Source organism: Larimichthys crocea, chromosome VIII (assembly GCF_000972845.2).
Source record: "Larimichthys crocea isolate SSNF chromosome VIII, L_crocea_2.0, whole genome shotgun sequence".
Classification (NCBI taxonomy): domain Eukaryota; kingdom Metazoa; phylum Chordata; class Actinopteri; family Sciaenidae; genus Larimichthys; species Larimichthys crocea.
Genome location: NC_040018.1, coordinates 21,963,703 through 22,107,881, shown reverse-complemented (window position 1 = coordinate 22,107,881; position 144,179 = coordinate 21,963,703). Strand labels below are relative to the sequence as shown.

General features: G+C 42.4%; 1 protein-coding gene across 4 annotated transcripts; it reads left to right on the top strand.

The window, feature by feature from the left end:
• The first annotated feature begins 27,381 nt into the window (after positions 1-27,381).
• Positions 27,382-142,061, top strand: fto (FTO alpha-ketoglutarate dependent dioxygenase). 4 transcript variants are annotated; one of them, XM_027281324.1, is made up of 10 exons: positions 27,382-27,499; positions 47,208-47,285; positions 47,474-48,509; positions 50,934-51,059; positions 54,916-54,995; positions 55,548-55,691; positions 61,629-61,748; positions 79,300-79,424; positions 139,679-139,819; positions 140,452-142,061. In XM_027281324.1, exons 1-10 carry the CDS (start codon positions 27,458-27,460, stop codon positions 140,456-140,458), a joined length of 1,899 nt encoding a protein of 632 aa, XP_027137125.1. In that variant the 5' UTR covers positions 27,382-27,457; the 3' UTR covers positions 140,459-142,061. The 4 variants fall into 4 exon arrangements, with proteins under 4 accessions (XP_027137125.1, XP_027137124.1, XP_027137126.1 ...); XM_027281323.1 differs by having other exon boundaries at positions 139,679-139,906; XM_027281325.1 differs by lacking the exon at positions 140,452-142,061 and adding an exon at positions 136,418-136,498 and having other exon boundaries at positions 139,679-139,786.
• Positions 142,062-144,179: the final 2,118 nt, after the last annotated feature.

Genomic DNA, 144,179 nt, shown 5'->3' with positions numbered 1-144,179 from the left:
GAGAGTAAAATACAATCATAAAGTTGTCACAGTTCACAAACTGTGCAGAGCTGCTTTATGAGATGACGCCACAAATACCAAATCTGTCTGTTATTGCAAGTGACATTGTCATTATGCACTGACACAGCATCCCTGCTCTAGTGGGGCATAAAAATGTCCTACTAAACCGGCAACATAAACACGCTGATAAATTACATTTATATGCCATCAAGCTGCGACATTTGCTGACACCAAAAATGTTTCTCCAGATCTGCCGAGGCGATGGTTCTCATTATCCAGCTGAGGAGTGAGCGGCGCTGGGTTGTTAATGAAAAATACACAGACAGTGACCTTTGTAAAGTCTCCCTGCAAATGACAGAGTTAACAAACTCCAGTCAGAGTGCAGTGAAGCTGGAAACAGAGAGAGAAGGCCTTGTTGCTCAAGATCCATTGAAAGGACTCAACGTTTTATCTGTCTGAATCCTCAGGTTGTCTTGTCGGATGGACGCTGACGGGGTCAGAAAGATCACGGTGGTCGCTAACTCCTGTCTCTCCTCCAGAAATCACAGCTGCAGAGGGAGAAAACCTCAGACCTGAGCTCTGCCCAGGCAGCGGGGGAGTTGGAACAAGTCGAAAGACTACGGTTTAACTTCACAAAGAGTGTGGAGGAATTTCTATAATGGCTAATGTCTTAATTAGCCCATAAGAAATAATAGAGCCCAGGACTGAAACACAGCCCGCCAAATCATGACAAAATGGCAGTAACGGTTCACTTGGATTCCTAAAAAACATGCAACTCATTAAGCATCGGGGTAACTGGCTAATTTCCTATTTTGCAGACAAGGTTTATAGGGCAAAATCAAATGCAACGTTTTATTAAACATAGGTGTGCCCAGCAGACAGCACATAAAAATTATATTTTGTTTCCTTTTATGTATCCAGATATGCAAGCTAGTATTCTTGTGGTATTATTGTACAACTGTAAAGGCGCATTGAGAAACAATTACAGGATTTACTGCCAAGTATCAAATTAAACCGCCTGTGACCTCTGGGTTCACTCAATCATTTTCATAAATCCTTGCTTGGACTGATTTATTGAAAGACCTTAAGACGGGTTACCAGACGAACTGTGAATTTGCTGAGTTGATGATGGCACCATGTTTTTTATACCACAGCCTATTTGGCTCCTTTGGAGCTTAGCTGATCACTGCTGATGAAAGGGTCAACACAATGACAGTTGCTATATGAGATGCAATCATCCCTGGGACCATTAATGCTGGGGTAATCATCCTTTATAATGGTACCCGGTTTATAAAAGATGTACACAGCAATACTAGCAGACTGTGCAAAAGGATTATTGTGAATGCAATCAACTTAGACAAGCCATGGGTGGAGCTCACCGCATCAGAATCGTTTAGATAGTGTCACATGTGTCATCAAGTCTATGCAGTATAGTAAATTTCCTTTCTTTGTTCTGTCTGCTTTTATCAATCCTAGTTTGAAAGTTTCAAACAAACTCAAGAAATAATTCTCTGATCCTAGCTGACCAGGTCTGTGAACTAATACTGCCTCAGAAGTTTTTGGGAAATGTTTCAGCACTTTGTTGAGTTGTTCTTCTTGCTCCTTGGCAGGTGCCCTTTCTCACGCTCTCACTGAGACCATATGGGCCCGTCCAGCCTCAGCCTCAGCCTGCACCAGGCTCACTGTCTGCCAAAACCCTGTCACACCTGAGTACAGAAGATCAAAGAGCCCTGCAGTGCCTACAACCACACAGCTGCTGCACGTGCCAAACTTCCTTCTCTGCTCCACTTCCTTTGCTTTCAGCACATGTGTTTCCAAGGTTGACCACTAATCCTCCATTTATGTGCATTATCGGGTCTCTAGAACTCACTGGAGTGACAGCTCTGTAAACTCTCAGCCGTGTCGTTGTGTCTTTTGTGTTGTTATCCCCTCTGGTTTGCTCAACTTTTGGTCTCTTTCTCTGTTTGTTTGTATCGCCTTAACTGTGAAAAGCCACATTCGGAGCACGAGGAGAAGGCTTCTACGATCTCGCTCGGCCAAAACCGTAACCAGTAAGGCATAATTGTCATTGGGGTTTCCACTTGTAAAACAATGGCTTTGGCCAGCTATAGAGGCAGCTTTTCATACCAGCCAGCTGAGGAGAATAATGTTTTCTGTTCAGTGCTGAATTAAAGCTCCAAATTGGGACTGTCATTAGAGAATTCCACAGGGACTGCTAACGATGCAAAACGCTGACTCAAACCAAAGCAAGAGAAACCTCTGGGGCAAATAAATATTCTAGATACAGCCATGTATCTGAGCAACAAACAAACAAACAAATTAAAAATAGCACCGTCTGATTAAATAGGAGAGAGAAAGCTATTGATTATCACTTGGCTTGCAGAGTTTTTTAAATTGTGTCTACCACTTAACGGAACAGACATTGGCGGGAGGAGGGACAACTTGAGATTAAGTTCATGTCTTCTGCAGCTCAGTCCTCATCTAGCAAGCTGTGTTTAAGTGATCTTATTGACTTCCGCAGATGCACTCAATCTAAGTTAACTTTTTTGTAGCCAGGATTGATTTGGAAAAAATCACCAGAGGTTCTGTTAATGCTCTAAGCAACATTAATTTCCACTGGGAAATCCATCTTTGTCCATTCACATCAAGTAAAAAGGAGATTTCATTGTACTTTGCTATATCCCCTTAATGAAACTAACCCCAAAGAATATTGTCAAGTGTGCTACTTCTTTCCTGTTGCAGCAGCCCCTTCATGTCAAGAACTGGTCAAATGTACAATATGTAGTATTCTCAATTTATATTTAAAGCAATTCCAAAAATGGGTACTCAAGCAAGTTAGTACTATACAATCGAAGCAGACAAGACCATTATATCCTGACCTTTAGTTCCTGGTATGGGTCAATCTCTACAAACACAGGATCAAACATTTTCCATAATGCAAAATGATAGCATCTTTCTTTGCCTCACCCACTACAGTTTTGTACAGTTTTGTACAGTTTTGTACAGTTTTGTAAAGCAGGTATTCTGTTGTGTTTGCTCTATCACCAGGGTTATTTTCTCAAGTGTCAGAAAGCTCAGAGGACATTATAGAACGATTTTACAGGATTAAAAGTACTCTATGATGAGTAAACTGGAGGTGAGAGGTGAACATATATGAGGTGGTGTATGAAACATGCAACTTTAAAATCTACCCCAAATGCAAATTTGAAGAATTGTATTCACAATCCATGCACTGACTAAGGACAGATGCTGATCTGCTTTATGATCAACAACAACTTTTGTTTTGTAGGAAGAAATGTTGCCCAGATGTTTGGAAGAAATGAAGTATATCATAAAATCCAAACATATTAATTGCTATTATAGACAATGGCAGCAGTGTTTATGGAACTGCGTAACAGAGAAATACTGTAATTATGCTGATAATTTACTAATCATCCCATGTAAAATGTGGAAACCATGACAGAGCTCACTCAGTCTGTGCCCAATATTTTGTATCAGATGCAGCTGTATGCTTTGAATAAACTATAATTTGGTGAAAAAAATCGCTTGCTCGCATAGCTGATATTCACTGTACCATTACCGAGACGCAAGCAAGGCCACGCTTTTATTTTATGATGCAGATGTTTATCAGAAATGAGTCACCGCTCCTTGGCACTAAAAAGCAGCACTGTGATGTACCGGCATTACTGTCTGACTGCCAGATGCAGCGGTCTCAATTTAATGTTTTCATGACAACTGTTAAATCTCCGCAAAGCCACAGCGTTAGCATATCCCCAAGGTCAGATATGGACCACCGCTCCGGAGTTTTCCGTAAAAGAGTTGCATTCAAGATGTCGCAGTTTCATCCTGAAATAAGATATCTAGTATTTGCATGCAATTAACCCTAACTTTGATCTTCTTGCCTGCGCCTACAATGTATTATCTATCTTAAGATATCTTAAGAAATGACTGATTAAAAGCAGGTAACATTATTTGGATTAAAGATAACACCAAGTTATGGATTATAACACTGTTTTCTTCAAGATATGGCATCGTACAGTGACATTGTGTGAAATAAGGTTCATACTTGTGTTGAGTAAAAAAACATTATTCCCTTTTTATGACCTTGCCTTTAAAAGTAATAGATCCCAGGTATATTTCTGACCGATTTACAACTTATCACTTTTTGGTTTCAAAGGGTATTTCTTCAACAATTTTGAAAAATAACTGAAAAGCAGCATGATCACTTCTTCAAGCCATTATTGGCAAACTACTGTATACCAGCCTCACTGATTCAAATGATGTACTATAAATCTGCTGGGTGAAGAAATTCAAATACCACAAACCTGGCGTACAGAAAAGATTTATAAAAGTTTTAGGGAGATGTTTTGATGGATGAATTTCAAAATCGACATGGGCCATGTTTATGTAGTCTCTTCATTAAACATCCTTGAAGAAAAGTACCAAAGATGATTAAATGCTCTCTTTCAGTAAATTTAAATTCACACTATCCAATATTTTTGTGTAGTTTTAATGCTATAAAATGGAAAGGAACTACAAGCAGGAATATTTGGAGCTGGCTTTTATGAGGGATTATTATATTTTATATAAACAATGTTCACTTGCATTGCAAAATTCAAACCGCTAACAACCGTTTTTGGAAGGACTAGATGCATGTTGGAAATTGGTTTCCAACAACACTTATGTAAATGTCAAGAGAGAACACTGAGTTTTGCAAGTTAAGAAAAATTGCAAAACAATAACCAAAGGTTGTGCTGCTAGGAATATTAATACATAGGAATTTTATCTGCTTTGACAAAAATCTGTTTCTTGTGTTTCTAGAAATATGCGGCTTGTCAGCTAAGCTGTGATGGGGGTGGAATGTGATGTACCAATAGGAACAAGAGGGTTTAGGGGTCATTTGGGGAGTAGTGACAACATGCCACTCACAAAATCATCTCTAGTCTCTCTAATGTAAAAATTAACCATCCCCTTTATGCCGACCACAGCGGATTTGAGAGTGGCTGGGCTACACGGTTGTGCAATGCTTCCTTCATAATTCAATAAGGATCAGTTTCACTACAGAGAGCGCTGGAGTCAGGCAAGGGAAATCTTTAGAGCAACACATGAAGTGCAAATGCTGAAGCACGGCGAAAGGTTTCGATTTTGGTTGTCATGCACTCCGTGTTAGACTGGGGTTGAGAGCATTTGGTCCATCGCCTAATGTTTTCGCGTTGGCACTCGTCTTCTCACCCGAATGGGTGCCAGATGTCTTCTTTTTTTTTCTGAGCTGAGGACCTGAAGCACGGTGACTCGGAGGGCCCTCGTGCTGCTCCAAAAACCACCAGCAATGTACACGCAAACTGGCACCATTTAATGAGTCACACAATTGCTTCAAAGTGAAATTACATCCATTTAAACCTGTCTTACACATCACCCAAAGAGACGCAGAAAAAAGTGTCTACCTTCAATTTATAGCCGAATGAAAACCGCAAAGACAAAAGTGGGACATGTGCAAGTTATTATGGATACACTCCATTCTCAGTGATGAGAGCAACATGTATAAGATGGGGAAGGAGAGGGAGGGGTGGCATAATCTCTGCCCGGCATATTTGTATGATACCAGACTTTGAAATGGAAAAATCAAAGGAAAGCTTTTTAGAACAAAATGTGAACTTTCTTGCCGTCTCTTCAGGACCAGGCATGGTATATAATCATCATTTCAGCTGTTGTTTCAGGCCATCAAAGGCTCTGTGCTCGATTACTATATCATAGGTGATCACAGGAAAGTCAGGAGACATGCTCGGTGAATAAAACCAGCCTAGGAAAAGTAAAGTCTGAGCTGCTGACAGAGTACAAAGAGGGCAGATTGTTTTGGCATGTAAAGCCTGTGCTCACATATATGTGAATATGGGGCTATAAAGCCTTAATACAACACTTGGGAGTTATGGAAAAAGTTGGTGCATGGCTTATAGTTAGAGGCAGAGGGCCACAATGTCCTAACAGCTGTTCACAGCTGTGTGGGTGGTAGAAAGAACACATTGGCGACAGCACCCACACTGATATTGGATTTATCCTACGTGCTTGTGGGAGCCAACACACAGAAATATACAACTATGGTACGTTCAATAGCCAACTTGCTTGGGTGTGTGTGTGCAGTGGCGGGCCTTGTAACCAGTGTCAAAGACATATACACATGCCTGAAGGCAGTCAACACGTTATGTGAATTTCTATTTTTACCAACAATAGAACTAACGTGAGAAGGCCAGCTGCTGCAAGGGACCCAATAAAATGATTAATTAAAGACTAAAATGTACCAAAAATAAAACAACCAAAAGGTGGCACAATTGACAGAGTGCCAGCTTTAGCCATGATATAATTTTGTTGTCCTCGCTGACCAAATACAGTAACCTTATGCTTCTGACGAGGATATTACGGTGAAAACTGACCATGTGGCTCCGTTTTGACAAAAGAAATACATTAATAGACGTGCTGCAAGGTTTTTGATATGACTTCTGACTTCCTGATTTAATTGCCACACTCTCGTGTCAAGCAGCTGGGCAAATAAGTTGACTTTAAGGCTGTAGTTGGCCCTTAATTCCTTCCATCCCAGCGGCCAGTTGTGCAGCCTCATCGTCCTGAGAAGAGAAAGCGCTACAGGAAGTAACACCTGGTTCCCCTGAGCCCCTTTGAGGCCCCTGGATAGGGATAGCACATGTAGTGCCACTCTGAGTGGCCCGGAGCGGTGCTCAGCTGCTTCATGAAAGATGCTGAAGTATGTTACCAGAACAACCAGCTGAGCAGATGATCTGAGGCAAGAGGCACTTAGCAATGACATTTAAACATCTAGGTGAGAGGTGGAGCAACATAGTGAAGTGTGTTTGAGTCTGTGTGTGTGTGAGTAAGTGAAAGAATGTGTTTTAATTGTGTGTCAGGACTAGCAGGGTGAAATCAGGTAACCTGTCACTAATAAATCTTTGTGTCCCTAGCCATATGTTTTACAGACAGCCCATCTTTCTCTGGCTTTTGCTGTAACACTATCAGCCACAAGAATAAAAGTCCAGCCAACACGTTCTCTGAAACACACACATGACATGCAAGTTGAAATATTAACGGTGGTACCGTCACACACCCACACATATACACACACACACACACACACACACACATGTGAGCACACGCTGGACTTGGCGCATCAACTTCACAGGCCGTGTTCCTCTCCCACTGCGTTTAAAGTGGAACCACACAGGGTTGCGGCCCCCGTCTGCACATCTGGAGGCGCTGCTGCAGAAGGCCACAGTCCCCTCCTCCTGCACAGTCCTCATCATCCTCAGCCCCATTATAAATCCCATCACACTGTGTCCGTAATTATTCCACACATGCTTATGCAACAAAGCAGTAGCCAAGCCAAATGACAAACAGACCAGAGCTATAAATTAAGACTTATTCCTTACTTTAATGGCTTGCACTCTCATAATGTTTGCCACTAATTCTGTGCTGCAAAAAGTGGCAACAGTGCACTTTTCTTAACTGTGCATCACTCTTATTAACACTGCGTATCTAAGCAACAAAAGCAAATATGGCGTGTGTTGAGATTGCAGAAAAACATTAGCTTCCCCTTTGTTAATCGGTTTTTTTGCACAAGGATTAAATGATCCAGAGGCTTTAAAGACACAGTTACCCAATATTGTTATGATTAGTGTCGTGAGTCTTCATACACAAGTAACCAAAATCCGTCATCTCGCTTGAGACTAGCATTAAGAAAGCCAGCCAACAGAAAAAAAAACATTTCTTTGGGTAAGTGGTAATATAAATCCATATCAAGTGTCAAGCACTTTCCCAATTACGTTCAATTACAGAGAGCCACATAAATCCTCCAAATCTCTCTATTATACCAGTTCTGTTCACATCATGACGTATGCACACTGCTGGAAAAGAGAATTTCCCTTGTCAAGCAAGCCTTTTCTGACCTCCGTAGCCTCTCCTCTCAAGAAAAAAAATCAGACCACTTGACAATCTGCACCAGTTTACCTCTTTATTATAAGGACCTGACATCTGAGAGAGCAGAGTGAATGGGACACGGAGAGCCAAGACGAGGAGAGAAGAGAAGAGGAAAGCAGTTCTTCCTCAGCCCGAGGCATGTCACTCAGCCGTACCCAGCACTCACTTAATCAAGCAGGCATGTGGCATGGTGTGGCAACTGCCTGGGTGAATAAGTACATGTCTTGTGGTTTACGCTGGTTTAAGACAGGACGGATGTGGCACTAGTGGCAGCCTGTCTCAACTTGTTCCTGGTATGTTTGTTTTGACAGTCAGCTAAGACCCCATGGCCAGGCCCTCCTCGCCAAGGCTGATCTAAAAACATAATACATTTGGTTTTTAGAGACAGAAATAGAAGCCACATTATCCTTTAAATATGGAAAGCTGTTGCCCAGAGAAACGTATAAAAAAGTCATTTAATTTGTTTTTTGTTTTTTTTTTATATCCCCCTGCCTTGTGGCTTTTTTTTAAACTCGAGTGGATATACTCACACACAGGCAATTCAGCCTAGCACACCATATGTATGAGCATTAATCAAATGTTCCTGGGCCTTGCCTTTAGTACTTAATTCATAATATAACAAATGTTCCTCCAAGCAACACATCTGTAGAGGATGTCAAAAAAGGACTTTGAAATGTACACCAACGCCAACACTCTGTAGACAAGAAAAGGGGGCTTTGAAACAGCTCCCATTGGAGGTGCTCGCTGAAAGGAAGACCAGTGGGGTATTGAAAAGATGTCCGTTTCCCCAACTTTTTCTATATGTAAATCCAAGTTCCCTACGGGTTCTATTTCTCAGCGAGGTATCTATATAAGGAGCCACTTTATTACGGACAAATCCTCTTTAATGTTCTTGTCGGCGGAAGAACAGCTGGAGCGGAGATAAAAATGAGGAAGCAATCTGCACCAGCTGTTGAAGTATTAATACAAAAATTAACTACTGTGTGTTGGTTAATTGCTTTCTGCTTAATGTGCTTTCAAAAGCCTTGATTCCTCTTTTCTGTTACACAATCGCAACTGCGGCGGGATATCAAGAGGCCTGTGAAATTAAAGATTCCATTTAAAGGAGCAGCCCTCCTTCCCCCCCATTCTTCTCACGGCTCAGCGGTCATAATGGACTCATGTGTTGAATAACCAAAATGGTCACATTAGACACCTGCTACTGTGGTCTTGGTAGACACAGATAGGGACCTCTTTTAGACTGCAGCACAACACAAGTGCCGCTCATCCGTCAAGAGCCCATGCAAACATTTCCATAAGTGAGACTGTAAGTTTATCACACTCCGCTCTGTCCCATTCCAGCAATCACACGCCTACACAACCGGCTGAGTGACGACGAGCAATTTCAAACAGCACAGCTGGTATATGCGCTTTAACTGCCATGCGTTTTATTTGCGTTATTATCTGTTGCCACCTCACTCCTCAGATCCACACTGACTGAGGCCACATGGAAGCAGTTAAGAACGACGTGTCCCTTTACAGAAAACAAAGAGATTTTTTTTTTTTCCTCTTAAGAAGTCACAGCTCTCCTCCTCTGGGGCCCATACATGCACGGGTCGTGTCTCCAGCACATTTAATTCCACGCTGTAAAAACATTAATCAGAGCCAGATGAAGTGGGAAGAATTCTAAGACATTATGTTTTTATGGATAATTTGAGGTTATTTATGCAGGATAAATAAGAAAATAACGAGCCCCAGACAGCAGTACAGAGGACACTGGTTGCTGTTTGGACATTTATTCGCTGCAATTACTCCACTCCAAAGCACTAATCTTTATAAACCCTATAAACCCTATAAACCCTAGATAGATAGATAGATAGATAGATAGATAGATAGATAGATAGATAGATAGAAGCAAAATTGTTTCCATTGTTGTCCATTAGATGGCTTACTTGTACTATAAACTCGCAGCATACTGGTGAAGTTAGGGGGCTCATAGTTCATGATCAGGCCACGGTCGACGTCTTCCAGGAAAACAATGCTGGATAAGAGCGCTGTGTGACATATGAGAGGTCAGAGAGAGGGCTGCCACCGCAGAGCGAGAGCCAAAAGACAAGGAAGGGGGCAAGCCAATTTGACACACATTATTGCTCTCTCTCTCACACATAGACACATACATACACACACACATTCTAACACTCATATTGTTCAGCACTGTACAGCGTGTACACCCGAGCACTACAGTAATTAAATACTATTGATGAACTGCCGTGATGTCTATCTATCACGGCTGGTTAAGTACTGCAATAAACAAAGAAAAAGATTCTGTATTTTATTTTTATTTGCCAAAAGATCTATTTGTGGGCAGGACAACTAGAGGAAGAGCAAGGCTTGGCTTGGGTAAGGTGGAAAATATTTTTAAAAAATCAAATTTTTTTAATGCTTATCCTAAAATGGAATTTAAAAAAAAGGATAAGATAGAAAGGAATCATAACCTTATCATACCTCACAAGTTTTATATGGAAAACTCCCTTCCTCCCCTCTGCTTTGATATTGCATGTGTTGTGAACATGGAGTCTGTATCTCTGTTCCAGCGGCAGCACCTCAAACTGTCATTAAAGCGCATGTCCTCAGGTGGAAAATGACTTCTGTGGGGGAGCTTCTCCAATGATAACATGGATTTGCTCTAAAATACGTTGCTTTTCTCAGAGCATCATGAATAAGTAAACGTTGATGAAAACCCTTTGCATTTTCACTATCGTTCCTAATGCTTTTGCTTTTAAGATGCATATTGAGGCATGCATAAAACATCGGTCTTTCCCCTGTCAGTGCAGCTGCAATGAATGATGGAGGAAACTCGTGCACAAAACCCTCTTCACGGCAAAAAGTAAAACAGATGAACAAACAAAACAAGTAAGTCTAAATGTGTCCTAGGCGCAACGCCGAGGCCTAAAATTACATGTCTCCCTTTCCATTTAGCCGAGTGTTTCTGTATGAATTGCACTGGCGTCACTAGAGTTTACTTTGCTTGAATGAACTTCATGTGATCTTTTAATTCATCCAATTGTCGCTGTTGCCCTGGAAAACAGGGCTGTAATTTTGGCTGCAGCATTGATAAGTTTTTCACTTAGCATTGAGAGGATTAAATCAATTATGTTGATTCTGTATTTACTGCTTGCATGCCCACAGTCGTTTGTAATTAGCTTATTGCTTTTGATCTGATGTAATGTGATGAAATAGTTGGAAGCAGCTCTGGGAGCCTGCTTGGCTGGAACAACTGGGGTGGGCGCCACTTCCAGGCCCCCACTGAAGCCCATCCGATTGTCCAAGCATGGGTAGAGGAGGGGACTTGGGGGAGGTGGGGGTGCGGGGTGGGTGGACCGGGGCGACTCGCGTGACCAGCCGTAGACAGAGAGGCAGGGAGATCGGTGTCACAGTGGAGGGAGGGACCACCCGCTGAGATGGCAGCATCCTCCAAACCTCATTACCCTCAGAGGCCCTTCACATGCATGTGTAATTACACCCCACCATGCCCCACCCCACCACCCCCAACGAAAGCTCCCACAACACCTGATACCTGCAGGTAGAGCGCCACAGGGGGGCCTTTGCAATGATAGGGCTCCAAGGCCCAAGGGCCCGCTTAGAGTAACTAGCATTCAACTCTGGCCACCCACATCAATCAAAGACCCCATAACACAGAGACTGATCATCTGTTTTGGAGAGAAAGAGCTGTTTATTCATGGAAAGCTAATTGTTCTACCAAGCCACTGTTCTGCATCCAAGGCTGTACTACAAAGCACAAAGGATGCAGGATTGGATTTGGATTTGTCCAATATATTTGGACTTGCCTGAAGGATTGGATGTTGCCTGACAGTTTAAGAACAGGGAATCCTTCTCAAGTTAGATTCTGTCAACCTTCTGGTAAACAGACGAATGAAGTTTTTGGCATAACTAATATGAGCTGGGCCTAGGTTAAAAGCAGAGTTTCAAGTGTTGACCATCTTTCCTCAAAGGGGAACGCTCCAACGTGACTTCCATTCAAACTACCCATACAGAACCCCTCCCAAAGCACCCCTCTAACACCCCCTTCTCTTCCTCTCCCAAACTGGTGAAACAGACCCATGGTGCACTGCAGACTGTTCTGTTTATGAAAGAGGTCAGGGTGCCACATATGGCCAGCACGTTAAAATACACACGGCTCCTGCCGCGGCTGCTAAAAATGTATTGCGGCTGTCTGTACATGCAGGAATAAAATAAACTCTGAATGTTTCAGCAAGCAGTGCTGAGAATTTAATGATTGAGTATTTGAAACTATGGTCAGATTTGTACATGAAAAAGTAGAAAAAAAAGCACACATCTTTAAAAGTCCAAAGATATTGGGTTAGACGTCAGCAATATACAGAGAGTTGTTTGACTTGGCAGGCGGGGACGCGCAGATTTGCCTGGGATAAGTGTGTGTCACACGCCATCTGAAAGGATAGCAGGGCCGCTGTAAGCCATAGGAAACTAGCGGTGAAACTAAACACATGCAATGACAGCCACAGGCAGTTGATGTGAGCCAAGGAGTCTTAGCTCCCAAAAGACTGGCCCGAGGGGAGAGAGAGCAGGGCTACTGATAAGTGGAATAAAGAGCAAAAAATATGAATACCTTCCCCTTCAAAGCAAACCATTATATGCCACTAAATTCTGATTATTTTCAGTGCGATTCTGGTGCTTATTTCTCTTGGCCGCATAGAGCTCCTCTCTGGCTCTGTAACAGATTTGTGGCTCTATGCTTCACCTCTCCAGCAAATAGACACTTTACTTAATAAGACATAGGCTGGAGATTACACTGTAGATTGTGCGGGCATTAAGAGCAGTGCCTCACATGTTTTCTTTTGATCATTACGCTGCCAATAAAGCCTCCTCAGAGACACCAAAGACAACATTTTTAACACGCTGCGCTTCTGCAGGCGCCAGTAAATGTGAAGAGAAGGTCAAGAAGGGATCATGGCGTGTCGCTGGGTGTTGTTTTTTGTTTTTATGACAATCACGCCTTGAGACTGGGCACAATGTTCTGACACTCTCCGGTTGCAAATTTGATTCCATCAACAGCCAATTCAGTAAACACCTACCTTGCTCCAGCTGGCTGCTGTTTTCAAGTAACTGTGGCGAAAACTGTGGCAAAATTCATATTCCTAATTGTGTTCCATGATTAAAGTGCTCTACATTTCATAGAAATATTAAATCAGTGAAACTCCCCAGACAGCAAAAAATAAATGGTCTGATAGTATACGAGGCGCCAGTAAGTGTGAATGCAAGTTCAAGAGGGCATCACTGGGTGCCGCGTTGGGTGTTGCTCTCCGACGCCCTGTCTTTACGAGATCAGGCCTGGTTCTGGGTAATCTGTTGTGACCTGTGGCAGGAAGACTGTGTCCACCTCTCAGCTCTGTGATCCTTTCTTACACCTAGCAGTTGTGGGTAATAACCAACCATAATTCCATCTCCTGCTGGGCAATGAAAAACCTCCCCCGTTGCTCTTTGGTTTTTTCCAGTTGCAGGGTCATGCACTAGCAAAGCATTGTGGGAAGAGACGGGTGACTGAGGTGGAGGAGGAGGGGGGAGGAAAAGTTTAGAGGTGTGGGTTGGGGAGTTGCTCAAAAAAAAAAGAAAGAAAGGGAAAAAAAAAAGAATAAAAACATGTGTAATGAGAAAACATGTGGTGTGTAACTATTGGAAGTCATCAACAACAGAAAATAATAATTAAAGTGCAGAAGAAAAAAAAAACTGAAGCTGTCTTTTCGTGGCTGGGAGACCACTGTCATCATGTCTCAGGAATTAGGCAAACATATGCTGGTCTGCTGCTGTTGAAACCGAGGCGCCTCGCTCAGGCTGCGGTTTGGGAACATGAAAGGCTTTGTGGGATGAGCAGGAGGACTGGCCCTAATTCAGGGCCTCATTGCCAGGGAAGCTGGCAGCAAACTCCGATTGTGGGACAGGGAAAGGAATTTGGTTACATATTCCAGAGAGGACCGCAGCTCCAAACAAACCGAAGCAACAGGCTGCTGAGCAAACCATTCTGTCCGCATTCAAACCCCCTCTATTGCTGCTGCTGTTGGGGTGAGGGACTCACTCCCACCTGACTGAACCCCAGAAGAGGGTGAACATTGGGAACAGGAATGTAGGAGGTCAGGCTCAAAGTTGAACTTGTAGCCCTGCTTCAAAGCTGAGATCCAGTCCCATGCAGGGCTCAGGATGCTGGCAGCAGACTCCCTTATTTGGATGGAGTGTTCGGAAAACAAAGCAGGCTTTGTGTTGTTTTATTGCAGCCAATTAAGCTCTTAAACTCAATATCTATCTTTGCGAGGATGCACAGAGGTCAACCTGAGATGTGCAAGGGAAACAGAGAAGGGGCAACAGTTAGCAGGTCTCAATAATCCCCAGGCTGCAGAGTTAAACACAGCGTGCCTTCACTGTAACCTGATCAACTTAGCAAATTGGATAAAACTCTTTTGCTTCTATCTTTTTGCAGCGTTGCAATGTATATCCACAGGGCAAGCCCATGTTGATTGCTTTCCAGAAGAGAGACATTTTCTGGCATTTTCAGACAAGCAAGGATTAGATTAATCATGTCTCTGTTCAGGGTACATATGATTATGGTTGACTGTTTACAAGTTTTCTCAGATGTGCTCTCCATGCCAGGACATGGTGGTAGAGCTCAGAGCCTGAAACTCATTCACGCATGTGGTGGTCTTGTTTTAAACCGAGCTGCAGTGAAAAATCATTCACTTTTTGACAGTGGAAAATACAGATGTGAGGCAACATTGGATTTGCACCTCCTTGTTAGCATTTATTTTAACTTCTTGATGTTCCAACTGGTTGAGACTCAGTATGTAAAGTATGTGAAAGTGATTTATTACAGTTCACTGACATCTGCAGTTTTGTTGATGCAGTTAACGCCATCCAGGTTAACACAAATGCAAAATAAATTGCTTGCATGCTTAAGTTTATTAGTCTCTCCAGAACGAGGATGTAGTTTGAGGAGACACCAAGTGTCACTGTCAGTATCATGCCCAACCAGTGGGAGGCAGCACAGACTGAAGGATAATAGGTTTGCACAGCACACACAAACACGCACACACTTGCATGCATGTATACACAAAGGGTGAGTCACTTAAATGGTTGAAGGTGACCATATCACACATCTGGGGTGCAGACCTAAATGGCCGGTGGCAGAAGAGAGGACCAGGATCAGTGGCCAGAGGAGCAGTGACATGTGGCACACAGAGGGGAGAGCAGACCGCATCCAGTTTCTGTCTGTAATCCTCCGCCTGAGAGAAATGTTTGGTTATGGTTAAAGGCACTGTTGTCCCACATTTTCATCCACTTCTAATTACAACATAGCTGAGGCTCAGTGGCAGCCAGCGTAACTGTTGTTGTTGTTGTTGTTGCTGTTTGTTGACATTACACAGTCCTCCCCCATAACACACTTGTCACACGCACACGTTCAGACGCGTACAATCAAGGCCAAGTCGTTCACACCCATATGTAACACCCCTGTATGTGCACAGACACAGGAGGACACACACACACACACACACACACACACACCATATTTAGGGACTTTCAAACAGACACATGCTACAGGCAGGTTTTACACGCACATATAAAGAAACACACATCCTTCCACAAAGTGATCAACATAGTTGAGTGGTAACCGTTGCAGAGCCCAATATAGAGACACAAATCTGTTTGGTGCCACTGGTAGATTAGTACAACCACAGTGAAAACCAAAAAACACTATGTAGACATTTTGGTGGAACGGATATCACAACTTGTACATAATGTGAAAGAAATTCAGTGTGGTGAAAGGACAAGTGAGTCAGTTAGTATGTGCCGCATGCTAACTGTACAATACAAATGAGTTACCACTAACTAATAGGTGCCAGATACAGAGTAACCTAAATGGTTTAGTGTGATCATTTAACATTATTACAGCTGCCAAAAGTAGAATAGGTTTTTATTATTCCTGAGAAAAAAACATTAAAAATAAAAATAGAATAAGTAACATGTAAAACACAGCAAAGCGCTCAGAAGTACACTGGATGCAACAAGCAAAAGAAAATACATATTATACACAGATAATGTACATTTTAATTTTAAGTACTGTGACATGTTTAAAAAAAAAAGAACATTTTAGAGTGCAAAGAAAATTGTAGGTTTGTTACAAAAAGCGGGTACGTCACATTTACCTGAATAACATATGTAAAAGACAAACCTATTAGCTGGAATAAAAACTGTTTCGTTTCTTGTAAATGGAACTGAAGATTGTCTTTGTTTACCCGTACGCATTTATATAACTCAAACCATGAACAACAAGTAGATGTCTTGATGACTCTGACACTTATCAGGACCAAAGCTACAGCTGCAAGTCTGTCTAAATACATACTGTACAGTACACGCCAGCTTCTCAGTCTGTAATTTAATGTTTGCAATTAAAAACTCCTGTGCTGCCTCTCAGAGTGCATAATTTACTGAATCAACGCCTTTAAATCAAGCATTTCCTTCTGTGACAGACTTGTGTCTCCCGGAGGAATTTGCCATTCCAAACCACAGTCTGCGATCCCCACGTTGTTTTCACTCCCAATCACACCCTTTATCTCCAATTGCTGACTAATTACCAAGAGCTAAGGGTTATGGGAAAGGCCCCAAAATGGCAGTCTGATGTTTTTGTGGTTCAGCATTTGGATTGTTGCTTTTCTTGTGCTTTTCTTTTAATTGTCTGTCAATTTATAGTGTGTGAAACTGAGGTCAGATGTGAGATAGGTCAAAATTGGGTCACTATTTTTTATTTATTTATTTTTTATCAAAGAGCACAGGCAATTTACATTTACAAAATGTACATGTACAAACATACATTAAAGATACATTCATGTGTGCTTATTTATAGCAGGCTACATTATATATAATAGGCTGTACCTGCGGTACCTTACAATTCATGCTACCACTGTGACATGGCGCTTGTTAGCGTAGCATAGCAGGCAGCCATATAATTAAATGTGTTACATAGATGAAATAATGACATGTTGACAAAAACTTAAAAATAAATTCACCACTAGTCTGAAACCATTTAGTTTGGGTGTGAATCTGGCAGGGTAGGAAATCTTTTTCATCACTGAAACAAAGAAAGGCTAAAACGCTCCATTGAAATCTTAAAAGTGAAATCTGTTGGAAGATCCTCAAGGCACAGTGTCCTCCCTTTTGTTTTGTGTTTTGTGGTGAGGGAAACTCCGTGATGAAGTGAGGCATCGTTGCTTGGAATTATCAATCATGGGTCTTTTTTTTTTCCATGTGATGTCAGATTGTGTGGATGAAGTAATCTGACGACATGCCATGCCTCTGTTGATGTGCGTGCGAAACACCTGAGGTGACTGACTCATATAGAGGCACTGTGCGGTGTGACATGTACGATTCTCCGGAGAGAAAAAAAGGGGGGCACTTAATGCCTCTGTTCATGATGAAGCAGCGAATTATGGAGACAGGGTGTGTCATCTCATTCTCTGCTCCTTTCATCATAATCTCCCCCACTACGTTCAGAGAAAAAACTCACTAGAGGCCATCAGCCCCCGAACCGCAGCCAAGAACATCACACAGAGATCTACCTATGGCCTATTTCAACATTTTGCTACACAGACAGCTTATGGATTAACAGCCACCATCTTAAAGTTGGAGGAGTGTAAAGGAAGTCTAATGTACAGTAGTAGAAGTGGCTGTGTGTACGTAAATGTAGTGCGTGTTTCTGAGTGTGTCACCTGCCGTGCAGCTGTTATTTTGTGCACCAAATGACGACTGACAGGTTGCATACAGGAACACACACACACTAAATTGCTCAAAACACATGCACAAATAGTTATTTGATAGTTTTAACTGGCATTTACTTACCAAATTGAACTGGTTAGAATGGTGGCTGCACTCAGAAAAGTACATCCTGGACCTGGAGATAAAAATAAAAATGGAAATATGAAATGAGATGTCTGAAATGAGACTTATTCAGGTGTATCTTTAAAGACATAAAAATAAGTTTGAAATCATAAGTAATAAGTTGTTTTAATGACCAGTTATAATAATATTATAATATTAATTCATACTAAGAAGTCACAAGACAGATTTCTTTTTCAGTTTCCTCAATTATTCAATTTCAGAATTTCATTTAAAAAAAAGTATCACTAACACAGTGTGGTAATACTCCCCAAGCACAGGGTCTGCATTCAAATTTTTACTTCGAATTGGGGTTCAGAGACCCCCAGGTGTTTATGGCATATATATATGTATATATATATATATATATATATATATATATATTTTTTTTTCCCCAGAGACTTCAAAGTAATTCTTTGTAATTTAAATAGTAAATAGATTATCTATTAATCTACCAAATCCATAACTTTTTGCACCAACCAGTCAAAAACGCATCATGGTATTCTGTGTTGAGTTAGTGGAAATATTTTTAATGCCTATCATTTTCTTACATTTCTCTTGTTTGTTCTTTCACATAACTAAAATTCTTAAAGTCATAAAAATGTCAAAGTATTTTAAAGGACATACAAGAGAGGGACCTCCGTATATTCTCTGTCTTAAAAGAGGTCCTTGGCTAAAAAGAAATTGAGAAACCATAAAGTATCAAAAGTAAAGTAGTCATTATGCAACAGAATTGCTGTCAGCATTGAATATTTGTGTGGATGTGTGAATAGTGTTGGGCAGTTAGTGGTAGTGTTGAAGCACTGAAACATATTTTATAATCTATGTGACAGATAAAAGTAGTGGATTAAAAAATGCAATAATTCCCACTGTAACATTATGGAATACAAGTATAAATGAGAATAGTGGAAATACTCAGATATTATACCAACAGCTCAGAAATGTACTGAAGTACAGTACTTGAATAAATGTACAACCATTTTGCATACAGTAAAAGGACTGTTGTCCCACTTTGTGTGTGTGTGTGGCAGTACCCTTATCAGCGAGTTCAGAATGAAACTTGGCCACCACCCATTACAACAAAATTGTTGCCTGCTTTTAACATAATTACATTTCAGCTGCTTTGATTCCAGTCCGAAGTAATAAAACACTTCTAACCCAAACCCCAAAATCTATCCACAACTACAATTAAAGTTAAAAGTGCAGTTGTTTTATGATAAGAGCTGCAGGGTCTGTAGCCACCAAGCCCTACCACCTGCTTCTGATTGGCTAGTGGCATGTTATTTTCCCCTCACACATACCCCAGCATGCACTGGGGTTTATTTATTAGGAATAAAAAAAAGGAGTCACTAATCTGTGTTCGGTTCAGACAGCGGGCTCCCCCTACACACTTGCATACACACACACACACACACACATACACACACACACATCTGCGTACCAGCTGAGCAGGGAGCTGTCCCACTGTTAGGCTTTCACATATCAAAGAGCCTGGGGTGCTTTGGCACTGCCGGGGTAGTTGTCCTTTTTTACAAAAGACAAACAAGCAAAGGGCTCGGGATGCGGTCCAGAGCCGCCTTTGACACAGTGTTGAAATGGGGACTTGGCTCTGTGACATATATGATCTACATGTGTAAAAAAGCTGTGGTGTTTTTTTTTTTTATTTTTTTTTTTAGACATTGTCAGTTGCTTGTCCTTAGCCTATAGCAAGATAGTCCACATTCTTTACTAATCTGCCTTAACCATATATCACAAACTACATCATTTGCAGAATTGTTCAATGGCCTCAAACTTTCGGCTCGAAGCTGCTTTTGTGTCAGAGGTGCATGGAAAGAATTACCGCTAGGTGTGTGGTACGTCTGTGATGTATGGTATACAGATTTCCAGAGGTCAGGATGTTAGTCTGACACTGTGACATCACCACAACATTAGTAGTTACACAGAGAGTTGTGAATCCATTGTAAAGAGACAATCAATTGACAGGCATTTTAAATTATCCTACAATCCTCAGAAACTCCCTGAGAGACCCAAAACAGCTTATCATTATTTATCATATTTCAACAGTGGAATCCGTTATTGACGATGGTAATAATGAGAACATAGAGATGGATGATGATGATGAAGGCAATCTTAAGAAGATCGTGCAAGACATCATATTTAACACGTAGAAACAAATCACAGAGGTCCAATTCATGTACCGCAGCACAAAAACAGAACACTATTTTCAGCAAATGGAAACAAGGCCCATTTGGGATCAAAGCATCTAATGGGTTCTGGATAACCAGAAGCTGCTGTCAGTTTCTGGCCAAGCCAAACAGACATGCAAACACATGTGGCACTGCGTCCAGAAGATTTTCAATACGGCTCAGAGAATTATAGCTACATTACGTCTAATCTGAGTCTTCCGCCATACAGAAACCTATAGCAAAGGGACATCTCGGTGTGGACAGTTGACTGAATGGAAAAATAGCTAACAAAAAGGCTTTTTTTTTAGGATATTCCTTTTGCACATGTGTCCTCCTCACTCTGTCTTGAAGTGTAGCTCCATCCCTTCGGGGAAGGGAAAAGAAAAGAAGAGGAACACTGAATGCAAATCTGAAACAAACCGAAAAAGACAGAATTTATGTTGCACACTTTCTACCAAATTCTCAATTTGACCTTTTGAGGGTGGGCTGAGGAGAGGAGTGTAATGTGCCTGTGTTCCACTGTAAACCAACCTGCCACTCAGTTAAACGTTCGGTAATTAGACGTGAAGGCGGCCTCCAAGAGAATGTAAGGAGCTCTGTATGTGGGAAGTTGGGTGTGATTTAAACTTTTCAGCCAGTGTTAAATGTACCTGTCACCATCAGCACGCTCCATAATGTCAACTAATTTGGAAATGCGGAGAAATGTGCATGGATAAATAAACACATTTCAGTGTTCATGTCAGTGGTCAGACTGGTGGGTTCGGGTACAGTTGGGGCTGTCAGATGAATTCTTGATTACTTGCCAAACTTGAATCAGTTTCACTTTCATCAGTGTGTACTTTTAACATTTATTAGTAACAAATGGGCAGATTAATTCAATAAATGTGTGTATGCACCAGTGAAAAGCACACAATAGAAAAGATCTTTATGAACCCAGGGGGGGGTTTGATTTGCACATCAAAAGACCCTTAACTGTTGTTTTTTAGTACTACTAATATATGTCTTGACTGTGTACTAAAAATCACTGTCATATGTGCACCGTATGTGTGTCTTCTACTGAATTCAGCGACTGGTCACACAACAAGACCTAAACCTGGTAACACTGACTCAAGGGGAAAACATGCACATTAAAGACCAGAAAAGCCCTAATAAAAAAGCCTCTAACGTAAAACAGTCCCCATCAAAGAGATCCCTCTCAATATTTGTTGAACTCTTACATATCATATTAATGCCATTTCAGCCATTGTTCACTCGGGCTGCGTTTGATCTGTGGGGCTGCTATAACTCTGGGGTAATAGGAGCGCTAATGAGAGGAGTTGGCACTTTATAAACACTGTCAAGAGCAGGTGGAGCGAAGGGTCACACTGGGCCATTGTGTCCACCTCAGCTGGTCCTATTCAGAAGGACTTATTTTCTTGTATTGTGGTGCATTTTGACAAATCAGCATATTTCAGGCAGACGTCTTTGTTAAAAGTTAAGTCTGGCCTTAGGTGATTGTATCATGCTGAACAAATGTGCGATTAATCTGCAGCGTGGTGCCTGAACGAAAGGGCACAGGCTTTTCTAGAAAACGGGTCATCTCTGCTTCTACAAAAGATATTCTCTCCTGATGGCGCGAGAGGCAAGGACACACACAGAGGATGTATGCTTCCGTATAGAGTTTTATAACGTCTTTCAGTCTGACATTGTGCGTGAGATTTAAAAAGGGCCTCTTTTGTATGTCAAAACCTCACTTTTAATAGGTTTCTTATAAAACTGCTCAGTGATCATGGTATTCAAATCACAGCAATAGCAAAGCGCTTCCTCATTTCGGTGTCTGGAAGTGATCCCAGGCAAGGAGGTGTACCACATCTTACACTAAGGCTGCACGCTCTTTCTGTTCACTAACCGAAGGGCTCTTTCCTGCGGTGCTATACAATCATTTATTGAGGCTTAATCAACATGTATTGAATGGTGCATGTGCTTTTTGAACCATTTTAAAGGGCTCTCTGTGCACTTTAAACCTCGGCCATTGGGTTGCAAGGTTTTTAACGATATTCCAGCTAAACGCTAGAGGCAACAAATAGCTTCCGTTCCTGCAGAGCTTTTGGTGTGGGTTTCAGAAAGAATCACTTCCAATGGGAATAATAGAAAGGTACTTACATTATCTAGACAGCGGGTACTTCTCAGGTCTGGCACTTCTGTCTCTGTAGGATTGCAGACTAAAGTTTGTGATAATTTACACTGATCCACTCTGGGCATCTCTCTGTTAATAATCCTGATAAATCAAAAGATAGTCAAAGGTTTGATACTGGGGATATGCAGAAGAAAGACAACCTGTTAAGCATTTGCATATTTACTACAACAACACTGACATCATCCTCACTGTATCATCATTCTGCATTGTTGTGGCAGAAAACACATTATTCAGTGACTGCGTGATATACCACACTTGTCCAAATATACCCAACACAAAAAAGATGTACTGTAATCCAGAAGACAATACACAGATTCAATCCAACATGGGACTTAGACATTAAACAGACTGTAAATAACACAAAAAAGTGTTAAGCACAAAACTAAAGTGTGAAACAAGAAAAAAAAAACTGCAATAGTTAAAATAAATTATTTCCAGAGCAATCCGAGCCACCCAGATCATGATAACAACAAAGATTACTGTACCTCTGCTACATAACAGATCTAAGTTGTGACACACAGATTTAACTATTGTAGATATTATTCATGATACAAATATAACTTCTTTTTTTTTTTACACCTGGTTTTGAAAACTGAGTTAAAAACAAAATATCACACGGCATACACACGGGAATGATTTAAATCCAAAAGAACCATATCTATTGACTGAATTTTAAACATGCCTATTGCTCAAACATCTGTAAGTTGTCTGGCCCTTTAGGAATTTATACACATGACTTGCTGCTAAATACTTAACCCTGTTAACAATCTTTAACTTTAAAACTAGAATTTTAATGATTCAAAAAGTCCTGTACTTAAATAGGCTCTTCATTGCAATCATAAATGTAACATATTTTCTTATTTTGTACAATCTGCAAGTGAGCCTGTTGTTAGTTAATGACCATGGTAATAGGAATTACATGTGGTCACAGTTAGATGAAAGATTGTTACTATAAAAAGATTCATAGAGGCAGCTCTCCTGTAACACTCAGAATACCTATTCTCAACTTTGCACCTTTTGTACATTTAGCACATATTATATGTACTAGGACTTTTAATGCATACATTATATGTGGCTCTAGTGAGAAATGAACAGCGACCTCTGACGATTTCCAAAATCTACCCACTTGGTAACACAGGACTTTTAATCTTCCACATCACCATTGTACTGCCCTTTTTTATGCCCTGTAACTAATAGGCCACCGGGTGTGAGCCACACAGGTACCCCAGTGCTACAAAGAGACTCTACAGGAGTGATGTGGGGGTGCTTCAAAGGGACAAATTGAAGGTGGTGGAGTATATAGAATGGAAAAAGTCAGCAAGAAAAGAAAACCCTCTTCTGAACGAGGACATAATCGTTTGGAGGACTCCAGCACATAACCTAAATAATACATTTCAGGTTTTGATATAACTATTACTGCCTGTGAAGAGCCCTTTGATGTTAATTGAAACCACTGGGCAGCAATCTGCTTTATAGCACTGACAAATAACAGTTTCCTAGGGCTAAGCATTGAAGGTTAGCAAGCAGAGAAGGCACATACTTGCCCCATATGCTCATTCGATATAAATAAAAATCAAAAAAGAGCTTGTCTTCACAGAGGCAGCACAATATGCTGAGGATAGTGCCTGGCCGAAGTTGTGGTGAGTGAAAAATGCTGTTTACAATTCTAACAGTACCTTCACCAGAGGTCCCGTGTGGTGCAGGACAAAGCTTGACTGTATTATTTCCAGTTTTCCCAGTAGTTTGCTTCCTCTCTTTCATACATAAAACCACAGCTTAACTTGATAACGTAATAATAAAATCTAGGTGGCCCAACAGAAACTCCTGCATCGGAAAGATATCACTATTCACAAAGAGGCCTGTCTCTTGTATTTCTGATTTTTCAGCCCATACAATAGTTTGAAGCATGAGGAAGAGATGATTGCAGGGCTGTGGGCTCTGGTTTTAATACAGACACAACACAATGGTCTCTGTCTTCCTTTACTGTGCTTTAGTGCATTCTGGCACTGTGCTCTTCTCATCTTTTCTTCTTCCCCAGCTTTTTTAGATGCTCATTATATCACAAAAAGGAGCCTTGTCAAAGGGTCATCCGGATCTGATGCAACGTACAATAACAGAAAACATACCACTGTCATGAGCGCAAACACATTGGCCAGACCAGTAGAGGGTTATATGATGATAGAAAAAGTTCAAAGTGATTTTTTCCCCCTCCATCCCATATGATACCACATCAGAGTGTGTACAGGGATGACCTTGCCTTATGTTGAACTCCACAGGTCGGACATGAGAGGAGAGGTGCCTGCTTTAGAGCCTGATTCACTGTCGGACAAATGACAGGCATTGTTGAAGAAGGTAATTGGCTTGTCTCCTTGTAAAAAGCCTGTACATTATGATTGTTCACAGAGCCTCAGATCTGACCATTGAGAAATTTAAGATCCAGAGAACTTTCTCCTCTTGGACATGTTCCCCATCACACTGATTGACAGTGAGAACATCTGAATGATAGTTTGACGGTTCCCTCCAGTAACATACTGTAATGATGGATTGGTTTTATGGTTTGAATAGAGTGGTGTTGATTTAAAAAAGATTTTGACATCTACAGAATTAAAAAAAAAAAAACATTTATAACTTACTATCTATATATTATCTATAAATTACGACAGTGATCTGAAAATAAGTCATGGCTTGACATTTTGAGAAATATGTCTTTTGTCTTCTTGCTGAGAGTTACAGTAGATGAGAACTGAGAAACGGATGCCAGTCGAATGCTAGTACAGTTCATATTATGAAAATACAGCCAGCAGCATGTTAGATTTGGGAAGCCCAGAGACTGGAAACAGGAGATTTTAACCAGCCTAAAATCTCAGCCGGTACTAAATTGTGCCTACTAGCACTTCTAAGATTAAAAAATGTATATGTTATCTTGTTTGTTAAAGTGTGAAAACAAATTGTGGTTTTATAGGCAGTTATGTGCTGGGTTTTTTTGTGGCCAGGAGCAGTGACTTCCCTGAGTCTTGTTGTCACCTTGAATAGTCCAGCACATAATCCTTTAAAACTGCAACTTCTTCTTGTTACACTTTCCCTTTTGTATACATACAGTATAACATGTTGGTTTGTGAGATTTCGAGGTGTTGGTAGATGCATTTTGCTACTTTGGAACAGTGCCATGTGACTTTTCCCCTGTTTCAAGTCTTTGTACTAAGCCAAACTAACTGGCCTTAACTGGACAAATATGAGAATGGTTTTTCATCTTCTCAATATTCCTTTAAAGTCATGAGATTTTCTCATGAATTGCATTAAACTATTAATAAGGTTAAGGAATGTATCTAATTATGATCAAAGCAATTTCCTCTTCCTTGGCTCTGAAATAATTCCACAAACCTCCATTACTGAGAACTAAACATGATCTGAATGGTTTATATACTTTGTGAATAATTTAACAGGACCCACTGCGCACATAAGATTCTTCTACCACTGGGGTTGTGAGGACGTTGACACTATTTCACCAATGGGCCAACAATGATGGAAGGGAAAACCAAGCTTCTGCAGGGATTGCTGGACAAGGTAAGTGGCCTGTCTGTCATTAAAAACCCTATACATTATGTTCACTCAAAGAACACCAGATCTGACAGACTCAGACAAGGGGGGAACCGTCTGTTCCTTGAAATGTTAACCATAAAGATGATCGACAGTGTGAATATGTGAATGATAGTTTGACGCATAAAAGGAACAAAGTGTAATGATGGATCGGTTTGATGGAGGTTGTATGAAGGCAGATTTTGACATTATAAGATTACAAAATTTTATATATTTACAACATCATAAGATTTTTCCACATCGCCTGACATATGTTAATGTGAAAAAAACTTATATATATATGCATGCACATGGATCTAGTTTTCACAAAATATTTCCAAGGATATTTTTCAAACATATTCTCCCGTTGGAAGACGAGGACAGAGGAGAGGATATGTTGGTTATAAATAGGAATCAAAAGAACCCCCTCCATTTATTAGTAAGGAATGCCAGAGACACCGGCATCTTTGAAAGCGGGAGAGCTTTTGAGAATTTTACAAGACAGGTGAAAGAAACATGTGTGTTAAATCACTGTACCCGGCTCACTTGGGTCAGCTCTACCATAAAAGAAAAGAGATTACAAAGGAAACTAATGAAGACACTGATCAAAGTCTGTAATGGTAATATGTAACAGGTGTTACAGACCCCTGCAATCCACCCTTGCACCACCCTCCCACCACCACCGCCTGCACCATCCGTGAAAAACTCTCTCATGTATTTCACATGTGCTTCGCTAGGAACAATGGCCAGAACACATTTCAGCACTATTCAAAACATGTTATGAGCAATCTGGATGAACTCTCGGAGAGTACTCCAACTGTGGGTGATGCATAAAGGCAGCCACATAGACGCTGAGCGTTTACGGTGCGCTTTCATGATCGGTGAGTTGAAAAAGGGCTGACGTGGTTGAAGCCCACACCGGCAGAAAAACACCTGGATTTGAGATGCACGCAAGAGTTGAAAGGAGGTTGGCGGAACATGAACTGGAGCATGTTCAAAGCATGATTGCTATTTTTACACATAGTCTAAGATGAAAGTGACACTGCTTTTGATTTAGAAATAGGGTGGAAGCATATGGAATAGCCATGCTGACATTTCGGAGAAAGTGTTTGGGGGGGAAAAAAACATGCATTCAAAACTACTACTACTACTACTTATAATAATAAAAATAATAATAATACTAATAATAATAATAATAAGTCGCCTTTTCTTTTTAATATCACAGCCATTTAACCGTAAACCACTGATTTAAAACCACGTGGACCGACCTATAAGCAATTTGTAGATCTGTACCTGCGCTGCAGCTGCGCAGTGCAACATCTCGAGCGTGCTGGAGCTACTTCCGCCGCCAGCGCCCGCTCAATGTGGGATTTGTAGTCCTTACCGCCGCGTCTTTAGCATCTCCTTAAAGAACCTCTCGACAAAAACACATTTTACACTGAAAATATTGACCACAGGGCTCCAGCTGTTACAACACGACAGGCTGCCCCCGTGTGTGCTCTTTCTCACACGGGAATAGATTACGGCACCGTGTGTCGGTGCACTACAATGACCAACGTCGCCCCTAATAAAAGCGAGGCAGTGTAAACACAACTCCAGGAACATGAAAAGATCGGGTGACAGTGAGGGGGAGAAGAGAAGAAAGGTATTGATAGCGTTTTTATCCGTTAGGTCTGGCATATTTCTAAGCCCTGTCGCTCGTTAAATATCTAATGCTCCTTATGTGATGCTGCTGGCTACATTTAAAAGGCTCAAAAGCCGCGAATGTCAGCGCATACCTCACCTTGCCTGTTTCCTTTATTGTGTTTTCCATTTTTTTTTCCCCCTCAGTCTACCACAATGAAGAATTACAGTTGCATTAAAACGGTGCTTCGTCACGTAAATACACTGCAGATAAGAAGCTGTAGCTTGCAGGATAAGGTCTTGGCAACATCCCATATCAAGTAGAAACACGATATGAATTAGCAGGATGTGTGTGTGTGTGTGAGGAAATGGTGAAATATCATAACTCTTCCATAGGTTGGACATTAATATTTTATAGGAAAACAAACAGGCAAACGTTGGAGATAAATTTTGGATGTCAGGCTGGTGTGAAGAGTGAAGAACAATGAGTCAGTCGTGAGTTATATACTCCTGTATCAGGAGCAGCTGAGTGCAACAGTAAAGATAAATGGTAAAGTTGGTGTGTGGTGCATCTCAGATTTGGCGAGGTGCCAGGCCAGCAGTCTACAGCTGATTCAGGCTTCACTATAGATGCACTGGATAATTACTGGAGCTCTCATGCACATGCACAATGCAGATAACTCATCGGCTAATGTTGTGATCACAGTTTTGAAGTGCTGTCATGTGTCAGCTGTAGGTATGATCAAATAATCCTGCACAGGGAGATTTCGTGCAGGATTGGATGCAACAGAGATGCATTTATAACCCCGTGTTGACTATGTGTGTGCTGGTGTTTCGTGTTGACGTGCGGTTAAACAGGCTAACTTTGGTGTTTGTCGAGATACTAAAGAAGAGGAAGGAAAGAGGTGTGCCGTGTGCCCAAGGCATCCTGAAGTTCTGTTGCGCCTATAGTAATAGTGTCTGTCTGTCTGTCTGCCTCTGTTTCTCTTCTTATCTCCTGACTTGGACGCGGTCTGCTGTGGCACATGTGTTTGGATCATGTTAGACAGCAGTGAAACTATGTAGGACGTGGTTCCTCCTGTTTATGAAAGCAGCCATGGCGGCCAGATGAGCGGCTCAGAGAGAGAACTCATTCCAGCTGGCCCTCAGGCAGTCAGGCAGCGCTGCACAGACCTAATGGCTTAGCTTCCTTTCTCTTTAGATAAATAAAAGAATGAGCAAGAGGAATTTAAAATTGCAAAATAACTATGTGACTGTCGTCGAGCAGCCAAGAGAGAAGCTGCATGTATTTTGGCCACGTTTTAAAAAATATATAATAACAGTGGTTGTATAATGATACAGTTATTATGATAACTAATAACTTGGATATGATGGTTGTCTTATCCAGTAAGCGAGTGTGTTTGCAGTGCTGCACAAAGTGAGAGATGCGCTGCGATGGGTCCACTGTCATTCCGAGTTAGGGAATGCAAGCACCAACATGATCGGTGCCAAATGAACCTTCCCACCACAGCAAGTCAGAATAACATACTGACAGGTGGGTTGTCATCGCCTGTATATTGTATATTTTTTCGAAGTGAAATGGAATAGGATATTAGTCTAACTGCACAGGGAGAATTAATCACTACCCCTCCATATTAATTCACATAAAATGTGAAATAATTATAAAAGAAGGATGTCTTCTTTGTGGTTTTTGCAATGCTTTAGGTTCTCCTGTAGCTTCCACTCCTGAGCAACATTAAACCCATCTTGCACTCTAATTAATTGAAACAAGTTCATTATGTTTTATCAGTATTGTCATCTCAAGATGAATTTCCACACATGCCTTGGCAAACGTGGAAACAGCACTGGCCCTGTCCCTTAACCCGATGTTCTAATGCTGTCTTCTGATGCAAGCTCGCCATTTGGACAGTGATGACAAGAATAAACTGCTGTGTTGAAACAGGAAGTGTGTGTGTATGTGTGAGCGGCAGGGTAAGTAATGATCACACAGGGTCACCAGATGTTGTGAGGTCCTGGGCTCAGCCCAGCCCAGCCCATTGCTTAGATCAGCCTCATTGGTTTGTTCTGGTCGTGGCACCTAGTGCAAGCTGTTTAGGGTATTTAATTTCTGAACACTCATTAAAATGGTTTGTGTTTCCCTTGGCAATTCTGTTAAATTAACAACTACCGAGGTAAAAGCTGATTATGTGGCCACACATCCAGACATGGTTAATCAATTCTCCCGCACAAAATGTTAGCTGGTGAATTAGTGTAAAGGAAACGATTTATGGCGACTAATGCCGACGTCCTGTCATGTCAGGCCTGGTGTTTTAGCAAGAGGGGGGTGTCAGATTCAGCACATTCAGCAGCTTTGCGCTCTGCCGGCCATCTTTTTCTCCCTTTTAACCCAAGCTACATGCTGCTTGCTCTATTAATGAGCCAATAATGGAGAAATAGTGTTGGGTGCTGACATAAAACATGGGTATGGATACCTAAGGCAGGGTGGCGCATAAGCTCCAACAGAGCTAGATTTACACCTAGGCTCTGTGTAGAATGGTAGAAAAGGGAACACTCGGCATGGGGGCTCTTACAGCTTCATCAGACCCCCGTCGGTCGAGCTGTGGAAAAACCAGGGCTCAGAAAAATACGGCTGTGGCAGATAATGATACCATTACACTAATGGAGCTGGCAAATGAAGGAGAACCCAGATGCCCTGCTTTATTACCGGAGGGGGTCATTTCCTCGCTGCATTCCTAATGGCCTGAGCACACAGTATTGATCAGGCTATCATGCTGCTAATCCTCTACAGAATTACTTATCGCTGGCTAGGTGTCGATCCACCGCATGCCCTGCTTTGGCCTTGCCGCTGGGCGGCCACTGTGTGTCCAGCAGGGACCCACCGGGCCGTTTATCCAGTCATGATTTAGGGCCATGCAGGGATGGTGTCTGGGAGGTCTTCAGCTGTGGGCTGGCCAGTTCAATGTGTAAAAAAACTGAGGCAAATGAACCTTACAGCTTTCATTTAATTAAGGAGTAGGCAATGATGTGGTTCCTCCCACTTTATGGCCCCATTGGCCGCTGTGGAGCAGGCGAAGCTGTGAGGTAGGGTGTTGTTCTCAGTAATTGTGTTGTGCTGTAAATAAGAACAGGCAGCTCTTGTGCCACCAGCAGCAGCAGGATGCAACGTTTTCACCATTGGTCTGATTACAAGGTGCTCTACACACGGAAATTTGTTTCTTCAGGCTTAATTGTAGTGGACCCTCCAATTCCAGGCCTGATTACTACAGTTAGAATAGCAGATTTATGTGCGGAAAAATGTTCTACATTATTCATGGTATGCATTATTTGAACATGACCGAAAATGGTGCAGCCTGGACCCATCATCATTACAAATGAATAGGAGGGTCAGGTAGCACAGAACACTTTGCCCAGGGCTTGTGACCTGTCATATCCTTGGCCCCTTTACTGGGCCCCTGTGTGCATTAGCATCCTCAGGCCACTGGAAGTGTGACATCCTAGTATCAGCAGACCCCTCTTGTCACCTCTGGCCTTGGCTAATCAAAGAGTTTACCTTAAGGGGGGCATTTAGCCCTGTTCGTTAGGGCTACTCCAGTGGCCATAAAGAAGTATTTATATATTTCCATCTGGAACAACCTGTCGTGGGTAGGGAAACTAGCTATTGATCCAGATATTTAGTCATTTCTTTCTGCGTGCGCCATCAATATTGTGCAAACATCTGTCCACGTGAGACTTGACCTCAGCCCCAGCCTCTATTTTTCCCTCCCATTGGAGTTCAGTGATATACTATTCTGAAAAGTAAAATCAATGAATGAATATGAAGTTTTGGTGCGTAATATAGTGCAGGCCCAAGGCCCCAGGTCTTTCATTGATCTGCTACGTGAGCATTGGAGGGGGCTGATTAGTCTGCTGCTGAGCTTTCCCTCTACATGTCTTTACCTTGTCTTGCCTATTTGATCTTTGGCTCATATATTTAGACTGAGTTGTTTACAGATCAGCTTGGTTTGTCAGGCGTCTGTAAAATAAAATAATTTAGCCAGCATACTGAAAGCGCATATGCAGTATGTTCGTGCTCAGTATGGGGTAAGAATGTCATAACTTGTATTAGAGTGAAATAAATTAGATATGAGATGTAATGCTGAGATATTTACAATATTGCCCTTACTTTTATTTTACAGTTTCTGAGGCATAGAAGTGTGTGTAAATTAATTTTAGTTGAACAGTGTAGGAGAATCTCTAATTTGACCTTAGGAGCATTGCAGATAATGTAATGCAGGATAGGTCTTAGTTCGGTGATGGAAGGATGGGATTGATTATTCTATGTTTTGTCCCACTTCATCTGTGATGTACAGTCATTAAATTTGACCATTATGCACTATGTCCTATAACTGGTGACATTTAAACGTATGGAAACTGTTTCCTTAAAATAAAACAATGCATCGAGTTGCTGTTTTTCGCCCATGAGATGCTGCTCTGTCGAAGGCATTCAGTTATCAGCCATATGATGTGAGAAATCCTGCACGTCGTTCCCTCACTTCCTACCACCTTTTTTTTTATATATATATATAGCAGCCTGTGTTGAATGTATGACATTTTCAAAGTACATGATGTCTACATTTGGTTTGCATCTGGAAGGATATCAACTTTTACGGCCACGCCTGCATTGTCTCAGGGTACATGGCTAAGATGGCTCGCCACTGATTCCCATATGTGCTCAGGAGGACCTGTGATCTTACTAAACATTTAAATGGAAAAACAGAGATAGCCTTATGCTAGGCATTACGGTTTGGTGTGGCTTTGGATTTGAACTACTTAGTGAGTAATAGTGTAACAGAAAGTAAAGTAGGTAAAAGTAAAAGGGTCATCTGCAGAGGTTTGCTCCATGTGCTACTCCCCTCTGATTGGTTGGCAACTCAATGGCACGAGAAAGAGTTCTGCCAAAGGCAAACTCAGACATATTTCCAAAGACTTTCCACAGATATAACACCACATAAATCACGTCTTAGACCTATGCAACCATGTTTAGCTTGATTTCCTATTACTAGCTGTTAGTCTTTGCAACATTCTTCCAAATAAAAAATATATTATTGAAGCTTGGTTGTTTAAAAACACTGAAAAATAGCCTGCACGTGACAGTAAGTGTTAGGTAATAGTACTACTATGTTCAGCATTATCGCCCGGATGGGTTTTCTCCAATGGATGCAGTCACTAAGATTGTCCAAACAGCCCTTGACAGCTTATATGTTTGACAGCCCCTACCGAGCACCTCATATTAGTGTTGAGGCATTAGCCACAGATGTCAACGTATTCACAAACAAGGGCGCGATGTGGATCATGCAAACTGGCCGACCAGATCAGCCGTCAGATTCAATGAGATTACATCGAATGTGACCTGCCCAAGTGGGGTTCATCTGTCATGCATGTGTCCTGTCACAAGAGAGACATAGAATAATCAGTTCAATCAATAGATGTTGGTGGCTCATTGGACTGGTGCTGAATAAACATGGGAATGACCCTCTCACCTCATACACAGAGGCTAGAGCCTCTAGGGGGTTCATTAGCCACTCGAGGCTATGATCCAGGCACGTCGTTATTTTCCTTTTCTGTTTGTTTGGCATTCTGGTGTGTGTGTGTGTGTGTGTGTGTGAGATATGTGTGTGCGTACGTGCACATCTATAATGTGTGTGTTGTGGCTGCTGGTGGTGTTAACGCTAAGAGAACATAGCATATAAGTGATAAAAACCTTTAGTAAACACTGTGGATATTGAAAAGATGAACAATTACAGATCCAATATTACATCAGACTGACTCAGTCTCTGAAGCCCTTGAAGCAAAAATGTCAGCCAACATTCGATTCTACCCAGAATAGGTCGTAGCCACCCTGTTGTTGTTGCTAATTTTAGGCAACTCCCAAAAAAAAATGATTTCACCGTGCACCTGCATAAGACAGAGCCGTCTTCATGCTGTTTATTTGTGAATTTATTTTCCTTTGTAATGACTCACCTTTCCAATAAAGTAAAAGTGCCTACTGCTACGGTGTTGCCCAACATCTGGTTTCAATGGAAAGTCTAAAACCCTTCATTCACAAAAGCTGCAGGAGACCAGGTTCACAAGGCGCTGTAAATAGTAACTGTTAATTTGTACATCATAAGTTCTTTTCCATAAACGTGAGCAATGAAAGTGTGTTAAAATACCTGCCGTTTAACGTATTGCTTTGTAGGGCCTGAATGTAGGAAGTGCCTGCTTTAGCCCGAGCCAGGTTTTTCAGCATCGCTGTAAAGTTAGCCAGCTGGAGGTACACTTGGCCTCCTCTGCTAACCACCATTAACAAAATACCACAGGTAGTTTGTACTTGTAAAAACAAACATAATGTTATTTTAATGTGTTACTGTGTTACTTTATTGGAAGGGTATGATGGCAGTGATGTCAGCTTAGGGTTAGATTTCTCATGGTTATCAATTAGCAAGGCAGAAAAAAAAAAGCATTCAAATAGCCGTTAATCTGTGTAATAGAACACAAAAATATTGATGTTAAATGACTTTTAGTCGTAAGCATCAGCTGCTTACATCTCTGTAGCTGCACCAACTTCCAGTCCGGATTAGGTTTCTCTGGTTAGCCCGGATTCGCTTTCATGGAGCTCTTTGTATTGCTCGTTCCAGCATTTACTCTGCATCAAGTCTTTGAGAAGTGTCTGCTCACTTCAGGTAGTCTGTTCATGTCTCAGTGATTCTTCCTCAGAGCCCCCCCTCCCCCATGTGTTTTTTTTCTTCATCAACCTAACTTTTCCTTGCATATGCGAAGGAGCCAACGACAGTTTGACTGGCATGCTGTCAGACAGGCGATGCCTTTCCAACGGTGGAGCATCAGCCCTTTCCTGAGAGCTTGTATATGTGTGTGTGTGTGTCTTTGCGTGTGTGTAGAAAAGTGGGGGTATTGTCAGGACGTGACCGGCACACTTTGCATGTTCTTCTTCGAGACAGGTGCTCCTGGGTGAGCACTGGTGCATGACAGTTGCCTTTCATCGCTGTCTTCTCTACACTTAACCCCTGACCAGCACCCCCTCCCGCACTCCTTCCTCTTCCTCCTCATCCTCTTCTCCTCCCACCCTCTTTCCTCCACGTCTGACCTCTTCTCACGGCACTTCCCTCGGCCGTCCTGAGTGATGGACTCCGAAGGCTGGTGGGCGGGTTGCGCTTAGTATGTGGTGGTGTGGTGCGGCAGGCTTGTCACAAGCCTAACGCTGTCAGGCCACGGAAACCCAGCTGTCCAGACTGAATCACACACACACACACACACACACACACACACACACTCACGCCCACATATACTTACACCCACACCGCAACTTTTTGTTCAGCAGTCCGTAATTCCATCCACTGGCGCTGTCAAGCACTTGATCAAACGTGCATAAAGAAAGGAGCCCCTTGGCTGAATCCCATCTTCTCTCTTCCTATCATAATGTAGGCAGATTTTCCCTCCTCTGCCTGTTTCCTCAACTCTGTTTATTCAGATGAGCCTGACTGGGGGGCAACAGGTCACATCCACTTGCCTGGCTAAAATGATCCTGAATTGAGGGTTGTCTCCAGTGAGATGGAGAGAGAAAAAACACAAGGAGGGGTTAGGAAGGGCTGCTGAGCGGTCATGTCAGGGCTGTTTTGGGGGCTGTCTGTCTGCGTGTGTGTGTGTGTGCATGTGCCATGGCAGGGGTAGGGGTTAGGGAGTTTGAAGGTTCAGTTGTCAACCCCTGTGTCATGCTTGCCCTGGCCCTGTTATGTAGAGGGCATCCACTGTCATTTGTCGAGGGGACTATTTGAAGTGAATGAGCCACAGAAACATAAAAAGCCAGCGTGAGCTCCCAGGTGCCGTCAAGTACCATTCGTTTAAAAGAATAAACTTGTACTCTGCAGGAACTAATCCCTTATTAATTTGACATCCCAAAAGTTTGCGTGTAGTTAGCTTTCTTTGTTTAAGAGTTGGCCTTTTAATCAAAATCATACCTGTGTTTATTCTCGATGGAGACTGATCCAGATGTTTTATGTGGGAAGTGCTTAGTTTTATGTTGTTTTCCCTTTTTATTTTTCAAGCTTCATCATGTTAAATGAAGTAGGTGGATTAAAGTCATGCTTGAAGCCAACTTTGGGGAAGACATGTATTAGGTTAGCTTGTAGTTTTCATCCAACAGTCGTTCTGTACCTCCAAGTTTTTTGAAGTTTATCCCTGTGTGTGTGTGTGTGTGTGTGTGTGTGTGTGTGTGTGTTTGTCAGTGTAGGTGTGTGTTTCATCTGACATGCATCTCCCACATTCTCTTCACTATAGAAAAACAGCAGTGGTTAAGACTCCTTAAACTTGTTGTCAGAGTGTCAGCGAAGACATGAGCACAGCGCACACTATGAGCTTAATCCAACAACAGCCCGTCTGCCGTACTGTACACCCCGCTATCTTCAAGCGAGTGGACCCCTTCCTCACAGCCATTGTCATATATATGGGGGGGGGCATTGTCACATATGAGATGGACTCATGTAAATGCGCTGACAGGCTACTGTCTCGGCTGACTGACAGCACAGAGGGATTGGGCTAATCTGAGTGACTGATTCGAGGCGCGCAGCGGTTCGGCTGTCCCCATAACTCCTGAGAAATAGACAGCTTCGGCGGAGTTATCTGTGTTTGTAAGTCCTTCTGCTGCGCTGGGATGACAATAGGGATTAGTGCCAAGGTTCTTTAAACTGTTTTTTTATTTTATTTTTGGGAGGGGGAAAGGGGGCCTCTTATCGGTGTCTCGGCAGGATGCTGCCGCAGCCAGTTTTCCTTGACTGTCAATTAAAGAGGGGATCATTAACTTCAAGGGTATAAATGTTCTAACACTGGTATTACGTTGGGAAGCTAAGTCGCTGACAGATGTTCCAACTTTAATTCTCCACTTGTTTTTTTGTCCTTTAATTAATTTATGTATCACCGTTCGGGTTTTAAATATTTTTTCCCCCTGTCTGCTCTTTGTTAGCCTGTAATCTCAGTTACCATGGTAGTCGCAAAGACGATTGGGCCTTGTCACTCGCCTGTGTTTCTTACGTGGTTCAATCGGCTAATGTATTCAATATCACCCAAACTGAAAGGTAAACAGTATCTAATGGCGCATGCACTGCCTCAATGCAGCCTGGGAGGTGCTGGGCGGGAGGAGAACGGCATGTCTGCCTCTAGCTCTACAGGCTTTTCAGGACGACCCAACTCTTTAGAACGGCGCCTGATGAAAAGAAAAAAGTGTGCAGCTTGTATCTCTGTACATGTGTTTTTTTTCTTTTTGGAGGTAAACAAAAGTAGTACTACTTTGGGGTTTTCTTTGGGAAGCTTCGTTGGCGGTTGCGAAGCACGAGCGTGACAGCTGTGGTTGAGATTTCCTCAGAGTGGAAGTACAGACGCAGAGTTGCGGCGGCATACAGTAAGGTGTATACTGTAGGTAGCCACATCGAGAAAAAGAAAGAAAACAAGAGGAGGAGAGACGTTAAGGGGAGTGGGAGAGAGATAGGTGACAGAGACTGCTAATGGGCAAACTCTCTTCATCCACCACAACTGCCATCACCACCACCACCACCCCGTTCTCTCGTGACAGCTCTTTTCCTTTGTTCTCCCCCTCGGCCCACTCTCTGCCCGGGATTCGTGACAAGTTTTCGCGGGCTGATCAAACGCTGCGGTGACACCTGATTAGGATATAGCGCGTGTTTACAGTCGTGCATGGCGAGGACCCCCCCCCTTTCTCAGACAACAAGGGAGACTTCACCTTGACTAATTAAATTTGCACCTGCAATGCCAGCTGTGACAGCCACTGGAGGGCTGCATTTATTTATGTCACTCCATACATACTTCCTGTGACGTTTATAGAGACTGAGTTTACAGTAGCTCCTCTGTTTACCCACAGTGTTTTTTTTTTTTAAATGGCTGTGTGTAATACCGTGGCTTTCAAAATTGCTTCTGACTGATACCAAAGAAAAATATATATTATTGTGTTTGCATATTTGCAGTGTAATTTGAACAAATATGATTTCTAATTACATTTCTGTCAATCTTTGCTTGAGCATCCCTTTCCTTTAAACTGGCAAAAGTTCAATGCAGAATTCACTTACAGTAGCTATGATAGCAGGTAGCACATATCGAATGAATTTGCATAATTAGGAAATTTAAATGGAATCATAAAAACTTTTACTTCAATTTTATGTTGTATTAGTGTTTAGTGGTCGTCGTTGGAATTTTTTCAGGGTCAGTTCTTCAAGCGAACTACAACATATTTAATTCCATATTGTCACTTGAGAGTTTGTGAGATCTGATGTTAAAAGGGTTGTGAACCCTTGTCTAAAATAATGTGATTTGTGACGTGTTCCTCGTCTAACGCTGTGTGTATTTAATCACGGGTTAATGTGCGTACACATGTGTGTGCTTGTATATGATCTGCCTTTCAGAGCGTGAATGTGTGTGTATCTATCTAAATCAGTGTTGAGAGTGTAAAAGGCCACAGCTGAAGTGAGCAGGACATCATTCACCCAGTAGCAGTAGACAGGGCCTAGTAATTTGTGGCTCAACCCCCTTCCTCACTTACTCTCTCTCTCTGTCTCTCCACAGCCCCCCTTACCCCACCATCCTGCCTCCCCAGCCTCAAATTGACCAGGCTCGACTGCTGGTCATGCTGTATTACATGGGTTAGATGAAGTAATTATTTCTAGGCCACTGACTACAAGCAAGATTAATAGTTTTTGAAACGGCCATAATGGAGGGCTGACCCGCCGTGACATAAGCATTATTTCAAGCTCACCTCCACTCTCATCCCTCTCACCTCTGGGCACTGGCAGAGTGTGATTTATACTTGGGTTAATGAGGGGAGGGGACCTAGGAGCCCAGGGCCACCAGCATACCAGTACAGTGTTACAAGCCTGCTCCCCAACTGAGCAGACAGTGTGGTCACTCGAGGAAGGAGTTTTTGCTTGATTGGGTTTTGGAGACGAGACATAAACCAATTAAAATCAGTTTTTAGTTTTATCGTTTTGCTGTATGTTGGAACTTAACGTGAAACTTAAAATGTTTGGCACTCACTGAGATGTCCTTGAAAGAACAGAACAATATGCCATTGATATTGATAAGCCCTGTATCCTGGGTCACTTTGTCTGTCCACTAACCCCCAACCATGATGCTCTGGAGCCTTAAGGACCGGAGAAGCTGGAAGGTTGTCACTAGGTGGCACTTGGACATCATGTTATCAAATGCTCTCTCCCCTCCACCCCACCCCACCATGCTCTTCCCCTCCCTGCCTGCCTCCCTCCCTTCCTTGCCTGCCTTAGTTCCTCCCTCCCCTCTGTGCTAAGTACACCTCAGATGTCAGGGTGTTTTATTTTTATTGGATGAGGGCAGTGTGTAATGCATTCACCTCCGTTCCTGCCAGCTGTTAAATGCCCCAGAACATGGTCTGGCCAGGCTCCGCCCCGTTAACCCCTCTGATTGGCTGTAATAATTAGCAGAAGTGAACAGTAACTATGGCGCCTAGCAAGGGTTTGGGACAGCTTGCAACTCCCTGATACGTACGTGACAGAATGGTCCATCCTGCCCAGGCTTAAGTGTCTTGGGTCTGGCCCAACCTGGCCATGTCCCTCTTTACTCGAGTGCATGTGTGTATTTTAAGCTTTAATATTAACCCTCAACTTAAACACATGCATGCAGTGTGGCACCAGCAATTACATTTTCAAATGGCTGGGTTTGTAAACCTCCAGGATGTTAATCTGTCACTATTCAAGCTACTGGGAAGAGTGAAAAGAGGATTAAGCTATTCAATTCCTGGTAGAATATTTTCCTTTGTTCAGAATGAGTGAAGGAAAAATAAATAAAGAAATGAGGTGGCTTCTCAAGCAAGACAAGTGCTAGACTTTAGGATTTGGCTAATGCCATTATAGCAAACTTATCTGCTTCGGGGTCTTCAAGGAAGACAGGCTGGCGGCCGTGTAAACAGCCACAAATAATATTGGTTCCTTAATTCAATATTAATCTCAGGTCACATCATAATGCCAGTTTATCTGGGTCAAACACCACATGAGATAGAATTAGACCTGTCCTAGATGTTCAGTCCACATCTGCTTTGCGCCATATGTTTTTCTAGTGGCTTAGGTGATTGTAAGCATTTCAATTTAGGCCACCGCTCTAGCTTATTAATAATAGCATAGTCCAAAATATGTTCCAACAAATAGATCTCGTAAAGCCAACCAAAGAAGCTGTCTGTGTAGTAGTGAAACTAAATATGATACAGTTGATTGCAGAACTGTAAAGTCCATTAACAAAGTACATGATGGATGGGACACTTAGGCCTGTGTTTGGAAAAATTGCAGCAGACAGCATCCTCTCTATTTTTCATATGTATATGATTTTTTTCCCCCCTTCCAAAGTGGCTCATTTTACGTGTTGTGTGTGAATGTGACATACAGCTGAGCTGAAGGTAAAATATCCTTGAAGTGTTTTGTCAAGCAACATACTGTATCAACTCTTATGTTTAGCATAAGTGTATAATATACCACATGATAATTGTCACAGCTGTCAGCCAAACCGGCACAGTACCCCCTATCTTAGCCCCTCATTTACCCTTGACTCCCAACCCCTCCGGTCGGATTGCACATCATCTTTATCCCAGATGAAGTACCAGACTCGGTAGTGTCAGAAGATGATCTAATATGGAGCGGGAAAGGACACAGAGCTGGGAAATCATAGTCATTTGGAGAGGTTGCTTGTCACATGATGGGTTTGATCAAACAGTGCTGCGGTACACAGAGCCGGGTCTTTGCACTGTCTAACAGTGGTACTGGATTAGAGACACAAGCCACTTCTACTGTGATCAGTCACTCACACATGGAGACACGCGGCAGGGCTGAAATCCTCCTTGCACACTTCATCCACATCATGTACACGCTTCTTTGTCAAGCCTACTGTATGCAAATGAGGGAACACTGCTGTTGACAATGATAGTGCTCCACATGCCGGTTGTTTCATTGTGTTCAGGCCCTTTTTTTTTTTTTGATGCTTTATTCTGTAATACAGGTGCCTTGGAGCGAGGTTACAGTACCGGCGAGTCTTGTTCTATAGCTGCCTGACCTGCCTGAGTGCCACTGATCTGTGACATGTTGAGACAATGGCAGCCTGTGTGAAGAGTCCGGCTCTACACCCCTCAGACTGTGTATGGCTAAGTGCTATTGAATTGTTTATTGTCACAAATCACAAACCTTTCAATGACTAGGTGCGACCACCGTACACCCACTCATCCATCCAGCTGCTCTGCCCTGAGTGATGTGTTGGTCTACTGGGCTCTGAGGAGCGTAACGTCAGCCTCCGGAGCTGGGGATTTTAAACGCTCCACCTGCTTATCGATCTCTTCTGCCCCGCTGAGCCAGCCAAGCTCAAGCAGCAGAGAGAGAAAGAGAGAAGGTGAGATGCAGAGGGGAAGGGCAATCTGGTGGCCTCAGTCCTTTGGTCCTGAGGTCTGTCCTTGACACTGCCTGTGGGACAGGCCTGGAGGACGCCTCTTGTCCTCCCTTTAAGCTCTGCATCAGGCCCCAACAGCTAGCCGGCCCTCCCCCTGGGCCAAGCTGCACTTTGCACAGCCCTATTGATTTTTTGGAGGGGCAGGAAAAGTGTGGCTGGATGGTGAGAGCGAATGAGGGAGGGAGGGAGGGAGGGGTAAATCGAGAGAGCTTTCTAAAGCACTGACTTCTCCTTGACTGCACCTCGAGACGCGACAACCCTGTTAGAACAACTCAGTGGCCCCGGTGCCCTCGCTGAAAACTGCTAATCACAGTCTTTCAATCAACGCTCCCCTTCCTCTCTTCTCTTTCCTCCCTCCATCCCTCTCCCGTCTTCATTTTCTCACTCTTTTTTTCCTGACTTTCCCCTCACTGAACTGAACCCCGCCTGAATACCAAGGGACTGCGTCTGCATTAAAACTGGCCATTCCACATGGAAAACAGCTGACCTCATGAAAGCATGTTGTAATTTGAAGGTGAAAACTAAAAAGCTTTTCTCGATCGACATAATCTTAATGGAAACATTATGGCCCAGCTGCAAACTAACAATTAAGGCAAAAGGGCAAATGGCCCTTGCATATTGGTGGCGGTAGCCAAGTTCCTACGGCTCTAGTGACGACAAAGGCTGCTAGTTCGAATCCTGCACTTGGTGTAATGCTCAATATGCCCTTGAACAAGTTGTTTAACCCCTAGTTCCTCCAGCAAGGAACTTTTACCGGCCTCCAGAAATCTGTACACATAGCTTCTGTGTGTGAAATTGTTTAAGTATGAGTGTGAAGCCGCTAGTATGTTTCTGATAAAGAGCATGCTCAGTCAATCTTTCCCAGATAAATAAAAAAAGGTTATGTGAGGCATACCTCGACAGATCTCTTAGGTAGCCCTCCTCTCTTTCTCTTCTTTCCTTGTCTTTTTCTCTCCAGATTTGACACTTGCTAAAGGTCACAGAAACATCTTTTTTTTTCTCCCCTTTGAGGTGTAGATAAGTGTGAAATAGATGTTGACACCACAGACACGTTGAAAAGCACTTAAACAGAGTGGCCATGTGCCAACCTGTCTGTGTCTGGCTTTGTGCATTTGTAAATACTTTTGAATGATTGATCTAGAAACCTGGGTCTCTCTGTAAGCCTGTCAGGTGCAGTGAGAGGAGATGGAGAGTTCAAAAAACAGATGAGGTCCAGTACTTTTTTTTCCCCCCTCTCTTTCACACGCATGCACACATACTCTCCACCTGACAGAATTACACGTACCCTGGGATGACTGGAAGACGAACTTTAAGTAAGTGTGTGTGTGAGAAAGTGCACACATGGCTCACAAAGAGAGAACTGTACAGGACTTTTGATGTTTAGTTAAAATGGCGCACCGGTGTGCGTGTTAGTGTACCTTATCTCGCACGTGTGACATTTGTCAAATGCGACTGGGCGCCAATAAAGGTGGTCACATTGTGTGTCTGTGTGTGTGTGTGAATCTAATTAATGACTGGCAGAGGTCCCCCGCAGCTCTGGTAATGTGCTTAGATCAGTGTTATAAACAGGGTGTGAAAGGTCTACTCAGCGCCAGCCATTTAAATGACTGGCCTCTTGTTCAGGTAGATGGATGGAAATGTTCTAATATTAATGATCACGTCCCCCGCCGACCTGTCGCGAGGTGAAATGAACAACGCAGCCCTCAGCCTCCAACAACAATTAACGGGCCAGAGCCAGCCTGTCTGCCATTTGTCATCACTTACCCCACCTGTGGACCCCCGCAGAACACACGCTGAACGTGTCTGTCGATATATACAGAATGTTCGCTTTATTGATTTGAAAAAATGCAGTGGTTAATGGCATAGCGTTCATCATCATCTTTCATCTTCCTTATTTATTTCGGGGCATGTTTCTTTTGTTCTTTTTTTTTTGTTTTTTGTTTTGATTGTATTAAATTAAAAAGAACAAAACAAAAATCTGATTATGACTGAATATGACCCAAATCTTGATCTGTCTATATTATGTGTAATATGTGTCTATAGATGAAATGTGGAAGATTATGTTCTTAATAACTGACATAAGCATCTGATCCATATTGTTTGCATGAGCTTGGATGGATGACCTTGCATTGAACATGATTTGTGAATGTAGGCTAGCTCTACATTGTCAAATTGAATCTGTAATTACGTCTCGGGATAATACAGATGATCCAGAATAAAGACTGATATCAGCAGGAAAGTACTAGATGAAAGATATTTAGCAACATCCTCCAGAATGACCTATGGTTCTCACAGTCCAATTCATATTCATGAGCTGGTCCTGAGTAGGAGTGCAGAGACATTGGGGTTACACATTACCATTACCACCCCCTCTGAGGTCAACTCCCACACATTCCTGTTAGCCATTGCACAGTTAGCCGTCACATTGAGTCACTAAACTTGCAGCTGGTTCTTAAAATAAATGAATTCCACAAGTGGCTGTAAACAAAATGTCAGAAATGGTTAATTTTTGCCCTGGGTGTGTGGCATGCATGAAATGAAGATGCATAATCTGTGTAAATAGTTGAAAAAGGTCATTTCTGACATCGTAACAAGTACTGAAGCTGCTGTTTTTCAGTTTGAAAAAGAAAAAAAAAAGCTGGTAGATGTGATAAAACTGCAGCAAGAAGAACGTCAATAAATGTGGAACGTCTTTCTGCACGTGTGGTCTTGTATGTCGGTGCTTGTGTAGATATTTGTGTGTGGTGGCACCTAGGTGTTGTGTTATCTCACCGTAGTTCAAGTTAGTAGCATACCCTAAAGATGAGGTAGACCTCGAACTATAGAGACCTTTATGGCAGTAAAGTTGGGTTGGACTTTTGATTCAAGTGTTTTTATTAAATTGCTTATATAGTTTTTTTTTATTTTCTACATTCAAAGCACAATTCAAGTTTCTTACAGACTTTATTCATTCTATGCATCACGCATGCAAACACAAATGCTCTGGTAGGATGGGCACTCCCTGCCCTTTCTCTAAGCCCTCTGTTGCTTCACACAAGCTCCCTACATTCTCCAATCCGGTGCCAAATGGACCGGGGCGGAAACACCTTTGATGTACATGGGTAGTCTGTCTGTTTGAGTCCGGCGTTTTACAGCCGACTTGTCAAAACTGTTGATTCACCATCACTTTTGCAGAGGTGGACCAGTTCTGAAATGGGTGTCACACAAGTACCAATGGCTTGCTGTTTAAACACGGAGCTCTTGTACACAGCTATCTCTTATCAAGTCATCCGGGACTGCAAAAGGCCCAAGATCTAAAGTTTTTGTGTCTGCCTGCAAGCTGAAGCGCCTGAAATCAAAGAAGTGCTGCCCTCCTTTGGATGGAGGTTTTGAATATAGTACACAGTACTTCTTGCCTCACATTGTAGTGTATTAACATAAGAAGAAAATAGAGATATGAGCCAAGATAGAAAGAAGAATTTCTGCTTTACTAAACATGACAACATGACCAAACAAAACGTGTGCACGAGTCGTGAAACATAAGAAGGTGGCACTTGTACTTATCAAGTCATCTTAAGGGCTTCCTCTATTGTGGCTCTTTGTCCAGTCCAGTGGGGACTTGTGTCCTCTTTCAGCCTTATTCTGGGCTAGACAAAAGTGTGACTGAAAGTATTTTTATCCCTGCAGGAGCGGAGTTATCTGGCTATTTTGAGCTATTGATGCTGAGCACTGGACATTAATCTACTTTTGCAAAGAAACGCTTTGAAGAAAGTGTCCGTTGAAGTGTCACAGATGGGGAATAAATGAAATTAATAAATATATGGTACACACAGTTTGATATCTCTTATAGGCCAAGATCAAAGCAAACCAACTGAGTTCTATTCTACCTAATATGTTTTTCTGTGATAAACAGTCCGGCTGAGGGAATAATCCCATCAAGGAAGAAAAAGATTAAAAAAAGAAAAAAAAAAACATCAGATATATCACTCAGCGCAGATGGTTGGCACGGCTACCGTGAAGCATCCGTGTTATTATGGGATTGGTAATCTCGTTTCTTGGGTCTGAGTGGAAATGCAGACCTTTTTTTTTTTTTTTTTTTTGCGCCTCGTGGTTTTGGTTTTTCTTCCAGAATCAGGTGCAGACACAGAGACAGGAAGACAGACACAGCAGCCCTCTGATACTGTGAGTCTCCATCTGCTTCAGAGGGCTCCGGTAACTTCTTGTCTTTCTTTTTTTCTGTGGAATTTCTGAGTAGCTTGATGTATTTGACATGTGTGTGACAGCGCTGGTTGTGTGCGATTGGGGTTGAGGCATCATGCTCGCTACCCCGGCTGCGCCTTTTTATTTTTTATTTTTTTAGGATGAGCACGCATGTGTGTGTATCTGTTGGGAGTCTTATACACATACTCACAGTATGAAGATACTCTTGTGCTTGTGTACACAGTAGTGGTTTGCGCACTGTGACTAAAGCAGATTGTAATGATCTTACTTATGTGCACACAGGAGCACATCTACACTAGATGGATGCCAGGATATGGATCCATACACATTCACAGCAGCAGCACATAGATAAACACACACAAACACACACACACACAAACACACACACATACAACACTAGCCCAGAGCCTCACCTTGATATCTTGAGCTTCTGTCATGAGTTAGAATTTGACACCAATGAATGTGTGTCAGGTTGTCAATTTCTTCCAACAGCCTTTGAATGCAGTCTGGCCATGAATAGTGCATGTTGTTTTGTTTTTTAGATTCCAACTGTCTGCAAGTCTGTTTTTGTTTGTTCCAGAATAACTTGGAAGGCCTGTACACTCATGTGCATCCTTTAAGAAAACTTTCAGCAGGTGTTGTGTTGTTTAGCCTAAGGTAAAGATTCAGCCCTGAAGGTAAATTCACCAAACTGCTTCAGATCTGATGCCCTCCCATTTCTTCCACCTCCATTATTGGGATCTGTTTTCCTCCCTCCTGTCTTTAATGCACATACTTTTCACCGCTTGCCCTCTTTTTGATCCAGCCCCCTTTCGAGTCAGGACACACATCTTTTTATACCTGCACTTTAATGTTATTACCTGGACATTTTATTTCACTCTAAAAGTCAAGACATATTTTGGCAGCCGGTTCCCATTTTCCCTGTAGTGTGCCACATGGGGTCTTTGACATTATTAGGGCAAAAGAAAAGTGAGACGCTTGTTGTAAATGTCTCGGAAATATACACACGGACGGTTCTCCTTAAACTATCACAACCGCTTGCTGGTTGATCCACAGGCCATTCACGCAAAACTTTAAAAGATGTAAAAAGACAGTGGCATGTCGGTGACATTTCTCCTTCTCCTGCTGCCGAGACACCATGCAGAGGCTGTGTGTGTGTGTGCGTGTGTGTGTGTGTGTGTACACCTGCAGGGAATGAAAATTAGCTTCTGAACCCACATATGCACACAGATATAACACCTCCATGTACACACACCTACGCACAAGCACATACAGGAGGGCAAATAGAAGCTGGGTGGGGAAATAGTTGTGAAATTTATTTGGGCATATAGTTTTTATGCCAGTTGCCATTGGATTTACAGGTCAGAATGGAATGCGTCCCAATGAAAAGTACTTTGATCCCTTCACCAGGTTTCCGTTTTTATTGGTGGAGCTCTGTATGGCACAGGGCATCTTTTATAAGGTTGTGAGGAACCCCACAGCAGCCTCCACCAAATCATAAAAATGTGAGACGTCAATGAAAATGACTGTTTACCAGATTTGGTGACATCACCGCCAGTTTTGTTAGCATCATTTGTTAAAATATATATTTTTCAATGATCCCAAAATAAAAATATAATACAAATAAAATATAACTCTAGTATGTGACATTGTTTTAGATTTCACACTAAACAAGTTGTAGAGTTTACTTTTAAATCACATTTTTATTGAGGTATATATTTAAGTTTTATGTTTTCACTAAAATAAAGTTTCACAGTGGAAGTGGCAGTAGAGATAGACTCTGAGAGTTATTCTTTGTGTTTCTGAGGAATTGACATATGTAGAGCATACAAGGCTGTAATAGATTTGTGTCACACAAGCTCTATGTTTCTTAACCAACTTCTCATCCCCATAAGTAATGTGATAGTTTTGTAATATTAGTGCCCTGTCACAGCACTCTGTTAGAAGGTGGATGTTTTAAGGTACCCAAAAGCTACCTGCAGAAGGTTCCTGCTTCTTCCTATCAGCTTATATCACTGTGTTGTGTTCCACAGAGGCGGAGGCTACTGCAGGAGTTGGGAGACCAGAAGATCCCTTTTCTGGGACCTTCAGATCGGGGCTTTCAGCAACTGGTGAGCCAGCCATGCTTTCAGATAATGCTAATGATGCCTTTTGCCTGCTGTAACCTGCTGCCTCAGCCCTGTACCTTGTGAGCTGAGAGAGAAACGCTAGTGTAATGGATGTAATGGAAATGTGATTCCATTTGTAGAAGATTTGTATGCTCATACTTTTAATGATAAGAATATCTTGTCTTTCTAAGTGGGATTCCAGTTACTCTGGCCTGGTTCTGAGGAAATCCTGCTCCGTTCCTCCTGAGCTCCATGGCCGGGTGCAGGCAGCTCTCCTCACCCTGAGAAAGAAGGGCTGCCTCCTGAGGGATTTGGTTCGTGTCCGTGACCGTGATGTGTTCACCACCGTGTCGCGAGCTCTGCTTGGTGAGCCGGGCCACACATATCGCTATCTGGACACAAGGCTCTTTGCCATCCCCTGGCACAGTGAGGACACGGAAGTCAAAGGACAAAACTGTTGTGACCCTGACTTGAGGGCTGCCTGCAAGGCATTGTGGGAGCTTAACACCTTCTTCTGTACTGATGTCTCTCAGCTGAAGGAAGGAGACAGGCTAACACAATGTACAAAGGGAGAGGCAGAGACCAAACAGGTTGAAGAGGGGGACACAGAGTCTAAACACAGTGAAGACTCCAAGAACAGTGAAGGAGGGGACTCCGAGTCCCGGCAAAGTGAGGAGGGGGACACAGAGTCCAAGCACAGTGAGGAATGGGACATTGAGTCAAAACACAGTGAAGAAGGCTGCTCTGGGTCAAAACGAGAAGGAGAATGGGAGACTGGGTCCAAACATAGCAGTGAGGAGGCAGAGTCCTCCCAGGTTAAACCAAGTGAAACAGGTGTTGCAGCAGGGTCAGAACATAGTGAAGGAAAATATCCCGGCTGGTCACCTAAAACCACTGTTGGCGCAGAGACTGAACCTATGGGACTGGGGACCCAAGAGAAACCCGTGGCCCAACTCAAGCACAGCCTGTCAGATCACCACACTGAGGACAAAGAGGAACAGGCAAGCGGGCAGGGCTGTTCCCAGCCGAGTCCTCCGCAGGTATGCACCGGTCCTGTGAAGTTCAATGTCACCTTACTTAACTACATGGACCCTGCAGCTATGAGCCAGCTCAAAGAGGAGCCTTACTATGGCATGGGGAAAATGGCAGTTGGGTGGCACCACGATGAGAACCTCATCACTCATTCGCCAGTGGCTGTGTACAGCTATAGCTGTCACGATGATAAAGGTAAGGAAGAAAGCTAAAGTAGCTTAATGAGTTAACTCAATAAAAATATTTGAGATCTATAGATTCAACACTTTAGAGTACCTAAATCCAAAGTATTGAATGCTAGTCTTGGCATGTTTCTGAAATTAAGATTCTTTTTGTCTTTGACTGCAGTTTCCCATCAACTTAGCTCAGTTGCTTTATGGTGGATCAGATGCTTCTAACCTTGGTGTATTATGGCCCTTCAGCTGTGCTGTAGCATCTGTAGACATGGCCTCTGGTGAGGCAACCATCAGATCCATCTGTGTGATAGTGTCAGGGCATTATCAAATGTCATCACTGGCTTGCTGCTGACAGCCTTATCGCCGACGTGTGTTGGGAGATCACAGACATTTGGATCAGAGCTCTTAACATGCGCTCAATGGCGCAGTCTAACAAACAGGCCTTATCACACACACAGCATCTCATCTAAATCATTTCCCCAAGAAATGATCAATGTGCAATTATCTGATATGGAATAATGAGCCCTGCTTTGATAAGTGTTCCTAGACTGTACTGTATGGATAATACGATGTCTCCTAATTATGGAATGTGCACTCTTTCAAGAGCTGATAGATCTTCCTGATCGAGTGGATAGAGAATCTCAGTGAGAGGGGATCTTTATAGAGTATATGCAAAACAACTGCAGCAGACAGTATCACCATATCAGATATGTTTAATAGCCTCCTTGTAATTTGTCATCTTGTTTTTAAATACGTTTGCACAGTATACTGTACATTGCAAAATACATTTTATTGTAAAAATATTACATCATAACACAAATGATAAATGAAGCACCATTTCGTGCATTACACTTTGCATGAACACTTTATCATCAAACCCCGAAATGAGTGGATTTTAAAGTAAAACGCGATATCCTGTTGCAGAGGGAGAAGGTGCAGCTGTAGTTCAGCAGACATACAGTACGTGTTCTGTACTGTTACTCCACCATCTGCATCTGTGTCTTGAAATTGTAATTTTACAGTATCGTTCAAGTCCAATGCCAACTGCTCTGACATCCCAACACATCTTAAGCCTTGGCTTTTCTTCATTGGCGTCCCCCTAACCAGGAACACCTGCTCCAGAGGTCTGCCTCAATGATTTGTTCCAGGCCATTTCAACTTTGACCCTGTGAACACAGGCTTCAAACGCTATGGCATAACACCTTACTGGGCAAAGCAGCTGTGTCTTTTCTAGTCCTGAATGACCCCACAGCTCCATACTGTAGAGAGGAAAGTGTGATCAGAGCGCCATAGAGCTATATCCCAGTAGCTGGCTCTGAGAATTCCCAGAACCAGACAAATGAAATTGTTACCCTGAGGACTGTTGAACTCTTAGAATAAAGTTCACATTTCTTACATTGTGCCTGAGAAGAAAGAAACACAGCACATTAGACATGTTAGATATACAGAGACAGGATGGTTTGCATGACACCTGCTTCCTTTGAGAGGCTTTCTTTTCTCTTTGGGCAGCCTCACCTAGTTTTTTTCTTTTTGCTTCGGCCAGCGGAGTGTTTTTCCCAGCTGCACTGGTCCAAAGGAATCTGCCACGACTGAGCATTTTCCGGCACAGAGGATGATCTTCCACCATTCCTGAGGCCTTTGGGAGTGCTGTCATTAGCTGGCTCTCAGAGCACAATGGCTGGAAATTAAGTTACTATTTATCCGTGCTGAGCAAAGGAAAAGGCAGCTGTGGGGCAGAGAGGCCCAGAAAGACTTTAGTATTGATTTTGGTGAAGGGTGTTGGCCAGCCAAGCCAAATCTTGTTTTCTTAGTACGCCATGTAAGAATGGAAGGAGATAGAGGAGCAGGGGAGGCGGTTACAGTGAATGGGTTCAGAAACAGGAATATCATAGGATACCTACTGTCCAATAACACACTCTCACACACTCACTAAACAACATCAAGGGCTTTTATCCAACTATTTCCTCTTGCACAGCATAATGATAGCATAAAGATCCTGTGCTAACAGCCAATATAATCACAGCAACACATATCATCTTTGCTCTGCTGTTAAGTGATTCTTGCCTTCTGGAGACAAAGGCTTACATCTTACATCCATTGTTTGGGTGGTGTGGATTTAATCATTGCACTCCTTACTATATAAAGTGGTAACCCTTAATATTATTTAATTTATTTTTTTGGCTACATCTTTGCTGATAAATTGGCACTGTTATAGCGTTTTAGCACTACATTACCCAGACATATCTTGTATTGTGGAAAAAAAAAAAAGTGGTGTTAAACATCCTTAATTATAAAGTTTCCCATTAGAATGTGAGAAATTTTAGTTTAAGCGTACGCTCTGTTGAACTAACACTGGTTGGAAACTGTTAAAACTAAAAGCCTGAAATGTGAATATGAATGTAAAATGCAAATGTTACAGAGTTTGGCTATGTATGACTGACAGGTGAGAGCAGTGAGGGAGGCAGCGGTGAAAAGGCCTTCTGGAGGATTGGGCTCAAGGTAGCCTGGGACATCCACACACCTGGCCTCATGCTGCCACTGGAATCTGGAGACTGCTATTACATGAGAGGTACTAAATCTTCTCTATAAACACACACGCACAGACACACGCGCATGCGCATGTAAACACAGAGCTCACACAACTCAGTCACATTTGCCACCGTGTCTGACTTTGGAGGAAGGAACAGTTTTATTACCCTGTGTTTTAGTGTTTCTGTCCCAAATGACCCATAGCAGCAGGATGCACTTCACTCTCACTCTCACTCCCATGCTCTTTTCTCTTTAACTGTCTCTGCAGGAGAGATGGAGCTGAGGTGTGTATGTGTGTGCGAGGGGTTACTTGGCCTGAACACAGAGCTTTAAGGTTCCATGAAATTGTGTCCATTAGAGAGGTTAGGAAAACCAAATGTTATTTTTTGAAGTCTTGTGACCCAGTGCTGACTATGTCTCTATGGAGAGGACAGACAGCGAGCCACAGGGGTGTAAATCATAGCTTAAGGCTTTTGGCCGCAGTAGACACCTCCACCCTCCTCTTTTCGGCCCTGTGGGCCCTTCCAAGCTTTCTCATATTTTCTGAGTGTGAAGACATTTATCCACATCACAGCAAAAGCTTGTGTTCAGATGTACAAAAAGTAAGGCCCCTGGTTGCATGAATAGGGGATTTATATTTTTTTTAAGGGCCTTTTGTTTTCAAAGTAACATAAGGATAGACAAACAGTACAATCATGAGACAGTCCTCCCTTCATCTGCTCAGTGAATTGCAAATGAGTTGATTGTGATTGTAAGGTAAAGTTAAACAAAAATAAAAACTAATGTAGATCAGTAGTATAGACTAAACTCTAACACCATATCCATCCATGATATTCAGCAAGATATTATGCAAATTTAATTTACCCTTAGGACTCATAATCATATATCTTGTTTGTTTTATTTAATCCATCTTTACATACCAAAGATTATCTCTTTGTTTACTACTATTTCCCCTCAACTTGGTTTGGGTAATTCCTTTTCTGAAGTCCATCTAACTGCTGTTGGCCCATGGTGGCTGAAGACAGATACGAACCTCCTCTGATATACACTATGTAGCAAAAAGCTTCTTTCCACCTACTTACATTTTCTACTTATGTGATTATATATGTATTTGACCTAGTGATTAAAGAGACTTCCTTGTGATTCAAAGTTCACAGTTTTTTCATCCCTCTATCAGCATATACATATATACATTTAGTGCATAATCTCATGTGCTGTCAGTGTTTTTTTTTTATGAAGAACACCCTACCTGTGCACTGTAGAAATGTCAAAATCTTAAATACACTGCAAGATTTACAACAGCTTTCAGCTGAGAGCAGTTTGGAGTCCCAAGGATGTAACTGACGTGATCTACTAGCACTATATCAAATGCGTTTTTGGAGGCGATACGCTGTATTTTAAGTATTTTTTTGTGTCTTTTGGATTTTGTTGAGTTTCATTTTGTGTTCTTAGCCTGGGAGCACTATCCTATATTTCACTAAACAGTGCAAGTTAAAAAAAAAAAAGTTTTATGTATAGCATGATATCTAAAATATATGCAGGTGATTTATGGTACAAAGGCGGGGGCAGGGGTTGCATGGACATATCATATGTGCGCAAACACATGGGCTGTCCAGATGCTGTACACTTACAGTACCCGCTGCCTGCCAAGGTGTACAACATCAAATGCTGTATACAAATGTTGTATTATAAGTAACCACATTCTGGAGTAATCAGCATGATTACAGCAGGTGAGAAATTGCTGTTTTGTTAGCATCGGAAAAATCTGCTTTACTTGTACACTCTAGATTGAACTCTGTATCTGTAAGAATTAAATTTCTTTGATAAACAGAACAATTCCTGATGGGTCTTAGTTTGCCAATAGATAAGTATTAGGTAGCTGCTTTATTTTTTATGTTAGCAGGACTTAAATAATAATTTGCTGTGCTTTTTTTTAATACATCCATATACCATATGTCACATTTATTACCCTGTAACTGTAATCTAATGTGTCTACGTTATATTAAAGTAGTTATAGTAGTTTTCAAATAGGCCGCTAGTAATTGTTTGTCAATCTGACTCATTTTTTACAAGTAAGAATTCCTGAACTTGACTCTTTGAAGCTGCTATGTTTTCTTCCGAGAGTGACGATGTCTGTACCTAATATTCAGCCTGACGGGGCTTGAAGCCGACCTCCTTTAGCTGGATAAGATTTACAATAGAACAGTCAGTTTCAGGCCAGCCATGATAATAGAGTGATGGGCTGTTGTGCAGACCATTCTAATGGGACTTGACTGTCGCGGATCAGTGGGGATTTATGCTCCACTTGGTGAGTACGCCCTTGAGAGGCCAACTGCTGCACAACGATAGCAGCTCACACAGTCCTTGGCTGTCTGTCGCTTTGTCGGTCTACCTGAATTAAATACTTGGCACAATGCACAAACATATGCACACACCTATAAATTCACACAACCCACATGCACAAAAATACACATACTCACACATGCAAGGTATGCATTCCTCTGCTTATTGGACGAAGGACATGCTCTCCCCTACTCCTGTTTCATACACACACACGTACACACAGAGAGAGCAGTCACCACTAAACCATGTGTTAAAATATATTGTACCAGTGTTTCAGTGACATACACCGTATGATAGATAGTTTTGTGGTATTAAAAGAAAACTACAATGGTGTATAACCACAGACACCGTAATGTCTTTTCAGCACCATTTGTCGTCGGCTGGCCCTTTTGAACTGCTAATGTCTGAGCTGCTGGAGGCAAATTGAATCACCATCATTTCCACCCAAATGGAATTTCAGTGGTTAAAAAAGAACAATGCAAGTCTTGACACCGGGCCTGTTCAATAATCAGATTTCCAGCTCCCAATGCACAGGGGGACTGGAGAAAAGAGTTGACCCAATATATTTAAAAGCCTGCTTCCTGGAAAAGGAGGACAAGTGGCAGCAGGCGCAGGGGTTGAAAGAAAGATAAATATTTATTACAGTTATCGAGTTTGCCTCTACTCCCTCCTGATCCCACTGACGCATCAGACGCGCCAAGAAAAGAGCAGATTGATGGAGATAATTTGTTATTGGATATAAACAGTTTTAAAGACGCAGAGTAATTCTGCCCAGAGACCTAATCCTTCACAATCTCATCAGGGTGAAGAAAACACCGGCAAGTTGTTTTGTTTGTCACCATCTTTTTTTTTCCTCCTACCAGACAATAATATCTTGCTCCCAAAGCATTTGGCTGTTTGACTTTCAAATCACAGGCATTAGCCAGTGTACTCTTGCTCAAGGCGGGTGTAAATATGCACATGTGCTGTGAATGACAGCTCTGTCATGGCTAAATTAATTATTGGTATGAGGCAAATAATGGCAGAGCTGAGAAACATCTATACACACAAAGAAACACATGGAGGGATACACAGGAAACAGCAGTAAGGCCTCTTTGTAAAGCTTCTGTGGTATTGGACAAATGTTTGTTGGTATGGCTCTTCCATCTTGACAGATTGAGCGCGATCTGGTTTTGTTTGGTAATTAAAATTATAGTACAATGCTGCTCATTCTATTTGAATCGTTGCTGGACCAAGCGCAATCTGTCTGAGCTTGCAAGATGACTTAGTTGTCATGTTCCTTCACATCCTGCTTTTCATCTGTTTTTCTGTTGTAATCAGTTCTTTTCTTTTCATGGTACGTTTTATTTGTTATTTTATATGTATTTAAAACCACAAGATCAAAAGATGAAATCTTAACTCCATCATATAATCTTATTTTAGTGCTCTCCAATGTTTTATTAGTCATTTTGGAAGGATGAGTATTCTTTTCTTTCCTGGTCTGTCTTTTATTCACTTTATTCACTGATTGTTGGCAGTATTGTTATCAGATTCCTCTCCCCTGTATTTACCAGATGACCTGAACAGTACCCACCAGCACTGTGTCCTAGCTGGAGACATCGCACGCTTCAGTTCAACACACAGAGTTGCCGAGGTGAGAAGCCAACAGTGTTTCGGGTTTGTCATGAAAATGCTTTATAAATTGCCAAATCCTTTTGGATTCAGTGAAGACTGCCGCTGTTACTTACATGCTATTTTAGGGAAAGACTTTGTGAAAATTCAAAGCTGTGTCTGTTTAACATCTGCAAGATTTAAAAGGTCATGTTTTCAATAAATTGTGCTCTCTAATGACTAAAAGGAAATACAAATGTATAAAAATAACTTTTTCCTCATCATTCTCTGACACCATTCATTACATAAAATCAATACTAAATAATGGCATTAACATAAGATGTGATGAATCGAATAAAACCTGTTTGTATGCATGTGTTAAAAACAAAGATACTGTATTATAAAAATGCATTAAAATATATTAAGATACAAACCATAGTTGTCTGACTTTGACAAAAAATGTGATGAATGTGATTTTGATCATGATAATTGCCATTTGCACATCAGCTTTATGTAAAACCTAAAATATAAGTTTTGGACTGTGCACCCCGCATGGTTTATTTGTATAACACTGGGTCTGTTCATTTCCTACCAGTGTTCCAGTGGGACCCTGACCTACATCCAGTCACAGTGCCAAAAGGCCCTGTCCAACCTGCACACTGACCCAGAGACAGGTTCCCACAGCCTCCTGGCCCTGCTGCCGAGAACGCTACAGCACTGTGAGGAGATTCACAATGAGGTGGGTCAAGGTGGTGTGTCTTCATATGTGCGCGTGTCGATTGTGAACACATTTGTCTGTGGTTTTCGAATGATTTTTGTGTTTGTGTAACTGTTAATATTTGTTGGTATTGGCACTGTTGAGTCAGTGTAGCTATTACTGTAACTTTTAACTTGTAAAAAACCTCTTGTTGAAGTTGTTGTTGCAGCTTGTTTTGGCCTGTTTGGTACACCAGATGTATGAGATTTGCCACAATAGACAACAAAAAAACGTGCCAATAAAGTTTAGACAATAGCATGCCAGTCTTTGAAAGTTTTAATATACAGTATGTGTCTGTATTGTGAACCTGATTGACACTCACTGAATTGTTCTGATGCGGTAGTCCTTGCCCATCTGGCACTCCGAGGAGGTTAAAAATGGCTAAGAACCATCTGCAAATATTTCATCAGTATGGGATCACAGAAGATATTAAAACATTATCATGGAATATAGAGAATTTAGGCATATGAACAATTTGGATAAATATCTAATCTACAGCATTTCAACAAATACACTAACACATTTTTTGTGATTGAGACTGTGTTAAATAATACAGGAAACCAATTTATCCTTGTTGACATGTCCTTTCTATTTCCTCTGCTTCATGGGACTTACAGACATTATATACTTTAGTGGCCATCCTCTAATAGCACGTTAAAACTCTGTAAACGGCAGAATGGGAGCTTGCCAGCTTTCTACTCCCTACTTACCTGGTTGTTTAATGCCTCCAATATGAAATCCAGGTTGTTCTCATTTGTCCTGGCCTGTGATGGATCGTAATGCAATAGCCTCTCCATATGTTATCTAAAGATGGAGTCATGCCCCGCTCCCCTCCCTAACCCCTTTTTACACACAACAACGAGTGATGCTGGCTTGGGGTGTTGAGGGATAGAGCGAGGTCAAAAAAGAGGAACATGAGGGGCCGTCTGCGGAGCCACGGGCCCCCAGTGCTAGCTTGCCGCGGGCCAACAGTTAATATAGCATTTCACCTCTCCCCCTTTACACCCCTGGGCTCAAAGCGCGCATCCTAGCTGACGCAAGCACCCGGGCCCCTCAGCAGGACGCCATGACAGATGAGTCTGACGTAAGGTTGTTTAAAGGTTGTAGACAATATTAATTATTCAGCACTGCCAAACAATAGGACTGTCTGTGTCAGGAGGAGCGCTGCGCTAGTTGAGCTAGCAACACCTGCTAGTTTGCCGCATAGCGCCACAGGATTACCAAGCATTGGCCCCCACCAGGACAGCAAGGAAGGTTTATTTAGGAAAACAGGATGCTATTTATGAAAGAGCGGGTGTGTGTGTTTGTATGCGTGAATGTTTAAGTAAGGAGGGGGGGTTGCTCTCGGGGGCTCAACCCTACCCTACCTGGCACTCACAATGATCGATGTGGCCATTTGTTTGGAGTTGCCCACGAGAGCAGAACACCCACTTAAATGATGTATTGTTGGTAGAGTTATTTATGATGGCGGCCCACTTTGGCGCTTGGCGGGTGCATATTGCGCGGGTCGTGTTTGACATGGACGACCGAGGAGCGAACAAGCCTGAGACGCGCAGGCAGCCTGACCTGAGCAGTGCCTTATGGGCCTTTCCTTTTTAAAAAGTGCTAAACAGCAAGGTAGCACTGGCTGAGGTGCCATGGATATTGTGCAATGTGTTGCAAAGGGGGGTTGGGGTGGGGGTTGACATTTGTCAGAAGATGTGGGCGGGTCTGACGATGATGAAGCAGAACGTCTGCCATCTGAGTATGAGTGTTCGGGGATGGGGCGGGATGTCGAGTTGAAGTAGGTTTTGATGGGAGACAGAGACAGAAATGAAGAAAACTGAAGTTCCCACCTGTTTGTTAAGCGCAGCCCCTCTCGCTGTCTCTTTTTAATCTTACCTCCTGTCTTAGGTGGTGTTGGTGGGGGGGTAGTCTAACATAGCATCGCACACGGCCCCTGTGTGCACGTTTGGCTTTGAAATGCTAATCCCAGATGCAAACGTCTTGTCTCATTTAAAGCCACTGTGTCACTTCCCAGGTGGGTGTGTGACAGAGTGCCCTGAGGGACCCCCTCTAATGATGCTAGTCCCCCACAGTAAATATTGAAGGGAGGGGACAAGGTTTTCCCACATGTTCTGGCAGAAAGTAAACTGTGTGGAAGCAGGTATATGTGACCTTCCAATGTCCTGTTTTCAGGCCACAATGTCTCCCTAGGCTCTCGGGTCTTTGCTTGGCTTTGAAACACCTTTCCTGAGGGGCTTATGGTGGCAATATCATTGTAATCTTATAAATCACTTCTCAAAACATAGTTTTGCCAGCAGACCCCTGAGCTGTATGTAGTTTGTACTTGTTAGTCCTGTTGTATTTACCAGTTTTATTACCTTTTAATGCTGTTTTTCATTCATGTTAGACATTTTTGTTGTTAATTTTCACTATGTATTTCTTAAGTTTTGTACAAATCCACCTGTTACAGTTGTTTTTTTGAAGATAAATTATAATAAATTGACATAGCTGTGATTATTGATGCACACTGAGCTCTTCTCAAGTTGCAGCTGAGGCGAGAAGACCACTTTTAGCTATATCTGTGACCAGAGAGATTAAGAAGAAGAATTGAACATTACTACTTTGTGGGTACCGATAGAAATGGAAATGTATCCAATGATCTGTGCATGTACAGTATAAGCTTGCATACGACCACTCTGGAAAGTGTGAAATGAGTGTAAATTGCGTGCCTGGTTGCTCACAGAGAACTGGGGGTACCAGTTCTCTGGACTGGTGTGTAAGGAGGCCAGGAAAGGTAAACAGAGGACGCCGGAGTGGGATCGATCCCACTCTCATCAGCTCCCACCTCAGGGCCACAGCCCGGAAATTGATTGGACCTGCTCAGGGAATACCGTGAAGGTGTGGAAAAGAAAAAAAAAAATAAAAGAAAAAAATAACGTGCCTCATTAAATGAGAAAAAAGGGAGCTATTGGCTTTAACTCCAGAGTTGCCATGGTGGACGGTCGGTCAACTAATGTGGGGCTAATGTTTAGTTAGTGTGTCCATCACCTGGAGAGATGACAGCGACTGCCGCAGGGGAGCCACTAGCTTCCCTCTCGCTCCCCCATGCCATCTCAGAGAAAAACTAGCCCTAACAACCACTCTCTCTTTCGCACACACTTTCGATCTGTCTGCCTGGATAGGTGGCATTTAGTCAGAGTTCCCCTCTTGGTAACTCTCAGCTGGGTGGCCAGACTCCAAATGCCACATAGCCAGCACTCCTCAGTAGCTTTAGATGGCCTGCTTTGTGGCTGCCACTGGCCTGCGCGGTGGGGGACAGGCAGCCATGTCAGCTCAAAGTGGAGACACAGGTTGGTTTCTTCTCACTAAAGGACAGGCAGACAATCAGAGAGATGGAAGGAGGGACTGACAGAGAGAAAAGGACGTCCGATATCGGCGCTCGGTGGCTTTGTTGTGTGTTTGAGCTGTAGTGATCGAAGGGGAGTGGATTTGGAGAGTGTTGAAGCGACCATAAAGGATGACATTTCTTTGAAGGGTGGGTTGTATGGAGTGACTGAGAGGCTGCTGAGCAGTGCCACTGGCTGTGTATTCTCCCTGACATGCCCCAGTCCTTGCATGTCATCCCCGCTGTGATCAGAGCCTTTTGGAAGCAAATGGCAGGATGATTCTGTGCACAGCTTCTACCCAAGGCAGACCTCACTCAAGTTGTTGGTGCAAATAATTCTTGCCCTTTGTTTTAACTTGCTTGGGGTGCTGGACGGTAGGTGACTTGTTTCATAATACAGAGAAATGACCGCTTGAAAATTTCAACAATCGCAGCAAATTTTTTTGGCTCAACTTTCATACTTTTCCATAGCACTTTTATTATCACAACCACTTTAAGAAAACATTTGCAAAGTGAGAAAAGGCTTGGGTTAAGTTCAGAAGTAATTTATAAGATGTGTTGTCTGACTGCGTCAGACATAAATCAAGAGAAAAAGGTTTTTTAGTTGTTCGGAATGGCCATACTTGAAGGAAGTATGTGTATGTGTGTGTGTGTGTGTGTGTGTGTGTGTGTGTGGTGGGGTGATATTGTCTATTTTCATACAGTCTGTCCTGGAAAACATTCATTGTGGCACTCATTTGGTCACATGTGTGAATGTGAGATTGTCTGTTTCAAAAAGTTACAGAAATGGTCAGACACAATCCCTCCTTATTCCAATATTAGTAAGGTAGTGAGTTTCCGAATTTAGGTTCGGTTGATGGTAAACTTCAAGGTTTTATTATGAAGAGACGACCACTTCTCCGACAAATTACTACCATAAATAACCAAATTGCACTGGCTAATTTTATTTCGGAATGAAACTAACCTTAATGCCTCCTGGATGAGGTCTAATAACAATCTTTTGTTCCAGAGAAAGATTTTTTAGATGTTATGCACTGTAGCAAAAAAGTTATAGGGAGGATGTGAGGGTACATGCCATGCTTAGCACTTGACATCAATACTAGGGACTGGCGTTCATGTCCCGTCTTGTGCTTCAAGTCATAATCAATACTTAATCAAGACCTCAAATGGAAGAAGTAATTTGTCTCATGGTCTGTCAAAATGTATTAGCCAGTACACATTAGCAAAGACAAAAATTAGGAGTAAATATAGGAGTAAGTTAGATGAGTGGTTTACTCTAAACTCATTGCTGCTTGAATAAAATAAAAATGTAAAAACATTGTACATAATATTTCCATAAAAAAGAAATGGCATTTTTATTTCCTGAGACTTTTTGTGTGGAACTCAGTCGCTTTAAACCTTGTTGCGACTATTTGTGAGTTCTCAGTTCTACAAAGTGTTTGTTGTGTGCATTAGCTAATGCTCTTTTCGAAGAAAAGGAACAATAGCTCTCTCAGTCCCATTTGATGTGTGACCCCTTTACATGCATCCACTTTTTTGTGCTCTACCATTGTCTACGTCAAAATGAAATGGAACGTGCATTGTTCGGGGTGGGTGATTCTTTGTAGGACGTTTTGGGGGAGGGCAACTCATAGGATCTCATATTTACGTTGGCGGCAATGGGGGCAATCTTTGACATACCTACTCACATTGGCAACTGTATGCCCAGACGTTAACAAAGCCGCTCACGCATCTATGTAGACATACAAACACTCTAACATACACACATAAAGACACACTTAGATAGGCTACACCTGGCTACGTGAAGCATCCTCGTGAGGATTAAATCAGCACTTCAAAAGAGCAGGAAACGACAACACTCCCAACGGGGAAGAGGGGAGTGGCTCGGCAGTCGCGACTGTCATCACTAGTCCAGAGCGAAGGAGTGGGAGAAAAGGGGAAGGAAGGAGGAGAATAGGGAGAGCAGGAAATGGGCGTGGTTTTTTCAGGTGTACTCACTGGAAGGAGTGTGTGAATATTTATGTGTGAATGTACTGTGTGTAAGGGTGTGATTGTACTCGTAGAGATGACCAATATTTGTACTATTTGCGGTTGGACTATTTTTCATGCTTGTAATTAGCACAATGTGTTTTTATTGTGTTGTCAAGACAAAGTAAAAACAATGAATACACTTTCCAGGGACATTTTTACCATAGGGGAAATCTGGTATTTTTAATTACGTTTGAAATCTATAAAAGTCAATTTTGATAATGAGACAGAAAAACGAAAAAAAAATTATGGCGAACACTGTGAAACTGAAAAATTTTATATTCACCAGCTGAAAATGGCCATATTAAAACATTTGATCCTGTTTTTTTTCAGTAGGGTAATGGAGGTGTACTTGGAAAGATTGCATATATATATATATATATATATATATATGTATATAATGAAAATGTAGAAATGTAGAAAATGTGTTTTCTATGCTGAAATATTTAATCTTTTTACTGAGGAGTAGTGACAGTTAGCTTTTCCTGTGTGTGTTTGTGTGTGTGTGTGTTTGTTTGCAGGTGGAGTTCGAGTGGCTGCGGCAGTACTGGTTTCAGGGCCAACGCTACGCCCGCTTCTGCAGCTGGTGGACTAGACCGATGGAGCAGCTGGAGAAGGACTGGAGGCTCATGGAGACGATGGTAAGGCCGCTCAGACACACTGCCAGTCACATGGCAACCTCACTGTCTGGTTTCACAGCCTGTGCAATTTACTGAACTCAGCATCACTCACATGACTGTATTAATGTTTTAATAGTCAAAGTAAATGCATAAAGATCTCTCTTTAACAGAAACTGTTTTCCCCCCTAAGCTCAGGTTTAGAGACATACTATCATCAGTCCAAGGCTTTACGTTGATGTCATTTCTTTTTAGAAAATAGTCGTGAAAAAAAAAACAAAAAACAAAACATAGATCTGAATAGAAAAACATATCTCAAATGAGAATAGGAAAAACACATTTATTGACCATGATTTTAATAATTTATTGAAGGCAGTGTGTGGATTGTATATCGTTTTTCAAACACAGTTAGCAGTTTATATCCTTAGATGAGAATAATAATTATAATAATGATGACAATAATAATAATCTTCAGAAAACTTCTTGTCTAGTGCAGCCACTCTGTCATTTCATAATAAGAGTTTCACCTTTCCAAATGCTCGGCATGCCTCTGCTTGTGCTTCTTACACAAACTACATAAGTGATCTGCTGTCCAATAATGCTCCTCACATGGGGGGGGATTGTCTTCGTCTCACCACGGTACATTATTAAGGATGTGTCACATGTTTAATCGGAGCCTCACTTAAGTTTTACTAGAGAAGAATGTGGGCGCACAGCTATTAGTTAGACACCACTGTAAAGGAATCACACTTAGTAATGTCAGACTCATAATTAAGTCACCTTAGTCACAGCTCTGTACTGTACATATGTGCCGCAGACACATGCACACACACACACGCACGTACAGCAGTGTAGCTATACAGCTCACAAACACTCAGATACATGTACATGCTTGGTCTCGCGTCCCCACAGGTTCTATGCAGTCCCCCTCTCATAGCTAGATTTCAAAGAGTGTGTATGTGTGTGTGTGTGTGTTCATGTGTGTATGTGTGTGTGTGTTTAACATCCAGACACCAAAAGCAGCAGGGGGCACTCTTGTATCACTGTAGCAGCAGCAGAGGGAGCGAAAGCTGTGCTCCTCTTTCCCCCTCTCTCTCTCTCTTTCTCTCTCTCTCTCTCTGTCTCCTTATGTCTCTCACCCGCTCCTGCTGTCTCTGGGAGCTCTCTGTCTCTGTCAGTGTCGAGCGCTGAGCAGTAATCACATCTAATGCTCAGGCGGGGATAAAGACAGGGGCTGGAGGAGAACAGTACTGCTGCTGCTGCCGACGCTGCTCGGCTCTACTCATAGTCTCTCTCTCTGCCTCTCTCTCACTTAGTGAAACAGCCTGGCAGAGGGTGGGTGTGTGTGTGTGTGTGTGTGTGTGTGTGTGTGTGTGTGTGGTGGTCGAGGGGGGGGGGTGTTAGTAGACAGGGGCTAAACTCATCTAGAGCTCCACCTCCGGGCCCAGATGAAGTGTGTGATTTGGACCTGTATTTAGAAAAGGGCATCAGTGAAATGTGAGGTCTTTCTCTCTCTCTGCCGCTGCATTTCTTTAATGGGCAAGCAAACCGTATCCACCGTGTGTGTGTTTGTGTGTGACGGCTTCTGTCATTCAGTAGAAACTTAGAATCATCACTTTATACGATGTCATTTTTTTTTTAGTAGAAGAAAAAGTGAAATCAATAAAATAAGAGAATTAAAAATAAGTGTAGAGCAATATATTTTTTTAAATTATATCCCGATTTTTTAAATTTATTTTTGCATTTTTGAAGCATTGATTTTAAAGTTAAAATTCTTCTACCCAAATGATTTTAATCACATGATGTCAAATCACACAAAGGGAAATATAACTTAGCGCATGCTGAACCTTCACAAAAATAATACACTGGTGAAGGCATAAATGTAATCACTCTCTATTGTGATGAAAAACAACATTATTGCTCTCGCAAGCAATATTTACATACACGCATCGACCCCTGATATGCTGATGAAAAGCACTTTATAGATGTGACTTATAGATTTTCCTTTTGGAGGTTTCGATAGCTGTGGCTTTTCTGCAGTTAGATTAAAATGCATTTCTCTAAATTACTTTGAGTTATTTAAATTATGTGGGTTCCTCTACGTTCCTTTATTGCATATATTTTACATTTTGAAGCTGGCAATTGACAGTATAGTGTAATTTAGTGAAATACGAGTGACCTACTGGGTGCAGATGCTGTTTTCCATTTATTTATTTAGATTTTTCTGTTCTTGCCTGCAGAGTATATTCTAAAACAGCATTATTTTTGTCAAATTTGATATCACCATGGGTATTTTAAAATAACAAATATATGTCTCTTTAAATAGGGTTTATAAATTGACACTGTGTTGTTTTATACACGGTGCTGTAGCAATAAAACAGCCTATTGTTTTATCCTGCTAAAATAGCAATACAAACAGCCAGCGTTCCTCTCTTTATTGTCATATTTAGCTCACAGTGTTGTGGGATGCGCTGGGCTATGTATGCGTTTGTTAGTCCGTATGAAGAATATTGCAATATGGGGGGACTAGCTCCTGTTTATGGATACTGTCTCTCCCTGGGGCTCCCTCTCTGCTCCTCAGCCTGTTGTCATGCAAATGCTCATCCTTCCATTTGAATGACATTCTGATAAAATACATAAATAAATAAATAAATAAATAAAGAACCGACACAAAACAAGTCCACTTGCTCGCTCGCCTCTTTTTGGTACCTCATGAATTCATGTGGTTTGATAGAAACAAAGAGACGTGCTGCTGAATAAACTTCAAGTGCAGGCATGAGTGTGTGAATGTACAGCAAAAGTATAGGGGGGGTTAGTGTATGTAAGGTAAAGGTTGTTTCTGGGTGGAAAAAGGACTTTAACTCAAAGGTTTTACATTCCCCTGTGATCTAGGGTGCTAAAGTCCATTTAGACCTGCCTTGCTTGCGGCTTTATGTTCCCTCAGGACTCCGCTATCATGGCTATCATACAATGGTGACATTTCCCTAAACTAGCAACAATGAATAGCTTCCGTCTGACTGAGAATAGACAGAGACTTCTGGCTTTATGCAGAATATTTTAAATACCGGTGTGGTATTTTTTATCTTTCTTCTTTTCACTGTGGGGGAGAAGCGACAGCAACGAGCCCATGAGCACATCTCCTTTTTTTTTTCTCCTGTCCTGCATATGTGTGTGTGTGTGTGTGTGTGTGTGTGTGTACGCGCCATTGATGTTAATGTATGCACTTGGCATGACTTTAATTGATTTAGCAGCTCTGCTTGCACAGTACAGCTTTTTCCCTAATTTGTCACTTTCCTGACTTCTGTGGCTGCTCATCTCACAACTTCAAAAGCCACCGTGGATGCAAAGAGATTTCAATGCACTCGGTCTCTCTCTCTCCTCTCTCGCTCTCTCTTTATGTTCTTTCTTTCTCTTGTTCTCTCCCTCTCTTGCTCCCGCTATCTCGCCACATCTCTGTCTCTTTCTCACACTTTCTCCCTCATTTGACAGCAGAACGAGCCTTGTAGATGGAAATCTTTTCAACACATATCAAGGAAATTAATCTACTTTCATAATAAATGGGATCCACTCAGTTGAATACATTTGTATACTTCAAGATGTACAAAACAGGAAACGGTATCGGGGCCACGTCTTCCTCTACTCTATTCACCCAGGCTGTCAGTCCTTGTTTTTTCCGATGGTTTGGTCACACACACATACACATTCTCTCTTTTTTTTCTCATTGTGTGACAAAATTTACCTCCTCTGATTTGTAATAGAGGCTGACTTTTTTGTGTGTGTGTGCGCAGGATGTGCTTAGTGACCATTTCATCTTCTCTCCTCACTTTAATAACTGTCTTCGGAAACAATCTGGGCTGCTGAGGAGGGTTGCACCGCAATCATAGACAGCCTGGCCTGGTCGCCATCGATAGCTGATTAGGTTATTGACCTGGTGCGCGGAGGGTGGGTGCTGAAGAGTAGCTGGGGAGGGAGGGACGGTTGGGGGGGTTGTGAACTGTATAGAGAGTCTGTAGAGACGAACACAGAGAGGGGGAGGAGGTTAAAAAAAAAAAATAGAGAGGGGTTGTGTGTGTTGGGGAGGAGGGGCGGGGGGTCAATGTAAATGTTATTGCTGTGTGAGCTCATTTGATCAAAGTCCTGGAAAGGTTAAGCGAATCCAATCTGGTTTTGTATGGCAGAGTGGAGACACAGGCGCTAGGGAAGAAACCCCCAGGACGGAGAATGGATTATCATATTGGCGCTGGAGTAGCAGGGGCCTCCGACGGACAGTTTACCCTGCCCGTAATGCGTTTAGACAGCAATTGGCCTTAATAACCTTTATTGACTTCAGCGGGTCAGTGCCAAGAATCTAATTATCAAAGTGTATCAATTTCATTGGAGTTTAGAGTTGCACCGCTCACAATAATTATTTTAAGGTCGGGCCGGGGCAATTAATCCCCTCTCCACTTATTTGATGGCTTTGTAAAACATTATAAATGTTATGGTTTCTGTTGTGCGTTTCACCGTAAATAATTTCAGGGAGCAATTTTTTGTAATGTATTATTTTGAGAGCTTGCCATGCTAGTTCAGCTGAGGGAAGAAGGCAACATATTTTGAAAAGCTAGAGGCCATAGCTGAATCATGTTGCAGATGTTTACCGGCAGTAATTTTTCTCTTTCGCCCGCCATTTGACTTGCACAGTCAGGCAGAGTTTTATACCCACTTTATATGCACACATGGAACCCAGATTAATTATAAGTGTGAACTAAGCAGTAAACTGTTTAAAGAGCATTTATATTGCTCATTATGAAGCCATTTATTATCTCTTACATTAAATCACACTGTGTTTATGCATCATATTGTTTTGCATTTTAAGCTCTATACTGTGCAAATAAGCTTATGCATTTATTATATTCCAATTCTGTGCACTTCTTATGTATAAATACAGCATGCGTGTGTCTGTGTGTTTGCGTGTGGGTTTTTGTATGTGTGCATGTGTCTCCATGTGTGAGTGTGTGTCCGCACTGTGAATGAAAGAAGTAAATGTGCAAGTGCACACTAGTTTATCCTTCATTGACAGTCAATACGTGCTGTTACCTGGATAGTAGCAGCTGTTTCTCCTTATCGCACAACATATACTAGAGGCCTAATCCGCACGTTCATTATTGCACGGCCTTGTTTACCCGCAGCTCTATATTAGCTTCTTGCTTTGCCCTATTTAGACGGAGCTGCATAAAAAAGAAATTACTCAAAGATTATTGTTATTATTCATTTAAAGAGGAAATATATGGCTGATAATACATTTTACATCACACAGCAGCTTGTGTTTGGAAATATAAAATGAAAAGAAGCAGGAAGAGAGAGACAGAGAAGGAGAGAGAGAGAGAAAGAAAGAGAGAAGGGAGAAAATGTGGCGGTGCAAAGGTATTTGCAATTCTCTTTGAAGTCCCTATTCAACAGGGTAAGCTGAATTTTCGGCAGTGCCTGATAGTGTTCTGCGTAAATGCTTAAACCCCTTTAGAGAATTTTCATGGGCAGATACGCGGTGGCTTGAAGGGAGCGTTTATGTTACCTGGAGCCAATGCAGCCCGCAGCTTTGTACCTAAAGATGTACACTAGTAGTGAATGGAATCCCACAGAGGTTTGTCTATGACAGAATCTCAGTGCAACATCGCTGTAAGCCGTAGCGGGAAAAAAAAAACTAAGAAAAGATTTAACCCTGTCACTTCTCGGCTGGCGCCTCACATATGCATTTATATATACTGTATGGACAGACGTAGAGGGGCAAAAACACTGGGACAGACGCACCAGCAAACACACTTACTTGCATATTTGTGTGGCCAGGTATCTATTTAGAGAAGTTGAAATGAAACTTTGTGGTAAAGGCTCTTTGGGTAACACATATAAGTAACATAAAAGTAAAATGGAATATTGTGTTACAGTTTGTTTTTTTCATGGATTTTCTTTTGTAAATATATTATAATTACTAAAATATTTTGTTGCTGTTTTAATGTTACATAGTAGAATAAAAGTTGTCTTTTTAAATCTGCACACAGAGACATGCGCACAGTGTTGCCAATCATAATTGCTCTTGTTATCAGAGTTCATAGCGTTTTACTGTCTGTTGGTAAACACAACCTGACACCAGCTCATCTTTTCTTTTTTAGGACAATTACTCATGGAGCACTTTCTCATTTAAAATCATTAAAACGATTCCTCATGTATGTGTGTAATTATTTCCCAATAACAGGATGTAGCGGAGTGTCCTGAAAGCTAAGTTGTTGTTGAGAGTTTTTTAATCCCAACAATAGACTCAGACCTGAGCAAACTTGTTTTGGAGTTTGTGGTTGACTGGATTTGGAATGTGCTTGAATAACTTCATCACCGACTGTATGTCACAATGTAATAACCGCAAATAAAACAATACGTCACTGCCATTCATGAAGGAAAATGAGCTCATCGAAAACCCCCATATTTTTTTGGTTTTCTTTCCCATGACTGTCAGCTATAGTATGGTGCACGCCTCACCTTTACAATGAGGAGGTGGAGGAGTTTTATTGACAGGAGTTTGGATAATTTATTTTGTTTGTCTGTGAATTGTGATGTTGACAGTGTTTTTACTGTATCAGCAGGCTTTGAAGGCGGCTTGTCTCGTCTTCTTAGAAAACAAATGAGCGCTTTACAGAGACTGATCTGTCTTATCCGCTTAGCAGCTTTCTCAATCCCTGAATTTATTTATTTACTTACTTATTTGCTTATTTATCCATTTACTTACCACTGTCTGGATTTGGTTTGAGTCCCCCCCACCCATCACATCCCCATGCATAGCAACCCCCTCCTCTTCCTCTCCCCCTCCTCATCCTTGGCCTCGATCAGCAAGATAAGCCTTCAGAGGAGGGGAGATAACATCCATTAAAGTGGTAAAGAGGAATTATGGGGCAGCCCAGATTAATCACTGCTCAGCTTAATCGCATTCAGTGCGGACGGTGGGGTTGGCTGCAGGGCCCAGCTTTTTCCTGTGTCATACCAACAGAGAGAGAGAGATGCATGGAAGAAGTGTGTGTGTTTGTGTGTGCGTTGAAAAGTGCCCAGATGGGGGAGAAAGTATAAAAAGATGAAAGAGAGATTTTGGAGCATCTTGTAGCAAAACCCGCCCCTCTTATAGCTGACTAGAGACATCACCGCTAACCAGCACTTGATATATAATTATTCCAGTACTTTGATCCAGGTGTAATTGTTTACTCTTGCAGGCAGTCATGTCAAAGTGGTGGAGTAAAAGAAATTATCCTAGACACAAGAAAACACATTGATTTGTCACTAAAAGCAAAGAAACTAACTAAAATCCTGTTCAATTTATGTAGTTTTAGTGCAATATCAATCTTCTTGCATATTGAAAACATGCCCAGAGCTTGTCTATCATTTGTTCAATATTTCTCATGTTCAGAAATAGCAACACATGCATTGAGATGTGGCACTGAGCTCCATAATCCACAGGGAATAAAAATAGAGACCTTATACTCTGAAATATGTGCACACACTTTTATTAAAATCATTTGAATCTTCATCTGGATCCTCATCAGGTGCTGTGGTTGATATCCATATTATTGTTTATCTTCATGTCGAGTCAAATGAATTTCACATTTATTTCTGCAGCCTCTAATCACAATCAAAGTCTCAGATGGCTTCATATCGCCCACATAGTGAAACAGTAAATTAAAACTGATTAATGAACATGAAAACAGCCCACCCCAACTATAGATCCTTAAAGTTAACAATAGAAAATCCCTCCCCAAAACTTAATTAGGGTCTGAAATACAACATACCCTCTTAAGGTTTTAATAAAGGATAAAGACAACCAGCTAAGACATTGAGGTAAAAAATCCTGGACACATAAACACAAACAAAAAAGGCCAAAAGCCTCAAAGTCAGGTTTTCCTTTAACCAAATGCCACTTTAAATCTCTATCTCTGAAGAAGCCTTCGGCATAAGGTTTCCATTGTGGTGAAAATCTGATCAGGAATCAGCTTTTTGTTTGATTGTTGCAACTAGCACAGCAAAATACCAGCTGCTTAATACATCCTCGTATCTCGCTAATTCTTCAAAATCACCGGAGCAGCTATCACGTTGAGGCTTTTAAAAACGTAAAGCTTTCCTGATCGGAAGACAGTGTAAAATTGTTTGATTTGCTCGAAGAAACGCAAAGAAAAGGAGGAAATATGGGAAAAGATTGTTGATGATGATTGTATAATTTTTTCAGGGAGGCGGAGGAGGTTTAGGAAGGTAGAACGGGTGGTGGTGAGGGAATAAGGGTGGCATTTTCTGAGGTGAAGGGAATAGAGAGATATCGGCAAAGATTTAAGTTGGAATCAGAGCATGCGAGAGAAAGTAAACCAGAAAGAAATGAAAAGCTGATGCTGTAAACAAGGGGATGTGAGCACAGTCAGAAGGAAGTACAAGTCCAGGGAGCATTCTGAGAAGTTCCATGCTTGTTTTCTTTTGTCTGTGTACCTTTCAAAACAAGGCATGTACAGTATGAAGAAGATAACTCAACAGAGATCAAACCTGAGATGTCTGTTTTCTGGTAAAGGTGATTCTGTCCCATGTGAAGCCTGAAAAGAAAATCCAATTTTTTACAACCTGGGGTCTGTTTGTGTAGTTTTCACCATCATTCTTATTGGTTATGTTTTTACTATCTAAACTCGCAGCTCAGATCCCAACGTTGGTAGCCACACCTTTACAACGGATCAGTAGACACATCAGTGTTCTGCCAAGTATTTTTTTCTTGGTGTTTAAACTACATGAAAACCACAATTGTACACACCTAAAGGGCTCAATAATCGTCCGTTGCATTTATTGTTTAACTGCGTGATTGCACAATTACAGTAATTATGGTAACTCAAAGTAAAATCAAGTTGCCGTGTAAGATCTAATTGACTTATACAGCTGACAAACCATTTGGGTAATAACAGTCATATAATTTGGACGATTAAAATGGAACGTACACTCATGGCAAATAGAAATTCTCTGCAATTACATGTCACGTATTTGTGTGTGCAGGCCACAGGATGTGAGTGAGTGCAGTAGCAGACAGGAAGAAAAGAAGCAGGTTTAACTTTCACAAATATCTGGCTAATTTTTGGCCTGTACCACACTGGTAAAACTGAGAGTGGCCATTCTTCCAGGTAGTGAATCGCTTCCCACCCTCCTATCCTTCCTTTGCAGATGGAGCGATCTGATGGGTGGTGTTAAATGGGTGAGATGTAGGACAATGTAATTAACGCTAGTCCTTTAGCGGGCCCCGCCTCGCTCCGCTGGGAGCGCCCGATATAGCGCTCATTAATTCCTATTTGTGTGTAATGAGAGGGTCATGTTGGATGTAATAAATGGCTCTTTTATTTGGGCGAGAGCTGCAGGGCGGCATCCTTTCCTGGCTAACAGTCTCATAAACACCCTTTAGCCGCTCTCATCAGCCTCCCTTGGTGGGGAGCAATCATACATTCACATACACACATAACACAACAGTGGGGGACAAAGTATTATACTGTGTAAATGTGCGGAAAATCAGGTGTTGTTAGAAGCACTTGAGTTACTGTAACATAATCCTTTTTCTATTAACGATAACCATTAAAAATAGCCAGTGCATAGTCGTAGTAACCAGCCGTACACATTATATACGCATAAGTTAAAAGGTTTGTCAATTTTGAAATTAATTCTGTACATTTAGAGGGCCACATTAGCCTTGGTGCATGGTTTCCCCCATCTGCTGTACACTATATGTATACTCAACATTACTGCTGATAATTCACCAGAAAATATATGTATTTTATTTTAAAAAATGTGTTTTCCTTTCTTCTCTACATCAAATGTTTTGTTGTTGTCGATTGAAATAGGTAATCAAAATTAAAAGTTTCAACACATAACCCTTAGAGCAAGAGCTGGCCACAGAACAATATTACAGTTAGAGGCTATTGTGTCAAGATTAAACCAAGAATACAAATGATGAACATGCATGTTATGAAAATAAGTTTAAATGTTTTGTTGTCAAGATACAATGTAATACAGATTTTTCATTCATTGCAATAATTAGGTACATGATGCAACTCAATCCGAAGAGCACTGTATTCACTTTTAATAACCTTATAATTATTTAGGACAGTGGAACACTTGTTAGACCATATATGGTTTTTGTCAAACATACAGTATTAATAAACGTAAATCAGTGTGAATTAGTTTTTGCCAGATGGACTTTTGGAGGATGTAAAGCCATAATCTATTACTGTATAGCCTTGCAGTGTGGTGAGAATTGTTCACATTTAGTAATTTAGTCATTTTAGTCAACACTTTAGTAAAGTTTAAGTGGAATCACAGCTGAACTTTACGGAAACAGCCGATCTAACACACACATTTGTCACATAATGTGTGGTGCTGCGAATGATCAACACTCGTCTTATGCAACAAAAAAACTACACTGATTACCCCGAAGTATGTAGTTTTAAATCAAGGAGATAAATGAGCTGCCATAATTTAAATTTTGATTCATCTTAAATTTTTTCCCTCATATACAATTTCAAGTTTATTCCTAAAAGTTTGTCTATGGCTGATACTGCATAGACCTTATGGCCTTAATAAAGTAAATCATATTTTTAGGGTAGGGAGCTTAGAGTTTTGTAGATCCTAATTGTTTCTTCTTTAAACATAATCATAGACAGTTCTTTTTCACTGTACCTCTATAGGTAATTCACATTTCATGTCAGACTAGACATAATAATAAGAGGCCCTGTTTAGGTTCACAACAGCAGCTCCACGTTCTTCAGCCAGATGCAAAAAAATTGAGGAGTCACTACACTTTAGACTTCTTGTAGTCAATCAAAACTTTGTTAGCGGCGCATTTCAGCCCCTGCAGGCATATTCCCCTTCTAAAACAAAATTCCTCTCTGTGAGCGTGTCTGGATGGATGGAAACCCTTTTTATTGGTTTAGCATTTTTGAAGACCTGAAGTATGGTGCAGTGTGTGTTACACTGTAACTCCGGGGCTTAGAAAGGCTGGCTTTGGCCCCAGTCAGCAAAAAGCTTTTTACTGGCAGGAGAGTGAGGTGCTGATCACAATCTGCTATCTAGCTAGAATCTAGACTCAGCTTTCATATATTGCAAGAGAGTAAGGGGGTTTTAACAGAGCAGAAGGTGCTTGAGTGTCACGCTCATCGCAAACATCTCTGTCCAGCTCTGTCTTCATTGTCTTGAATTAGTCAAAGCACCTCTCAAAGCTTTCTTGTGATGGATGGATGATGCATTCTTGCCAAGCCAGTGAGGAGTTTGCACAAGTGTGTTTCTGTGTGTCTCCCCCGTCCCAGCCTGCTGGAGAGCTCATTCAGACTAAGAACTATGTGGTTTAGCCATTAAGGCCAACTGGATCCACACTCCTTATCATGAGACAGAGACAAAAGCCTCGTAAGAAACAGGCCGGTGGTTTTTTTTATGTGATATTTGTGGGCCCATTGGACTACAACCCAACAACAGATTTGCCTTTTCTTCTCACAACCAAAAGGGACAAAAGCCTGTGAGTTCTGCTTCATTTGACCCTGTGGAAAGCATATGTCCTTCCATCCCGCTTGTATTCTGCCCTGAAGATGGACTGCCATTGGGGCCATAGAAAACATCCCTGCCCACTTGAGTGTGTTACAATGCCTTCAAACAAAATCACTTGTCAGGGGTCTTCCCTTTTTGGGAGTGTCTCTATCCTCCCAAAACCCATTGTCACTTCAAACATGTTACTCTGATGTTTCAGACACATTTTTCTAATGTTTTACACTCCATATAATCTGCTGTGTGTAGCGAAGCCCATTTTACTGGCTGACATAATTGATGGTGCCCACGACCCTGCAAGGGTCAATCTGGCACCACAAAGACGGCGCGAACCCCCCCCAACACACACACACACACACACACACACACACACACACACACACACACACACACACACACACACACACACACACAAATAGACTTAGGAGTACGACTACGACATTTAAAGTATTTATTCTGTGTAAAAATGTCTGTATTTCTGAAATAGGAGTAAACGTATATGCCACATACCTTTTAACAATGTTTTGTTATTGAAATGATTTATTTGTACTGCAGATAATTGTTGTAACAAACCTTTTTTGCTTCAGTTTTAGTTGCAAGAACTTCACAAAGTTGCACAGATAATTGAAACACAGATACACACACACACACACACACACACAGACATTCAAAGAAAAGGCTTTCTTGAGAGGACATTTTTATAGAACTCGCTTGCTTCATTGTTTTACTGTTTCCTCTTTGATAATATCAAAGGTTGTGGTGCTTCAAAGTCTGAATGAAAACCCTGACCAGCAATGTTGACACCCTTCACTCTTCCTTATACAGACACACACACATTATCAACCAATCTTACGTAATGGAAACTGAACAAATTTAATTTCAGATATGCCTCAATTTTAAACCACCTGTAATCATGTGACAGCAGGCAGATGGAAGGAAAAAAAAATACAAACGCACACAGACACATGCACACACACACTTTTTATGACTTCAAGTGTGATGTCACAGAAAAGTGAATGTGGTCTGGGCTTATTTCTTCCTGGGCTAATATAATTTTTCCACCGGTGGAGGGTCCCCCCCAAGAGCAAAGTGGTGGCATGCAGCAAACACACACAGATCCCTTGTCCAGACTGGAACTGGCCCTGGCAGGATCACAGCTCCCTAGTTGTTTATATCAGTGAGCAGAAGATATCCATTACCCCGAGCAAGGTGCCTGATGCTTTTTTCCACTAGCGGTAAAAGTGATATTGGTTTCTTGTATTAGAGCGGAGAGGGAGATGGAGACATCTGAAAGTCTGCCAAACTCCCACTCCAAGGCCTATAAAATCTGATGTCAGAGCACCTGAGCTTAAACTGTGGTCAGTGTCTTTGGAGTTAAACCTTAAAGCTTGTGATATCTTACTAATATGCTAGCCATGTTGCTGAGAGATGAATGAAAAGGCAAAACTGACAACAGGGGTGTACATGGATCATTCATTTTTACAAATCTTGTGTTATTGCTTTAGTCTGAAAATGTGGTTCTCTGTCCTGGATATTAGAGCATTGCCCAAAATGATTCACCTAGTGTTATCCGCAGGTATAAATCTGTCTTTTAGCGGATGGCTATAATGAAAACCAGCAGAGCTCTGAGTCATCTGCCTGGAGACCAGGTTGACGGCCCACTGATTCCTTTTTTTAAACAAAACAAAACAGAACAAAAAAAATCTTTCTCTGTGTCTATTGTTTCTAAATGTAGCACTGTTGATGACTTGCATGATTCTTGCAAAATTTTTTTTAATCACGTGTAAAGTTAGTTAGTTAAACTACTTTTAAATTGTAATAAAATACAGTACTCATGTAAATCAATTTAAATAATTGATAGTGAAAATAATTCAAAGACTGCTTTCTACTAAAGCATACATTCTGCAATCTATCAAACTATCTATGAGATTCATGCTACAGCTTTGTTCCTATTCTAAATTTAAATAACCCTAACCCTCAGATGCCATGAATTTAACATTTTAATCTGATACATTATACTCACTGTATTGACAAACTATAGGTGGCAAGCTACCTAACACAACAAACAGACGATACGCATGAGTGACGTGACGGTTGTCAAGGACAGGGGTGATATTGGTTTTATATTGAAAGGAAAATGATGTGATAATATGATAAACCTGGCGGGCACTAGTTTTATCCACATGGTTAAATGCTTTGGATAAAAGCACCAGGTTAATAAATGTAATAAAATATAATTACCAACATTATAAAACAGAATCATTTCATTGTTTTCATTGCATGATCTCAAAATGCTACACATAAGATACATTTACCATGATAGAGATTATAAAAGGGTAAGGGTAGGTAGTTAAACTCAGAAGAACAGAAAGTTATCCGGAAAACTCATTAAAGAGTCAGTCTTGATTAAATTGGCACCTTAATCCAGTAAATGTCATTTTTTAACAGAACTAATTTCATGGAGGTTTTAAGTGCTTGAATGCCATCACTATAAGTCAAAGCCCCCAGCAGTGGCTCAACAGTCACAACCAGGAGGATGATTAGTAGTTAGGCCCATGCCTTCCTCCATATGGGCACACAGACGTGTTGGCACACAGAGAGACAGGAGAGTCTACTGGCCTGTTGCTGAGCCTGTTACACATGCTAGTGGCAGGGAGACAGGCGTGGAGATTGGCAGTCTGACAGACAGAGGTGCACTTAGGAGTGGAGGCACCATTGTGGCAAATTAACACTAGCCACCAGTCAAAACCCGGGCAATGTTTGGTGTTACTGGTGAGTTTGTTTACCACCTACCTTTTTAGGTAATCACCCATCATTTGGATGGTCTATTCTGGTCTAGAAATCACCCCCGTCTGTTAAAATAGTTAAAAGGGAGGCAAATTTGGGGATTTTTTTAGTTTTTGTGGCCTGCAGACAAGTTTTCCTTTAGAGGAGAGTGCTAGTAAGCTTAAGAGTGCTCTGGGTCCCCTGAAAGTCCTAGTCTAAAGTAAGCTAAAGGACTTGATGGGGTGTTAACAGTTTCTCTGACACTCTAGTGGTCAGCTAGTAGCTCTGTTTTATGGAGTGTAAACCTTCAGTTCTGCATGCATCTTTTTTTAACCTCCCTAGCTTTGAGCACTTCTTGGTATTTACGTGGCCCATTACAGCTGTTCTGTGAAATTTTAAGGGATGTACACCATATTGCACTGTGTGCAGCAACAAACAATCTTCCCATTGTATTATTCTGTGTTGAATGAGTGACATGTTGTTATGTGATGGAATAGACAGATGCTTGTTGGTGTTAAGATACAGTCCTGGCTCGAGGTGTTAGTGAGCCGCCCCAGGCTGCCCTCCAGCCAGCCTTCGCTTGGAACACTATCATCACTCCAGCTCTCCACCAGCCAAAATATCACCTCAGCCTGGCTGCATGTTTGTTTACCTACCCTGCTTCTGCGCAGGGCCGGAAATGTTTAGGATATCTGAAGTAAAATAGACAGGGTTGAGTGTAGAATCTGGGGACCATGGATGAAGGTACCCAGGTCCTCCTTGTCCTCTTGTTCACCTCGGGATGTGGTCAGGGTCAGGGGGACATCTGTGGTCAGCATCAGGCTGAAAGAGGTGGAGGCTGAGGATAGCTACTGTCATCAAGGGGTAAATAGAAGGAAAGAGGGGGCCGTTTAGTGCTAACACATGCCAAGAGATAAAGGGCTGTGGTCTTGCTGTGGCTGACTGAGGCCAGGCTTGACCAGCAAACAGCCAGTGGGGTGTCTGAATGGCCTGGGGATCAGCCTGTGGCTAAACCTGAAGGCTTCTATCAGCACCAGGTCTTCTAAACACAAGATCATGCACACACACACTCTGGCAGGTAAACACACATGCACACATTTTCTTCAGTAGGAGGCTTGGTAACACATTGACATTGCCATAGGCACACCTATGCTCACAAAAATTAGCCGAGAACAAACACAAAAAGAGGCTTTGACACACACACACACACACACACACACACACATCCTGGTTTGCTTAACATGTTTCATGGAATTGTTGAGTAGACTATTGGCAGATGTTACAGCTTATATTTAGTGACGTTGGTGCGGTTGGCACATTATTGCAAGCATTGGCCATGTATTGATTGAATCAACAGGTGTTGATGTGCAGACATCATGGACAGTTACTTGTAAAAATGTGCAGATTGACTAGCTGGTGACCAGAATTGGCTGGTTTTATGCTTGACGAATGACCTTTGACCACCACTGATCAGTTTTCATAGATCTGATTCTCAAAATCCAAACTGTGAGTTGTGTTTTTTGGCGACTTTATAAAACATACTGCTCATGATGAGGAAATTCAATAGAGAGAAGAACAGAAAGAGGCACGGTGGGACAAACCGATGGTTGTGCAGTGGTGTAGGTGTGTGTATGGAAGTGAGAATAAAAGGGAATAGCAAGGTGTGCACACAAGTAGTTTGTGGGTAAACACTAAAATAAGGTGGATCTGGAACTGTACAAAAAGATCAGTCTTCTTGGAGTACTTTTTGTTTTGAGATTCGTTGAGAGTGAAAGAAGTAAGTTATTTAATAGTGAATGTTTATTATGAACATACAGTTTAATTTCATTTTCCGTTAGAGAAAAGAAAGTTTGCGTATGCAGTCAATCATAGTTTATAGAAATAAATAAAATTGGAATTGGCCAAAATCAGAATTGGCAGGTTTGACTGTGCTTGAAACACTGAGACTGTGCTACATGGCTAGCATGGCAATATGGTGTCAACTAGCTGAGATGGTGATACAGTTTGAATGCACTTTCTGGCACTTTCTTAGCCTGACACTCATCTCAGGAGGACAGGGTTTGATCCAAACCGAAAGGTACAGTTTCCATAGGGAGTACAGCCAGCCCTACTTCCTCCTGGTCATCGTAATCTTTGGTGTCTTCTTCAAGTCAGGAGTAATCAGTCACACACTGCCACATGTTTTGACACCTGTCCTGTGTGGTGTGGAGGAAGTAAGCATATTACTCTGACTGCAAATCACACTCCTCTCCTTTGGAAATACACACAGACAATCAAACCTATCTTTACATGAAGTAAGACAGACAGGTGGATTGTCAGAGAGGGATTAAAAAAAGAGGGAGAGAAGAAGAAATGAAGGTTCCCTTACATTGTGGGCTTTTTTGAAAAGAGGGTAGGATGACTGGGGAGGCGAGTGACTGTTAATGGGAAGAAATGAACGCGCTTTACTGGTGGATGTGACAGGAAGAGACTGTTCTTAACAAGGCGTCAGAGTCAGTCAGAGTTACAGATCCATCACTTCTCAGCGGCTGGGAGAAGGAGGGGGGGGGAGACATTTAAGGATATTCAGAGAGGGAGAGAGTCTGTGAAGGGTAGAGAAGAAGAGGGAGAAAGAGGGATTTGAGTGTGGCTGACAGCACTGCATTTAATTTGGGCTGCCAGATCCTTTTTCATTTGACTCCCTCTCAACCAGCTTAGAGGCTGTAGAGGACTTGGAGGCGAAGGTTTGCCAGGATGTCTCAGATTAGCACTGATGTGCCACGTCACACTTTAAGCCGGCCTGTAATTCATGTTCAACAGGGGGATACTCACACATTACACTGTGCTGTGCAGGACGTGATTAATTGACTCACACTCTAATATTGGGTGTAATTTGCCCATCCTCTGATGTGAAACTGACTTCATACTAGACTTACTGTATGTCGCCGTCCCAGGGATGTTATAATGGAGTCTTTGCTCAGAGCTGTGTAATTTCTAAACTGAGGATAGAAGCTCAAGAATGGGGGTAATTGCTTCAGGTAGTCTTTCAACACGATTTTACACAATCTAATAAATAGGGGAAGACTTGATAGGGCCCAATTTTGATATGCATTATTCAGGAATGTAGTAGGTGGTAAACCAAGCAATATTAGTTTAGCCACTTTTTTAAGAAGGAGGGTTTTTTTTGTGTTGCAATTGGAAGTTACAATAATAAAATGATGGTCATACTGTCACATTAATTAGTTATACTTGTGCTTCTCTTTTTCAGACTATGCTCTTCCTGGCTACAGTGGAAGAGGAGGGTCAAGCAGGGGAGGGAAGAAGGGAGTTGGCAGAAACCCTGCTGTCTGCCTTGATAGACAGACACCAGCAACGGCAGACATGGAGAGACAGGTAACACAATGTACCACAGACTCTGTTCCTAACATTGGTCCTCGAAAAACAAATCCCCAACAGATGGGTGAGAGGTAAAGTAAGACACTCTTGACAACAGCCATGATTTTATACACAACATGTATTCATACATTTCGCTATGGGCTGCTCAGAAACCTGTGAAGTATGAGCATCATTAGAAACAAACTAAAGGTAAATATTTTGTGAACTCTCATGAAGGGAAGTGGGGCACAACCAAAACTTTGATGCACACATTTACTTGGACTGCGATAAATTAAAGTTACAACCAAGCATGGAAGGTAAGAACCAGAGCTAGTGACATGTTGAGTGATAGCATGCAACACTGATTGGTTCATGTGCAAGCCTCACTTAAACAGTGGACTCATCATGAATAATAACGTAGTCCTATTTCCATTCAGTGTGCATTCACTTGTGATGTGTAGTTGTTTGTGGTCCTTAGGCCTGGCAGCTATCACAGCTATCACAAGGACACGTGTGTCTTGGATAAGCCCAGTCACTTCCTTCCTTCCAGATAAGGGCAGGGAGTGCACGGATTAGAACACTGGCCATTCATTCAGATAAAGAAGGGACTCTCTCACACACACACACATCTACAAACACAGTGTTATTTTAGCTGTTCATTCTCTCAGTCACTCTCCCCCTCAGCACTAGCAAGGACACACACAAACACTGGCATGCATGTATACACTAGAACTACATTCGCATATGTTTCCCTGCTTATTGTCTTTATCAACAGATTTGACCTCAGTGTCACACACACATTCACACAAATACACACACTTTGGACCAGACATGATCCAGAGCATAGAAGAAGCCAAAGTGCCAGGGGGAAAATCCAGACACTACAAATTCCTGAAAGCCACATCTTTCTTTTAAAAGATGTATGTTAACTTCCTGCATTGTTGTTGCCCCTCATCTTTCCAGGGTGCCCCTCTGTTTTGAGTTGTCCCCCCTAGTTGACCCTTAGCTATGTCCCATCCAGATGAGCCTTGTAAACAGGCTGTTTCCACACACCTTTCTTTGCAGTGTTGACGCCCACCGCCTCACAACTCTGATGTAGGGCCTGCTCTGATAGTGCATTCCAACTGCAGGTGCTGAAAGCTAGAAACCATCTCGCCACATCCACCCCCAACTTAACATCAGCACTGTCGCCCACCATCCTGGTTCCCCCACCACCCACAATGCGATATTACCACCTCCTAACCGTGTCTGAGCCTAGATTTAGCTCCACCCATCCTAAGATCCTGACAACTAGTATCAGAGACCAGGACAGGAAATGCTCAGTCCTTGTCGGCGCAGCAGACATACGTTTACTCTATCAGCAGTGAAAGACTGATTAGATTAGTTTTGGAGGAGGGCAAGTGTCCCACACAATATGTTTGAACTCCAGCTGCTCCCGATACCTCCTCTTCCCTTTACACACATTAAATGTCTATCCCAAACCCCCACTGGCCCCACTTACAAAAAAGCCAGGGGTCATCCTGTCAAGTGGCTGTCAACAGATCTCATTTACACAAAACTAAACACATGGCTGTGTGCAATGTTAAGTGGGACGTACTGGTACTGATTAGAGATCTGCAGCCGATGAGGGTTAAGGATCACCTCGCTAGTTCTTTGTTGAGGAAGAAAAAGTTTGCATTTCTTTATGCATGCAACTAAGAGACAAAGTGAAGTGTATGACATAATCAGACAAACAGTGAGGGATTTTAATTCACTTTAGTCAGAAGTATTCAAACATTCATTTACTTTCATAAAACCACTCACCAAAAGAGTATTTTTGAAATTAATTTGCTGATTCATTTCGCTGTTTTTTTGTTTTGTTTTTTTCTTAGTTTTTATATTGGGCATCCTAATTAGGTTTTCACACAATATGCAACAGGCAGGCTTTTATCATAATGCTGCCTTTTGTTTCCATGGTTTCCATTCAGCATATAATGCTTGCAAAAGGATGGAAAAAGGGGGAAAAAGGCATGATTGATGACTCTTGCTAGAGGCACATAAACATAAACAACCAGCTCTGATTGATTAAGTTTCTCGCTGACTTTTGTTTCTTAAACACCAGTTAAAGCAGCACTCTGTGCGCTGGAACGTGGGTGTGCTAGCTGCCATTTTCTGCCTCCAGGGCATTTTTAGCACTAGGAAGAAGGAAAGAAAGAGAAATTGGACCTGGTGACCAGTGGTTCTTCACAAGTGACTTATAGGCACTCAGAGTGAGTGATGCCTCGTCTCGCCCCGCTAGCAGAAGCAGTCCATTCATTCACTCTGAGCCAACAAAGTTATGAGAGCTTTTTTATTCTTATGAGCTTTTCTGGTAACTGGGTTTTCCAGATGCACATGGTGAATTCTTTGATAGATGCTGCCCTCCGTGTCCCTTTGGTAAATGCCCCGTGAGTGCCCTGAAATAGATGGATTATTATGTGGGTGGGTGACTGTACCGTAGCAGAGCAGTTATGTATGCCACACAGGAAGTGCAGATTGAAGAGCAAGGCACAACCTCCAGGGAACAGGCCTATTAGGATAGGAAATGACACATCTCAGTGGCACCAAAACTATAGAGACTCAAAACACTTGGTACTCGGGTTAGAAAATACATATATCTTGTTTAACGCAAATAAAGGTAAAGAAGGATTTGGGAGTACATACACACAAAATACAAAATAGTTTTATTTTCAAAAGTGTGATATTTTACTTACAGTTGTTACTTGGTGTGATGCTATATTGAATCTGTATTATTACAGTACAGCTACCTTTGAACCCGCTGGATGAGATGACCTCATGGTGACCTTCCAGAGCCTAGAGGTCACTGCTCTGACCAACAAAAAAAAAAAGCTTTGTCACAGCCGGCGAGCAAACACTGAAGGGAACAGCTGCGAGTTTTGTACTGACCATGCAAACTGCTGTAGGCTTTGTAAGGTCATTATATGATAATGAAAATCATTACAGAATTACATGGGGGTTTAGGACATGAGAGCAGCGGGGAGGGGAGGGGAGGGCCACATTGGGTTTGATAAATGGACTGTGAAGGTGCCCATCTGGCCCTCTCTATGGCTTTTTCTTCCTGCTCTTTTATCCACTCTCGTCCTTTACTACCCCTCTTTCATTCCCCTCCACTGTTCTCCAGTGGGCCAGTGTAAAAGCAAGCAGGCCTGTAGTGAAAGATTAACAGAGTGCAAACCCAACTCACCTCTGTGGAGGAGAAAAGAAGAGGGGAGACAGGCAGAGGTGTTTATGACCCAAAGCAGGGTTTGTGAATGACTTGGCAAATCCTGTCCTCCCATGGTCTCAGTGTGGGCCGGTAGGAGAGTAGGCAGCCCTTGACCTTTGGCATCAGAAACAGTTGGACAGCGCAGGATGTGTGAATCGCTGTAGTTTGGAGGCATGTATATGTTCATTGTTTATTTGGCTTTGGTGGTAATACATGACAAGGTTTATAATAATGCATTTAGATTGTACCATAGAACTGCTCTTCCTCAGATTAGAGACGGGAGAGACAGATGCCCATTGCAATCAAGTTTGTAATTTGTTTTATTTTCACATAGTTTGAACATATGTTTTATTTCAGATCATTTTTTAACTTATACGTTTCTTTTGAAATGGAAACCATTTAAATGTCTAACTTAATTATTATTAAGCAAATCTCCTTGTCTAATTTTATTCCATTCCGGTCACCCTTTAGACAAGAAGTTGACCCACATCGTACAGGTTAGGGTGTCACTATAATAGCTGTATGCTCCGAATCTCTGGCACAGTACATCTGTTGCCTGTGTTTATTACTTTTCTCCAACTTGTTGAGCGTTAGTGAGGTCTTTATAACAAGACAAAGGCAACATCAGCTGACATGGCAAGCAGAGCCAAAGGACACAGAAGGAGGTCCATGTGTCCACAGCTGCACTCATCACTCAGCTGTCCAGCTTGACCCATGACCCTGTAGGGCTGTCTCCCAGCCTCCATCAGCTTTATATTTCCTGCCATTGTCATCCTCTCTTGTCCTCACCTGGACAGGGCACTGCTACACAAAAGGCCTAGTCTGTCATCAAAACCAAGGGTCACTGGGGGCCAGCGGAGGGGCCAGAAAGCAGAGGCTGTGCCCAGCCGGGGTTGACCCCACCAGTGATGTCAGCTACCACTTGCAACCCTGTGGAGACGCATAGAGACAGAGGAAAAAGGAGAGAGACCTTCGTTGGCTGGCACTTCATTCCAGGAGTGGTGACATTTCCTTTGTGTTATCCTTGACAGACCCCACCCCGATTCATACACTGGGGTGGGACAGGGAGTTAGGAGACAATGGAGGTCCCCTGTCCCAGATGGGAGTAGGAAAGGTTGTCAGTGTCGTGTCCACAATAAAGATGGACAGACCACAGCCTTGTCTAATGTGCCCAATGACCTCCTTAAAGCCTTAGAAATGGAGGTACCATACTGCAGTAATGCTATCATGCCATAGTTAACTTTCTTTCTTTATATACTCAAGGCTTTGTGTAGCTACAGGTTCCCATAGACTTATAGTAGTCGTCATCTGTTCAGATTTCACAGCAGAAGCGATTGGGTGGGGTTTCTGAAAATGTAGATTGTAGACAATCATCCATGCCTTCCTTTCAGTGTGTGAAATCTGACTGGTTATTGTGTGGATATGTTTTGGATACAGGAGTTTGTGAGGTACAGTTAAGAGAATGTGGCATTAAGATGTTAATTAGCAGTTTTAATAAGCAAGACTGTGGTTTTGACTGGCAACATAAACATTCTGGTTGGTGGCAGGTCAGGCCGGGCACGTTGTCAACCGGGCTTGTGTGATGTAAATTGCAACCAGAGGTGACAGGTTAATCAGATCTCTCAGACAGCAGCCTCATATATTTCTCTTCACATCACCTACACAAAAGCAGTCCTGTTTTGCGTGTAGAACTGACAGAGGGAGCTCAGTTTGTTTCCGTTGGCGTGAGTTGCCAGCCAAAAGTTTAATTGGCTACGTCGTTGTTTCTCTTTACCTCAGGGGTTTGCTCATGGTAATAGTGGGCAAACACCTGTGTGTGTGGTGGGTGGAACTCTCATCACACAATTATGTTCTTTATCTGTGTTGTATGCGTGTCTTTTTCTTTGTACCACCTACTTTTGCCGTCATCGACATTGCTGTGTTTACTTGGTTCAGGGCACAGGTTTACTTGGTTCGGGGTTCAGGGAGAAGAAAACAAATAAGTACATGTCATCTGTCTCTTTCATCGCCGGCCAGCCTGTAATTAGCTCAAGCACGGTGGTTAGCCTAAGACGCTGTCGTCTAATTTGTCTGTCTTTATCTAAAACATGTCTGTGTGGTCCCTTAGACCGGTTACATGCGTGCAGCGAGATCGCCTGTGGCTTGGGTGTTTGTGAGGTGTATGTTTGTGTGTGCTTGATTGTAAATTATGAATTCTTCTCTCATGCACCCGCCCCTGTTTAGCAATCAGTCAGTTATGCATGACATGTCCTGACCTCAGCAGAACCTCACAGCTGCTGTTACTGTAGCAATCTCCCTCCCATCCTAGTTAGCTCCCAGGCTGGAAAGTACTTCAGAGTATGTCTTATTCTTGCAGGAATGTACTTTGAACAAGATTACTGATGATGCTGTTTATTTACCTGACTGTAGTTACTGTACAAACAAATTCTATGATTGGAACAAACTTACATCATGAATAAGACAAGTAACCTCTGTCGAAAAAAGCTCAAAACTTATATTTACAATCTTGTTTTTTATTAAGTCCTGTTGTTATTTCTCGTATTTGTTTTGTATTGTTTTCTTTAGATAATAACTTAATGATTTGTTTTTATTAATATTATCTTTTTTTATTTATTTTAGCTCTCTTGTTTTAACACTGCCGCTGTCCTTGATTTTTTTTCTCTTTTCTCATTCTAGTTGAATGCTCAATAAATAAAGTTTATTGTTTGTATTTATTATTACTACCTGTGTAAATATTCACTTACCTATCTATCTTGCCTGGATCTCAAACAAGTCAGTAATTATCTGTTGAGGTACATGCTTTATCTCGTTTTGTGGTTAGGTGTGGGAATGGACAGCTCGCAACTGGCAAGAATCAGTACCGCAGTCTCTCTTTGTTAGATTTCTCGCTTATCCTTGACTGAGTCACAAATGCATCAAATTGCTCACAGATTTTAATGGAAACAGTCATTTCATAATTATGCATTTCACAGTAACAGCTTGGCAATGCAATGTGGCGCAGAAAGGGAGAAAGAGATAGTTAAAAATGTCATTAAAAGTGCCACAGACATTTAAACACACTTGTTGCAGAGACAGTTGCCCATTAAATGCTGCCTTTTTAATATGGAAACAAGATTTGTGTTTGGAAAAGACAATGTGGTAAAGGGAGGAGGGGAGGGGATTGGTTTGGGCCTGTTTTACTGGTAGTCAGGAAAACCAGGACATTCCTTCTGGTAAAACCCAACATCCCAGAGAGCTGATAGAGCATGATTAGGTGAGGATATGTGGCAGGCATGTGAAACAAACATCACGAACATAGCATTGTGGGTTGGCGGAGGGTGTTCTCACCAAAAACACCGTCATTACAGTTCATCTCATCTAAATCCTGTTTGTTCTTGGTTGGATACCAGTTCTCCTTAAAACATTAAGTTAAAACTTGACCAATTTAGGATTTATATGCTGAAATTTTGCACGTGTAAAAAAGTGTTTGTGTGTGGTTAAGTTAAGCTAATCAACACAAGTAGAACCATGAGTGTAGGCCTCAGTAAACATGCAGACAGTCTGCATATCAGATGCTTGTAAAGTTTCACAGTGTTACAGCTACTTGTTTGGAGGTTAAACATTTCTCTGCTGGGTTTGGGTCTTTGCTATTTAATGTCTATATTACACAATTAACCGAAGGAATGTATGTTGTGTTTAAACCCACGCACATTCTACATGCATGCACACCACATGCTCCATCCTTTCCCTTTTTCTCTACCACAACCACCCCACCTGGGCGCCCAACCCACACACACACTCACCCGCCCCTCCTACTCTATATACACATCTTTCTTCCCTCCTCTGTTAATTATAACCTACACCGCTGGAACACTTCATTTCATATCAAGCATATTGTCTCTTCAAGGCTGGCAGGCAGGTCATAAATTATCCTGAAGGTGAGGATGGAAGTTGGAGGAGATAGTTATGAAAATTTCATCTGTCTGCCGTAGCGGCCGCAGCTGCTCCTGTCACCAGCCGTGTGCTGGAGGAATTACACCGGGTCAGCGTTTGTGTGTATGTGCGTGGGTGTGTTCTTCATTTTGTGCATATGCGTAGGTACATGAACACGTGAACAGTTACAATGTGCACGTATATACAGCACTCACCCGTGCAAATCTTTTGTGTATCTCCACATTTGTCCCTGTGTGTGTCGCTGGGCCAGTGTGTACATCGGGTTGGCCAGGTAAGACCTGCCTGTCAGTGTGTGGAACATCTCTGGCGTCCCTGTCACCCCAGGGCCCCCAGCTCTGCCCTGAAGCAGGGAGGCTGGGAGGGGGGACAAGCTCGCAGGGCGGTCCCCAAGCTGTCTCTGTTCATTACCGCTACAGAGACGGGACGTGGCCGGCAGGTGGCCAGACCTTTAGTCCTTACCTACTGTGATCATCTGCTGCTCCACTCTGTGTATGTGTGTCTGCGTGGGTGGGAGGGTGTGCCAGCATGTTTAAGAAAGAAAAAGAGTCAGAGGAAACCCATAACTTATGTATTTGAGCAGGCAAGTGCATATTTTATGTTTGACCTATGAATGTGTGTTTGTGTCTCTGACACATTATTGCATTGAAGCAATCTGCCTGTGTATGCACATCTCTAAATGGCTACGCTTACATATTTACAAATGTACAGAAATTCTGCATTTGGAGAAACTGGAGTGCTGTAGTGGCACTTTTCTTGACAGAGCGCAGAGCAGTTCTTCTCGACAGACAGCTACTCCAAGTGGCAATTAGTAAGAAAAGAAAAACAGTAAAACTACCCCCTCATCCTCTCCTATGTCAATCTGCAGTTTCCTGCAAAAATTCTATTAGGGCCAAAGTCCATAGCTGTTAATTACAATTCTAACTAGCTTGCCTCCTGACGAATGGATGGCTTCAGCAGCGATGTAGGATAAAAGGGATATCAGCGATTTCACTTCCCTGTACAAAGGCTGCCTCTGAAATGGGTCATCAATCCCACAGTGATAAATGTCTGGTGGAGTAATGACTCTCTTATCGGCGCCGGATTACTGCAGATATTTGTAATTAGTGTAGCCACACAAGTCCCCGACAGATGTTTTTGAGGCGGCACAATATTGAAGCCTTGTTTTAGTGCTAAATGGGAACTTTCTGCAAAGAATAGAGATAGTTAGAGCTATTGTGTTGCAGCAGACATAGGTGAATCTGGAGAGCCGAGGTGCTGTTTCGTCAGTGTGAATGTGTGTATGTGTTCACACACCTCTACGGTGCATACAAATATATATATATATGGAGCCAAATGTTCACACATGCACTCACACACATACTTGAGCTCATGACCTGATAGCTAAATACACAGCCTGAGGTCCATCCTTTAGATATTGAGCTCAGCCGTCACATGACTGTGAGAGCCAGGGGGCTCCTCTTCTCCTCCTGTTCTTCCTCCTCCTCCACCTCCTCCTAGCCCAGCCCCAGAGGTAGCCACTGCTACGCCAGGGGGAGTGAACGATTCACTTTTAACTTCCATTTCTCCTGTTTTGGGTCGAGGTTCGCTAGCCGCCCTGAAGTTTTTTCCTTCTTCCTCCTCTTCCAGCTCTCATGAAATCACAATGTGATGTATTCAGCCTGAGGTGTAGCTCTATTCACAATGCAGTTTGACACTACGAAGCCTTGCTCCCCTCTGCTTTCACAGTGCATCTGTACAGACGGGCTGCTGACAAGTCTCTACCAGTAACACAATTGTCCTGGCCGTTGACAGTATATTAAACACGAAAGATGTTTAGTGTGTATACTAAACATCATTCGTGTTTAATATACTTAAAAAGGCAGACTTGCGTTTGATTAATTCCTGTCTCTGTCTATAAATATGTGTGTATAAATATATATTTATTGTAGACAACTGCTGCCAATGAACCCTTTGTGTCTAGATTTCACATTGGTTGAGGGCTGTGTTCTGTTGCCAAAATATACACTCACCCGACCGACTGTCCGACACACCCACAAACGTATACACACATACACAGCCTGCCCGCCACTGACAGACGTGTAAGCAGATGCAGCCAGAACTGGTAATGGCAGGTGATTATAAGTGGCACACATGCCAAACTAATTAAACCCCTGGGTTGACAGCAGCATTTGGTAGCACTGGCATTCTGGCATGCTGGCATTAGAATAATTGTAGCAGCAGCACATTTCACCTGCGAGACTGCAGCTAACAACGTCATTTATTTTACAGCAGGCTCTATCGGATGTTGCTACAGAGGCTCGAGTTAGCCTGCTTTAGGTTGACATGTATGGCAACCTCTAGCACAGATGGTCTGTGTGTTTGTGCCACACTATTGCTTTTTTTTTTTTTTTTTTTTTCGCTTGCGGGTATATTGTGTCTATATTTTACACAGTTAAACAGTGCAACAATGATTCATTGAGTTTAAATTGAAAATTTGAATCAAAACACTTTCTTTTTCTGAAGATATAAATATAAAATGTGCAGATGAGCTTGTGATTACACTACTACTACTACCATAATAAAGTTTATAAAGATCTGACACAAACACACATGAAAACATAAACCCACACACATCTTTACGTATATACATGCAGTACAATTTTCCAATATTTCCATGCTGTACATAAACACATGCTACAGGGGTAATATGACTATTTATTCAAACACTTCCAAACATACATGCATTTGTGTATTGTAGATGATAAAACGTTTAATCAAAGTATGTATATACTATGTAGTATACTGTATATGTATGTATGTATGTATGTAAGCTGGAAAGAAGACACGTTCGTCTAAAACACTGACTTTTTTAGAAGTGATTTGAAGGAGGACACAGCGTCATTCAGCCTGATTTCTTCAGGCAGACTGACCCAGCTCTGCATGTCCCCCAATCAGGACGCAGCAGCAGGCAGGCAGGCAGGAAGGAGACAAGGACAGGAGGACGGGTCTCTTAGTCTATTCACTTCTCAGGTCATCACTTCTCCAGCTGGAGGGCTGGAGCTCAAAGGTCAGAGCTATGCCAAGAGGCCAAAAATGCCACCAGGAGGCCCACCTGCACACCGCACGTACACCTCTGTCATGTACTGAAACACACTCGTACACACCTGGATGGTTGAGTAAGAGTTCTGACATACCTTCAGTTCTGTGGAAACTAGTCTGGCTGTAACCGACTTGACTGATTCATGTGATTGCCTTGTGCTATGCAGCAGGTGTGGCTAGGCCAGGTGCACACTGTGCTGCATCACAAGGTGTGTGCACTCAAGGCGAGAGGTAAATCAGATACAGTATCTGTTAGTGTAGTTAGGAGTGAGTGGCAAGGTATGCAAGGTCATCGCATGTCACTGTCAGATTTATGGGCTGTGGCGTGGCGTATAATATGCTGTTATATGATCTCCAACTAAGACCATAGACAACTATTTTCTAGTATTTCCTTCCTGTAAATCACAGTGGTGACAAATAGGGTGCATCCAGCTCACATATTTCCCCATAGGCTGCGCTGTCTTGTCCACTTGGACATAATTGCTTACTTGCTTTACTGCATATATATCACTTGCTAAAACATCACTTACACTTTTCAGGTTTTATTGCAGATGCACAGACTGTGTTCCTTCTCGATGGCTACAGTACTGTGTTAAGCTGGTTGTAGAAGAAGTGAAAAATCAGCTCTTTGAAGGCACAAGTGCCCGATGGCAGCTGATAGCTGGGGCTTAGTGGATCCTCATTATGTGCTGTAGCAAGCTGATTAAAACATTTGATTTGTTCCCAGTGTGTGTGTGTGTGTGTGTGTGTGTGTGTGTGTGTGTGTGTGTGTGTGTGTGAGTGTACAGTAAAGTGCCTGTGTGTGCATGCGCATGTGTGGAAGAGTAGGCCTTCTGGCTGCTGCGGTGTGTTATCTGTTTTTTCAACCTTGTCATACTAATTAGAGTCCATATTTACTTACATTCTCTTTTTGTTTTCTGCCCTCGATAGGCATCTGTGAGCGCCGCTGCCTATGCTGTTCTCATTAACAAACTGATGATGTGTGATAGGTCTATCTAGTGATGATACAGAGAGCTTTTTCCAAAAAAAGAGGTCATGATACAAATGTTGTCAGCTTTATGCAACCACAAAGTATTATGTTCTTGTTATCAGTGACAGTGTGATTGTAATTTTGCCAGTGAATGTTGTGTGGAAACATTCCACGTTCAAATGAAAGTCAAATTAAAAATAAAACGTATTAACAATAATTTGTTTCAGAACTTTATTAAATTGTATTATTGCCCCATGATGAACTAAGTCACTGGTTCTCAACTTGAAGATGAGAGATTGACATAAAAAGATGAAAAAGAAAGAAAGAAAGAAAGAAAGAAAGAAAGAAAGAAAGAAAAGGGAAGGAAAAGCTCTTTGCATGGCTTTCAAAAAACCCATATTCATAGCACAAACAGCTACATTTGCTAGCAGAATAGACAGTTATAACCAATATCCACATGGCCCTTTAAACATCATGTCTGAAAAACATAGACGTAAAACAACTCCATGTTCCACATTTCCACCCCTCTATTTCTAGTTCCTTCTGGGTTGCTGACTCCATGAACAGTTTACCAGTGGTGACCTTTCTCAAGTTACTGATCATGTTCTCTGCACGGGTCACTCACCGCATGTTATCGAAGCAAAGACGGATGGGCCTGACCACACCCTGACACTGCTGTTGGCTTTTTGGAAACGCTGTTTCTGATTAACCAAACCGCTTCACTTAACTAAACTGGTGACAGCACAATCAAAAACATTATTATGCGTGCCCGTGTGTGTTAGAGAGACATAGACCAATGTACAATAGATTTTGTAAATGGTTAAACTGAACAGGAAACTGTGTGAGGATACATGGTGGGGTGAGCAGAGAAAATCACCGACAGCTGAGTTTTATATGGGGGAGGTGGGTGGTAGGGTGTTTGGGGGTGTGAATGGTTTTATGAGTGTGAGTGACTGATTCCCAGACACAGAGCACAGTGCATCCTGAATGGGTAAATGGCATTTATTCAGCCGGTTAGTCTGGGAAAACATATGGTGCCATTTGGAGGCCCAGACTGGTGCACGCTGTTCTCCTGTAATTAGACTGGCCCAGCAGAGCAGCTACATAACTGCTTCAGGATAACCGCCCTACTGTAACCTACGGTGCTGCTGCCACCCAGCCCTGGCTGTAGCACAGGACCAGCATACCACATTACACATCCTGTTAACACACTGTTCAACACCAGTGAACACCAGTGACACCACAGCTTTGGCAGCTGCACATTTGTACTGAGAGCCAGATTTACTGTACGTATGTGACAGTACAAACAAAAAAAAGTAAAAGCCTTAAAGTGAACTTAAAAATGTGCCACTCAGCAGTGGTATTTCAGAATTATGGTGACGTTTGTTACTAAAATTGTAATAATTGTCTTCATTTCTACAAAGGCTGAAGCAGGGGTCATTAAATACACTTATGAGAAAATGAAAAACATGGATTCACATAAAAACAAGAGAAATATCGCTTCTAAAAAACTAAAGCTGCTGCAATATAAATGCCAAATCAAAGCATATCTGTAGCACATTAGCAGCTCAGTGAATGTCAAGTTCAAGTTTAATGACCGCATGGCTGCAACTCCCGGTCCACTCTTTGTTTGGTCAGATATTGCATTATTTTATATGTTATATAACATTTGTTATTGCTTTTCTTTATTATTATAGTTATATAGATGTTTCTATAGACGGTTTGATTAAAATTCCTCCTGCCTACAGAGACAGCCTTAGTTTAATATACCTATGTATATTTGAACCTGGGCAGTGTGGTGGCTCAGTGGTTTGGTCTGTTGCCTGTGTGGAGTCTGTGTGCATGTACTCACCTTGTTTGCCTGGGTTTACTGTAAAAAAAAAATGAAAACTCTAAATTTGTAAATGTGATTGTTGTTGTCTGTAGAGTGTATGCATTTTGGCCATGTGACAGACCAGCAACCTGCCCAGGATGTAGATCACATCTTGCACAATGTGCACTGGGCTAAACCTGTGCTCTCTTGTAAACATAAATCATATATAAAGATAGGACACCTTTTCTCTCGTTTTCTTTCTCGTCTTTGCTCTTTTTTTTTTTTTTTTTAATCACTACCCACCCTCCTTCCATCAGGATCAGTGGAGCAGATTGTGGGTCGAAGGCGTGGGTTGTGTTGGCAGGGCTGTGGGGGCGTCAGCTGGGCTGTTGTCCCGTCAGGGGGGAACAGGCTGGCAGCCCGGCGGGAAGGCCCTGTTAAAGATACACTGCTGGGAATCGGACTGAGCCAGTGCTTGGTCCAAACCACGCACGCACACATCAACACACACACCAGGGGGGATTGGTAAGGAAAGTGGTGGGGGTGTCCAAACCTGGGATAAAGACATTTCCTCCCTCATTTATAAAATCTGACACCACCAGTCTGCCCTCTCCTCCTCCCTTATCAACATCCCTTCACAAAGATCACACACACACACAATGCAGTCAGGAAATGAATATATGATTTTTTTTTCTCTTTCTGACAAGAATGTATGCTCTTGATAGTTCATTTTACACAAAACTTGATATCATTGTTTCATTTAGGATACGTATATGCATGCATATATATATTTATATAAAATATATGTGTGTTTAAAGGAAAGGATATTTTGCAGCGGGTGTTTGTTCTACTTCTGTCCAACCCAGGCCTCCTTTGACCAAATTTGGATTTTGTGGCTCCAGTAAACACCAAATTGGCAACAAGCGGTAAAGCTACCCTACAGTTTCAAAATATCCTTTCAGAAACCTACATAGACCTATGTGCAGAGCCACAGATACATCTCTGCTTAAGTCAGTGTGTAAATCATTATACATGATTTAAATATACCAGTGAGGCTGGAGGACATTTAAGTGCACAGAAAGCATTGTCCCATCTCTCTACACATTCAAGACCTAACATGTACGGCTCCATGGGCACGCACACTTTACAGTACAGTTACATACTGTACTACATACTGTCTGTGTCCAGAAGGGGCTATCTGCATAGCATGCTATTCTCTTGTTGTCTGTTTAGCAAGTACAGCATGTGAGAGCACTGCCAAATTTGCATATGCCGCCATGTATATTTCAGCAGTGTTTAAGACACACATCACCGGCAGTGAATTATGCATGGGGCTGGTACAGTGGAGGTGCTTGTTTTATGTACTTGTGAAGGGAAATTGGACTGTGTTTTCTTCTGCTCATGACGCTAAAGGCCCAAGGCCCATTAAAGCACACAGGGCAGGTAGAGTCTAAATGGACTGGCGTGTACATCGTATTCCCCTCTAACAAAGGCGGTCTGGCATAGGGAAAGGCGTTAGACAGGTTCTGACAGCTAGGTAATAGGATTCCCACCTCTCCAAAGGGACTGACTGAGGTGCTGTTGTAGTATCCTTGTAGACCACTCTGTCTTTTTATATGTGAATGTGCATGTGTGTTTGTTAAATGCGGTGCTGTGGCAGAGATGAGTGACTGAATAATTCAAAATCTGGCATGTCTCACAAAATGATGCAAACCCGTGCATGGATTGTCAGTGGGAGGAATAGAGTGTTGCAGTAAAGACAGCCTAAAAGGCTCTTATGCATTATAAACAAGCCTTTTGAAACTGTTTTCTCATATGCAAATGCAACACACACATGCTGCAAAGGCTTAATATGAATCTCTCTCATTCACTGCAAATCCAAATGAGGCATAGGGCTGTTTATGTTTATATTGTGCATGCGACTGCTAGAAGAGGATGGAGAGGTGTCGGTCGAAAACACATGAAAGATACAATAAAAGACACAATTGTGCTGCTATCAATGTTTACTTCAAAGAAAGAGCAGTTAGAGCTGCGGCTCTGCCTGCACACGGCACTCGTGTTCATAAGCCTCTTCTGGACTAAGGGAATAGGCTGCAGAGGATGAGCATCATTAGATATGTCATTTAAGACACCTATCCTCTCCCACTGCTCTATATTTATCCACTTGCAGGTCTCTAACAGGCCCTTAGGTCAACACATTGTGTCCCTACCTGTCAGCTCAGCAGTGGACGGGACATATGTGGTGGATAGAGACAATATGAAACCACCTGCTAGTCACCCTGCCCTCTCCTCTCCTTTCCTTTCAGCTCTCCTGCTATCTTCTACTCCTCTTCTCTTTGCCTCACCTTGCCACTGGATGCATTTGTGACAAATCATATATTCCTGTCATAGCTGCCTTGTTTAGGTTGGCTTGGTACCAGTGAATCTGCTATTTATAGAGTTCGTTTTAGCCACCTCTGCGTGGTAAATGATGATAAGCCCAGCCTGTAATAAACAATCTCGTAAACAGCTCTGCAGCTCAGCCCTTAATGGCCTTAGGGGCTTGTAAGAGCTTTATAACACATTTATTACCCTTTTTAATGGCTGAGAAGCTGTGAGCCATAACATAAGCTAACACTAATTTAATTTCCTGACATATATTGGCTATATGTTGTCTTTAGGTTTTGGTTATTTGGCCGACTTGATAGATTTCATACCTAGTCCTATTTTGGTCTTGCTTAATGCATTGTGACACTAAAGAGAACTATATTCAACACTTGCCTCAATTATTTTGCCACTTGGTATTCAGAGTCTGGTAAGAGAAGAGGAGAAACCATTACTTTGTTAGCCAAAAGCACACATTCACTCAGAACAGACGAAAGGGCCAGCATGGGGAATAGAGATATTTGATGTTGAATCTCCCCCTATTTACAGTAGGATGCCTGAATAAACGTGTTCAGAAGCTGGAAAGCAGCATTATGACCCATAACCCTGAGGTATTTGAAATGGAACAGCAGGACTTACTTTGAAAAAGAATAGGAGATGTGCTCTGGGCTCACTGTTTATACCTTGATGTGATTTGGACTGAAATATATATATATAAAAAAAAAAGCCTGTTTATCTGTTCTTTTCCGTTCGTCCATGGCTGAAGATTGCAGGGTTTAGGAAAGGGAAGCTATTCAGATACATTACACTGCTGGCGGTACTTGGAAAAAAAGGAAATCTCGTCTTTTGTTTCAGTATCTAAAGCTGGTAGAACATTATTCTACAAGTATTATTGTAAAAGTTTTCATTATGTTATTAGCTATTTACCCGTTTTTCTTGTCATCGCTGTTCAGTGTTCAAACCAGATTTTAGTAGTTTTGTCTTAAGTGCCATTGCAATCCTCATAACCATGGTATTAAATTTGAGAGATCTAATAGGTAAGAGTGGACCTTTGTACAAGGTACAGATTTTCCATCACACAAGTGCCCTTTCTGCAACATTTTCCCATTATGGTTTATTAAACTAACTCTGGGGCCAGGGTATCTACTTTTTTCAGTGCGTCTTTCTACAAATACCAATTTCAACCCTTCCTCAATTATTCCTTTGTCTGAAAAGAAGCAAGGTATCAATCTTTTATGTTTTGGAAAAATCTGATGAGTGCTATTTGCCGGACCTCCTGCTCGACAGAGATTGTGGAGCTGGCGTGGGGAGTGAAACACGAAATTGCAGAGTAAATCAATACTGGGCCAGTAATGTTAGGGGGGATCCCCTTTCAAAGAACTGAGCTGAATTTGTACGCCTTATGTTTTTGATCTCTTACTGTACTCATTTCATTCCAGGCGCTGTTGTTATCATAGTTGCTGTTGTTTGTATGTTATTTTAGCTTCTTTCCCAAGTAGCTATTTTGCAATTTGGACAAAAATACAGTTAAAGGCCCATCTGTTTCCAATGCTCCTAACGTCAGACAGATGGGATCTGACTATTGAAGCCATACCAGGATTCTGGCAGGTTAGAGGCTTCAGTAATGAACATGCTAAATATGCGACCAGGCTGATTTCATCATAACAAGGCCTGTATGGGCTAGAATGGGTAAATGTTCTTTTTCATGAAGTTAAGCTGTCGCACTTTAGCCTTGGCGATAGTCCTAGAGAAATACAGCATTCGTATTCGTCCCTACTAGTGCAAGTTGCAGTTGTCGTTCCGTGCTTCGGTCTCCCGAGACTGCAGTTAAGGTTTCATTGTTGACAAACGGAAAATGGTCTGGTATTCCACAGTCACAATTTGTCAAAACATGATGGTACAAAGTGATGAAGGCTCAATATGCACACATATGTCATTTTATTCCAATATTCTTTTATTTCAAAAACAGCTTATTTATATTCTTGTTCATATGTATTAAAAGTTTTTAGCATAACACCTCAAAGTAGTATGAAAGCACATCTTTTCAGCATGAGAAGCCCTGCCCTAACCGCTAAACCTGACAACGTTGGTTAGTATTTTGTGAGACATGCAATCCTGATTCTGACTGAGCTTTACTGGGCCACTGTAAAGACCACAGTACTTTACAGAGACCACTGCAACTTTTGAAGAGTCATGGGATTTGTCACATGCTTTCACTTTCAAACTCCCTCACATTAAGCTTCAAACCACTGACCCTATGCTTGCCCAATTATAAATGTCAAAGAAAACCTCACAAAACACATCACACTGATCCCTTATGCGTAGTGCACGTGGGTAAACAGGTTGGCCACAATCATGTGTGCTGTTATAGAGTAGTCGTCTTACTTCCTGTCTGATCCCGTTCCTTCCTGGGCAGCCACAATACAGCAGTAGCCAGTAGGAACAAAGAGAATGCTTTTTTAGTACACGCTAAATCCTGTTTTTTAATACAATGGCTACCGGAATTGCTGTGCTGCAACAGTAAACAGGCTAATCTTATAGATAATGTTATCCCCTGCTGACAACTATCGTGAAGTGTTTGGGTTAATTGTAATAAATCCACTGCCCCAGCCGGTTTTCCGTCTCTATGAGACACTTGTGTGGATGTGCAACACAGTCGAATCAGGTTTTCTAGGGACCGAGTCAAGCTCGGGGAGTGATTGATCACACTGCGTTGAGCCTGATGGACTCAGGTCTTCAGTGAAGTACAAGCACCCGCACACTCCTCATGCCTCCCAAGCATGCAAGCACAAACATTCCCAACACAGTTCTTTTACCTAGAAACAGGCCTGAGGGCTCTGACCAAAACACTTCTAATATAGGACAATTGAGCTGCTTTGAACTTTCGTGTGTTTGATAACTACTTGGTATGCTTCCTGGAGGATAACCTGTGGGCTTGGCTTCCCCAGCTTTAATCCCTTTGATTAAGTGCCAGGGCAAGATAGCTCGGCACTCAATAGGCCTTTTACCTTCCTAATATTCCCACTGTCCTGAGCTTGAAAGCACCAGTGCTCTCAAATCTCAGTAGGTGAATTTTTAGCCCTCCTTAGACTCCCCTGCAGATAGTTGTTTTCAAAGTTTAGGCCAATAACCTCCTTCCTGTCTGTGCCCGTTCCCTTATCCCTCATCCTGTTTTAGGTCAAGATGTCCTCTGTTCTTTTGCTCTGTTTATGCATTATGATTCATAGCAGCAAGGATGTACGTGGTACAGTACTTTGCCTCCTTCTCCACCTTCCCTCCCTTTCAGTGACCGATTGGAGCTGACGGCAGGGCCACAGCCTCCACAGATTAGCAAGGCTCAGAGGAGGAGAACAGTTGCTGGGGTAATTATGCTGAGAATTGTGGGTTGCCAGATGCAGACTGAGGCTTGGGCCTTGATTCCATACTGGTGGATCAACCCTAGAAAGCTGCAGCTAATTGTGGAGAGGGTCCATGGTCTAGTTCATCTAAGACCATATTATTGGCAAAAGTATTGTACTTTGATGGCTTAATTTTGCACATCAGTACTGGCATTCACAATCATAAATTCACCTCAGTCAAACCACTCAGCTTGCATTTTTAGCTTAGCTGTGCTGTATCTGAAGTCTTTGCTCATCTGTTTGTGTTTCATAGATATATGAAATGTAGCATGATCTGGGTCCAAAACCAAAACAATTGTTTTGTGCAACTATTTTTCTCTTTTATGGGAAATTGTCATAAACCTTGAAGCTTGAAAAGTAAATGAGCTTGTTTGGTAGGAGAAAAACCTCAAACTTCAAATAACTGGCTCATATTTACTGCATCTAGATCCTGATGCCTGTTTTGATTGGCTCAGTGTTTCTCAAGAAGAGCTTTTGTTATGTATTTCACTGCAGCTGCCCAAAGACAACCACTGGATTTAGATGCAGATAGAAAACAAGACACTCTCTAAAATTGGCTGACCCTTTCCCAACTCTCTGTACCCTCTCTGCCCTCACCGCAGAAACATAAGGGCACTTTGACATACTTCTGAGGCATCTTTTGTTGTTTCTCATGGGTAAATTCTGCCCAGCGTTATTCCCTGTGAACTCCCTTGACACACACACACACATACACACACACACACACACACAACCAAAACCAGTCCAAAGCAAAATTCAGAGCGTTGCAGTTTTCTTTTACACACATCAAATGTTGTATAATAAATACAGTGAAAAGCTCACAGCTGTGACCGTATTTAGATCTTTATTTGTATTTATAATCTAACACATTAGCTTGAAACAAAATGCCATAATGGATGTTTTTCTGTTTGCTTTTATTATTTCTCATTTTAAATGTGATGATGCATCATCATGCAGAGATGACTCTTGTAGTATAAACAAGTAAAGACTTCATTGTGCAGAGCTATTGTAGCATGTTTTACTAAAATGTATTAGTGAAAGAGTACCGTGTGCAAGTAAACTAAATCAATGATTTGCTTAATGCACATACTAGGTGCACTGTAAGTAAGCTAAGAAATTATCTGCAGCACCCAATCTACATGTACCACGTGTACAGGTCAGGTACGGGTCACATACAAACAAAAGAAAAAATACCATGACTACCATTGTTTATGTCCTTACCAAAGCTGGTAAATTATTTAGCCAGTGACTTGTTGGTGGTAGGTATATAAGTGAGTTTGCATAATGTCCCAAATATCCCATGTTAACTGACTCAGCTACAGTGATTGTGAATTGTCAACCAAGCAGTGTCAGTAAGTAGCCTAGGAATGCAAATGATGAGCCAGGTCCATTACAGATGTAGCGGGTTACCAGTTTAGACATGTAAGTTATCAGGCTTGGTTAATCAATGGCTTAGGTAGGAGAGCCAGTTCCTGCTGACCACTCATTTACTAGATGTCCATCAACTTAACAACAGCTCAATTAATTGCCAACTTTGAAACAGACATATGCTTCACCGGCATCTCAGCATTCTTTTCTTTGGTGATTATCCAAGCCATACCATTCCTCCCCGACACCAAAGAAATGTCCAATGGCTTCTAAATAATGTCGTCTAAATGATAACCATGGCAAATAGCAGCTTGACGGCATGCATGTGTGCATGAGTGCTCGTTTGCGTATGTGAATATGTGCAATACTCAAGATGGGCTCCATTACTTTTGCAGCAGGGTATCCCCTAACTCCTATCTTTTTAATTATTTATTTCATGAACAGCATATATATTTTGTTGGGGGTTATTGGGGCATGAATAAGCGCGTGTCACGGCCTTTTCACAATCCCTTATGAGCAAATCCCACCCCCATTCCTGCCTTGCCCCCAGCAGGCCCAGCTCAGAGTTCTTCTGATAGCCATGAAGGGATTTGGGCTGGATGGGCAGACCCTGACTGGGCTGATTGCTTTGAATGGCATTGGCTAAAGCTGCCTTTGAAAGCAGGGGCGTTGATAGTGCCTTCTTAGAAGAGCCTGTGTAGTCACTGCCTCTGGGAGGGACCCTCACTAATACCCTAGCATAAGATATACAGGAAGAGGCAGGGATCACCAGTCACCCCCAGCCATACACACACACATACACGCACACAGAGATGCACTCACACACTTACTCAGACAGAAAAGTACTTCCAGTAAACTTTTTGACTTTTACTTATGTTGCCTACTAGTAGACGGATCTGTAAGTCACTCACTATAAGCTAGACGGTGCAATGACTAATTTTACCCTCCCAAAATACAGTAGAGTTATTCATATTATTTAAGTCCTGGCTCAGTTTGATGAACAGCATAGTGCACATCTTTCTATTTGTGCTGAAGCTTATTTCAGAATACGCTCTGACTAGCTCGCATAGACAGAGAGGGAGGATTTCCGGAGGAGTATTTGGGCTTGCTTGTTTTGTTCGCTGTTTCACCTTGTCCTTTTGCTCTCATAAAACACCTTGAACATGAGAGAAGACAAATTACAGCTTCAGACGCAGGTGTCCTAGTGCGTTTTTATCTCTCAGCAGGCCCCCAGGGTACATTACCTGTGTTCTACAGGGCTGGCTGTGACATGGGAGCTGTCACTGGTGGAGCCCCTGAGGCCCAGGCTGCTGCTCTAAACAGGGTGGCCTTCTCTCTTTGATGGCCTGTCCCCCGGAGCATGGAGCTCTGAACTTAGGATAGGTCCGCACCCAACACCCCTGACCCCTGACTCCAAACCCAGTTACCCCTTGACTTTGCTATCACCTCAGTCATAGGAACAGGCATGTCCACCATGAGCGTCCTTGGTGATTAACATGAAAACACATAGGCTATACAGCTTCGTACTCATTCATGCAAGTCAGGGCATGAAGACATCACTGCTTTAGACTGTTCTCATCTTCACTGTGTTCATACGTATGGAAAATTCTGAGGTAACGCCTGTTAATGTCAGTAAACCTTGTGTCAGAGTGAGAGTTGGGGATACGTGTTTGTCTTCCATGGCAGTTGAATGGCTTCAGGGGAAAACAAGCTCGTTTTGTGTGAAAGACAGAGACAGAAGGGGAAAAAGAAGTAGCAGTAAATTACTGATAAGTGACAGAGAGAGCAGCTTATCATGTGACAGCATCAGTGTGGAATGAAGGTCTAGTGTGTGTGAGTTAACCCTTTGACAAATCTCATGGTGAGGGTGAAGGTGAGTAAAACACAGACGCACAGATGAACAACCGTGGAAAGAAGAGAGGCATGGAGTGAAATGGGAAAGATGGCAGGAGGGGAGTGGGTGGTGCATACAGCGTGCCTGGCTTTATTTTCAATTGCAGTTTACGATTTTTCATGGTCATGTCTCCCCTGCCTCCTTTTCAAAATAATCGGCTGTCGGTTTTTGCAAGTCTGGCCGCCTTTCATTTCAGAGGTTTGTTTTTGAAAAGGTTGCTATTATAGCCAAATGGTTTCTGTGCTTCTCTAAACACGGCAAGGCATTAGGCTGGGCTCCGGTTTCAGGGCCTGGCTCCTAATGAGAGACCCAATCACACAGAGGGAAAAGACGGATCAGTCCTGCTACACCAGACCGAACCTGTGGTTTACCTCTTGAAACATAACCACACTCCTTCATTCTCTCTTTTTTTCCCCCTTCTCTTTTTCTTCCACTCTGTCGCTCCCTCCACCTCCTGTAATGACTCTTCTCTTTTACAACCAAACTTGATCAAAGTTGATTTTGCAGCTGCACTGTTCCGCACAGATCTGTAAATAAATAGATTAACACCAGGGCTCAAATCTGGCCTGACAGCTCGCGTGGATTGCGTGCATGGTGCTAGAATACTCAGTTTCATCTCATATTGGCAGAGAGATTTTTCTTTTCGGCCACAGAGACTGTGAGTCAGTGCGGCGACAGGCTGGCATGCCATATAAATGTGAGCAGAATATGTGTAAGTAGAGCATGTGCACTGTGCACTGCTACACCTGGATTGTCAAAGCGTACCTTAACAACCATGTATGTTTTAGAGACTAGAGATTAAAAGAAAATAGTGGAAGCATTCGCTGGATAAAAGTTGTTTCTCACACTATCATCAAGGCGAACTTTTTAATATGAATGATGATCAAGTGACTAAACTTTTGTAGTGTCAGTGACAATACCAATACAAGCTGTACAGTAGTTAGCTTACAAAAAATGCACAGACTTTGTGTGTGACTCCTATGTACAGAATATGTTCTACAGCCCTGAATTCAGCTAGATTTCAAAACCTGCCACCAACTTTTCCCACAGATTCTCTATTTCCCTCTGGTCAGCGTACGTCATGAAGTGAAATGGATACATACATGGATGCAGTTTTGGAGAACTGCAATATTTTTACACGTCTGAACACCAACTAGATTTTTGCCTGTTCTATTTCTTTCTATCTTTTTTTGTACGAACAAAACTAAGGTTCACTTTGCCTTCAACACATTTTTAGTCTAACCCTTTGCACTATAAATATCAGCCAATTCCATTATATAAAAAACACGTGTATCATCATCTGCTCAACACAAATGGATGTGATTGTGAGTCCACTGTGGAATGGTATGCTTGGTAACTACAATATGGCACCTATGGTCCCAATTTGCTAACCTGCTAACCCCATGGTTCTTCCACCAGCGTACACAGAGCCTCACTCTTATTTTTTTCTGTGAAGATTGTCTGTTCTGCACTACTGAGTTACAAGACCCTGTCAGTGAGTCGGTGGCTTTGAATCCTGTAAAGCTGTAGTAGAAGAGAGGATGGAGAAAAAGAAGAAGAGACCAAGAGCAGTATGCACAGAGTCTTCTGTCACTGCCAGACACTCATCAGTCTTCTTGCAGCGGGGACTATGATTTATGGAGGAGTCTCCATGTTGTAAGAACCTGAGCAGGATCACTCGCATCTGCAGGAAGACAGGGGGAGAGAGCAGTCTCCTCTGTCCCTGGTGCTTCTCTTACACACCTATCTTAGCTCTTCTTATTTCAATTTCTGTTTATAGTTTTGACGGATTATAAAAAAGCAATGCCGGATGGATACCTTCTCTTTTCTCCCCTTCTGTTCTTTTCTCTTTTTTTTTTTTTCAAAGTGAGTGATTGTTAAACAGTTTATGTATTCTCTTTCTGCCTGTGTGTTTATTGGAGGTAGTGAATTAGGTTTGAAACCATCACCGGAGGTTGTGTTTGAAACTTGAAAGGAAGCCCCCATAGCACGGCCCCCTCCCTCTCTCTCATCCCCTCACTTCACTCTCTCTCTCTCTCTCTCTCTCTTTTTCTTTCTTTCTCTCTCTCACTCACACGCAACCTCACACTCTCTCCGCGTTAGCATAGTTGTCACACTGTGGCACAGCTATCTGCACATTATTAGTTATTACTTTATCGGCTCCCAAAGCTGTCAGAAGACACCCTCCTGGAATATACAGCAGGCATAAGCCATCAGTCCTCATTACACTAGACCCGTGTGCAATTTACACCCAGCTGCCGCTCACACACCCATGACAACATGCTAATGTGTATGTGTTTTTGTGTGTGTGTGTGTGTGCAGACTTCTATGCAGATGACAGGGCTGCACACGTATGATATGAGCACACCTTTGAGGGAATGCACTCACATGTATGAATGGGGTAGGGCTAATGTGCAACATGATAAAAGCATCCAGCGAGGCCTTTATGTACCGTATGCATTTGAAGAGAGCTATGGCTTATGTTTTTTCATGCTTAGTGCTGCTGTTCCAAGCCACCAGGAGGCAGGGACAACATTGAAAGTCAAGTCCTGTTCAACACGTAGGTGTGCGGTAAAACCCCCGAAGGCACCTGGGACAGAACAGGGCCCAGCAAGTTAGGCTGGGTGAGTTACTGCGTATCCCAGAGATAGAGATCAACACAAACTTCACCTTACCTGAAAAATGAACCACTGTGTGTGTGTGTGTGTGTGTGTGTGTGTGTGTGTGTAAGGTGTGGTGGAGGGGTTGTAAAAATAAAAAGCATCATATCAACATAATGAATTATGTTTTGATTCAGCCCTTGCATATTTTGCCTAAGGTGGCTGTCATGAACAGATGTACAAGTCAGGTTCTCATCATTACCGTTAGCGTTGGAGTATGAAGATTGTGCAAATCAGACCTCCTGCACCGACATGCCGTTGGATGCTTATTATCCAGTCCTGTTGCCAGTGACTAACCTCTCCACCGTTTGATCTAGCAAAGTGGCCACATTAGCGCTGACTAATTCCCTTGGCTGTGGGTTTGGAAACAGCACATGTTCTTGAAGCCTGCTGTCACACTGATTGTAAGTGTGACAGCAGGCACACATGTTTTTCTTAAGCGGCATCAGTTGGACACATGCCCTCACCTGTCTGTCAATCACAGAACTAGAGAAAGAAGAAGTGGGCATGTGCCTCTGTTCTTGTGGATGTTTGTTTGAAATTTTGGAAAACATCAACAAAGAAGTTAGTGCTCTTTTGTCAAGTCTTTTGTTAATTTTGTCCATCCTGATAAATCACTATATGGTGAGTCATATTTGATGCTTATTTGTGTATTTCAGTTTCAGCTGATGTTTATACAGCAATACGCCATGTTGCTTTCTTTGCCAATCATTATTCTGTTCTCCATTTCTAAAGAAAGTATGTAATATACAGTAAAGTACAGTTTTTTTCATGAGGCTTTCTTCGCAGCTTTTATAATAATTTTATAGAGGACACATTCTTGAGAAGGTCATGAATAGTCACATTGCAGCGTGAAAGCCTTTGAAGCGGTACTGTCTCCAATTTGGTTATTGCAAGAGAGACATGTCCCTATTTGTCTACTCCTGCATTATCAAGAGAACGCAGGAGTATGGATGGCCAGCAGCAACAGGAAGGATTTACTAAGTTGCTCTTGGATAGCTGAGCCTCCATCCCACATAATGCTAAACACAATTATGCAAACTTTATTTTTTTTCAATGAGAACAACGCAAAATAATGGCTTTAATATATGCCCTTACCTCCAGCAAGTGTTTTGTATGCAAATTAGGTGAGATTTCAGGGACGGAGAGGCGGAGTGTCTCTTGCATCCATCTTTTGTTGCCAGGCGGATTAAGGGAGATCTGTTATGGTTTGTTAACATGAGAGCTTTTGATTCGGATTGAAACGAAACCATGTGTAGAATTAGATTAAAGACAATGTGTGGTGAGTGACGGCTCAGGCATGTGCTGGACTTCACCCGCCCATACGCCAGCGCTCACCACTGTGGTCCCATTGTTTGGCCCGGCTTCTGTTGTGAAGTGGGTTTTTGTCCTGTTTTTGTTCTGTAATGGGCTATAATAACTTATATAAATCACATTGACTGAGCTGGAGCTGCACAGTTTGGGCTTGGCATTGATGGAAGGCCTGGTTCTCCAGAGGACTGGTGAGCAGAAAGTCTTGTGTATGCTGAGGGAAAGTTTGAAAGTCAGCGGGCTTTAGGTTTGACAGTGTTGTTTTGTTGCGAAGGGAATCAGCCTGAGGTTTTCTTCTGGGGAGGAAGGTCAAATAAAGAGAGGAAAGCTTTGATAGTTATCTACAAACAGTGTGTTAGACCAGGACAGGTGAAGATATGAAAAATATAAAAGGCAGTTGAATGTGTGTGAATTTCTTCCCTCCCCCCCTTTTTTTGCTTTGCCTGAAGGGCTTTATTTTGATATCAAAAAGAAAATGAGAAAAATAATGCTGGATTACAAAATCAGGCTGTTCTCATTAAAAAGGGCACACAAACATCAACAAAGAGAGAGAACATAAATAATGTCCTCTCGGAAACTTTGCTCAAAAATGGGAGTGTGTTTTTCTAATGTTAACTGATCTTACGTGAAGGTGTGTGTTTGTGATAATGTGTTGGGATGATGAATTAAGGAATCAGGAATTAGTGAGAGCACTCACTGTGTTCATTACCAGTCAGTGATGTTTTGTCAATAGCAGGACTCACATCGTCTTGTAAGCTTTGGGCTGTGCATTTAGTTACACTGCTGGGAATTGTCCGTAACCCTGTTTTACATTGAAAATAGCCCAGAGGAAAAGGGGTAAGAGGAAAGAGAGGAGGGGGTGCAGAGAGTAACCACTGATTAATTATGCACATCCCTGATTGTGACATGCTATCTGCTGCTATTAATGGGCAAGGATAATCACTCTGAATTGTAATTTCAGCCTATGACTTAAGAAGTATGCTGTGTCCAACATCAATCTTCATACGAAGCCCCGTAATTTGCAGAGGAACTTCATTTGCGACTGTTGTTGAGTCTCCAACTCGGCTCATTTTTAAGAAGAGTAGTGAAGTGTTGAGAAGAAGTGGGGGCAGAAACGGTGGAGGGTTGCTTTAAATGGTGTCAGCTAAAGACAGGCAAGTCAGAACAGGAAGCCGTGATATTACTGTACACTGCTTGAGGTTATGAAAAATAATTAGAGATCTGTGTGAATGAAAAAAAATGTTTTTTGAGGTGGCATATGAAAGTTTTCACAGCTTTCATTGTTTGAACTTTTAATTCATCTCTAAATGAGTGCCATTATTCTCACTCACGTGGTATTATTGTGGAGGAAAATATACGAGAGCTTGGAAAAAAATATCACATTAAAATGTTAAATATGAGTTAATGAGAAAATAACACTCACCAACTGATTTTTAGGCTTCATCAAAATTGCCCAAGAGTCATTTCAGGTACAGTATTTGCTATGAAATGTGTGTCTATAAATGTAAATGTCTGTTTTATGTCATGTGCGTAATAACTCTGCCTATTAGAGGGAAAATATAAAGAAGATAAATGGACAGTTTATTCCCCATTTTACCCAATTTCAGCACATTTTTTTCATTACAAACTCAAACCTTATAAAAAAAAATAACAAAGTGAAATTGAGCCCAGCTTCTTAGCTTTTTTTTTTTTTGCCTTCTCCAAAAGCTTCACTGGCAGTTTGTCCAAAAGCAGAAATGAAACGAAGAATGTAATTAGAGGGAAGGGAAACTTTTAAGGGGAATTTCAGAATGCCGAGCAATCAGAGCCTTAAAAGCAGCTTTTGGTCCCCCATCAGAGAGTCTCCTGCCCAGCCACAGACAGTACACAGAATGTAACGGGCCCCCTTTCCACAGAGACACACAGTGTCTTTCTGTTTTTATTCTACCTTCTATGGGTGTGCTATGCTGCTGTCACACCTCCCTTACATTAAACTCACTGTGTGGCTTCCAGATCCAAGAAGAAACCACAATATACAGGCTTTCTCCTGCTAGAAAGACAGCAATGGGAGCTTGGTGGTGAGAAATTTGGGTGGTGGGTGATAGTATAAAAGTAAGAGATAGAAAAAGAGAAGATGAGGGAAGACCAGGTGTGAGAAATGGAAGGGCTGGGCGAGAGAAATGCATGAAAAATAGCATGAAAAAGTCTGTCCTTTGGTTCTTTCAGGCCCATTGGCGAGGCTAAACAAACAGCGAATACTTTGGAGAGACACATTAACTGTAACTGCCCTTGATCTGGCAGTGTTTAGAGTGCTGTCGGCATGGCTAATAAACACTTCATTTAGTTTTAATGGTGCCGGCGCCTCTCCACAGCCTTCAAAAGTACCCTTTATTTGGGTCATTTACGGCTCTTCCTCGAGGAGCACCCGAGGGACGGCAGATCCAGTCCACATCTCTGTCTGCCGGCGCACTCCAGGCCTGGGGAAAATTAATAGGGCTATCTGGGAAAAATAAATAAGTGATGGGCTTTACCCCTGCCAAACAGCCCTGAGAGCTTATTAAGGCAAAGTGAAGGGAGACAGGGCAGCAGAAAAAGAGATATTAATATGAATTTTGCACCTTTTAATGTAGGGCCAGGCTAGTTCTTTTCTCAGTTTCATCCTTTCCCTTTTTTCTCTTTTATACTATTTCCTTATGCACACTCTCCTATCTTCTTCTTGCTTTGCCTCTGTGTTCCTCCTCTACAGTAATTGTAAACACAGCAATTATGGATTGTGTGAGACTTAATTATAGCTTGTGCAGAGCCCTGGGGGAGCTCTGGCGGAATGCTGCGGCTGATAAAAACGCCAGCTCATCAGCACCCCTCCAATGGTGGCGAGCCCCAGTGAGAGTGGACCAAAGGGAATCGTTCCCCCAGGGCCCTCCCAGCCGAAGGACCAATTAGTATTAGGCAGGAATTAATCTTAATGGGACACAGCCACTCAAACAGGTCCTCCCAAGGTGAGGAGGAATTAATGTGGTTGCCATATTGGTTATTGCTGCTGTTGTCTTTTAGGTCATTCCCCTCTCAGTGCATGGGCTTAGGCGTCTCAATAGACCAGATCGGCCTGTAGCTGACATGTGTTTTTCTGCACGCGGCGTATTAAGACACACTCCTGGATTGGAAATAAAAAATAAAAATAGCTAATCAAATCAGAGGAGAAATTGTGGCATCTAATTTTTTTGCTCTTCATATTTGCTGCAGCTCTATTTATCCTTTTCTGGAATGACTTTACAAGGTCAGTTGGAGGGGGAAAATATATGAATTCTAGTAACTGCTTCTTGTATTTAGACATTCAAAGCTCAGCCCTATTGTCAGATCCCATCAGGAGAGGGTTCATATAGTGATCCATGCCCAGTTTGAGTATTGATTTCTGGGGAGCATGGCTCCATTAAGGTCCTGCCCGGGGGTGTGGAAGGGTCAGTAGTGGAAGTTGTGGGCTGCCGTGACCCCAGCTGCAGTTTACAATCGATTAATTCTGACTGGGAAGGGAGAAAGTCCTGGGGAAGTAAGCACAGGGCCCCACACGCGATTAGGCTACATTAGCCCTCTGGTCAGAGCTGTTCCAGAGGTTGCAGTAAGTTAATTAGCACTTTCTTATGATATCAGTGATGACAGGGGTGAAGCAGCTAGCATTGATTCAGCTTTACTCCATTTCAGCCTTGGAGACCAACCACCAAAGCGCCGGATACTCCCAACCCCCCTCCTTCTAATCGAACACAACATGCACGTCACTACCTGGAAATGATTAGTAAGCACTAACCCGTTATCACCACTAATATACAGGATTGAGGGTTGAGGTTTTCTTCTTGTCTTTTTCAAAACAGATGACAATAAACTTTAGAGGGATTTGCATTTATGGCTTCTGACAGTTTGCAATATATCTGATGGGAGGGCAGGGGTTGGTTGCTCTCTTACGATACCAGTACAGAAACTGTGGATGTATGTTTGAGTGTTTGCACTTGTGGCGCATTTAATGATTTTTAAGAGTTGCCCAGAAAAATTACTTTGAACGGTGCAGTGACAATTAAGGCATTTTGTTCTGATATCCGTGTTTTTGTCTGTGAATGCTTCTTGTCTGGCCCCTCTTACTCAAGAGAAAACACAAGGAGCCTGCACTAATTTCTTATTTTGGCAATTAAAGTGTAAAAGTGTCAGAAGCTGATCGTCTTTGTCTCCCCCCAGTTTACCGTATAACGAACATATCCCTGTCTCGTCATGTCTCTCCAGTAATCCCTTTGTTGTTTGCCTGCCATTCTCTTTATTTTGCCTGCTACTCTGTTCTTGTCATTCTTCTTTACTGCTCCATCTTTCTTTCTCTCTTGTGCTACATCTTTCTCTCTCCTCTCCTGGTCTCACAGTACTCCCTTTGTTACATGAAAGGTTTGCCAATAGATCGCTCACACTCTTTGTTCTTCCTCCTTTACAGTACGCTGCTCTCAATATTGTTTGTTTTACCAGCAGCTAAACTGCATTACACCTTATTTTTCTCTTTGTCTGTATCGCTCCATCTCAGCCTGTCTGTTTTTGCTCGGGGCCTAGCCAGGCAAGTGAACAGCGACAGATGAAGCACCTTGTCTGTCAGCCGCGTTGGGGGGAATTAATCACAATTCGGTAAGTGCTCTGATGAGGATTCAGAGATGCTTGTTAGAGATAGAGCCATCAGGTGTGTCTGATCCGTCATGCACTGACAGCAGCCTCGGGCGGGACACCGAGCCAGGTATTAAGGCCTGTTTAGGACCCTGTCCTGCCCTCAGGTGCTAGTGGTCATGAGTGCACAGAACTTAGAATTAACACCCACCAAACCACCAAATGTGGGTTAAAATAAATTGTGGCAGGTAGTGCTGTCAAGTTACTGGCCAACCAAGCAGAGGCTGAATTTAATTGCAACGTCCAGATCATGTTCTCAAGAAATGTCCAAGTTCTCTGTCACTATTTTATTTACAAAGTTAAAGATCCATCCAATTGTATCTGTGGTTTTGCACTCTATACCACAAGAAAACTTGTAAATAATAATAATAATAAAAAAATAATAATACTTATTATTTTATGTCATTAAGGTATTTGTACATAAACATAATTTGGGAACAAGCATGAATGGATTCATTTAGAAATTAAACACAATGTTTTGGTTAGTGAAACTTGGCCAGTAACTTCAGAATCTTAAAAAAAAACAAAAAACATTAGGCATGTTAGCAGACATGCACTGAAACACGCATTCATGTATGAAGCACATATTAACGATGTCACTGTACAGTCACTGAGACAGACAGACACTAAACAGTTGAGCTCCCCTACATATTAGTGGCTATATGTGGCCATGTCTTCACATGCCAAGGGAGTGCCTCCGCTTCTTTGGAAAGCCAAAGTGTTTGTTATGGCTTTGTGACAAATCTCTGACATGACACACTAATCAGATAAGAGCTCAGCCCTGAGGCCAGAGAGGACCGCTGGGACAAAAGAACAGGTTGAAAAATAATAAATATCTCTAAAATGTAACAAATTATAAGTACTCTGCTATTGAGGGAGTCTATGCGATGTGCTCTTTGTGTCTGCGCCCAGTTGCACATTCCTCAGGGTAATTTACAACATGGCTTCGAGCAGCTTGTTTAATTTCAGAGCCCAAATGAAAGCGTTTGCGGCTTATTGGCATATTTTTCTTGTTAAGCAATGTTTAAGGTAGAGATAGACACGGCGGTAATTGCAGGTTTGACTGAGAGTAGGAGTTGAGTTAGCAGACATCAACACTCCCCCTGCCTTGGGAAAGAAAATGAGAATAAAAAGATAATGTTGCAGATAAAGCATGAGAGAGGTATGTCATCTGCTTAACTATTTCACTGTTGGGAGACTCACATGGATCCCACTGAAGATGCAAAGTAGATTCAAAGTACGACGGGAAACATTTGAGCAGAATATAAACAAGAAAGCAAAAAAAAGTAACTGGGACAGAAATTAAGAATGAGGACACATCAGCCTGTAATAGCGGTAGAATAACAAACACAAGCCAAAATTAGTCTCTCACAATAAACTGACAGGGGTATAAAAACAAGCCTTCGTACATGATGTGAGATTATAATGAGGCATTGATTGTTTGTCCTCAATTTCCATTTCACTTCCCTCTCAAATTAAAGGCAGACACTTGTAAACAGCCATACCTATGTCTTTGCTGTTCTCATTAGCTTTTCTTTTTATTTCCCCCACACTTTATTGAACTAGAGGAATGTAGATGAGAGGGCACGTGTCACTTCCTGTTTGCGGGAGTGCTTCCTGTTTTCCTGACCATGTTCGGGTCGTCTGTTCCCGAGCCGGTGTTTATCGCCTGGTTTGCAACCATCTGAATGTTGCAGCCGGGGTCCTCTGGGATGTTTGTTTGTGCTGTCTTTTATTATGCCATTTTTTAACTGCCATTGTGGCAAGACAGGAATGTGCCATTGCTTGTTGTTGGCTGCTGGAGTGAGAAAGCCCAATTATCATGGGTCCCAGTGCTTGGTTGTAGTTGTACAGTAGACTGGGCTGTGTGTGTATGTGTGTGTGTGTATATGTGTGTGTGTCTGGTTGGGGTTGTTCTGGTGAGCAGCTGTCCCAGGCCCCACTGGCAGTGATGGTTATGGTTGCAGCGGTGACAGTGAGGAGGAGGAAGAAGCAGACAGGCTTATAAGGGACTCCTCATGTGTTGTGTGCTGCCACCTTGGTTCTGCTCAGCAGCCAGCTCTCCCTGTCTGTCTCCCCCCACTTTTAACTGCTGTCTGATGTAAAATCTTGTACGTGGCGCTGCGACTTAAGTCATGTACGTTGTTCCCAGTTTACACAGTATGTGTGGCCAATTAGAGCTGGGGTTACGAGGCTGATGTATGGATTATAGTCTATTATTCCTTCTTCCCTAATGTTGACCATTAACTGCTGTGTCATTAGTTACTTTACCAACTGTGGTAGCACAGGAAGGCACACAGTCTGTCACACACATTTCTCCGTGGGTACATGGTATGGGACACAAGAATGTGCCTGCAAAACGTTGACAGTATTCTGGGTAATTTTAGTAGAGGAACCACTTTATATGGCTTCCATCTAATTAAAAGAAAATACATACATTTTTTACTTTGAAATCGGCTTCTTGCCTTTTAAAATGTATACGTTGCTGGAAGGTTTGTTACAGTAATAGCACAGAGTCATGAAATTTGCTCAGGATTGTACAAACCCTCAATTTAACAAGAGAAACAAACATTCGTGAGTTTTCTGCTGTTGCAGCTGCAGTGTACATATATACAAAAGTATCTTGTGCATGATTCCTCTACTGTGTTGTTCCACTGTGTGCAGTGTTGTGTGTGACACAGCATTGACTCGCTGTCGGTCCGTCTCCAGTGTGGCAGCGTAGTGAGCGGTGTCTAATGGAGCCTCTGATGAATAATGAGTCCATACACTGGTAATGTTCTGTGCCGAGTAACGGCTGCATTGGTTTCTGTCCTGTTAACTCCGCTGGTGTAAGATTGATTGTGGTGTGCTCCGCAGTCATACAAAGACACTTCATTGCTTGGCAATGAAAATAAAGCTTCTCCCACTGAAATGAAGAGCAATGGCACTAGGGCAACAGAGGCAGACCAGCACCGGGCCTGGAGACAACCACAGCACCACCATGAGTGAGTGACACTCCATGAAATAGGCACTGCTCCAATAAGGCTTATTTGTTTACACATGGCTTTCTGCTAATTGAGGTGTGGCGGAGTTTGTTATTTTTGTCTCAGTCGAGATGAACCTTAGTTTCCTCGATTAGGCCTCTCACTGTACTTAGAGATCCTCCACCAAGACTCTCCTTCAAATTACACTTGACACTGTGAAGAAACATCTAATAGAAGTGTGTAATGGGCTCTGATGACAAACTACACGGTTGGAAGACCATGTAATCTCCCCGCAATTAATTAAAGTGCGTCCTGTGTGTGTGTGTTGGCGGGGTTTTTTTTTCATACTCTTTTTCTCTCACACCCAGCCTAACCAGATGCCACCAAATAACTGAAATAACATTGCCTGTCAACAGTAAAAAATGAAGACCCATACCCTAACAAAGAAAGGTACTTAGAGCTGGCAGAGGGAGGCAGATGCAGGGTTATTTATGCTCCAGTGCTTCTCAGTGTCCCGGTAAGGGTCCTCCACAGCTCAACATCTGTACCTCCACCCGCCTAATTACCCACAACACCCCTGCCCAACCGCTTCCTAGTCTGTCACCACCTCAAAGCTCGCTGGAGAGGAGCTGGAAAAAGGGAAGGTGAGAAAAGTGTTTCCTCTTGCCCGTCTTCATTGTACAGTTTCACTGTCCACTTTCACCATTTTTTTTTTTTTTTTTTGCTTTAGATATGACGAGTCACAATGTTTGGCTGTACTACACATTGCTAAGTAAACATTTAATCATGTTTTAGTTTTTACATATCAGTTCCAGCATTTTTACCTGAAATATCACTTCTTACTGATCAGATAACGTTTTATATAGAAGAAGATTCCCATTTGTTCCTTTACATACTCCCTTATAGCCCTCTTTCCACGTTGTTCTCGCACTTAACTTTTGTTATTTATCTGTTTTTTTTCCCCTCCGCACAGTATTGATTGGAAGACAGAGAACAATTAGGTCAATTTTGGGGATAATTCCCCTGTCTTCACTTATTTTTATAAGTAAATGAGAAATTTGCCATGCTTTATGTAAGTTTTGATAGGAGATATCAGTTTGGAGTTGCTTGTGCCATTGATTTGATTAAAGGCATTATGCATTGTCTAATGAGTTTTACACATGGCTGAGTGGTGAATAATCACCCAGTGATTTCTGACCCAGAACTCTTCTTCACACCCCCTCCTCCTCTCATTTTTCTCACTTTCTTACTCTCTCTGAGCAGAGGACCAGACACTCAGTAGCTCACAGAAGAGGTAACGGAAATCAATTGAGACCGTGATTTGAAGAGTTTTTTTCCTCTTTTTTTCCCCCCTACTCTCAAGTCAAATTGATTCCTTTGCTTGTTTTGCTTTAATAATCATTTTAGGTAAGTGTTCAGTAAATGTGCAGAGAATGAATATGAATATTAGGTGTCAAGCCTTTTTGCATGAGATCAGTTTTGAAAACTATAAATTCTACCCGGCTGCAAATTGTCTGGCAATTAAAGCGTATTGTGTATAATAAGCAGTGTCTCTATTGGGTGTTTAGGTTTATCGAGCCTGTCTGGAGATGGAACTCATACCTGCTGCTCTGTGAATTGCAGCACATAAAAGATGGACTGAATATGTTCCCAGGGAATATTGCCCTCTCCAAAAGACCAATCCGTCTTGCTTAGGGAGGCAATCTTAGGTGCGGTAGATAAACTAATATTTGTGTATAACCTCAGTCAGACAATACAAATGATCGGATGATTTTTCATCTCCTTATGCATACAGGGAAATATGAAAAATTGAGGTTTAGGAATATTTGCAGGGTCTGCGAGGCGGCTGGCTGGGCCGTCGAGTGCCCTGGGCCACGCTCCTCACCAACGACTGCCGAGTGAAGAGTGATGAGAATATTATACCCGTCTGTTTCCCGTCACTCCCCATCCTCCCCTCCCACCTTCTTCATTCTCTCCTCTCACCACACTAATTCATATGGCCACAAGATGAAGAGAGAGGGAGGGAGGCAGGGAAAATTAGAGAGAGAGAGCGGTGCACTGGCTGGCCCTCTGGCTTGCCGTCTTTGACTTTCGCCGTATGCCCGCCACCCATGATTGACAATCACAATGACATAATTCTCCCGTTCCCTCTTGCTCCTCTTTATTGTCCTTCCCACCCTAAACCAACACTCCTGCCATCACTGCCAACTCCTACCACTGACACGCACACACACACACACTCTCTTCATCCTCTGGCCCTCGGCTCTCGCACCGTTAAAGACCTCTTATTGGGTTTATCTGCTGGTGTTAGCAGGCTAAACTATTCATCACATTGGTGGGCAGATGTGACCACAGTGTCATCCTTAGTGTTGAAGTTTTGTCATATTGAAACTTATATATTTAAAAAGCTACAATGCGTCACAAATGAACTTTGCTTCATGCAGCATCTATAGTAGATTTAATATATCGGTAAGTTACACATTAACAACTAGCTTCACCTTACACAAGTATTTTTCTCTAACAAGCTGCCCTTGAGAGCATGGCACAGTAGGTGCTCTACCAGCATCAGTCAGGAAAAGGGCATGTTTCCTTTAAGACAGAGTGCATTTGGTTCCCTTCAAATATAACAGCCCCATGTCCCTTTCTATCCTTCTTTCCTGCCTTTTAAAAAACTGCTGAATCCCACAGAATCCAGCCGTCAAGTGCAATTCCACTCACCAACACCCACTGACATGGAGATGGTGACATTTACCCCCACACCACTCTCCTCCTCCTAAGGTTTGGGAGTTTTTATTTTCAGTTTATTGCGTCGCCTCACGCCAAAGCCTCCATGTTTTCCCTTGAAAACCTTTCTGTTTGCTCTCTATATTTCTGCATTATCTCCCTTTGCCCTCTGCTTTTCAATATGTCTATTTTTCTCCCCCTTTTTATTTCATTTTCTCCCTCCCTCCCTTTCTTTGCATCTCCCGCTGTATCCCTCTCCCATTCTCTCTCTTTCTATTTTAGCTTCACCACGGCGAGGAACTTCTCCCCTCCCGTGTTCATGATAAATCAGGGGTCTGAGCAGCGGCACTCGGTCAGAGGCATCAGTCGTGAGGCTGATGAGATAAGCGGCGCTCATCTCTCGGTTCTGTATGGAGATTTATTGGGCTGGGATAAGCAACAAGCTAGCCATCACTCTCAGCCAAATAGACTCCCCGCCTGCATGTGTTTATTCTTATTGCACTGCCACGACCACTGCCGCTGTCAGGGGTGGAGTAGCCCCCGGAGGCCTGCTCCGTGGTAGAGGAAGCCTAGGCCTGCTCTCTGGATCATTACCTTCTATTAGATCAAGAAAACAAGCCTCCACATTGGGGCTCTGAGTGACACTGATGGCCCAATTTCTCTCTATCTCTGAGGACCACATAGGCATATATAAAATAAGGTTATTGTTTATATTGGCTCCTCACATCTGAGTGTCAACAGTATAGTCTTCCTTTTGTAAATTTGCAAGCCCTTCTTTTGGCCTTTAGCACAAAGAAGAAAAACCTTAATTATTCACATACAAAGACAAACATGTATTTCAGTGGTAGGGTCAATGTCAGGGGGCATTTGGGGGCAAGTAAGGGTTGAATGACTATATTGGCTTTGTGGACAATGATTGTATGATCCTTTCTAAACAACATGCCCTGTGAACTGTAGCTCTCCACAACATTGTGTTGTTTTGGAAGAAGAAAAAAACATAAACTCCCCTTTACAAATGAAAAGTTAAATTCATATGCAAATAAATGCACCATTGCTCAGTTTAAGACTGCTACAGCCTTACCAGTAACTCGTGGTGACTAATCCTAACAAACGTTGGCAAATATAAGCTAGATCTTGATGTGTAAGTCACCTTTTTGAGGCAGGTCACTGAATGTTTGTCTCTATCTGTGCTACTGCGTGTGACAGATAAACATTTCAATAATTTTATCACAAAAGTAGTAGTAGTAGTAGTAGTAGTAGTAGTTTCCTCCTTGTGGGCATTTTACTCACTTTAAACCAGGGGCCCTTTTGACAAAGGCGAGATGCAAATACATGCAGATCCCAAACATTCACTCACAATCTGCAGATAGATTTGTGCAGGGCACTCACAAACCCATGCACAGGTGGCAGATTGTGAACAGGGGGAGAAAATGATCTCATTTTGCAAATTGAAGCTTGCGTTTGGTAAAACGTCCCTCAGGTCACCAAATAATGTCTTTAAAGCAACAGACTCAAAAGAAAATGAAGGGTAACTGAATGCTACTTTCCTGTAACTGCCACATGTGACCACAGTGGTCACTGTTCAGCAGAAGTTACATAGTCTCTAAGTGTAACTCTACCTCTCAAGCTGCTGATGACAGCATTAATTTCAGGCGACCAGCAGTCAAACACATTAACTGTTGCCCAGCTAGTGTCAGAGAGCTGTAGGCCAGGATATGTGCGTCCAACACTCACTTCTCCCCCCACTCCTTCCCCGGTGCCACAAAAACACACTCCACTCACCCAACAAGTTCTCCACAAATTGCTTTTACCCTCCTCACCCCATGAGTGTACACATACACACACAAACTTAGGCCTGGGCAGGGTAGCAGGGGTTAGTTTTTTCAGCACTCAGGTTATATTTAATCATGGCTGGCGGATGAGGAGGCTTTTCTCTTTATGAAAGGTATTAGAGCAGCACTGTGTTTTCACTCAGCTTTACACTCTGCCCCCATGCTTTTCTTCCCCTGACCTCTGTTACCATGTGCCAGGGAGGAATTTGATAAAGTGACACCGGGCCCCCACTATCTCTTCCTCTCTCTCCATCTCCCATCTCTGTCTCAAATTCTAATAGTGCGTCTGGCAGGTCTGGACTGCCTCTCATCTCATCAGTGGGGTCACACCTTTGGGCTGCCCTCTCTCTCTCTCCCCTAGCACTTGCCGTGTCATTTATTTTTGCTGCTGAAACAGGCAGCGAACCGGCAGGTCTGATTCAATCTCCTACATCCTTAGGCTGATGTACCGGACAGAGCCACCACCTTGTGCAATAGCGCTCATAGGAGTGAAGAGGGGGCAGGGGTTTACAGCAGGAACATCAGGCCCCCTTGTTTTGCAACTTTCCACTGTGCTTTCCACTCATCCTTTGCTCTTACCTCACTGAACCTAACTCTTCAGGGAGGATCTCCTTGCACCATACATTGTTAAAAAACACTTTCGTTAGCCGAGGAATCGCATTCTGACAGAATACTCTATCATTCAACTTTCCCTCTGCATCCTTATGTGACTCACTCCAACCTTAGTTGATCTGTACTACTTCTACTTAAGGGCCCCATTCTCTTTGATCTAACTAAAGTTACAGAGGAAAGTGAGAAGCATTGGGAAAGCTCCAGCAGGGGGGTTTACATGCCCTTTCAACACTTTGAGAAGCAGGGGATGCTCTCCATTCTGCTTCATGTTGCACCCGGGGACTCTCCCCACTTCACTAGCATGCATCAGCAGACACTTGGTCATTAGGTAGATTGACAGTGATTGTCTGGCCTGCAGAACAGAGGCAGCCTCTGCTCGCCTCAGATGCCTGCTTTGAAATGCACACATATAGATTTTGTGTGGGTGAACAGAATTAACAGAAAACGTTACAAGCAAAGGTAATCGATAATGGTGTGAAAGATGCGGTGGACAGTGTGGAAATCACATTTTGGACAGGTTGCTACTCCATAATTGATTGGGTGTAGCTTTAAGCTCCCGATGTTTTTTTTTTTTCGTTTTTTTTTTTCAATTTTAACTTAAGGGCTGACGGTCAGTGCCTTACTGCTGCTCTTACCTTGAGCACTGAATGGTAGGTGAATGGTATACTGTAGAAGATGTTGTTAAGCCAAAACTGAGGCGCTTTCGGAGTGGGATTTTCTGCCTTGCAAAACTGAGCTGGTTGTTGTTTTCTTTTTCATTACTAAGACTTCATGTTGCACTTTTCTGGAGAGAGCAGGGAGACTAATTAGCTTTTTCATGGTTCTGTGTGAGTTGGACGTGTTGAACAAAATGCTTCAGCATCTTGTATCTCTCCTGTTAGATGCAACACACAGAGTAGTAGTTGTTCTTGACCCTAGGTCAGTGATCATGTGTTTATGACTCCTGAACTTGATCTGATTCTTATCCTCATATTCCTGCTTTAGCTTTCTTTCCACTATGTTTTCATTTGTGTCTGTGTACACGTTCAGAGAGGACAAGAGTCTTGAGGAGGTTGGGGACTGTCCTCTATTATTCATCAGTGGTAATGAGTGAAAGCAGCTGGCAGCATCTGTGGACTTATTGATCCTATCCTCTGGTTTCGTGCCTTAACCCCGGTGGGGGAGGAGAGAAGGAGGTGGGCTCAATCCAGGTACACACCTCTTTTCTGGAGCCTAGGGAATGTGCCCAGCCCCCTGTTTCTCTACCCTGGCTGGTCGGCCACCTGGCACTGAGGCATTAGTGTTTCATTGTTTTGGATTAGAGGTCCCTGTCTTACGATGGTTGATAGACATTCCCTATAAATAATGTCATATTTGGAAACTGTCAGACAAATAAAATGTTGCTGTTTAAAATGTAAAATTTTATAAAGGATGTGTAAAGACCATTAACCGTCAGCTGGCCTGCTGACCATACAGTATATCGGAACCTTGCAGAGGCCTTTCTATGCCTATGTATTTCCCACTCTACCCATTTTACTGCCTTAGTGCACAAATGCAAGCAGTCTAAATTAGGCCAGCCTCCTTTTAATACCACAGAGAGGGGAGACGCAGCCATTATGAATTATCCTTAATTACAGCCATTTCCTAAACTAATAAAGCTGCTAAATCTTTACTGCAAAGGTTAGTTTACCCAGCATGCATAAAAACCACCGCATCATGTGTGTGTGTGTCTGTATCTCTGTCTGGTGTGTGTGTGCATGCACATGTAGGTGCGCAAGCTCATGCATTCATGCGTACATGCTGGTGATTGGTGTGCATAAAGAGAGAGTGCGTGTGTGTGTGTGTGTGTGTGTGTGTCTGTGTGTGTGGGCGCAGGAGAGCTGGCTGGCTGGCGGCACCCATAGTCCCATTAATTTCACGTGGGCTCCCTATCACCAGCCACAGATGCCTATAGACACGTAAATGAGTCTCCAGCGAGCGGTGGGCCGCCTCAGCCAGCCAGCTCGGGCCTAATGGGCTGGAAAGCCAGCGTATGTGACGGCAGGAGATGAGGGCCTTATTTACACTGGCAGACATTAGTGGATGGACGCTGATTCACTGATTAACACGTCAGCCTCCCTCACCCCACACCCCCACCTCCCCATGCTTCTAGCAGTTCTTCTCATCCCTTCCTTCTCTCCGTTCAAACGCTTAATAGACACACACATAAATACGAAAATACAAAAAAAAAAAGCATATCCTGTTTTCTTTCCTTTCTTCTATTCCAAACTTCCTACATCATACACATCCCTATACCAATAGACATGTGCACTGAAAGACACACAAACACAGACGCACATACATAATATCTATGGTGGCAGGTTGCTGAGAAGGGGGAAGCCATCTGTGAATGATAGCTCCTGTGGAAAGATAATGTTTCTCATGCTGCGCCGACCGAGGCGCTGATGGAGGAAGATGACTTTTTGAATGGTTAAGTGGGTAAACGTTAGATCGTGGCCACAGCGCTCCCATTCGCCTTACCCACCATCAATCCACCCCTCTCTTTTTTTCCTCTTTTCCCCTTGCTCTGCCTTCCTTCCCCTTTTCCGTCTACTAGATTGTTTATTGAAAAGGCACGAGGAGGCAGCCGATAAGAGAGGCACGGCTAATGCCATGATTTGTGTCAGTCACGCCGTACAATTTGTTACAATCGCGACACTTATCACAATATAATATGTTTATTCTGGTCAATTAAGTGGCGCAGGGAGGCTCCTGCATTTGAAGTGTCACATGCAAGATGGGATGGGGTGAGGCCGATCAAAGGAAATGGAACTAATCTAATTGTACAGCACCTCGCGCTGCTGCCACCTCCATAGCCATTGCCATCGCCAGTCAGCCTATAAACTGATGCATTTTGGGAGAAATGAAGGGACATCAGTACAGGGTTACAGGTACAGAGAAGGGCAGGAGCTGTTTTGTTTTACAGGCACATGTGTATGCATAAAAAGAGATGGGCAGTTTTCAAATGTATACACAATGCATCCCAATCTGTTTGTTTTTTGTTTTGTTTACACATTTTAGCACATACAGACGCATAAACCAGATCATGATTATGCTTACCATTGATACTGTATGCTGCATAAACACATAACTATACTTGTCTATGTGTCTGCAATTCATTGTACATTGTCACATGGCAGGCACACAGAGAACGTGCCTTGCCTGTGTTTGACCAGGCCCATTGACACAAAGATGTACACACACATACATGACAGAAATATAACAGAAATTCAAACAAGGAGTGCAGAAGCACGCAAATCATCATACTACTATGTTGGCCTGCATAGAAATGCAATTACATCTACAGACATAACACTCCTAGAAGCCTTTGATCAGGCGTATTACTAATGCTGTACACTTTCACAGACCTTTTGTAAACACACAGACACCCACACCAGAAATAGGTACATCAGCACACATTTTTCCAGGCAGCTACTTGCACACATGGACACACACATGGACATGTGGTCCAGTATAGATCCCAACAGAGTCCGAGTATAATGTACATAAAAGCAGGCAAGGCAGTGAAGGCAGGCTGTGTAGCGGACCACTGCTTTCATCGATCTGAGAGGGTTCATTAGGTAAGTGCTGACATCACAGATTGATGTCTCTTTAAACCAGTGCCTGCCGAGGAGCTGACAAGGAAAATCAGCACTATTGACTCCCTTAGTGGTTTGTGTGTGTCTGTGTGTGTGTGTCTGGCTGTGTTTGTGTGTGTTTACCTTTGCAGGATATCAGTGTGTGAACATACATGCTTACATATTTGAGTACGTCAATGACCGTGTGCATGTATGTGCCAATAAAATGAGCGTGTGTGTGTGTGTGTGTGTGTGTGTGTGTGTGTGTGTGTTTCCCTAGAAGCCACACTAAATACCCTTGTCTTTGATGGGATCCCTGGGTGTAGGTGTTCACTAATGTTGCTAGTTATACACTCAGCCATGCGGCTAAGGAGCCTGTCAGCCTGTTTCTGCCTTTACACCACCATCCATCCATCTACCATGACAGAGTGGGGAAGAGATGGAGTGGAAAATGGAGATGAAGAGTAAAAGAAAGAACATAGGGTGGAGAAGTTAGATATGGACTGAAAAGCATCTCTCTCTATCAATATTTCATCAGCACATTTAGGAACTCTTTTTCTTCATTATGTTACACAAGTTTCTGACTAATTTGCAACCCAGAGAGATCCTTGGTGTGGATCTGTTTATGTTTCATATGAGGCTTCACAGCTGTTTAGTTCAAATGTAGGATTCAGGAATTAGATTCTTAAATTGATGTTGGGGAAAAAAAATAGACTGAAAGTTGTCTCTGTATATGACCCCAGTCCCCTCACCCTGTACTTGTCGATTGATTTGAGATGTCGTTTGTATCTGATGTGTTTCTCTAATTAAGATCAGGGGAGAATCATTGGCATTGAGCGGCTCCACATGCCCATCGACTGAATGGGGAGGGAGTCTGTGTGTGTGAGGATAGTAGTGGCAGGAATCAAACTGGTGGGTTGAGCCACAGCCACAGCAACAGCAGAGCACATAAGATAATCCTTGTAACCTCGATTGCTTATCATTAAGGTTTTTTTTTTTTAGGAATTTGTGTCTAATTACTAATTGATGGACTTCCTGAAGAACAGTAAGAACTACATTTGCTTTTTGAAAATACAGCACACGTGACCCTCTAATTTTTAACGTATCTATGTTATGTCACCATCCTAATTTCATTGTAATAAGCATTTTTCTGTAGTTGTTGCTGCACCTATTGTAATTCATAACAACATAGTCAGATCTTTAAAATACATTTTACCATTGACAACTGGAGATCAGTGGCACATACTCAATGAGCTTACGCTCTGATTGTGATACAGTAAACATTACTTCCTCTAAACACCATGGCACCAGATCCTCCTGCTTTAAATGAGCAATTGATCAGCTCCTTTGGAACATGAACAGGGTGTCTTCATGTCCAACTGAAATGTCTTTAAGCGATCTATAGTCCAGGAGAAACAAAGGCAAATTGACTTTAATATATCAATACTCAAGATGGTGTATTTTTTTCCCAAATAAGGAAAAGTAAAACAGTTTAGAAAGTTTGCCTGTACTTTATTTTAGCCTGAGCTGAGCATAATGCAAAGTAAGTGTTTGGATTGTGGAATGTGCAGATCCAAAGGCATGAATCCCTTCCAGGCCACCACCACCAGCGGCACATACCCATTGGCTGCCTCCAGGAGATTAAAGAGAATAATTGCCAGCTGATTGGCTGTTTAATTTTTCATAGACCTTTGATGCACAGGGTGTTTGTATTACCTTTATCAGCAGGCATAATAATGGGATAGAGTTTGACACACTTAAGTAAAACAGTCTTTTTCAGAGGGTAGAGGAGCTGCTACTCCAGACTGCAGTGCCAGTATCTTTTCAGAGCTGTAAAAAATGGTGCAGATCATTTTAAACTGTTGTTCTGTGCAGCAAATGCATTACAGTCAAAGAAAAGATCAATATATCCATATGTAGGTGCCACAGACGGATTGACCAAATCCATTGTAATGCACACAGAGGATATTGGTTGTCATTTAAATGCAATACATACAATCATTTTGAGACTTCAATACAATTTTTATGTTTTGACAGTAAGACAGACAGTTTTGAGAAAGTAGATTTTAGTGTTAATGGATTGGATTTTGGACTGATGATGACTGTTGATGGTTTTTGATAGTTCTGTTCTTCAATATATGTAAATTAAGTGAACAAAGTATTAGAAACACCATTCATTGAAGTATTGTAGTCCAACACAACACTACCGCAAAGTATAGCCTAGTACAGGTCGTGTGTTTTTCATGGCTGTTGTATTGTCAAATGAAAAGGGTAGCTGCCTATTTTAAATAAACTTTTTTTTTATTTTTTATCCATGCACACTGTTTAATTTCAAATCCTTTGGTCTCAACTCCAGCATAAACTGTGTTTTACCACTTTTGTGAAAACAGTTTGAAAGTACATGAGAGCTAGTTGTGCCAGCTTCTCCCAGAGCAGGGACAGCTGCAGTTGACAGTCCCATGTTCATACCTCTGCCTGGTGACACTAATCTCTTCCTGTAGGTGACCTACCCTTCTCATTCCCAATCTGTCTGCGTGTGTGTGTTGTGTGATGTTTGCAGTGCATGTCTCCTCTGCGGTTCCGCTTCGGAAGTCCAGGAACGGTGAGCTTCTCATGGTTGTCACTTTGAGGTGGGAGAGCAATCATTTCCTTGGACAACAGACCCATCCGCATCCCTGCTTCCCGCCCGCTCGGATTAGTTCCTCTCACTGAGAAGATTTGCATGCAAAATATGTTCTCCTTATTTATTTTTTCTCTATTTTTCCTGTTTTCTTTACATCATCTACCATCTGTGTTTATTTTTCTCTGCCCTTTTCTGTTTCCTACTCGTTGTTTTCCCCCGGACGCTGTAGAGCATTTTATTACAATTGTCAGAAAGAGTAACAATTCTATTGTGGGGTGATTACGACAGGGTGTTTTACCCACAGATCACCAGAGCAATTAAAATCTGTAAATAAGGCTACCCATGATGCCTCAGTCCAAACAATGGAGTCCCGTAGGAAGTGCTTGTTTGAAGAACTGTGGAAGAGAGAGTTTCTCTCTCTTTGACTCTCTCTCTCTCTCTCTCTCTCTCTCTCTCTCAGTAATTAGGAGATGCTCCTTCAACCCGACACGGCTGTGTAGATGGGCAGCTTTGCTTCGCACAATCGCAGTGACACATATTTCAGACACAAGATGAAGTTGTTTACTTTTGTGTAAGACCTTGCATTAAGCCACTCCACTTTGTTTTGCAGCATGGCAAAGATAATGTAGGCCTCCTGTAATTGTGCTGGCTACAGCTGTGAGAGAGGCCTGCACTACTGTGAAGAGGCAGACAAGTAGACACACTTAAACGTGCACATATAGACACGCAAAATGTGACGCTTTTCCTTTTTTTGTTTGACAAAGGAATAGATTTATAGGCAATGAGGTAAGAGATAATGAAACTGTGATGGGGACATCTGCAAAGTGGATTTTGTTGGATGTCCTGTTTGAAAACTACTAAAGTCATTTGCAGAAATCTGGCACTATACTAATATTGGAAAAATATTCCTGAGTGCCCTTAACTCCTGGCTAGTCTTTTGGCCTGGGTTTCTTCTGTTCACTTGGCAGTGTAACACGCCTGTACTCTGGCATAATCAGATGACAACACTGCCAAATAATGTCATATTCCTTGAATGAACAGCTTAATTAGCACAGATAACCATTAGTACAGGGAGCTGTTTTAATTCCGGATTAGCCCCGTAACCGAGGTTGCCATTAACTGCCTGGTTCACAGCAGTTCACAAAGTGATGAGTGCTTCAACTACTTTTTGGTGTTTCTTTTTCTTTGTAGAGACAAAAGGGCTCTTTGTAGTTTCGTGGGAAGACATGTGGAACATGTCATGTATTTGGTGTCAGGATGTGTGCGTACTGCTTCCGCAACCACCCCCACACTGCTTCATAAATTACTCACGAGTGGAGTTTGGGCAGGTTGGAGCAAAGGAACCAGACAGATAGAAGGAGGGACCGTGGGAGTGTTGTAGCTCAATACAGCACCACAATGATGCCAGGCTCCGTGGGCCTCACCAAAGGCTGTATGCCTTACCAAGATCCTGTTTACAGTCAGCTAAAGAAGCTGCCAGGCACCCATTTCCATAATGCTGCCTGCAGTCCTCTGCGGAAACTAATTTCTCTCTGCCGGAGATGCACCATGATGCTGCCTGCTCTGTACCTCTCTCACTTTGCATTCTTTGTCTTGTGTTTCTCTCTTTTGTTTCCATCTGTTTCCCCCCCATCTCACATTTCCATTACACCTTATTTGCTGTCTCTTTTTTTATTTCAATTTACTCATCTTTTCTTGGCTTTCTTCCAACTCTTACCATTGACATCAGTGATGCCAATATTCCAGGAACATGTTGTCACTCAAGTGTGGTTGCAGCAAGTTAAATGTGATTACTGGCATAATAACAAGATATCACACAGTAGTACTTACAAGGTACACTCAGTATATAGGCCAGTATAAAAGTTGCATGTAAAATGCCGCACGTTGGTTTGTGTGTTAATATTTTAATGTAAGGAGACTGTGGCAGCTTGTACCCTACCTGTACACTGGAAAAGTGGAAGTGTGAGTCTTTACCTGTCTTATTGTTTAAGTCTTATGTACATATCTTGTGTGTGTTTGTTTCATTCTGTAGGTGTGTGTATCCAAATGGATGTGTAGGTTCCATAAATCTTTTTTTGCTCAAGTATTTATGATTTTAAATTTCAGATTTCAGATACTTTATGTATCCGCAGTCAGTGAGCCATGCCCACTCTGCTGTGTATTTGTGGTTGTGTTTCTACACTCAACACATCTCTGCGTGAGCCTGCCATCCTCAGCCTTTCCCCCCCTGTTCTTTTCTGTCATATGTTTGTGCAGATTTTTTTCTGCTTCAGCCACTTGTGTAGTTGCCATGTTCCTGTGCCTGTACATCAGTGAGCATCTGCTCTTTCAACAAGGTCCCCATGGCCTCAAATGTCAGAGCAAGCAGCTGCCAGACAAGTGTATTGTGCAGCAGGCTTGTGTTTCACCTCCTCCCATCCCTCCACTTCTTGTTCTGTGATGTTAACTGTGATTGAAAGTAAGTATGCAGCAGCAAGTGGGGTAGAGATGAGGAGAAGGATCTCTGCTTTTTAGAGAATTGGATTCCTGCAGTTTGGAGGAGTACTGCTGTTACTGGCCCTGACTGTTCTCCAGGGCTTAAGGGTCAGGTGGGGGGTGGTGTTCTGTTGTGCATTAGGTACGGCTTCTTTTGCACTTTTGTGTGAAAGACTACTACGATGGGAAGCCATTTGAAGCGTGTCCATATTGTGGTCCATGTACTATAGTACTATAGGGTATCAGGGGACGTGCATATTTATTAATATGTGTCTCACTGTCAGTTTCTATACATTTGCCTGTATATGCTCTTCTATACCTTTTACAAGTCTGCATCTGCAGTGTAACATTTTAGAAAACGTGGATCCCCTGTTCACTTCATAGTATAGATGGCACTACAAGATGTCACAGAATGCTAGTAATAGGGTATACGTGGGCTTTTTGCACGCTTGTGTGTGTATGAGTGAGTAGTTGGATGATGGGAGCACTGAGGCAAAAGAGATGGCGCTGAAGAGACAGGCAGGTACCCCCCAGGAGGGGCCTGGGGGCAGCGGGCCAGGGGTAGCCCCTCCAGCTCCCCCACAGCATACTCTGCTCTGCTCTCAGACACTTCTATTGATTTGTCCAGCAGATATGACCACAGGTTAGCTGCTCTGTTAAGTACTGCTCTTTTAGCCTCCCTTTGCCTGCAAACAAAGGTTGGATACAGGCTCAATTTGATGCCAATTTGATGTTGTTTCCTTGGCATTACTTTTTCTAGTCACACTACTCACCCTACCTATAGCTTCTCACTGGCACAAAGCATGTATGAACCATCAGGGGGCACTGTTCGACTCACTCTTGCCCTATAAACAACCCAACCCAAACCTGGCATAGTTCTCCATTGTCTTCACCTGAGGCTATAGGAAGCCGCGAGTTCACAGTTATGGCAGGTCTACAAGTTGTGAGAACAGGCACTTCAGGTGTCAATCACTCCTTCGGCTTCATCTTAGGATCACAGAAAGTAGAAATTCTTTGTTAATTCAAGCCTAAAGTAGATTAGTCCAAACAGCAGCTTGAAATTGTGCCTGTACTTTGCTATATGTGATCAACATGTGTAGTGAAGTGTAAAGTTTGAACCTGACAGATGTAGATGGAAGCCAGGGCAGCTCTCTTGATCAGCTTAAGACAGTTCATCTCATTGCCAAGCTTGTATGTGATTGGAAATCAGTCAGCAGTACCTCTGTGCTCACCGACAGATGGATGAATCGGGTCTTCAAAAGGCCTGGTGACACATTAATATGAGCCGAGCTTCCTGGAGGACTCTGAATTCTGAGCTGTCACAGGTGGCAGATGAGATAAAGCTACTATGCTGCTCTGCTTGTTTCGTAACATAACCCAACTCAGGTTGAGATGAAAATTGGCACCTGCTTGACATCTATTAAAAAGCTGTTTCTGAGAAAGAGAGTTGTTGTAACATGTCTTGTATTATTAATTAAACAACCTCCTCTGAGTCACCATCAGCTTTTCATGTGTCCGATGTCAGAACAGGTGTGAGGGTAAAACAATGAACAGTGAAAGAAGGAACACCGCAAGGGTGTGGGTGTAATACAACTTCCCACGCTTTAATTGCAAACTGGTATGCCCTTACAAGACACTGCAACATATATCATTGTTAATTAGGAAACTGAAGTGTAGGACAGTATAATGCCAGCTTGTCACATTGTTTGGTTTTCTTCCCGCACTTAGACGCCTGTCATTTATCATGGCAGAAAGCCAGACCTGTTAATGTATGTTAAACTGGTCCTCTCTCAGATGAGAAATATATGGGTGGAATATATTACCAGCAATGTCAAGAAACAAAATGCTTTCAAGGCTGAGAAAGATGTGAATAGTTTTGAATGGCTGTCTTTCAGACTACAGTTCACTCTTCAGAAAATGCAGTACCCCCCTATATCGAAAGTGGTATCCTATCCATCATAAGTGTGTATGATTGCAATTGTAAGTCACAAAGGAACCAAAGCAGAGGTCGCAAGGCATCACAGCAGAGGATAGTTTAAAAAAAACAACAGTATCTATGCGACCATTAGAATTTGTGTTGTAGTGTTGTTGATTTAACCAACATTAAATGTTAATGTATGAACATCATTTGTACCAAAGTACAGGTGCAGGTGCTGTTCAAAACAACACAATGAGTAATATGAATGTTGGCAAACATTATGAAGTGGCATGCAACCTTAGTCAAACCCTTTTAATATTGTTTTGTCTTCGTACAGAGATTGATTGATTGATTGATTGATTAATTAATCTGTGGTAAACCGATGTGTTGCCAGCTGCATAATTAAATATGGGAGATGCCTTTGACATGCACACAAAGGACTCCTTGCTGTGCTTCAAGGCATTCATAGTGATAGCTGCTTTGCTAGCTACCAATAACACTTACCTGCAACATGAACAGGGAGGACAGGGACTAATTGCAGGGACAAATGTTCCCAACTGCTGGGTTTGCAGTTGTCTGGGCCTGGTCCAGGCCCTGTTTATCTCAACCTCTGTTGGCAGTCATACACACACCACACACGCTATGCTCTGATTTAACCAGAGGCAAAGCCCCCGCCAAACCCCACTCTCTCTCATCAAAGATTCATAAAGGCAAGGTTCTCAATGATTTTCTGTCTCTTCCCGTATTCACAGCTTGTTGTCCTCACCCTCCCTGTCTCCTGCCAGTCAGACAGCGGAAGTCAGGCGGAATTACGGCTGAAGTGGCCACTGGCTCACAGAGTGTGTGTACGTTCGTGCTTGTGTAGTTGTGGGGTGTGTGCTTACACTCTTAGGGGTGTTGGTGTCAGGAGACTCAGAGATAGGACATGGGCAATAGGGCAAGGGGACAAATGGACAGTGTCATGTTGATGCTGTACTAAAAATGTTCGGAGCCCCCATGCAGCAACAGAGGATCCCCGCCCGCTCTTCTCTTCCCCTCATGAACTCCTTCCGCTGTTCTTTGTCTTCCGCCCCAACCCCTGAGCCCTGTGCGTCGTGGCAGCTTCCACTCTGGATCTAAAACTAGCTCATTCAGAGCCCCAGTCACCAGGCCCAGGGCACACCATCTGTAGCCCTCTGAGTCCTTCCGTGTCTGTGTATGTGTGTGTGTGACTATGGAAGTATGTGTTTACCTCCATATAGTATATATATGTGTGTGCGTGTGTGTGTGTGTGTGTGTGTTTGTTTGTGTGCACGCTTACAAGCATGAGTGTGTGTATATGTGTGTGTCTGCGAACCCAAACCACCGTGCCTCAGCCTGTTAGTCTTGCTACTTACCAGGCTTAGCCAGATGAGGGCCACTCAGCCGGGATCTAATTCCTTCGACTCTGGCAGCACTTCACTCCTGGCTCTTTTTGCCTCTCAAGTGTGCATCTGTGACCTTGGCTGACATCAGAAGGGGTTAAACTGTAGACTTAGAGATGTGGCCACAGCGATTGAGTCGTAAGCTAGTTTTTGGATCAGAGCTTTCGCACAGCCATCTGGGCTTCTACGAAGCTCAGAAAGAGGTTATCCCTCTCTTACACCCCACAGCTGACCCTGGATCAGCACTAAGGGCAGAGACTTTAGTAAGAAGCATCCTCACTGGGATAGGTAGTGCAGGGCGGGTGTGTCTGTGGAGTGGAAATTAGGAGAGGAAACTAATGAAGGCAGTTGATCTCTCTTACCACTTCAGATGTAATCCCTATGTTTTTATTGTACTGAGCTCTGTGTGGCTTCTGTCTTATTGTTGCCTCTTATGGCAAACAAGCATTGTGTCACCTTCATTTGTGACTCTTTTTGACTCACATCAGTATCAACAGGAACAACGCCTGTGTCACTATAGACAAAGGGTGGTTCTGAGAAACACAGTCTTCAGTTATGCTGGTATTCAGTTATTGCACCAAGTTTTGATATTGTCACGACAAACAGAACACCATTAAACACCTGTTAGACCACAAACAGCTTCTTTTTTTTTCAACACGCAGAACAACCTTTAATGAGTGATTTGCACACACAGCTATACATACACACACACACCAACTCACCTGAATAGGAAGGTACATATGTACTCATACACACACCCACACACTATTATACTGGCTTGCTGCGTGTACTTTTTTTGTATCCTGTTTGGTGCAGAGCCTCAGGGCCTAGCCTGGCTGCTCTTCCAAACAAATTGCTGGCTGTTCACAGCGTTTTAAATGCCGAGGCCCTTTAATTACACTATTTACTTAATAGGGTGAAACAAAACTCGTGTTCACGCAGCAGGAGCACCAGGTGATGCAGAAGTTCAAACACCTGGCGGTAAGCACTCCTCTGGCATGGTCGCACAGCATACAAGTGTACGCATGAATGCACACACACACACTCACTCACATTACTCTATTGCAGCTACTTTAGGCCTCTCTCAGGCTTGGATGAGAAGCTTCATTGAGTTTGGGACTTTTTCTTTTGTTTGTTTATTGAAAAGAAAACAAAAAAACAAAACAAAACAAATAGATCTGGGAAAATGTCATAAGTTATATACAGGCTGACAGGCTAGAATGACCTCATCCTGTACTGTAAATAGAATGAGTAATGGTAGTTTTAGTTGTTGACTTATGGCAGATGCCCATATGGGATGGGAATGTAATTTTTTACTCTGTGCCACTCCAAAAAAAAAAAAAAAATCATGGGGAGAGGGTGCCCTACTTACTTATCCATATCCACCACTTTAGTCTGTTCAGCTTGCTCTTCCCTTTACACACACCTACACCTCTGTCTCTTACTAAACACACAATCCGATCTACCCTCTCCCACCTCTTTCCGTTTCTCTCCCTGCAACATTAAGTGTCTGCTCTGTCGACCGTCTTTTATCAGCAATATGTTTTCGAAAGTTGCCCAAACACAACTCAAGTTATGAATTTGTTCACCTGCAATTCTGTTTTCATAGAACGTGGTGAGCTGCATGTAGAGGAGGCTTTTTGTTAATGATGTAGCTTATTAAAATGTTCAGAAACTAACTCTGTACCGACTTTTTTCCCAAGAAAAAAAGAAAATCCCAAAACAAAGAAACCATTTTACCATTTAATGACCAACTAGGTCGCTTTTCACTGTTGCTTTACCTGGTCTTTTGACATAATACCTATGAATGTCTCAATGTGTAGATTCTCTGCAGGGTGTGTACAACAGATGATACTGGAGGGGAAGAGCAAAGGGGGTCCGTCAACTATTTAATCAATCACAGTTTGCATTGTTCTCTTTTCTACATTTATTTTTCACAGGGGAACCCTCTATCTGAGAATTATTATTATAAGCATTAAGTATCAGATTTAGTGGTGTGTTTTTATCCTTTGTCTAGTATACACAGGGGTATTGTTTGTTTGTTTTTTTAATTTAAAACTTTTTTGCATACATTTTTCCCCCTGTAATTAATTTAAATGATCAAATGTTCAGTATTTTTGCTATTTGTTTTACAAGAATGTCTTGGCGGTGCTAATGGTCATATTATAGCCTCCGCCTAGACCTGTCCAGTTTATGGGGGTTAAGATTTATGACTGCTTCAGTAGGGCGTGTTTACTATCACTGGTTTGCTATGTGATGTCATCGTGTCAAGCGATGTCAACAATGAGGCGACTTTGTATGTAGTTTGAACAAAATCTTATATTTATTCAAAGGATTGCTCTTCCTCTTTAAGCGCTAAATGTTTGTTTTCACGCTTTGTTCAGCGTCTTTCTTTTTTTGTATAGAGGTCTCATATACATGTTTCTGAAACCCGATATCTGTTGTGCAACAGTTTAAAGCTTCTATCTCACAGTTTAACTTTACACAAAGGCTTCAGAACTTAACACTGCATCCCCTCGAGCTGGAAGGATGACTTGTAACCAGGCAATTCAAGTTACAATAGACTATAATTAGCTGGGCCAGCTTGACCCCCCCTATTGTCACTTGAAGACAGGTGGGAATTGTGCCCACGTTGGATCGACCTTATCATGTGACTGGGGTCAGGTGTCGTCCAATGGCTCGGCTGTATAGCTGTTGAGGCAAGCCTCATCCATCACCAGCTTTATTGCACCATTCAGATGATGCCCACAAGGCACTAACGTTTGGCCAGGAGGGAGGGGGGGCATGTGGTGGAGGGAAGGGGTGAGGGTTAAAAATGATCGTTTTACAAGAACACTCTCAGAACAAGTTTTCACAGCAATGGTGTGCCCTGGAAAACTAAGAGTTAGTGCTCCCAACGCCACAGTAACCCTCTTCCTGATTCCCTAACAGCAGATTTACAGCCTTCAAACTCCGAGCTGTGAAAAAAAGTGCAATCACTCGCAGGCTCGTAACCTCTTTACCCTCGCCATCAAGTCCTCTTATTGCTTCATTTTCTCTCCTGGGCTTTATAAATAAACAGCGTCATCAGGAAAAACTTCTGTGTCTGTTTAGAACCAACTCTAATTAGTTTTGCCTGTATATATCAAAATGTTTCACGATGGTATTTGGCCACGTGTGGCTCGTTTAGGACGATGATGGAGGGGGTTGTTGTGTTGAGCTAGGCATCCATCCCTGCTGAGTGTTGCCCTTTGGGTGTTAGTGGCAGGGCCCAGAGTAAACGTTTGTTTTTGGGATTTTTTTACTTTTTTACTTTTCCTTCAAGCCGTTTCAAGCTGTTTATGTTGAGCTAGCCTGTAGTGTGGCGCAGGTGGCTAGTAGGCCAAAAGCCGCTCCCATTCCTCCCCAGTCAGCATGGAGCACATGCACACACACCCACACACACACACCCGCACACACTCGCTCTCCCTCTCGCTCACTCTCTCTCTCTCTGACTTTTTCTTCCTTTCAAACCTACACACACACACACTAAGACAACCAGATCCAGAGCCTTAGGGGGTGATCTATCTCTCCACCCCTTGTCGGAAGAGTAAACGGCCAGGAGGGCCCTATCTGTTTGTCCTTTTTCCTGCCTCTTTTTTTATTAGAACCTGATTGCATTTGAACAATAGTTGTCTGCTCGTAAATTTTGCGCCTGTGTTGACATTAGGCCACATTCCATCCCATAGCCTGAGGAGGAGAAGGAGCAGGCCAGGGTGTTCGGTAATTTGTTACGCTGTTAAGCACCTAATGGACGTCCACCTGGTTTTTGAGGGCAGTAGCTGTAGTTCAGGGGCTTGCCTCCTTTGCACTTCCAGACTGCAATAGTGTTTTATAGCCTCCAATTATGAAGGCTATTTAGAGGCTACCTAGCTTTGTGTGTGTTTTTCTGTTACATCTGGTTCACCCTGCTCTAGACAGGGCAGCCAGCCAGGCCACATCAAACACTCTGGGTGTGAAGGAGGCATGGGCTGTGCAGGTACGGTGAACCTTGGCTGTTTCTGCTGTAGGCTCCAATGCTACTTGCAGTACATGGACCTGATGCAAACTCTGGCTCTGGCTGGAGATGCCAATAATGAGCCTTGTTTGTTTCATGTGGTTTAATGAGCAGCCCCAGACGGCAGCTAGCAAGAGGGACACCTCACAAAGTATGAGGAAAGGGCTGCCCCACCCAAAGGTACCCATGTTCCCTGGAAGAATCATTGTTCCCAGCAGCAGCAGAGTCACGGTGGCACGTGGGGGAGAGTGTTAAAAGCACCATGCAGCACCCGCCTCCGTCTCCTGCCCCCACCTCTTGCTAATGCATTTTTTTTTTTTGTGGTTTCCACAACCATTAATTAAAGGGGAAAAGAGTGCATCAGATGTTAGTTTTATTAGGCTAGGCTCCTTAGAGGGAATCAAAATGAAAGGAACATATGTCATGCATCTGATGACCCCCCCTCCTCTTTCTCTCTGTGTTTCTCTCCCCACAATTGCCCACCTCACATACTCACAAAGTGTACAGTCAGCAGCTGTCTGCAGACACAATAGCATTTGATTGATCCTGAGGAAACGGTTAAGACACGGCCCTGCCCACGCTTTCTGGCTGGCTGGCTGGCTGGCTCACATTCTGCACCACTTTACATTTAACACTGAATGTGGCAGTGATTGGGATAATGGGAGTTGGGGATGGTGGGTGGGGATCTGAGGTTCTGTTCAGGCTCTAATGAGGACAGCCCTGAGAGTTCACAAGACCTCTTGGGTGGTGTAGGTTGAGATCCAAACTTCACAGGTTGGGCCTTGTTCTTAATGTCTCTCTGTTATATTGTCCTCTGCATGACATCACTAATATCTTGCACAATGCAGTGGAAAGATAAGCACGTGGATAAATGCCATCTGTCTTTCTCTTTCTCACCCATTATATAACTGCATGACTTACAAAGACTGATGTGCTCAGCTCAGATACAGAATGTACATGGATAATATACTTCTTTCTTTCTTCTCTCTCTCTTTGGGACTTGATTGCATGCCTTACCTTCAGGGGTAGGCTGATTTATGTGACACATGGCTGTTTTTTCATGACTTGTTTGATTGCATTCTCAGCTATCAGGCACTCCGGGTGCCAAAACCATAAAAATTCACACCTGCACAGGATTGTTAGAGTCAAATGAAGCACAGGCAGAGCATGAGGAAGCAGGTGATCTGAGGTATTTTGCTTCCCTTGATCAGCACAGGCATATACAGCTCAGAACTGACAGGGATGATGATTGATTGATTTTCCTGCGTAATTTCACTGAGGCTTTGTTTTGTGGTCCAGTGCAGCTGATGCATAGGGCATGGCACATATTTTGGAGATGATTCTCAATGAGCTACCCATGTATCTATAAACAAGAACCATCAAGTGAATCTTTGAACAAATGTTTCATCTTCCCTCATTCATAACCACAAATATGTATTCTGTCAGGTTAAGGTTTTACTGCAGTTGTTTTATGTATTGTGTTATTCAAGTTTTATTTCTTAATTGAAACCATTGAAATATAAACAGATTTAATCATGTAAATTTGTAAGGTGCATTGAGTGGAGTTTTTTTTTTTACTGGACTCAATTTCATAAAATGCTATTAGACCCCAAACCTCTGCTTTCATAATACTGTTGTTTATGATACCATGATGATATTTCATACAGAACATTCAAAAGACACATTTTTCACATTAATGCACAAACAAAAATGTAATTTGCATTGCTCTCAAAACAATTGAACCACATCCATTTTAGAATAGTCATCTGAGCCTCTGTAAACCGTTTACAAAAAGCTTTCTATCAGCATGACGCGACTCCACCCTTGTCCTAAGATAATGTCCTGAGTCAAGCAGCCCAAGCTATCTTGTCCCATGTGGTTACAAATGACCTCCTGTAGCAATAATGCAATAAGCGTTGTCTCCTATCTGCGTTCTCTGGGTTCTTTTTCACTTGGCCTGACACAATTGTGCATTTATCAGTGTAATTGCAAGAGTTGGAAGCACTGATGTTGTCTATTAGGCGGATTTCCATCCTGTTAAGAGCAGAGGGTCTTTTAATGTATGGCCCTGCTTGAGTGTACTGCTACACAATTACACACCGACCAGAGATTGAGTGGACTGATGATGCTGATGATTGTGATGGTTTAGGATGATGGTGATGGCAGTGATGATATTGGACCACCCCGCAGGATGACAGAGTGAAGAGTGAAACAACAAAGTGAAACTGAGGTTAATCATTTTATTTACTCGTCTTTCCTCTCTCTCTCTCTCTCTCTCTCTCTCTCTCTCTCTCTCTCTCTCTCTCTCCTTCCCTCTCTCTTTCACCTACCTCTCTCCCCCTCTCCCTTTCCTTTCTTTAACCAAGTGATGGAGCCTGGACCATGGAGCAGGGGGTTGGGGATCGATGGGGAGCGCATTACAGTAAAACGTATTGATTAGGAGACCTGCGAGCAGTGTGTTGGAGATGGTGGAATGATGCAATGCTTAAAGGAATTTATCCTTTGACTTTTACATTAACCTTTTATTGACTGCTTTGCCTGTCCATAATTAACACTCACTTTAGCTAAAGTGGTTAGTTTGAGCGCAAAGGGGGCTCCGGCCCTTATTGCAGTGAGGACCGTGGAGCTCCCGCCCCAGCCGCAGTTCAAGTGCACTGTGCTGCGTGGAGGGAAAGGCCTCTGTGGAATAGAGGCGATAGAATCCTAGATACCTTTCACATTAGCATACCATTTGAGTGGGGGCCTGCCAGGCTATAAGGTTTCAGGGCAAATTGAAATGAGTGATTGTGTTGCCAATCTCTCTTGACCGAGCGCCAGATGGGATAGTTAGGCCCATATCTGTCTGGGGTTAATCCATTGGAACAGCCTGCACTCACAAACACATTCTCTCCCTCTTCAACTACCCCCCCCCCCCCCCACACTTCTTTGTCTTTGACCTTAACTTTAAGGTGGGCTGTTCTGCCATGGGAAAGTCTTTTGGTGAGCCTTGTTTGTACGCCACTGTGGCTTACACTGAATTTCTAGCAAGAGCCCTGGAGAGCTTAAGGCACCTCGCCTAATATTGACTTTTTGTTTGGTTCCATTTTAGCAGTCAAGATACGGTACTCTGTGAACACTGGTAGATTGTGTAAAAGTGTGCGCTGAATTACCTACACTATATTATCTTTGATAGTCTTCCAGTCGTGATATCTTTTCTATCTCTGGTAAACCAGGAGCCTTCTATTTGCAAGCTAATGTTGCAAGATCACTTGTCAGATAAATGCAACAGCTCTGTTGAAGGTGGCTGGTGAGATTTTTACGCTATGTGGCCTTTCGGTGTGAGTCAGGGCAGCGGAAAAGTGGTGAGTGTTTTTTTTTTCTCTACAGCATGAATACTTAATCAGACCCAATCAAAGGCCTGGGTTCCCTTGGCCTATGGTGTCCTCGAGCTGATGTCAGCAGAACCACACAGTGTGTGAGAGTGTGTGCTGTCTGGGTCAGTTTGCACTCTCTCCCTCTCTCTTGCACAGTCTGTAGATATGTATGCCAGCCATGTCCTCCTCCTCCTCCTCCTCCTCCTCCTCCTCCTACTCTGAAGTGACGCTTCCTTTAATTCGCACCCTAAATAAATGATGAGAACATTTAAACACACGGCTCGTCGCAAAGCCCCAAGGTCGCCTAATCGTATTATTTATGAAGTGATGTGCTACATAATGGTACTTAGTGCATGTTAACAGATGCTATTATCAGGCCCTGATCCAGAGCGCAGAAGATATATTGGAACAGTGGATGTTAATGCTGCTTCTCACCACCGTAATGCAGCAGCTCTTTAAAGGGCTAACCGCACCAAAATGCAGCACTTAGGCCGAGAGCCAGTCGAACATTAAGTGGCTCCGGTGAAAATATATAACTACAAATTGTGGCAGCCCCCGGCTGTCCCCTGACAACTTTAACATCCCCTCATCTCATCCATAACCGACCCCCATATTCTTCTCTTGAGCTCTCTATGTCCTCTCCATCCCCTCCTTTAGCCCGTGGCCACAAGGTGGTGGTGGTCGTGTGTCTGTGTTTTAGGGGGTTTTGAGTTTTTTTTTAGAGTGTGCAAGGGGTAAAGAGATATGGTAGGACGGACCTTGGCATAATAACTGAGAGGGGAGTATAAATGGCCTTGTGGCTCTAGACAGAAATTCTGAGGTCACTGCTCACAAGCACACACACACACACACACACAACATGCCATCCTCCACCCCTCCCACTTGCACCTCCAGGTCAGGGGTCACTCTCATCTGTCAAGAGGCAGAGGGAGGGCAGATTTACAATGACAGCGGAGAGCAACACCAAGTCACCGCAGTAAATATTTACACTGGTCTGACAAAAGATGTGGCGAAGGTCTGTGGGAGTTCCAAACACTGTAAAAATTTCAACTACCCCCAGATTATTAATCATATTAAAAATCACACAGTGGCTGGATTTCTCACTGCTCCGTCATGATTGCCACAACAGAGAGTGATGTTCTTGTGAAAGCATCCTGCTGTGTGTGCCTGTGTGTGTAAGATGAATGGGGCATTAATCATGATACATGATATCATGGTTTCTCATCAGCTTGATACTGTTGCTGCCATTTATGGCTTTAGAAACACTTTCCTGACACATCACTTTCTCCCACTCTCTCAGCTCCATTTAGCTCAGTGAGCTTGAAGGTTTTAAAACAGAAATGCCAAAGAAATGAAGTACAAGTGATATAAATATCAACAATTTAAATATCATTAACAGCATGTAGAGGAAAGACACTTTTACCTGAGGCATTTGTACAAACAAATTGAAATGTCTTACAGTCGCTTTTACACGCACGCGGATCACACAGACACACTCACTCTCTCATATGCTGGAGATCTAATTGTGCTCAGTGTTATTAGGAGTTATAAAACGGAGAGGAAACGCACAATCTGCCTGCCTCCTGGTCAAACACACAACACCCACTGTGTGTTTAGGGACGAGTTAACACACACACACACACACACACACACACGCACACACAAACACATCACTGACTTAACAACTTGACATTTCAGTTACTGACCCCTTTAAATCCCCCAACAGTCAATACAGAAAGACCAAATAGGAAGACATCTGTTTATCTTAACCTACTGCAATCTCTCTGTTGTAAACCAGCGCTAGTTACTAGGCATTAAAGACAATATTCTGGATGTACACAGTCCACAGTTGCAGTGTGTGGTGAAGAAACACAACTCTTTGACATGATTTAAATATAGTTTTCAGAATATTGGGCTTCATGTAATTTAAATAAAAGCACTGGTAGAAAGTTTTAGGAGCGACCTGAGACACGTGCCCTAATGCTGATGACTGTCTAGGTTTTGATGGGAGGGAGGAGTTAATGGGTGCACTTGTTTCCTGTGTCCTGTCGCCTCAGGTGCCACTCAAGTCTGGCCCAGACATTACCCCCTGAGGAGGCCCCAGTGGACCGGCCCTTCTGGGGTGTGGATGACCCCAGCATGCCACTTCCCTTTGATCTGGCTGACATCATCAACAGAGTGGAGTCACTGCTCTGGAGGTGGGCCCAAGATGTTGAAGTGCGGAAATGTGCTTTGTGTACACGTTGTATACATGTATAGCTCGTACAGCATACATTCATTCACAGGTGGTTAACTTGTTTATTCATTACTTAATTTGATTATTGAATAATGTATTTATTCTCACATGAATTCACATAGACACATGGCTACTGATGTAGTTATGTACAGACCAGATGTTGTGCATGCCAAGCAGCATATGCCGGAAAGCCCAAGACATAAGCATGGCCATTTAGGGCCAGTGTGGGGCCCCAAAAAGGACATTAAAAATAAATAAAATAATATAAATAAATTACTTTTTCAACCATTTACTCATTTCAATATCAGCTTTTCTAAACTTTGGGAGCTGCTCAGGGCTCTAAAGAAGTTTGTATTGACCTTGATACTTCATGAACATACACACTGTCACATATTTACATACACATCAATACACAACATGAAGTTAGACCGTGTCTGTCTTCCTTTTTTGCCTACATTAAGGCATCTGAGCCACTTGTTGCTGCCAGTATACCAACTCAGATAAGCTTTTACCTCTATATTAAGCGTCTAAACTTTAAGCTCACAGGCGTGTGATGATGATGATGTCCATTCCTTTTTTTTTCTTTTCCAACAGGATGTGAACGATGGACAGAGGAAGTGAAAAACAAAGATCAGAAAAACCCACCAGCTTTTCTGAATGTAGAGGCCCCACATCAGCTGACAGACCACTGAAGACACCTTGGTTGTGATCCCGCCATGATTGATTTCCTTTTGATTGGGGCATCTACAACCCCCTCACCCCAACCCCACCCCGCCCCACCCCACCCCACTCCACCCTCCACTACCCCAGCTCAGCCTCGCCATCTTGTAATTGGCTGAACGGAAACCAGACACCCACAATAGAACCAGAAATAGTGCTTCAGTAACATGCTAACAACGCAAGCTTAGCAACAAGCTACTAGTGTCACTACGGTTTAATGAAACATAAGTGGAGCCTGCATTTCAGAGTTAGCATACATTGTGTAACTATTTATTATTTCAGTGTATTCTGTTAATTAATCTCATGTAACCCAGACATGCTTTTATCAGTGGATTGACTCACTCTCAGTAGTCACAGTACAGTACATACATATATGCTTTCTATTCGTCATACAGTGTTAATACAGTATAGAATGGTTAAAAAACAAACAAAAAAAACAAAAAAAACTCACATGGTATTGCATTCTTCACTTGTGTATAGTACTTTTTATTGTGTTCAACGGTGGAATAAGCCCAAATGAGACCAAAGAAAGATTATGATAAGTTATGAATGTCACCCAATGGATAACATGAAGAATGTGTTGTTTAGTGTTTATAGTGTGTAGGTGTGCTTGTGCCATATTGATGTGTGACAGTGTTTAATGTGTGTGTTTGAATGTGCACATTTAGCCATGTGACTATACTTATGATCAGTGGCGTGGTGAGTTCGTGCACGTACACAGTCACTCTCCCACATGTCTACATGAAGGCTTGTGTGTATGAATGTGATAGAGAGTGTGTGTGTGTGTGTGTGTGTGTGTGTGTGTGTGTGTGCGTGCATGCGTGCGTGCGTGCGTGCGTGTGTGTGTGCGTGCGTGAGCGAGCCTGTAGGCAGCCTGCCAGTCGTTTGTTCTTGCAGATATGCATATGGAGAAACAGCAGCGGGGCCCCTCTGCCTCTGCTCTGATGACAGGTAGCGCTGATAGAATGACCCGGAACACAACCGCCGTTTCTCATAATTACAGCTGTTCAAACGCTTTTAATTACTCTTAAAGTGTGTAGAGCACCATATTCCCCTGTAATGCTGCAGGCCATCCAAGAGAGCGAGAGAAAGATCCGGCGCTTCTGACAAAATTCACTTTCAAAAAAGCTAAAAGGGTGGAAAAGGGGGCCGACGTCAAAGCAGTGTAGCAGCCCTCCTCGTTTGATTCCTTTTCTCTATCTAGTTCATGATGAAGTAGAGATGCTGTTTACTATTAAAAATGCAGAATGCACTCCTTTTTTTACTTCTGAAGTTTTTTCCAAGATGTTAATGGTTGCCAAACGCTGTTCTTCTTGCTTCTTCTTTTGCAGCGCCTCTGTTATTTGTTGTTGTCAGAGAGATTTGTTTGTAGATCGGCAGTAGCATTGACTTATTTGAATCACTCTGTGCTCCCTGCGCCACAGCTTGTCTGTCTGAAGCAATAGGAATGGCAGTAAATAAAAAAACAGTGTTTTATCCAATGACCTGTTTCCCTCTGTTTTTTCTGTGCTTTTGTCCATTTTTTCAATTCCTTCTAGATAACAAACACGTTGACATGACAGGTACAAACAATTCTTCATGCATGTATGTGTGTGTTTTTCCGTTTTGATTGATTGTAGTTGTCCTAATATTTTTGAGGCAAGACAAGCAAGCACATGTGTCTATTTACCCACTGAAGGTGAGTTACTGTACTGGTTGCTGTAAGTGCCTGAGGAATCACTTTGAAGTCATTTATCCAGAATGTTTAAATTTATATATATGTCTGGCAATGTTTCATGTTCCCATAGGACAAACAGTCAAACGTTAAAACAAAGGTTAGAACTGCATCAACTGAATTTTGAGTAATATTTAGCTGTAACTGTCAAATTTTTTATAGGGGCCTACAAAGGAAGGTTTTGACTAGACTTAAAATAAATAGAAATCAGTCAATCAATGTCACATGGATCAGCTATAGTTATTCTATCCTTAGGTTACTTGAGGTCACGTGTGGGCCTTGAGGTCCTCGGCAGTACTCATTGTTTTTCTTTGACTAGGTGCCACCATATCTCAACACTGTGGTGGTCGGGGTCGAAGAGACCTGTTGCTGCCTTCTTAGTCATAATAGATAGCTTGTTGTTGACGTTCCAATCTGCGTAAACAGACATCTGTGTCCCCAGACTAAAATATGCTGACAGTAACACCTCCAAGGGTAAAGACATTCTCTTTGACTAATTCTGGGGTGTATAGTATTTGGGGTGTGATCTTTGGGTTTAAAGTCTATCCACCATCACAAGTTCGTCATAATGCGAGACTGACTCAGGGACTTCAGATGTACTTTGAAAGTGTCTCTAATTCTCCTTGGCCAAGTGTCAAGAAATAATACAGCATAAGACATCAGAGGCTCCTGAACACTTTCTTCCCTCCTGACCTCACCATTGACCTTTGACTTCAGCAATTTCTCCACAACAGTAGTAATCAGCAACAACACTGCATGATTTAAGGCTAACATTTAAGAATGTTTAACGATATTGTGAGTATGTTATCATGCTTACATTAGCATTTAACTAAAGTAGTGTTAGGGTAAGCTTCACAGAGCTGCTAGCATGGCTGTAGTCTTAGGCTTGTTCACGTCTAAAAAAAAAAATGCATTGTGGACAAAATAATTTTAATTTTTAGATATGTATGACATAGATGTTCTAGACAGGAGTATCGATGTCATACAAGACTTCAAACCATCTGTTTGAAGTATTTAATAAGGAATCGTTTAAATAGTTTTTATTGGCTTGCTTTTTGTTTCCTCTAAACCTCAAAAGAACTAGCTGGCTTGGCAAAGCAAACAGTTTCATTGACAGATTGATGGATGGATTGATTGATTGATTGACTGATTGAGTGATGTCACTCCCAGTGATAAAGTGATAGCTAATGTTCTGTATGTCTCACCAAAACCTCAACTCCAAACACACACCTACCAACAGTGGGCCGCCATCCCAGAGGTCGCCCATGTTAACTACTTCCTGTAGTGGCTGAGTGACTGAGTGATGGATGAGTGTGGAGCGCTCTCCCCTCAGGGGCTGGCTGGAAAAGGGCCCCACTTGAAGAGACAATTACGCAGTGCTGGTGAGAGCTACAGGTATGCATTGTTCTGACCGAGGTCAGCCGCCAGCCTACAATAGGGGCAGGGAGAGATAAAATAACCAGGTGTGTGGTGGGGAAAGGTATCAGTTTGGGGTCATATCTCAGTCAAATGTTTCGCTCTGTCATAATGCTGAGATGTGCAGTTTAATGCAATCAGGAAATGGATTTAAATCCAAATTTCAAATTGTTTTCATATCCAAATTGTATAGAAGGACATAGACACATTCACACAGACTGATTTATTATCTTATTCTGATGAACAATGACTCTGTCCATGTCACTGAAGCACAATTTATTCTAAATTTCGTATAATCTGATTTCATTTCTAATATTAAAAATTTGATGTGTAAGGCTTGGTGCATTTTTCTGTGTATGTACAATACATGTGTTAAGTTCTCTGTGAACCTGTTTGTACAAAGGAATAGGCTAGATGTGTCATGTATCTGTGAGTATGTATGTATGTGTGTGTGTCCCAGGTTCCAGAGTGA

Bases quoted from the DNA above. Each gene is read 5' to 3' on its own strand.
- fto (XM_027281323.1), top strand. From the start codon at position 27,458: ATGAAAAGATCGGGTGACAGTGAGGGGGAGAAGAGAAGAAAG. The intron at 61,749-79,299 runs GTAAGGCCGCTC...TCTCTTTTTCAG, and splicing joins GGAGGCTCATGGAGACGATG to ACTATGCTCTTCCTGGCTAC. The intron at 79,425-139,678 runs GTAACACAATGT...CTGTCGCCTCAG, and splicing joins CGGCAGACATGGAGAGACAG to GTGCCACTCAAGTCTGGCCC.